Below are 144,179 nucleotides of genomic sequence, written 5' to 3'. Positions count from 1 at the left end.
TCTTTTTCGGCGATTTGCGCGAAATAGCGCCGCCGCGTCTGCCATCCCGCCGGCGACTTACATGTTCGCCGGTGGGATGGCAGGGGGAAGGCAACTCGGGGAGATTAGTCGCCCGCGAGCAGGGAGTTTTGCCGCGGGCGACTAATCTCCCCGTGTACCAGAGCCCTTAGGGTTTTTTTCAATTCAGTAAACTCAAAGCTAAATCATAGACACCACCCTAAGGGAACCTTCAAATATCCTTTCTTCCTAGAGAAGTCATTGAAATCATATATTTTTCCGAGTCTGCTGTTGCGAGTTGTGCACTTATACAGTTAAATATATTAGCACTGAATGCACATAATTAAATAATCAGCCGGGACCAAAAGGTACTCATGTTGGCAACAATAATTACAGGATCAGTTCCCCTGAGATCAAAGGCGGCTGATAATGTATTTAAAATCATTTAGTGAAAAGAACATCATTAAAGGCTCATTCTGTGCAGGTTTAAACTGTCCCGGTGCGCAAAATATCTTTAATTGGGCAGTTGTTAATAAGCCCCACATGAACTGTTGACCGAGATAAGGATAGTTTGATAAGAACAGAGCAAACTAAATATAGCTGTGCTGCTTACTTAGTAGTAGCAGCTACTTTTCACAGCTACTAAATGCCAGAAAATACCCTGCCATAGACTGAGAATTGCCTCTGCTAAAACACACATAGAGACAATTATCAGTAAATGATCAGCATTGTCTATTTTAGTAGCCGTGACAAGTAGCTGCTACTAGTAGCTCTGTGTGTCTTCACCCTTAGGGCTCTGGCACATGGGGAGATTAGTTGCCCGCGACAAATCTCCCTGTTCGCGGGCGACTAATCTCCCCAAGTTGCCATCAGTTGCCATCCCGCCGGCGAAAATGTAAGTCGCCGGTGGGATGGCACACCCGGCGGCGTGATTTCGGAAAGTCGCCGAAAATGCCTCGCGAGGTAACTTCGGCGATTTGCTGAAATCGCTTGAGCAGCGTGTTTGGGGAGATTAGTCGACCGCGAACAGGGAGATTTGTCGCGGGCGACTAATCTCCCCGTGTGCCAGAGCCCTTAGGGTCAAGACACATGGAGCTACTAAGTAGCTGCTACCTTTTAATGGCTACTAAACTCCAAAAATACCCTGCCATAGATAATAATGAGAGTTGCCTCTGCTAAAACATACAGAGTGACAATTATCAGTGCATGATCAGCATTGTCTATTTTAGTAGCTGCGACTAGTAGCTCCATGTGTCTTTACCCTTAGAGTTAGGGCAGCTGACTGCTGCCAGGTGTAGGCTGTTTCACCAAATGGTCGTATATATATATTTTGATTTATGCTTTCGGCGTATATAGTTAGATTCAGGTTTCGGCAGATTTCATTTATTTTTAGTTGTTGTTTAACAAAAACGAAATTGCTTTCTGGGTTATTTTTTACAATCTGTACTAGGTTGGCAGCAGTTCATATTTATTACAATTTACTGTAAATGAATTAATGTAGTCAACGTCTATGCTGAGTCACAATGTGACAATCAATTCTATAAATAATGCAAGAATATTTTCATGTTGACTCAAGGTTACACCGAAGACTTGCTGCGCATCAGAACTTGTTTTTTAACCCGGGTCCCAACTCTAGTTTGGTTTTGTGGCTTCACTCATACACTGGAAACCTTTTCTACTCGACTTAGGGAAAAGTTAAAGGCTTTGTGAGTTCAAGTCCATCAAGTTCAGCCCTTCCAAGTGAACTCAACACACACACAAACCTATACTGACCTAACTATATACTCACATACAGACCCATACTGACCTATCTATCCACTCACATACAGACCCACACTGACCTATCCACTCACATACAGACCCATACTGACCTATCCACTCACATACAGACCCATACTGACCTATCCACTCACATACAGACCCATACTGACCTATCTATCCACTCACATACAGACCCATACTGACCTATCTATCCACTCACATACAGACCCACACTGACCTATCTATCCACTCACATACAGACCCACACTGACCTATCTATCCACTCACATACAGACCCATACTGACCTATCTATCCACTCACATACAGACCCATACTGACCTATCTATCCACTCACATACAGACCTATACTGACCTATCTATCCACTCACATACAGACCAATACTGACCTATCTATCCACTCACATACAGACCCATACTGACCTATCTATCCACTCACATACAGACCCACACTGACCTATCTATCCACTCACATACAGACCCACACTGACCTATCTATCCACTCACATACAGACCCATACTGACCTATCTATCCACTCACATACAGACCCATACTGACCTATCTATCCACTCACATACAGACCCATACTGACCTATCTATCCACTCACATACAGACCCATACTGACCTATCTATCCACTCACATACAGAACCACACTGACCTATCTATCCACTCACATACAGACCCACACTGACCTATCTATCCACTCACATACAGACCCACACTGACCTATCTATCCACTCACATACAGACCCACACTGACCTATCTATACACTCACATACAGAACCACACTGACCTATCTATCCACTCACATACAGACCCACACTGACCTATCTATCCACTCACATACAGACCCACACTGACCTATCTATACACTCACATACAGACCCATACTGACCTATCTATCAACTCACATACAGACCCATACTGACCTATCTATACACTCACATACAGACCCACACTGACCTATCTATACACTCACATACAGACCCATACTGACCTATCTATCCACTCACATACAGACCCATACTGACCTATCTATCCACTCACATACAGACCCATACTGACCTATCTATCCACTCACATACAGACCCATACTGTCCTATCTATCCACTCACATACAGACCCATACTGACCTATCTATCCACTCACATACAGACCCATACTGACCTATCTATCCACTCACATACAGACCCACACTGACCAATCTATCCACTCACATACAGACCCACATTGACCTATCTATCCACTCACATACAGACCCATACTGGCCTATCTATCCACTCACATACAGACCCATACTGACCTATCTATACACTCACATACAGACCCATACTGACCTATCTATCCACTCACATACAGACCCATACTGACCTATCTATCCACTCACATACAGACCCATACTGACCTATCTATCCACTCACATACAGACCCATACTGACCTATCTATCCACTCACATACAGACCCATACTGACCTATCTATACTCACATACAGACCCACACTGACCTATCTATACACTCACATACAGACCCATACTGACCTATCTATCCACTCACATACAGACCCATACTGACCTATCTATCCACTCACATACAGACCCATACTGTCCTATCTATCCACTCACATACAGACCCATACTGACCTATCTATCCACTCACATACAGACCCACACTGACCTATCTATCCACTCTCATACAGACCCACACTGACCTATCCATCCACTCACATACAGACCCATACTGACCTATCTATCCACTCACATACAGACCCACACTGACCTATCTATCCACTCACATACAGACCCATACTGACCTATCTATCCACTCACATACAGACCCATACTGACCTATCTATCCACTCACATACAGACCCACACTGACCTATCTATCCACTCACATACAGACCCACACTGACCTATCTATCCACTCACATACAGACCCACACTGACCTATCTATCCACTCACATACAGACCCACACTGACCTATCTATCCACTCACATACAGACCCATACTGACCTATCTATACTCACATACAGACCCACACTGACCTATCTATCCACTCACATACAGACCCACACTGACCTATCTATCCACTCACATACAGACCCATACTGACCTATCTATCCACTCACATACAGACCCACACTGACCTATCTATCCACTCACATACAGACCCACACTGACCTATCTATCCACTCACATACAGACCCATACTGACCTATCTATCCGCTCACATACAGACCCATACTGACCTATCTATCCGCTCACATACAGACCCACACTGACCTATCTATCCACTCACATACAGACCCACACTGACCTATCTATCCACTCACATACAGACCCATACTGACCTATCTATCCACTCACATACAGACCCACACTGACCTATCTATCCACTCACATACAGACCCATACTGACCTATCTATCCACTCACATACAGACCCACACTGACCTATCTATCCACTCACATACAGACCCACACTGACCTATCTATCCACTCACATACAGACCCACACTGACCTATCTATCCACTCACATACAGACCCACACTGACCTATCTATCCACTCACATACAGACCCATACTGACCTATCTATCCGCTCACATACAGACCCACACTGACCTATCTATCCACTCACACACAGACCCACACTGACCTATCTATATACTCACATACAGACCCACACTGACCTATCCACTCACATACAGACCCACACTGACCTATCTATCCACTCACATACAGACCCATACTGACCTATCTATCCACTCACATACAGACCCACACTGACCTATCTATACACTCACATACAGACCCATACTGACCTATCTATCCACTCACATACAGACCCACACTGACCTATCTATCCACTCACATACAGACCCATACTGACCTATCTATCCACTCACATACAGACCCATACTGGCCTATCTATCCACTCACATACAGACCCATACTGACCTATCTATCCACTCACATACAGACCCATACTGACCTATCTATACACTCACATACAGACCCACACTGACCTATCTATCCACTCACATACAGACCCACACTGACCTATCTATCCACTCACATACAGACCCACATTGACCTATCTATCCACTCACATACAGACCCATACTGGCCTATCTATCCACTCACATACAGACCCATACTGACCTATCTATACTCACATACAGACCCACACTGACCTATCTATCCACTCACATACAGACCCATACTGACCTATCTATCCACTCACATACAGACCCATACTGACCTATCTATACACTCACATACAGACCCACACTGACCTATCTATACACTCACATACAGACCCACACTGACCTATCCATTCACTCACATACAGACCCACACTGACCTATCTATACACTCACATACAGACCCATACTGACCTATCCACTCACATACAGACCCATACTGACCTATCTATCCACTCACATACAGACCCACACTGACCTATCTATCCACTCACATACAGACCCACACTGACCTATCTATCAACTCACATACAGACCCACACTGACCTATCTATCCACTCACATACAGACCCATACTGACCTATCTATCCACTCACATACAGACCCATACTGACCTATCCACTCACATACAGACCCATACTGACCTATCTATCCACTCACATACAGACCCATACTGACCTATCTATCCACTCACATACAGACCCATACTGACCTATCCACTCACATACAGACCCATACTGACCTATCTATCCACTCACATACAGACCCACACTGACCTATCTATCCACTCACATACAGACCCATACTGACCTATCTATATACTCACATACAGACCCACACTGACCTATCTATATACTCACATACAGACCCACACTGACCTATCCACTCACATACAGACCCACACTGACCTATCTATCCACTCACATACAGACCCATACTGACCTATCTATCCACTCACATACAGACCCACACTGACCTATCTATACACTCACATACAGACCCATACTGACCTATCTATCCACTCACATACAGACCCATACTGACCTATCTATCCACTCACATACAGACCCATACTGACCTATCTATCCACTCACATACAGACCCATACTGACCTATCTATCCACTCACATACAGACCCATACTGACCTATCTATACACTCACATACAGACCCATACTGACCTATCTATCCACTCACATACAGACCCACACTGACCTATCTATACACTCACATACAGACCCCTACTGACCTATCTATCCACTCACATACAGACCCATACTGACCTATCTATCCACTCACATACAGACCCATACTGACCTATCTATACACTCACATACAGACCCACACTGACCTATCTATCCACTCACATACAGACCCATACTGACCTATCTATCCACTCACATACAGACCCACACTGACCTATCTATCCACTCACCTACAGACCCACACTGACCTATCTATCCACTCACATACAGACCCATACTGACCTATCTATCCACTCACATACAGACCCACACTGACCTATCTATCCACTCACATACAGACCCATACTGACCTATCTATCCACTCACATACAGACCCACACTGACCTATCTATCCACTCACATACAGACCCATACTGACCTATCTATCCACTCACATACAGACCCATACTGACCTATCTATCCACTCACATACAGACCCATACGGACCTATCTATCCACTCACCTACAGACCCATACTGACCTATCTATCCACTCACATACAGACCCATACGGACCTATCTATCCACTCACCTACAGACCCATACTGACCTATCTATCCACTCACATACAGACCCATACTGACCTATCTATCCACTCACATACAGACCCACACTGACCTATCTATCCACTCACATACAGACCAATACTGACCTATCTATCCACTCACATACAGACCCACACTGACCTATCTATCCACTCACATACAGACCCATACTGACCTATCTATCCACTCACATACAGACCCACACTGACCTATCTATCCACTCACATACAGACCCATACTGACCTATCTATCCACTCACATACAGACCAATACTGACCTATCTATCCACTCACATACAGACCCACACTGACCTATCTATACACTCACATACAGACCCACACTGACCTATCTATACACTCACATACAGACCCACACTGACCTATCTATACACTCACATACAGACCCACACTGACCTATCCATCCACTCACATACAGACCCATACTGACCTATCTATCCACTCACATACAGACCCATACGGACCTATCTATCCACTCACATACAGACCCACACTGACCTATCTATACACTCACATACAGACCCATACTGACCTATCTATCCACTCACCTACAGACCCATACTGACCTATCTATCCACTCACATACAGACCCATACTGACCTATCTATCCACTCACATACAGACCCACACTGACCTATCTATCCACTCACATACAGACCCACACTGACCTATCTATCCACTCACATACAGACCAATACTGACCTATCTATCCACTCACATACAGACCCACACTGACCTATCTATCCACTCACATACAGACCCATACTGACCTATCCATCCACTCACATAACAGACCCATACTGACCTATCTATCCACTCACATACAGACCCATACTGACCTATCTATCCACTCACATACAGACCCACACTGACCTATCCACTCACATACTGACCCATACTTACCTATCTATCCACTCACATACAGACCCACACTGACCTATCTATCCACTCACATACAGACCCACACTGACCTATCTATACACTCACATACAGACCCATACTGACCTATCTATCCACTCACATACAGACCCACACTGACCTATCTATCCACTCACATACAGACCCATACTGACCTATCCATCCACTCACATACAGACCCACACTGACCTATCCATCCACTCACATACAGACCCATACTGACCTATCTATCCACTCACATACAGACCCATACTGACCTATCTATCCACTCACATACAGACCCATACTGACCTATCTATCCACTCACATACAGACCCACACTGACCTATCTATCCACTCACATACAGACCCACACTGACCTATCTATCCACTCACATACAGACCCATACTGACCTATCTATCCACTCACATACAGACCCATACTGACCTATCTATCCACTCACATACAGACCCATACTGACCTATCTATCCACTCACATACAGACCCACACTGACCTATCTATCCACTCACATACAGACCCACACTGACCTATCTATCCACTCACATACAGACCCACACTGACCTATCTATCCACTCACATACAGACCCACACTGACCTATCTATCCACTCACATACAGACCCACACTGACCTATCTATCCACTCACATACAGACCCACACTGACCTATCTATCCACTCACATACAGACCCATACTGACCTATCTATCCACTCACATACAGACCCACACTGACCTATCTATCCACTCACATACAGACCCATACTGACCTATCTATCCACTCACATACAGACCCACACTGACCTATCTATCCACTCACATACAGACCCACACTGACCTATCTATCCACTCACATACAGACCCACCACTGACCTATCTATCCACTCACATACAGACCCATACTGACCTATCTATCCACTCACATACAGACCCATACTGACCTATCTATCCACTCACATACAGACCCATACTGACCTATCTATCCACTCACATACAGAACCACACTGACCTATCTATCCACTCACATACAGACCCATACTGACCTATCTATACACTCACATACAGACCCACACTGACCTATCTATACACTCACATACAGACCCATACTGACCTATCTATCCACTCACATACAGACCAATACTGACCTATCTATCCACTCACATACAGACCCATACTGACCTATCTATCCACTCACATACAGACCCATACTGTCCTATCTATCCACTCACATACAGACCCATACTGACCTATCTATCCACTCACATACAGACCCATACTGACCTATCTATCCACTCACATACAGACCCACACTGACCAATCTATCCACTCACATACAGACCCACATTGACCTATCTATCCACTCACATACAGACCCATACTGGCCTATCTATCCACTCACATACAGACCCATACTGACCTATCTATCCACTCACATACAGACCCATACTGACCTATCTATCCACTCACATACAGACCCATACTGACCTATCTATCCACTCACATACAGACCCATACTGACCTATCTATCCACTCACATACAGACCCATACTGACCTATCTATCCACTCACATACAGACCCATGCTGACCTATCTATCCACTCACATACAGACCCACACTGACCTATCTATCCACTCTCATACAGACCCACACTGACCTATCCATCCACTCACATACAGACCCATACTGACCTATCTATCCACTCACATACAGACCCACACTGACCTATCTATCCACTCACATACAGACCCATACTGACCTATCCACTCACATACAGACCCATACTGACCTATCCATCCACTCACATACAGACCCATACTGACCTATCTATCCACTCACATACAGACCCATACTGACCTATCTATCCACTCACATACAGACCCACACTGACCTATCTATCCACTCACATACAGACCCATACTGACCTATCCACTCACATACAGACCCATACTGACCTATCCATCCACTCACATACAGACCCATACTGACCTATCTATCCACTCACATACAGACCCATACTGACCTATCTATCCACTCACATACAGACCCACACTGACCTATCTATCCACTCACATACAGACCCATACTGACCTATCCACTCACATACAGACCCATACTGACCTATCCACTCACATACAGACCCATACTGACCTATCTATCCGCTCACATACAGACCCCACACTGACCTATCTATCCACTCACATACAGACCCACACTGACCTATCTATCCACTCACATACAGACCCATACTGACCTATCTATCCACTCACATACAGACCCACACTGACCTATCTATCCACTCACATACAGACCCACACTGACCTATCTATCCACTCACATACAGACCCACACTGACCTATCTATCCACTCACACACAGACCCACACTGACCTATCTATATACTCACATACAGACCCACACTGACCTATCCACTCACATACAGACCCACACTGACCTATCTATCCACTCACATACAGACCCATACTGACCTATCTATCCACTCACATACAGACCCACACTGACCTATCTATACACTCACATACAGACCCATACTGACCTATCTATCCACTCACATACAGACCCACACTGACCTATCTATCCACTCACATACAGACCCATACTGACCTATCTATCCACTCACATACAGACCCATACTGGCCTATCTATCCACTCACATACAGACCCATACTGACCTATCTATCCACTCACATACAGACCCATACTGACCTATCTATCCACTCACATACAGACCCACACTGACCTATCTATCCACTCACATACAGACCCACATTGACCTATCTATCCACTCACATACAGACCCATACTGGCCTATCTATCCACTCACATACAGACCCATACTGACCTATCTATACTCACATACAGACCCACACTGACCTATCTATCCACTCACATACAGACCCATACTGACCTATCTATCCACTCACATACAGACCCATACTGACCTATCTATACACTCACATACAGACCCACACTGACCTATCTATACACTCACATACAGACCCACACTGACCTATCCATTCACTCACATACAGACCCACACTGACCTATCTATACACTCACATACAGACCCATACTGACCTATCTATCCACTCACATACAGACCCATACTGACCTATCTATCCACTCACATACAGACCCACACTGACCTATCTATCCACTCACATACAGACCCATACTGACCTATCTATCCACTCACATACAGACCCACACTGACCTATCTATCCACTCACATACAGACCCATACTGACCTATCTATCCACTCACATACAGACCCATACTGACCTATCCACTCACATACAGACCCATACTGACCTATCTATCCACTCACATACAGACCCATACTGACCTATCTATCCACTCACATACAGACCCATACTGACCTATCCACTCACATACAGACCCACACTGACCTATCTATCCACTCACATACAGACCCACACTGACCTATCTATCCACTCACATACAGACCCATACTGACCTATCTATATACTCACATACAGACCCACACTGACCTATCTATATACTCACATACAGACCCACACTGACCTATCCACTCACATACAGACCCATACTGACCTATCTATCCACTCACATACAGACCCACACTGACCTATCTATACACTCACATACAGACCCATACTGACCTATCTATCCACTCACATACAGACCCACACTGACCTATCTATCCACTCACATACAGACCCACACTGACCTATCTATCCACTCACATACAGACCCACACTGACCTATCTATCCACTCACATACAGACCCACACTGACCTATCTATCCACTCACATACAGACCCATACTGACCTATCTATCCGCTCACATACAGACCCACACTGACCTATCTATCCACTCACACACAGACCCACACTGACCTATCTATATACTCACATACAGACCCACACTGACCTATCCACTCACATACAGACCCCACACTGACCTATCTATCCACTCACATACAGACCCATACTGACCTATCTATCCACTCACATACAGACCCACACTGACCTATCTATACACTCACATACAGACCCATACTGACCTATCTATCCACTCACATACAGACCCACACTGACCTATCTATCCACTCACATACAGACCCATACTGACCTATCTATCCACTCACATACAGACCCATACTGGCCTATCTATCCACTCACATACAGACCCATACTGACCTATCTATCCACTCACATACAGACCCATACTGACCTATCTATCCACTCACATACAGACCCACACTGACCTATCTATCCACTCACATACAGACCCACATTGACCTATCTATCCACTCACATACAGACCCATACTGGCCTATCTATCCACTCACATACAGACCCATACTGACCTATCTATACTCACATACAGACCCACACTGACCTATCTATCCACTCACATACAGACCCATACTGACCTATCTATCCACTCACATACAGACCCATACTGACCTATCTATACTCACATACAGACCCACACTGACCTATCTATCCACTCACATACAGACCCACACTGACCTATCTATACACTCACATACAGACCCACACTGACCTATCTATACACTCACATACAGACCCACACTGACCTATCTATACACTCACATACAGACCCACACTGACCTATCCATCCACTCACATACAGACCCATACTGACCTATCTATCCACTCACATACAGACCCATACGGACCTATCTATCCACTCACCTACAGACCCATACTGACCTATCTATCCACTCACATACAGACCCATACTGACCTATCTATCCACTCACATACAGACCCATACTGACCTATCTATCCACTCACATACAGACCCACACTGACCTATCTATCCACTCACATACAGACCCACACTGACCTATCTATCCACTCACATACAGACCAATACTGACCTATCTATCCACTCACATACAGACCCACACTGACCTATCTATCCACTCACATACAGACCCATACTGACCTATCCATCCACTCACATACAGACCCATACTGACCTATCTATCCACTCACATACAGACCCATACTGACCTATCTATCCACTCACATACAGACCCACACTGACCTATCCACTCACATACAGACCCATACTTACCTATCTATCCACTCACATACAGACCCACACTGACCTATCTATCCACTCACATACAGACCCACACTGACCTATCTATCCATTCACATACAGACCCACACTGACCTATCTATCCACTCACATACAGACCATACTGACCTATCTATCCACTCACATACAGACCCATACTGACCTATCTATCCACTCACATACAGACCCATACTGACCTATCTATCCACTCACATACAGACCCATACTGACCTATCTATCCACTCACATACAGACCCATACTGACCTATCTATCCACTCACATACAGACCCACACTGACCTATCTATCCACTCACATACAGACCCACACTGACCTATCTATCCACTCACATACAGACCCACACTGACCTATCTATCCACTCACATACAGACCCACACTGACCTATCTATCCACTCACATACAGACCCACCACTGACCTATCTATCCACTCACATACAGACCAATACTGACCTATCTATCCACTCACATACAGACCCACACTGACCTATCTATCCACTCACATACAGACCCATACTGACCTATCCATCCACTCACATACAGACCCATACTGACCTATCTATCCACTCACATACAGACCCATACTGACCTATCTATCCACTCACATACAGACCCACACTGACCTATCCACTCACATACAGACCCATACTTACCTATCTATCCACTCACATACAGACCCACACTGACCTATCTATCCACTCACATACAGACCCACACTGACCTATCTATCCATTCACATACAGACCCACACTGACCTATCTATCCACTCACATACAGACCCATACTGACCTATCTATCCACTCACATACAGACCCATACTGACCTATCTATCCACTCACATACAGACCCATACTGACCTATCTATCCACTCACATACAGACCCATACTGACCTATCTATCCACTCACATACAGACCCATACTGACCTATCTATCCACTCACATACAGACCCACACTGACCTATCTATCCACTCACATACAGACCCACACTGACCTATCTATCCACTCACATACAGACCCACACTGACCTATCTATCCACTCACATACAGACCCACACTGACCTATCTATCCACTCACATACAGACCCACACTGACCTATCTATCCACTCACATACAGACCCACACTGACCTATCTATCCACTCACATACAGACCCATACTGACCTATCTATCCACTCACATACAGACCCACACTGACCTATCTATCCACTCACATACAGACCCATACTGACCTATCTATCCACTCACATACAGACCCACACTGACCTATCCATCCACTCACATACAGACCCACACTGACCTATCTATCCACTCACATACAGACCCACACTGACCTATCTATCCACTCACATACAGACCCATACTGACCTATCTATACACTCACATACAGACCCACACTGACCTATCTATCCACTCACATACAGACCCACACTGACCTATCTATCCACTCACATACAGACCCACACTGACCTATCTATCCACTCACATACAGACCCACACTGACCTATCTATCCACTCACATACAGACCCATACTGACCTATCTATACACTCACATACCTTGTAAATTGTAAATTATTAGGCCAACTTGTTGTCAAGTCACATTGAGAATAAAAACTCAGCTATATTTTAGTAGTTCTAGGGGGGAAAATGATTTACCTGAAGGGAAAAGTATCACCAATTGGGCTTAGGTAAAAAAGGTGCAGAAACGGTATCTGAATTTCCAGATAAATATAAATGTGAATATAAATGTATACTTTTTTTTACAAAGACATAATTCCATAGATTGAATTCTGACTTGTAAGAACCTATTTCTAACACCCTTTAGTTTGGAAGAATCAAATTAGTCACATGCAAGCTTTCATAGAGGAATATAACCAAAAGGATCAGTCTCCTTTGTTTCTTTGTGCTGTATGACTGAGTTATTTTTATATAAAAAAAAAAAATCCTTTGTTTACACCAGGGATCCCGAACCTTTTATACCTGTGAGCCACACTCAAATGGAAAAAGTGTTGGGGAGCAACACAAGCATGAAAAAAGTTCCTGGGGGTGCCAATGAGAGCTATAATTGGCTATTTGATAGCCCCTATGTGGACTGGCAGCCTACAGAAGGATCTGGTTGGCAATTACACTGGGTTTTTATGCAACCAAAACTTGCCTCCTAACCAGAAATTCAAAAATAAGCACCTGCTTTTCAGGCCACTGGGAGCAACATCCAAGGGGTTGGGGAGCAACGTGTTGCCCCTGAGCCACTGGTTGGGGATCACTGGTTTACACCATCACAGGATTTTGGGCCCCTTGGGTAACAGTATGTGATGCATTTCTTCAACAGTGTATTTCAGATGGCAGAGAAACGTCCGATCCCTCAAATATCTTGATATGAATAGACATCACCTGTCACCATTTATAATTGCCTTTTTTTTTTACGTGAAAACATTCAAATGTGCATTTTGGCCTGAAAACTGCCTGTTACCAGTAGCGACTGGCAGCTTCCATTTGTATCAGGAGGCACAAGGGCTTTTGGGTGTTTCATGGAGTGAAGTGGAGAAACTTTACATGAGCAATAATTGTGTGTAATAAGCAGAGTGTTGAGATAAAATACTTAATTTTATTTATAATTTATTTCATATTTATAGATGTTTTTAGTTTGTCCAGCACTAATAAGAATTACATAAAGAATTAAACTGAGTTGTTTTGAAAGGGCAATAATGGCAAGATAATAATAATAACTTTTCACCAAAACTTTTCCTTATGGACTCATGGGAACTTCAATGCCTACTCTTGTCAAGGCTAAGATCCTACCATTAGTGATGGGCGAAATGTTTTGCCAGGCATGGGTTTGCGGTTTTGCCATTGGCAAATTTTTCAGCTGCAAATTTTTTCATCCGTTTCGCGAAACGGATGATAAAATTTGCAGCTGAAAAATTCGCCGCACGTCCAAAAATTGTCGGCGGCAGCGGCAAAAAAGAATAGTCGCGGGCGTCAAAAGAATAGCTGCGCGACTAAATAATAGCCGCGAGATAACAAATAATAGCAGCGCGACAAAATAATAGTCGCGGGCGACAAAATAATAGCCGGGAACATTTTCGCTCATCACTACTTACCATTGTAAACTCCCTTTTTTGGACTCACATGGAAGCTAAGGGGCCGCTGTTGGGGGCTCTCAGTGAAACCTAGTGTGTTTGGCTTTTAGGAGCTTCAGGCATTAAAGGTATCTTTTTTTTTTTTTTACCATCTTGATCACATGATTGAGTTGATACCTTACCTGTTATACCCTGAGACTATTCTGCAAATTGCACGGGAAGAAAAAAAATCAAACTGTTGTACTGAAACTTTTTAAAGCTTAGTTAGTGCATTAAAGTTCTCCATGGTTTCTAATCCATACACGCTTGTTACTGACACTCTGCCTACTGTACCTTTCCAAAGTAGAAAGGTATCTTTCCCCACCCCCATCTTCTTTTCTCAGCAGATAAAGCTCTAAGCGTCCATCAAGGTTCTTCAGTATTAATTTGCCCCTGGGTTGTAAGAACCCAGACATTAGGACCCTTTTGTGGGGTCCACGTGGGTTAATAGGGAGTGGTCTTGAAAACCAAATAACAGTTTCCATCAACTCTGATGAATAATACAGAAGGTTCATCAAACATCTGTTTTCTTTCTTTCTATGACTGTTTTCATCCAGCTTAGTCAGATGAAGACACTGATCCTCATTTTATCCACCATATCAGTCACCACAAAAATGGAGAGGTCTTTACGGCGAGGGCAGTCTTCTTCCTTACAGCTCCTGGTACAATTAAAATAAGAATTAGGTTAATGGCTTCTAGTCAAGCACACAGATCTACTAGTAGCAGCTACTTTTTCATGGCTACTAAACTCCAAAAAATACCCTGCCATAGACAATACTGAGAGTTGCCTCTGCTAAAACACATGAAGAGACTGTTATCAGTAAATAATCAGCATTGTCTGTTTTAGTAGCCACGACAAGTAGCTCCATGTGTCTTCACCCTAAGGGCTCTGGCACATGGGGAGATTAGTTCGCGGGCGACTAATCTCCCCGAGTTGCCTTCACCTGCCATCCCACTGGCGTAAATGTAAGTTGCCGGTGGCAAATCGGCGAAAAAGCCTCGCAAGGCAACTTCGGCGATTTGTGTGAAATCGCGCCGCTGCGTTTCACATCCCACCGGCGACTTACATTTTCGCCGGTGGGATGGCAGGGGAAGGCAACTCGGGGAGATTAGTCGCCTGCGAACAAGGAGTTTTGTCGCGGGCGACTAATCTCCCCGTGTGCCAGAGCCCTTAAGGTGGCGACACACGTGGCGATCGCCAAGTGGTCGCACGAAAGATCGTACAATCAGCCACAAACCGTTCAGGGCTGAAACAGCAGATAAGGAGGTAGAAACAATAGGATTTCTACCTCCTTCTGCCGATTCATCGTTGAAGGCAGATTTTGCTCAGGAGCCTTCTATGGCGCCCAATCAAAATCTTTTAACTGGCCTGATTGGCGAGTCGACCGATATCAGCAGCTTCCTGCAATATCGGTCGACTCGCCCACTTGCCATACACGCACCGAATATCGTGCAAAACGAGGTTTCGTAACGATATTATCGGTGCGTGTATGGCCAGCTTAAGGGCCATGACACACGGGGAGATTAGTCGCGCCACAACAAATCTACGTTGTCACGGGCGACTAATCTCCCCGCGATGTCATCCCACCGGCTAGAATGTAAATCACCGGTGGGATGGTATATGCGGCGCCGCGATTTGCCAAAGTCACCGAAGTTGCCTTGAGAGGAAACTTCGCGCAACTTCGGCAAATTGTGGCGCCGTGTGTGCCATCCCACCGGCAATCTTGTGTTATTTTAGTATTCCCATTTGTGCTCATATATCCATCTCTTTGGTCTTGTTGTTGCTTTGGTTTACATGTCTTATCTCTTGCTCAGCCCAATTCTGTGATTAATCTGGTACTGACTAATAGTGGGCATCATAAATTCCCTGTCATGAGATGGAAACAGGAAGAAAGTAGGGCCAAGGCAAGAGATTAACATGTTGAATTACAGCCCTGCACTCCGAGGGTTTGGCACAATTAATGACTTTTTATGCCTGTGTCCCCTGTAAAGGGAAAGGTTATTTTAGTGAGTTGAAGAACATGGTTGTGAGGAATCCTTGACTGTTCCCAACTACAGTTTCCAGCATTTGGGACTGAATCCTTTCCCCATTACCATGCATGGTTGGCTGGGACCTCTTGCTACTGTACTGCCATTTCTTTTGTTTTTCCCGCGGCTATTATTTTGTAGCATGGCTATTCTTTTGTCGCCGGCGGCTATTATTTCGTCTCCCATGGCTATTATTTCGTCACACGGCTATTATTTTGTCGCCCGTGGCTATTATTTCGTCACACGGCTATTATTTTGTCGCCCGTGGCTATTATTTTGTAACGCGGCTATTATTTCGTCACCCGCGGCTATTATTTCATCGCCGGTGGCTATTATTTCGTCGCCCGTGGCTATTATTTCGTCACCCGCAGCAATTATTTCGTCGCCCGTGGCTATTATTTCGTCACCCGCAGCTATTATTTCGCCGCCCGTGGCTATTATTTCGTCACCCGCAGCTATTATTTCGTCACCCGCGGCTATTATTTCGTCGCCCGTGGCTATTATTTCGTCACCCGCAGCTATTATTTTGTCGCGCGGCTATTATTTCATTTAACCATGAAATAAACCCAATAGGGCTGTTCTGCCCCCAATAAGGGGTAATTATATCTTAGTTGGGATCAAGTACAGGTACTGTTTTATTATTACAGAGAAAAGGGAATCATTTAACCATTAAATAAACCCAATAGGGCTGTTCTGCCCCAATAAGGGGTAATTATATCTTAGTTGGGATCAAGTACAGGTACTGTTTTATAATTACAGAGAAAAGGGAATCATTTAACCATTAAATAAACCCAATAGGGCTGTTCTGCCCTCAATAAGGGGTAATTATATCTTAGTTGGGATCAAGTACAGGTACTGTTTTATTATTACAGAGAAAAGGGAATCATTTAACCATTAAATAAACCCAATAGGGCTGTTCTGCCCCCAATAAGGGGTAATTATATATATATAAAAATTTGAATTATTTGATTAAAATGGAGTCTATGGGAGACAGGCTTTCCGTAATTCGGAGCTTTCTGAATATCTGGTTTCCGGATAACGGATCTCATACCTGTAAAAGCGGACCCAGCCCCAGGTTCTACTTTATGGACTAGGCTGGGGATATACCGGCTGTGCAGAAGGGACTGCTTTACCCCAATGCACAAAGTTAGGAAACTAGAGCCCCCCTAGTACTCATACACTTGCACCCAGGATCAAAGAAAACAACCCCTTTATTCCCTTCTGATCTAAGCATAGCTAAGGGCAGCATGTGAATAGCAGCATACATATTTAAAAAATATTCCCTATTATTGTGCTCAAGCTTCTCCCTTTAGGGCTACTCTACTTGATGTGGTTTTGTGAACAACAGAAATGAATGTGTTGAGATAGTGAATAATTGATCTCGCTGGGGCTGCTTATGAGACAAAGATAGAGAATGTTTTTTAGTAGCTGAGGTGGAAATATTAAAAGGGGTGGTTCACCTTTATGTATGTTATAGAATGGCTAATTCTAAGCAACTTTTCAATTAGTCTTCATTTTTTATACTTTTTTATAGTTTTTGAATGATTTGCCTTCTCACTATCCAGCAGCCTGGTCATTATCAGTGTATAGAGATACTCAGCATCATTATACAGAGCAGCCCGGTCATTATCAGTGTATAGAGATACTCAGTATCATTATACAGAGCAGCCTGGTCATTATCAGCGTATAGAGATACTCAGCATCATTATACAGATCAGCCTGGTCATTATCAGTGTATAGAGATACTCAGCATCATTATACAGAGCAGCCCGGTCATTATCAGCGTATAGAGATACTCAGCATCATTATACAGAGCAGCCTGGTCATTATCAGCGTATAGAGATACTCATCATCATTATACAGAGCAGCCTGGTCATTATCAGTGTATAGAGATACTCAGCATCATTATACAGAGCAGCCTGGTCATTATCAGTGTATAGAGATACTCAGCATCATTATACAGAGCAGCCCGGTCATTATCAGCGTATAGAGATACTCAGCATCATTATACAGAGCAGCCTGGTCATTATCAGTGTATAGAGATACTCAGCATCATTATACAGAGCAGCCCGGTCATTATCAGCGTATAGAGATCAGGGACTGGTCCGATTGCCATCTTGGAGTCAGGAAGGAATTTTTTCCCCTCTGCGGCAAATTAGAGAGGCTTCAGATGGGGTTTTTTGCCTTCCTCTGGATCAACTAGTAGTTAGGCAGGTTATATATAGGCATTATGGTTGAACTTGATGGACGTATGTCTTTTTTTCAACCCAACTTACTATGTTACTATGTTACTATGTTACTACTATGAGATACTCAGCATCATTATACAGAGCAGCCCGGTCATTATCAGCGTATAGAGATACTCATCATCATTATACAGAGCAGCCTGGTCATTATCAGTGTATAGAGATACTCAGCATCATTATACAGAGCAGCCCGGTCATTATCAGCGTATAGAGATACTCATCATCATTATACAGAGCAGCCTGGTCATTATCAGTGTATAGAGATACTCATCATCATTATACAGAGCAGCCTGGTCATTATCAGTGTATAGAGATACTCAGCATCATTATACACAGCAGCCTGGTCATTATCAGCGTATAGAGATACTCATCATCATTATACAGAGCAGCCTGGTCATTATCAGTGTATAGAGATACTCAGCATCATTATACAGAGCAGCCTGGTCATTATCAGCGTATAGAGATACTCAGCATCATTATACAGAGCAGCCTGGTCATTATCAGCGTATAGAGATACTCAGCATCATTATACAGAGCAGCCTGGTCATTATCAGCGTATAGAGATACTCAGCATCATTATACAGAGCAGCCTGGTCATTATCAGTGTATAGAGATACTCAGCATCATTATACAGAGCAGCCTGGTCATTATCAGTGTATAGAGATACTCAACATCATTATACAGAGCAGCCTGGTCATTATCAGTGTATAGAGATACTCAGCATCATTATACAGAGCAGCCCGGTCATTATCAGCGTATAGAGATACTCATCATCATTATACAGAGCAGCCTGGTCATTATCAGTGTATAGAGATACTCATCATCATTATACAGAGCAGCCTGGTCATTATCAGTGTATAGAGATACTCATCATCATTATACAGAGCAGCCTGGTCATTATCAGTGTATAGAGATACTCAGCATCATTATACACAGCAGCCTGGTCATTATCAGTGTATAGAGATACTCAGCATCATTATACAGAGCAGCCTGGTCATTATCAGCATATAGAGATACTCATCATCATTATACAGAGCAGCCTGGTCATTATCAGTGTATAGAGATACTCAGCATCATTATACAGAGCAGCCTGGTCATTATCAGCGTATAGAGATACTCAGCATCATTATACAGAGAAGCCTGGTCATTATCAGCGTATAGAGATACTCAGCATCATTATACAGAGCAGCCTGGTCATTATCAGTGTATAGAGATCAGGGACTGGTCCGATTGCCATCTTGGAGTCAGGAAGGAATTTTTTCCCCTCTGCGGCAAATTAGAGAGGCTTCAGATGGGGTTTTTTGCCTTCCTCTGGATCAACTAGTAGTTAGGCAGGTTATATATAGGCATTATGGTTGAACTTGATGGACGTATGTCTTTTTTTCAACCCAACTTACTATGTTACTATGTTACTATGTTACTACTATGAGATACTCAGCATCATTATACAGAGCAGCCCGGTCATTATCAGTGTATAGAGATACTCAGCATCATTATACAGAGCAGCCCGGTCATTATCAGTGTATAGAGATACTCAGCATCATTATACAGAGCAGCCTGGTCATTATCAGTGTATAGAGATACTCAGCATCATTATACAGAGCAGCCTGGTCATTATCAGCGTATAGAGATACTCAGCATCATTATACAGAGCAGCCTGGTCATTATCAGCGTATAGAGATACTCAGCATCATTATACAGAGCAGCCCGGTCATTATCAGTGTATAGAGATACTCAGCATCATTATACAGAGCAGCCCGGTCACTATCAGTGTATAGAGATACTCAGCATCATTATACAGAGCAGCCTGGTCATTATCAGCGTATAGAGATACTCAGTATCATTATACAGAGCAGCCTGGTCATTATCAGCATATAGAGATACTCAGCATCATTATACAGAGCAGCCTGGTCATTATCAGCGTATAGAGATACTCAGTATCATTATACAGAGCAGCCTGGTCATTATCAGCATATAGAGATACTCGGCATCATTATACAGAGCAGCCTGGTCATTATCAGTGTATAGAGATACTCAGTATCATTATACAGAGCAGCCTGGTCATTATCAGTGTATAGAGATACTCAGCATCATTATACACAGCAGCCTGGTCATTATCAGTGTATAGAGATACTCAGCATCATTATACAGAGCAGCCTGGTCATTATCAGCGTATAGAGATACTCAGCATCATTATACAGAGCAGCCTGGTCATTATCAGCGTATAGAGATACTCATCATCATTATACAGAGCAGCCTGGTCATTATCAGCGTATAGAGATACTCATCATCATTATACAGAGCAGCCTGGTCATTATCAGTGTATAGAGATACTCATCATCATTATACAGAGCAGCCTGGTCATTATCAGCGTATAGAGATACTCATCATCATTATACAGAGCAGCCTGGTCATTATCAGCGTATAGAGATACTCAGTACCATTATACAGAGCAGCCTGGTCATTATCAGTGTATAGAGATACTCATCATCATTATACAGAGCAGCCTGGTCATTATCAGTGTATAGAGATACTCAGCATCATTATACAGAGCAGCCCGGTCATTATCAGTGTATAGAGATACTCAGCATCATTATACAGAGCAGCCTGGTCACTATCTGTGCATAGGAATATTAGTCAGAGTTATACAGCAGTTGAAAATTAAAAAAGTCCCATGAGAAAAATTCCTTTTTATTGAGCAATGACTCTGAAACCTGCCCTTATCCCCCTCCCCACTGTCGGTACAGGTTTTTTCTGGCACGTCACTCACTGGAACAGGTGAATCTGTCAGTACGACCCACCCCGATTTATTGATCCACCTGTCGCCGTGGGAGAATAAGCCACATTGGCAGGAGAGTGGCAGAGACTAAGCGCCGGGTGCTGCAGCTCTCTAGGAGGTTAATGTACCACAGTTCCAGCTCTGCTTCCTGCTTTACACAGTACAATCCTGCCCACATGTGTGTGTGTTTGTGTGTCTGTATCTTGTGTGTGTGTGTGTGTGAATAGGGGTGGGTCTGAGGCGTGTCTGCCTTGGAGATTGTCAGGGGAAGGTTCAGAGAATAGGAAACAGACAAACAAACACAGGCGGAGGGGAGAAGCTGAGGGTTTTCTCTCTTACAGGAGAGAAGAGAAAGAGTGCAGTGGCACAGTTAGGGCACAGCAAGTTGGGGTAAGGCAGTGGCATCAGGAGCTCCACAGTTGTGGGCTTTACAGGGGAACCTGGGGGCAAAAGTGAGGTCTGGGTTCTGGACTAGAGAAAGAACTCTGTGAGTGTGCAGCTAGAAAGAACTATGCAAGAGCTGTGAGGGAAGGGAGACTTGGGCAACACTTGTGGCGCTGCAGAAAGTCTCTCCAAGTCATGCCCCGTAGTCAGACTCCTGGAGCTACTAGAGGTTATCTCAGCGCAGAAAGAATGTAACATCACTTACAGTCTATATTTAGCCCCACATTTTTTGTCCACCGAAGAGAAGTTACTAAGGCAAAATGGTGAATTTAACCTCAAGAAGAAAATTAAGGTAGGACTTTGCTATTTTTAACTGCTACTACAGACCTCTGGGGCGGCAGCTTGCAGGAATAGAAGTGGGGGAAAATATCTGTAGCTTGGGGCAGAGTATGAGCGAAATGGAATAAGGGTTTGGGGAGCTTGAACCTCCCTAACCCAACACCAATGCATTTACTTCCACAAATAGGATGGAGATATTATCCGTGGAATTGGCACTGCGTTTATACTGCTGTATATATATATTTATACATAATATAGATACTGTATTTATACTACTGTGTGTTCTGGGGGCATCCTACATGGACTTGGCACTGCATTTATGCTACCATATATTCTGGGGTTTTTATACATAATATGGATACTGTATTTATGCTACTGTGTGTTCTGGGGGCATCCTACATGGACTTGGCACTGCATTTATGCTACCATACATTCTGGGGTTTTTATACATAATATGGATACTGTATTTATGCTACTGTGTGTTCTGGGGGCATCCTACATGGACTTGGCACTGCATTTATACTACCATATAATCCAGGGTTTTACACATAATATGGATACTGTATTGATGCTACCATGTGTTCTGGGGGCATTCTATATGGAATTGGCACTGTATTGTCTTCTCATGTGTTCTGGGGTATTAAATAATAAACGTTTAACTGGCCCTGGGATACTATGAAGAAATATGTATAGGTAATGTCTTTACTCCATGGGTCCCCCTAGGCTGCAGATTCCTGGGAGAAGCACCTGGAGTTCTAATTATTATCATTGTCTTATTATCTAGTTTCAAACTGCCCCATACAGACACACATAGTACCGGGTTACTGTCCAACAAAAGAGCGACTCCCTGAGTATTACAAGGACAGGCTCAGACAGTGGTTGACTTTTATTTAGTGTTGAGTGATCTATATACATAATTAGGGCAAGCTCAGGCAACAATGGGTATTTTTTATCAGGACAGGCTTAGACAATGATGGCGGTTTCATATCGGGTGTACGGTTATTCCTTGCTGACTAGCAGAATAGGCGTAGCTGATATTGGGGCTATTAATACTGTTTAAGGCATCCTCTGCTGATTATCAAGATGGGGGTAGACAATATTTGAGGCTCATTCTCTGACAATTATCAGTTCAGGCCAAGAGAATATTGAAGCTATAAATATAGTGTGAGGCATCCTTATTATCTACATGGGTTTGACAGTGTGGAAAGGGTTCAAATAAAGTGTCTGGTATCTTCTGCAGATCTTCAGGGTGGGGTTAGACATGCTGTGGCTTTAAATAAGGCGTAGCGCCATCCTCTGCTGATAAGACAACATTGAGTCTTTAATTAAAGGGGGCTGTTCACTGCGGGACCCCCATTTGAAAGCCAGAAGGAGTCCAAAGAAGAGGGCAAATAATTCAAAAACTTGAAGACCAGTTGAAAAGTTGCTAAGAACTGTCCATTCTATAACATACTAAGGGCTCTGGCACACGAGGAGATTAATCTCCCCGGATTGCCATCCCACCGGCGAAAATGTAAGTCGCCCGTGGGATGGCACACGCTGCACAGGCGATTTTGGCAAATCTCCGAAAATGCCTCGCTGATTTGCCAAAATCAACTGCGCAGCGTGTGCCATCCCACCGGTGACTTACATTTTCGCCGGTGGGATGGTAGTTCGGGAAGATTAGTCGCCGGTGACAAGGGAGATTTGTCGCGGGCGACTAATCTCCCCGTGTGCCACAGCCCTAAATCATTGGGACAATCTAGTTAATGCTGGGGTAAGTAATAGCCTGTATATAATCAGGATAGGGTTAAATAATCATAAAGAAAGGCTTAGACAGTGATGAGTTGAATTTCAGATTGTAAGAACAGGTCTGGACAATGACTGCGGTTATTATAAGGTAATGTTCCCGTGCAGATATCCTGATAGGTTCAGACAATGGGCAGTTTCCTGCACATGTAGTCCCTTGCTACCTGCTGGTTTTCTCTCCAGTGTGGGGAAATGATGCAGACATGCTTTCGCGAATATGGATTAATATCCAGTGTTGAATGATCTCCTGATTATATCAGAGACTGGCTCTACTGGATCACCGTATGATGTTGAGACACGTCTTGCCTGCAGATTATCTGTACAAGCAAATACAGCGCCGAGTTTCTGCCTAGACTAGATGACCAATCATATGCACATTAGCAGGACAGACTGAACAAGTCTATACAATAACATATTTATGGGATACCCCTGCTTTTTTTTTTAGACTTTCCCGAAAGCCTTTCTTCAGGTACAGTTCTGGACTTGTAGCATTAGTTGAACCTGACAATTTATTTTGAATTGTTTGGGGATGAATTTCCATGGGTTATTTCAGGATAACATTGAGAAGTAGAGGGGCTGTGGGCTTGAAATATGTGAATGGGAAGAAGGAGGTCACTGGCACATTGGGTCTGTAATAAGGACCTCTAGCCAGCCCTTTGCAGCTCCTGAGACACAGCTGTACTTTATATACTAGATTTAATATTCATATACATTGAGAGGTTTCTTTAATAAATGTCTTTCAGGCAGTGATAGGTTTGCCTGATCCAGAATGGCTGCCTAAGACCAGAATGTAAGAACAAAGAGACCATTGGCCCAGGTGGTCCTGCATGTTTCACTGAATTCCTCCCTTTAGTCTCTATTGATAATAGACGGCACTTGACCCATTAAGTATGGTAGCTCTCCAAGTGAAATCTAAGGCAGCCATTGCACAATATCCCTGAGAAAAGCCACTCGGATAAGGCAAAAGTAAATATCCTAGCCTGCCTGTCAGGGACACTGAATTAAATATGGGACAGGGTGCCGTGATCTTACCGAACTGCAAATGCACCCACTTATGGCAGTCGCTTTGTATAATATAGGCTTCATTTTGGTTGTCTAGTTTATAACTGTATTAGAGCAAGAATTATAAACCCAGTGCAGCCCATGAAATGAAAGACACAATTGAAATGTTCAGTTATGAAAGTGCAACAGGCACTGCTGGTAAATATGTCCACAAAACCCACATTTTATGAAGAGTGAAAATACATGGCAAGTGGGTTACACAGAGATTTGTGGCCCATAGAATGCAAGAAAAGGTGATGTACCTGGCCCATAGAATAAAAGGGACTTTTATAAGTTTTCACTTTACTGTCACTCCCATAGTTACAATATTATAAGGATGTATGTGCCCATTGTGTTATTTCATGCACAGCCTTATATTATTTTGGAAGAGGGGACAAAGAGTGTTTCTATTCATAGGCAATGTCATACATCCCAAAGGACATGGCAGAAAACATTCAATGCCAATTCCATATATAATACCCCCTGAACACATGATTGTATAAATACAGCATCAGTTTCATGTATAATACCCCACAACACAAGTTAAATGCAGTGGCAGTTCCATGCATAGTACCCCAGAACACAAGTTAAATGCAGTGGCAGTTCCATGCATAGTACCCCAGAACATGGAACAAGCAATTGATACCCCCATAAAACATGGTCATATAAATAAATTGCAGTTTCATGTCAAATACAACCAAAAATACGCACGAGATGGGCTAAATGCAGTGCCAGTTCAATGTGAAATACCCCCAGAATGATTAACAGGATATTAGAAACTTTTCAACTGGTCTTCATTTTTTATTTGTTACAGTTTTTGAATTATTTTCATCTGACTCCTGTTTTCTGAAGGGGTGTCACTGACCCCAGCAGCTAACTATTGCTCTGTGAGGCTACAGTTGTATAGTTATTGCTACTTATTATGTATCTCTCTATTCAGCCCCTCTCCTATTCATATTCCAGTCTCTCATTCACACCACTGCCTAGCTGCTCGGGTCATTTGCACCCTATCCACAGATAGCTGCTTAAATGCCGAACTGGAGAGCTGCTGAACAAATAGTTAAATAATTCAAAACCACAGAAAATAAAGTCATAAAGTATCAAGATCTATGTCATACTAAAAATCAATTTGATGGTGAACAACCCCTATGCTTGGATTCTATGTTGAATGCCCACAATCCAGGTTATCAGGAGAATCCCAAATAATGTTTTTATCCAGGGGCGTTGTCTAATTTTTGGGTTGTGCTGGAATATTTTCCTACCTGGAAGCAAAAACAGGTATGGGACTTGTTATCCAGAATGCTTGGGACCTGGGGTTTTCTGGATAAGGGGTCTTTCCGTAATTTGGATCTCCATACTTTGTCCACTAAAAAATCATTTAAACATAAATAAAACAGTACCTGTACTTGATCCCAACTAAGATATAATTACCCCTTATTGGGGGCAGAACAGCCCTATTGGGTTTATTTCATGGTTAAATGATTCCCTTTTCTCTGTAATAATAAAACAGTACCTGTACTTGATCCCAACTAAGATATAATTACCCCTTATTGGGGGCAGAACAGCCCTATTGGGTTTATTTAATGGTTAAATGATTCCCTTTTCTCTGTAATAATAAAACAGTACCTGTACTTGATCCCAACTAAGATATAATTACCCCTTATTGGGGGCAGAACAGCCCTATTGGGTTTATTTCATGGTTAAATGATTCCCTTTTCTCTGTAATAATAAAACAGTACCTGTACTTGATCCCAACTAAGATATAATTACCCCTTATTGGGGCAGAACAGCCCTATTGGGTTTATTTAATGGTTAAATGATTCCCTTTTCTCTGTAATAATAAAACAGTACCTGTACTTGATCCCAACTAAGATATAATTACCCCTTATTGGGGGCAGAACAGCCCTATTGCGTTTATTTAATGGTTAAATGATTCCCTTTTCTCTGTAATAATAAAACAGTACCTGTACTTGATCCCAACTAAGATATAATTACCCCTTATTGGGGGCAGAACAGCTCTATTGGGTTTATTTAATGGTTAAATGATTCCCTTTTCTCTGTAATAATAAAACAGTACCTGTACTTGATCCCAACTAAGATATAATTACCCCTTATCCCAATAAGATACAGAACAGCCCTATTGGGTTTAATTAATGTTGTATTGTTTTTTTATTAGACGTAAGGTATGAAGATCCAAATTATGGAAATAATCCGAAATACCCTTGGTCCCGAGCATTCTGGATAACAGGTCCTATACCTGTAATAATCTACATAACTATAACTTTAAACGCCCCCCCCCATTGTTAAGTTTTAGGTGATGTCATCCATAGACGTTATTGGACCCCACAGCAAAACCATATTAGGGCTCCCCTAAACATTGGGAGTAAGGCATAAATAGGACGTATAAAACTGAAACCACTCATTGGTTTCTCCCCACTATGCCCACCATACCCCCTGGGCTCTCCAGCAGTCTCAGGGTGAAAACACACAGAGCTACTAGTAACAGCTACTTGTCGTGGCTACTAAATGAGACAATGCTGATCATTTACTGATAATTGTCTGATAATTGTATCTACGCGCTAATTCTCAGTATTGTCTATGGCAGTTTAGTAGCTGTGACAAGTAGCTGCTACTAAGTAGCTCCGTGTGTCTTCACCCTCAGGGATGTGGAAGCTCTAAGAGGAAACTATCAGTATATTTTTAACAACTGATAACTATCATTACTACTTGGTAAAAATGACCATAAGGTGATAAATGGTCCCCGGTGACTATATAAGTCACTGATGATGATGCTTATGTGGTCTTGCTTGCAGTTAACAACCTTGGGGAACCACCTATCATGCAGCCAACTCCTACAGCTCAGCCTGACCAACTCATTTGATATCATAAGGGATGGGTGGGGCAGAAGTGAGACTTTGTCTCTCCACATAATGAACTAACTAATGAAGACTTCAGACTTCTTCCATGCTCACTTGGGATATGCTGATTGTGGGGTGTTTTTAACCAGAAGAATGATCCAAACCAACAATTAAAGTATATTTCCTCCCCTAACTTCCCACAGGATGATCCCACACACCATTGCTACCGATTTAGCCTGACCCGAGAAATCTATTGATGCCTTTGGTAGTAGGAGGCATGCCTTATGTAGATCGGCAGAACCGGACCTGCGGGTTTCTGGATATTGAGGATGAAGGCAGTGGGCGCTTTCTACGAAGATATTTTATCCTGGACACTCAGGCGAATTACCTTTTGTGGTACATGGATAATCCTCAGGTACGTCTCATGGCTCCCCCAATACTTTGTTACTTGGTAGATGTAAGCCCTACTGCAGTTCCAAAATATACTGAAGCCAGTTTGTAAGCAGAGTGTATTTTTCATACATAAAGACATATAAATATAATTTCCAAACTGTCCTTGAGTGGGGGGGCTGCCATATAATTTACCTTAACTGAGGAATTTTTTATCAATTGGAAGCACAATTGCACCACTTATAAAATGAATCCATCAGCTGATGGCAACTTCCACTCGTAGGTATTAATGTAAATATTTCAAGGTATTTTTGGATGCCACTAGGCTCAGGCCATGGTCAATAGGACTCAAGTTGCATCCAAGTCATCATCGATCTAAGTCATTGTGGGTGTCATGAAGTCAGGGCTTGGGTTTTCTATTCAATGTCATTCACTTGCTTATGATTTGCCTGTGCAATAAGAAGTGTGCAAGTGCAAAAAGAACACTGTATTTAATACCTAGTCAATGGCACAGTTAAGGGGTATATTTATCACATTTATCACATATTTATAACATCACTGGTGATGTTGCTCATAGCAGCCGATCATATGCTTTGCTTTTCTAACTGTTGATCTTACTGCTGATTGGCTGCCCTGGGCACCATCACCAGTAATACTTTACTCCACTTTTTGCACAGCATGATAAATATACCCCTAAGTGTACAGGTTCCGTTGCACCTTAGTGAGATGGGTATTGGGCATTGGTAATAGCAATATGCTGAGTTGGTTATATATGGTGTTTAGTGTAACAGCTTTCAGGCTGGGCTTCCGTTTTGGTGCCTAAGGCTCTACCAACTCATAGTAATCATTATTTATGGCTGAACAATCCTATATCTTTCTAAGTAGGTGATTCTTAATAAAAAAAAATCAGATGATAAATCCCCTTCCTGTAATTCTCAATTTCTAATTATTGTATTACTCCCTTTTTTCTTGTTTGGACTATAGATGTTTCCCTTGCTCAGGAGTTTTCAGTTTGTCTGGCTATAGGTCTCTATTCCAGTAAAATCCACCCCTTTACCCTTGAAACGGAATAGAAAATCCTCAGGGACTTTCCTAATCAAAGAGCAAGGGTGGCTGATTCAGGGCTTGCAGTGTGGTACAGAATAGTGTTCCCTTGCCAAGGAGTCAGCTGTTATATCTGCTATAGTTGTGGTTAGAGCTGGACAGTTTTTACTGGTGGTAGGGTAGGGTAAAAGAGAATCTGTGGGATTTCATCATTTTGCAAATAAAGATAGTCCATCTTTTGGCTCTACAGCTATGTCCCTAACTACAATTTCCAGCATCTCCCTACAGCCTCAGGCTACTGGTGGGTTATGGGTATTTTATTTGAACAAGTGAAGGGCAGCAGGTTGGCCAACACTGATGTAAAGTTTTACTGTCTACATATCATATTGATACCCCACCATCTCTCCCTACTGTACTTACTACACTTTCTCATCCTACTAAAACCACGTAACTTACCACATGGGTGGCCAAATCTGCCAAATAATGGATCCATTTGTGATGGCCAATTTTAGTTTTAGCCTAATTTTTATCAATATGACGGCACATTTAGTCTCCCCGCGTCCCTCTAGATTGCTTCTGCCTGTAACTGTTACTCAGCATCGTGAGTGAGTCATTTGCAAGCAAATAAAGAAGAATAAACACGATTATAGGTTTTAGAAACTTTATTTTGCAAATTGCTACAAAGGACAAGTCTCCCCGAAAATGCCTTGCCCCACACTAACATTGGAATTGCCACAAGTAAATGACATTACTGGCGCCGATTCAGCTTAATCGCAAGGAAGTGCCTGGGTTTGCATTTTCCCTCAATTAAGCAGAATCTGATTACTTCCATTTCTTTAAATAAGTCACAAGGTACAAGTAAAGGGCACCCGGGATCCCAGCCTTGATAAGATGGGCATGGGTTTGCACATTTTACACCAATGTTCCTGGCAGGACAAGCATCAAAGCGGCACAAAGCTGCAACTGGCACTTTCATTTTCTTTTTGGAAATGTGGCAGACAGTTAAATTGCCTTTAACGGCTGGTAGCTAGGTCCCATTGTACGGGATAGAAAATACACAAAGAGAATAGTGAGATTTACTGTGTGCCATAGAGAGAACTCTTCTCATTTGTCCACTGTGGACATAAATTGTTCTGATCAGCATAATTCTCTCTGGTATCAGTGTGCTCATCTAGTAACCCCATGGGCCTCTGGTCTTATAGGTAGCTTGATAACAACTAAGTATCCTCTAATGCAGTGATCCCCAACTAGTTGCCCCCCAACCCCTTGGATGTTGCTCCCAGTGGCCTCAAAGTAAGTGCTTAGTTTGGAATTTCTGACTTGGAGTTTTGGTTGCATAAAAACCAGATGTACTGCCAAACAGAGCCTGCTATAGGCTGCCAGTCCACAGAGAGGCTATCAAAAAGCCAATCACAGCCCTTATTTGGCTCCCTCATGAACGTTTCTGATGTTTTGCTCCCCAAACCTTTTTACACCTGAATGTGGCTCGTGGGTTAAAAAAAGTTGGGGACCCTGCTCTAATGGATAAGAGGCACAGGACCATAGCAGAGGCCCCTTTAAAGGAGATACAACCCAACCTATGTTTAAAAATGGGTCATGTTCTAGTATTTACCTGGCCCTGGGTAGCTGCCACTTACATTAAGGACACAACCATTTCGAGGTTTAAGTTTATATAGTGTGCATATGGTGATTCTTTCTCTCTGTAGATAGCACACGCACCTGCCTAGGATGCAGCTCTCTTGGAAAAGGGGGAACGTGTCCAGAAAATATATTTATTTTGGCATGCACAGCCGCACGCTATTTGAGCAGCTTATTACTAGGCAGCTCTATGTCTCTCCTCAGCCTTCCTGGGTCATCTGATCTATCACCGCCACTTTGTCCCTATGTTGGGGAGAAGGCAGATAGCCACCCTTGCCTGTAGAGTTGCTGTCCCTTTTAATCAGCCATTCCTCTGCTGAGTTGTTTTGCTTATCAGGATGAATTATGTGTGCCTGTAATTGTTCCCCAATCATTTCTGTGATACTGGCGTGAGATTAGGCACACAGAATGGGAAGGGGGCATATCAGTTGGCTGCATTCACTTGCAGAGCTATTAATAGGTAAACACAAACAAAAGCACAGCAAATACGTCTTTCTCAGAAATGGTTTGGGTGGGTTAGGGTTTTTTTTAAAACCAGACTAGAAAAACAAAGTACATCTACGTATCAGGTTAGCCCAATAAACCATGTCCTAATGTCCATGTCCAAAAAGAGGTGGCAAAACTATCTGCTCAGTATGTGACCAAGTAACCTACGGAGATCAGGGGCTGGGGCTTCTTATCTGTATGTTTTATTTATAAAGCGCTCTTTATGTATGCAGCACTTTATTTTACAGAACCTGCCCAATGGAACAGGAGCAGTTGGATGTCTGAAGCTGACATACATATCTAAGGTAAGAAGCAGCTTAATACAAGCACAAAATACTGCCAACACCCTAATATAGATACAATATAGAGTGAAGAGCTGACACCCTAATATAGATACAATATAGAGTGAAGAGCTGACACCCTAATATAGATACAATATAGAGTGAAGAGCTGACACCCTAATATAGATACAATATAGAGTGAAGAGCTGACACCCTAATATAGATACAATATAGAGTGAAGAGCTGACACTCTGATACAGGGAGAAGAGCTGGGACTTTATTAATTACTGTACATCAAGCATGGTTTGTTTATTGGTGGTAAATTAAAACAGAAGTAGAAGCCGAAAGGAGATAAAACACCAATCTATTCCTTATTGCGGGGGTTTCCAACCTTTTTGACATGCGAGGAGCAACACAAGCAGGAAAAAAGTTCCTTGGGGTGCCAGGTAAGAGCTGTGATTGGCTATTTGGAAGCTCAATGTAGACTGGCAACATACAGGAGGCTTTATTTATCAGAACATCTGTTGTTTATGCAATCAAAACTTGCTTTTAAGCAAGGAATTAAAAAAAAGCACCTCCATTAATGCCACTGGGAGCAACATACAAGGGATTGGGGTGCAACATGTTTCTCACAAGCTACTGGTTGGGGATCACTGCCTTATTGCATAGTAAGTAGCACTGACATAAACTACACCCACCTGATCTTGGTCCAAAGACGCATACTTGAGTGTTGAGTAGATGCCATGTATACCTTAAGCCTAGGGCTGGGGAATGCTGCTATAAACATAGTCCATCACGTTCAAAGCTCTCTCCATACTGCCTCAGATACAGACAAACAAACCCCAAAGGAGGTTGATCTCAGAGGGGTGACACCCTTTCTTCCCCCAGGAGCACAATTGGTTCACTCTCAAGAAATACCAACATTTATTGTATTCACTAACCAATGTTATGCATACCCATCTGAAATGTAACTAATTTCCCATCACCCTTAACAAGATGGCTTATACATTAAAATAACACTTTCTTTGCTTATGGTTTTATTTCTTTTCCTCTTCTCATCTCCAAATATGTATTATACACATCAGTCTGATTGCCTTTCTATATATACAGTATATTCATGTTGTGCGCCGCCCACAATGTCCATTTTCCCAGGGATCCATGAATATTCACATTTAGCCTTGTGCTACAACATTCCAACAGTTAGTCACGCACAAGCTCATTATAACATAATTGATTGCAGCCAATGTTCCTTTCCAATCAAAGAGAAATGTATGTGTGATTTCCGTGCCATGTTATCCAGATTAATAGGCAGGCAGTTCCTTATGGGATTGGCCGGATCTGATGAAAGTAGCTGCATGCCCCATTGCCTTTCTGGCAGTTTAATGGCACGGTGTGCTTTGGCTGATATGGCTGTATGGAATGCACTGCTAGATAGGAATGCAGCTAGTTGGGTCTGGCTTGCAGTATGGAATGCCTTGCATGACACCTAAGGTTGCATTAGCATGCCTGTGTTATTGTCAGCTCTTCTTTCACATGTCTTTTAGCTGAAATGATGCAGCTTTATTACAGAAGTAGTAACCCACTGCAATCTGAATGTTGCCTTTATTGGTCTTACTGCAGTTGGCCAAATTCAGGTTGGTCGCTATGAGTTGCTAATCCTGAGTAAAATTATACTTTTTTTGTGAATAGAGTTGCCACCTGGTTGTTATTTAACCAGCCTAGCCTTGGGTCAGCACTGGTATTCCAAATTTACCGGCAATGTACTTGTCGCTAAAATTTGTAATGCCCTATAAATCTCTCCCTTCCCTGATCCTCTCCTCTGCTGATCACCCTTTATATCCATGGACCACCCTCTGCTCCACCTATAACCCTGCCCATTTCCTTGCCCACCTATTTCCCCCCCTTACATAATAGCTGTGCCTCAAAATGACACAATGACCTGCCCACAGCCTGAAGGCCGGTATTATTGACCAAAAAAGGTGGCAACCCTATTTGTGAATACCTTATAGGTTACAGAACTGTGTTTTTTCAAGGAACTACCTGCCCTAGACTGGGATTCAAAATATGCCCTGGCATGTCCAGTACAGGGAGGGCCAAACAACCCCCCACCATCCCACTATGGCAGTGATCCCCAACCAGTGGCTCTGGAGCAACATGTTGCTCCCCAACCCCTTGGCTGTTGCTCCCAGGGGCCTCAAACAGATGCTCATTTTTTAATTCCTGGCTTGGGGGCAAGTTTTGATTGCATAAAAACCCAGTGTAAAGCCAAACAGAGCCTTCTATAGGCTACCAATCCACATAGGGGCTACCAAATAGCCAATTAAAGCTCTTATTTGCACCCCCAGGAACCTTTTCCATGCTTGTGTTGCTCCCCAAAACTTTTTCCCTTTGAATGTGGCTCACAGGTAAAAAAAGGTTGGGGATTTGCCAGAACCCACAGATTGCCAGTCTGGGCCTGGGAACTACCAGCTGGTTTCACTCACGACAGTTCATATTCAGCTTTATAAAACATGACCTGTATGGATTTGATTTTTGGCTTCAAATCCTCTGTTGTTAGTAAAAGTGAAATTAGGGATCATGACTCACTTGTGACTGTTAAGGGGGCTTTTTTTTATAGAGGGGAACCTTCCTCTACACAGTAAATGGCCCAGGGGAATACCAATCAAGGGTGTACCATAGAAAATAACATCATTTCTGCTCTTTAGTATGAGTTTTATCTGAACTATGGAAAAAGTGGAAGTTTACTTGCGGAAGTGAGAATGTATGGGCCAACGTGATGCATTGGGAAGTTTGCCTGTAACATGCTGATACACAGTTTGCTTCAAACGGACATCCCTTCTGTTTCTAGAGGCTAAGTTGGAATTTCTTGCTGTTCTACGGTACCGTGCATTCAAGCACATATTGTCATGTGTAAACATGGGCAGGTCTCTGCAATAGCTTTTGTTAATGGGCAAGATTTTTGTCTTTGGAAATTTTGTCAGCGGTGCATCAAATTCACATTGTCTGTTAGTCAGTGCTGAGTAAGATATTGTTGCCTTTGCTGCACAGTTACATAGAAACCCTTTTATCACCATTCTCATTTTAGTGGTTTAAAGGGGACATATTGTGTGAAAACAATATTGTACTCTTCTAAATGTGCTGTAAAAAGTAGTGTTTTGGGCTGATTTATAGAAAATTTCTCTAAAAACCCTATTAGTCCCGCCCATATGCTCCACTTCCTGCTGCCTCCATTCCCAGGCTGTGCAGGGAAGCGGAAGGCACTCAGAACCAATCAGCAGCTAGGCTGACCTGATAGGGAACTAAAGCCTGTTTTAGCTTCTGTGACTGGAGGGCTGTGATTGGCTACTGTGCTTCTGGAAGGGACCGTTAGGACACGCCAGGGTCGGACTGGGTCCCGGCAGGACACTATACCTAGCCGCCAGTCTCCCTCCCGCCTTCCACGATGCGCTAACCATAAGTTTAATTTAGGCGCGCTCGGGGAGGGGGGTTGAAAGGCTGAGGCAGGGGTCATTTTGGGGTGCAGGGGCCCCCGAGGCAGAAGCCCCGGTGGACCCTGCACCCCCCAGTCCGACCCTGGGAAACACCCACCCTTTATTTGCAACACAGACAGGGACCTGAGAGGATCTATAGGGAGCACCAATAAAGGCTATTTTTAAGGACATTTTCTCTAAAACCACGAACACCAAGTACTTTTTCACATTAGGATGACAGTAGTAGTATTGAAAAGACATGGAACACTAGGGAGATGGTAATTATCAGAAAAAAAGGGGCTCATGGTAGTACATAGAGGTCCACTTGAGAGAAACAAATGGTAAACACCTCCAGTGGTGTTGCTTTGCCAGGGAAAGGTGCACTGAATGTGTCCAATTAGACTGTTTTATATACAACAATTTCTGTTAATGTGTTAAACCTTCTCAATATGCTTCACTATAAATATATTTCTTTTCAAGGTTGACATAGCAACTGTGAAGCAAAAGGCGAAGGCGAAATTCTGCTTTGGTTCGTATGAATAATTTGATATAGTTTAACTGTTTAAATTGCCATCATCCTCTCTGCTGTTTCTATTCATGTTTTATCTTTGTGCTTTATCATTGCGCTTTATCATTGCATGGTTTTGAGTTCCTCCTGCTCAATGTAAACTCCCTTACAGTACGGGAACTAGGTCCCATAATAAATTAAACCTTATAAACTAGCCTCTAGTTCAAGCTGAAGGCACCGTGTCCTCTCCCCTTTTGTTCTTCCCGATTGCAACCCCTATTTTAACCTTCTTGAATATATTAGCAATGCAACCAATCCACATTCTATAATGGGGAATGTTAGGTGGGCCAAGAGATGATCTCTCATTCAAATAAAGGTATAGTGGCTAAAGTGTGGCAAGCATATACTGTAATCAGGGTGGTTACCAAGGAATGATGGAAGAAGGAATCTGAGAGGGGGTGCGTACTGGGAAAGGTGGTCATCTATAAACTGTCCTTTTACCTTGGAACCCTCTAACTTGCCTTCCTTTGCTATATTATTACAGTTGTTGCCCCATAAACCATATGTCTAAAGGTGGCCATACACGCACCGATATTATCGTACGAAACCTCGTGTATGGCATGTCGGCGAGTCGACCGATATCGCAGGAAGCTGCTGATATCGGACAACTCGCCGATCGGACCAGTTTGAAAATTTTGATCGGGCGCCATAGAAGGCGCCTGACCAAAATTCTCCCTTCAGAGCTGAATCGGCAGAAGGAGGTAGAAATCCTATTGTTTCTACCTCCTTACCTGCCGATTCAGCCCTGAATGGTGTGTGGCGGATCTTACGATGTTTCGTACGACCGATGGTCGTACGAAACATCGTCAGATCGCCACGTGTATGGCCAGCTTAAGAAAGTCCTCTTCTATATATCGGCCTTTGCCAGTTACATGTAAAACAAATCCAGAGATTCCTGTCTTTGAGATATGTTTATAAACCCTGATAAGAATACTTATCTTAATTAATTAAAATTCTGTTTTTATCAGTTATAAAGGCGCTGTCCCAACGATATTTCCTACAAGCCAGTGACCAAAATGACCTACTGGGATGGGTTGAGGCCTTAAATTCAGCAAGCAAAATTACTGTAAGTACCTGCATCAAAATCTATGTACAGAGGGGCACTCAGGGCACTGGCACACGGGGAGATTAGTCGCCCGCGACAAATCTCCCTTGTTGCGGGCGACTAATCTCCGTGATATGACATCCCACCTGCGAAAATGTAAATGGCCGGTGGGATGGCATACGCGGCGCGGCGATTTGCGGAAATTTCGAGAGGCAATTTCGGCGATTGCGTCGCCGCGTATGCCATCCCACCGGCCATTTACATTTTCATAATAGCCTCTGGGAAGGGACTGTGGCTGTGGGAGAGCAGATCTAAGGGCTGTGACAGACGGGGAGATTAGTCGCCGCGCGACAAATCTCCCTTGTCGCGGGCGACTAATCTCCCTAGAATGTAAATCAGCAGTGGGATGGCACACGCTGCGCCGCAATTTCCCAAAATCGCAGAAATTTACTCCCAAGGCAACCTCTGCGATTTTAGGAAATCCAGGTGCTGCATATGCCATCCCACCGGCGATTTACATTCTAACTGGTGGGATGGCATTTCGTGGAGATTAGTCGCCCGCGACAAGGGAGATTTGTTGCGCGGCGAATAATCTCCCCGTCTGTCACGGCCCTTAGAGGGAGAGATGTGTATTGTAAATGGAGATAGTAGCTTCTGTGAAGGGACTATGTCTGTGAGATCAGTGCTATCCACCCTAGGATCATTTAGTTGCTGTTTTGACTACCACCACCAAATCTAACCTTCAGTAAGGGCAGTGACAGACGGGGAGACTAGTCGCCCCGCAACAAATCTTCTTTGCCGCGGGCGACTTGCTTTGCCTTGAGAGGAAACTTCAGGTGACTTTAGGAAATCGTAGCGACGCATACGCCATCCCACCGCCGATTTACATTCTTGCCTATGGCATTGTGGGGAGATTAGTCGCCCGCGGCAACGAAGATTTGTCGCGGGGTGACTAATCTCCCCATTTGCCACTGCCCTAACAGGTGGCTAGTCTGTAAGATTTATGATGACAGAGAAACCATTATTCATATTATAGTACAGAGGAGGATTAACGGTGCTCAAGTTGGGCAGGCCATGTTGTATGAGAAACAGTATCATAATGAAAGATCGGTATGAGGAAGTTATGGTATGAAGTTGTAAGCAAAAGTCTTCATGGTGCCTGCACATTACCTGAACCTCTGAGAAAGTTCCCTCCAGTTTGTAACATTCTCACCTCAGGTGACTTCCCAGTCCAAGACATTTCTCAAAGATGTGTCTGTGTGTGGGAATTGGGTCTAGAGGTTTTTCCAACACCCCACGCAAATGAAACAAAACTAAATAACCCCAGGAAAGCAGAAATGGACGATACTTGGGTTCTTTGCTGGGAAATCAAGGTTGTATGATGGAAAAAATGTAATAAAGAAAAGAGTTAATTAGCCCATAATGACTGGATATTTCCAGTACAAGATCAGAGGCGATTTGAAGGCAGGGTTGGGTGTTTGAGGCCTACTGGTGCTGCCACCTCAGGGCCCCCACGTGCCCCTACCCACTGCCCTCAAGCATGATTTGGGGAAGGAGGTTCGGAGCAGAACACCAATGCTTCCTGGCAGGGATCTGTTCTGGGTTGGTGGGGCCCACTATGGTTTTTCCCCAGTGTTCCGCCAGCCCAGTCCAACACTGTTAGTAGGTACTCTTATGGGGTAGAGCTGTGCTGAAATCTCCAAAGCCCCCCACTAGACTAAGTCCTCCCAACAATATATTTCCATGGGCGGGCCTGTTTAATAGGAAATATCGTAGGGCATTGATTTATTTCTTGCTCTGTAATAAGACTATGTAGGATAATATGCAGAAATGACAAACAATCCATGTTTACTAAGTTGCCTTTCCGTTATGGAAACAAGTCACGCTTGACTTCCCGTTACTTCCTGTCACAACCCCCCCATATGTTCTGCTCTTATAAACTTCTTCAAACCACTCGCCAGCTGCATCAAATTTTTATTTTTCACTAACGAACTGCTCTGGTGATTAGTGACAAAACAACAATTACCAAACACATCGGGCTTCTCATCTCTCTTGCTTGACTTGCACTGATAACTTCAGCTATTATTTGTAAGCGGCTAATGAGACGCTATCCTTATACATTGTATAGTGAATAATGTACCCCCTATTGTAATATATAATAATACATATAACAGAGGAGTTGCAGGACCTTGTAGAGTATGCAGAGTTACACAGAGTGTTTATGGCTCATGTGAATAAGGTGTATGGCCACCTTTAGTCTACATCATAGTCTAATCCTCATCATGAGTAATGGGCAGAGCTGGGCCAAGTAGTGTTGGCGTATAGGTATGGGACCCCTTATCCAGAAACCTGTTATGCAAAAAGTTCCAAATTACGGAAAGGCCATCTCCCATAGACTCCATTATAAGCAAATAATTTCAATTGTATAAAATGATTTCCTTTTTCTCTATAATTATAAAACAGTACCTGTACTTGATCCCAACTAAGATATAATTACCCCTTATTGGAGCAGAACAGCCCTATTGGGTTTATTTAATGGTTAAATGATTCCCTTTTCTCTGTAATAATAAAACAGTACCTGTACTTGATCCCAACTAAGATATAATTACCCCTTATTGGGGGCAGAACAGCCCTATTGGGTTTATTTAATGGTTAAATGATTCCCTTTTCTCTGTAATAATAAAACAGTACCTGTACTTGATCCCAACTAAGATATAATTACCCCTTATTGGGGGCAGAACAGTCCTATTGGGTTTATTTAATGGTTAAATGATTCCCTTTTCTCTGTAATAATAAAACAGTACCTGTACTTGATCCCAACTAAGATATAATTACCCCTTATTGGGGCAGAACAGCCCTATTGGGTTTATTTCATGGTTAAATGATTCCCTTTTCTCTGTAATAATAAAACAGTACCTGTACTTGATCCCAAATAAGATATAATTAATCCTTATTGGAAGCAAAATAATCGTATTGAATATTTAAATGATTTTTAGCAGACTTAGGTAATAGAGATCCAAATTACGGAAAGATCCCTTATCCGGAAAACCCCAGGTCCTGAGCATTCTGGTCCCATAATTGTACAAGGCAATACTACCTGGCTCAGAATCCTGCCTGCACGTCATTACCCTCTAACCCCCCCTCTGTCCACGTGCTTGTTCACTCATTCTCCCCCCACTCAATCCACATGCCACCCCAGTTCCCTACCACTTTTTGTTCACTCCAGTCCCCACCACACTGTACACACCAACCAATCAGTGACATAACTATACAGGAAGCAGACCCTATGGTCAGGGTCCCGCTCTATAACGGTAAAGAAATTCCCCCAGCCGCTCACCTACCTGTGGGCAGGGAGTGGGGGAGGCATACCTGAGGAGTGGCTATACTTGCCCACTGGTTATGCCACTGCAATGGCCAAGGCACATACCACTTCTTCCCACCCTAGTCCTGGTAATGGGACATCAACTGATGACATCACTGCGCACTCTTTATAAGGATATATCTTGCAGGTTAAACTTTTGTGTATATATTTCTGCTCCACACAGAGGTTCCTGTTTAGTAGAATAAGAAACAATCTGCCTATAAGCACAGCTATTCAGCACACCTATTGAGAAGGAAAAGGTTCCGTGCCAGAATGGGGACTTTGATCCTCACAAAAAAAAAATAATTAAATGGATCCTTGTGCGTGGGTGGCAGACAGACTGCAGGGCATTAGGTCCTGTGTGCCTTACATTATCATAATGCTAATTATATTGTGTGAAACGGGATCTAATCCAGGGTTGTGCAACTACTGTCTGAAATTCTGAAAGGGAAAATTAGTCATTTGAGATTAGCAAATCTTGGTTTAAAAGGAGCTGATAAAGCCAATTCGGCTGTTTTACAATTTGCTTCCAGCAAACACCGCTCTGTGAAATGCGGCCGCATCTAATATAACATGCCCCTCTTTACTAAGTCAGCTCCATACAAGATAAAAAGGAATGTGGGTGATACTTGAGAAAAAAGCCAGAGTTTTATCACTTTACATTGCCCCCTAGGTGCCATGAGAACTGCTACAAACTACCTACAAAGGCCACAGCTGGAGCATAATAGGGGCACAATGGCTGCTGGAGAGTGGGTTCAAATAGGAATAGAAGCTAAGTTTTAATATATGTGTGAAATAGGTCCACTTCCCTACAGGACCCTGCAAAGATCTTTTTCTGGATCCCATAACTGCTCCAGCTGCTGGTGAATTATAACTGCTTCACCAAACAAAATGGCAGCCAAAACGTTGCTTGAATGTAGACAACCATAGCCACAACAAGGAGTCAGAACAAATCAGTAGTAGTTATGGGACCTGGGCAAATGTTGTGCTTTTTATTACATTTATTTTATTTTGGCAGTGGGAACAACTGAAATTTGTGATTATTCATTCTTTGAAAAATAGCTTATTGTATTATTATTGCATATGCTATACTGCTTATTGCACCATTATTTCACAATAGATTGCTACACTGATAACTGGTGGCTACGTGGGCTGATTATTTCCCATCTTTCTGCTTATCTATAGGTTCCCAGACCTACTCCTGCTACGGCGCCTGAAGTAGGATCAGCTGCCTCTGGATCTGCTGCCTCCGGATCCGCTGCCTCTGGGGAGAGAAGGTCTCAGATAGCCTATAGGACAGAGATTATTGGGGGTGTTGTTGTGCAAACGGCTATTAACCAGGTACTGTTATGGCTCATTTTGTATTGTTACACAAGGGGAGATATTAAAATCACTGTCTGCTAGGCTTCCCACCCCCACTGACTAAAATCACCAACCCTTTACACCAGCCATGTTTCACTGGTACAGGTATAGGACCTGTTATCGGGACCTGGGGTTTTCCAGATAAAGGATCTTTCTGTAATTTGGATCTTCATAACTTAAGTCTACTAAAAATAATTTAAATATTGAATAACCGCAATAGGCTTGTATTGCCTCCAATAAGGATTAATTATATCTTAGTTGGGATCAAGTACAGGTACTGTTTTATTATTACAGAGAAAAGGGAATCATTTAACCATTAAATAAACCCAATAGGACTGTTCTGCCCCCAATAAGGGGTAATTATATCTTAGTTGGGATCAAGTACAGGTACTGTTTTATTATTACAGAGAAAAAGGAATCATTTAACCATTAAATAAACCCAATAGGGCTGTTCTGCCCCCAATAAGGGGTAATTATATCTTAGTTGGGATCAAGTACAGGTACTGTTTTATTATTACAGAGAAAAGGGAATCATTTAACCATTAAATAAACCCAATAGCGCTGTTCTGCCCCCAATAAGGGGTAATTATATCTTAGTTGGGATCAAGTACAGGTACTGTTTTATTATTACAGAGAAAAGGGAATCATTTAACCATTAAATAAACCCAATAGGGCTGTTCTGCCCCCAATAAGGGGTAATTATATCTTAGTTGGGATCAAGTACAGGTACTGTTTTATTATTACAGAGAAAAGGGAATCATTTAACCATTAAATAAACCCAATAGCGCTGTTCTGCCCCCAATAAGGGGTAATTATATCTTAGTTGGGATCAAGTACAGGTACTGTTTTATTATTACAGAGAAAAGGGAATCATTTAACCATTAAATAAACCCAATAGGATTGTTCTGCCCCCAATAAAGGGTAATTATATCTTAGTTGGGATCAAGTACAGGTACTGTTTTATTATTACAGAGAAAAGGGAATCATTTAACCATTAAATAAACCCAATAGGACTGTTCTGCCTCCAATAAGGGGTAATTATACCTTAGTTGGGATCAAGTACAGGTACTGTTTTATTATTACAGAGAAAAGGGAATCATATTTAAAAATTAGAATTATTTGCTTATAATGGAGTCTATGGGAGATGGCCTTTCCGTAATTCGAAGCTTTCTGGATAACGGGTTTCTGGGTAAGGAATCCCATACCTGTACTACAATTGGAAAAAAGGACACCTGGCCAAACATGGTGTCACTGTACTGTGGAGGAATATACCATAGCCCTTAATTTCTAATGTTTCTCTAATAAATAGACAGGCATGGTGTTCCACATTATGGAATGACCCATCCAGGTCCCAAGAATTTTAGATACTGATCCCATAATGATCCCTTAAGGGTAATCAGATGGTTATGTGTTCCTTTGATCTCTTACAATGCAGCAGTTTTTATGTGCTTTATGGCTGACGTTCAAGCTATCTTGATTCTTTCAGGTGATTTCAGATGTTTTGAAACTGTGGCATTGTGGGAGTGAGTCTCTGGTTGCTTAGCAACATGTTTTGGCACCAGAACTCCTCTATAGTGTTTAAATAGATGTGATGGGAGAGAGTTTGTTTGTTGTTTGTTTATCACTCCAGATGAAGATTTCTGTGTGAGCCCGAAACATCGAGTAATTAACCTTTCCCTTTTTGCGTATACATTTTGTTTTACAGTTCTTTAAATCTGAGGAGTTCTGTCCTTGTTCCAGTTTAAAAATAGAGAATTCTGACCAAAGTACCCCATGATCTCATTTAAAACCCATTGTTTACACCATTCCAGGATTCTGAGCCCTTAGCAGAATTACACTGTAATTGGCAAAGTGATTATGATAAAACATTTAGGGGAAGATTTATCAACGTTCGAGTTTGATTTTTTTTTTTGAGCTAAAAAAACTTGATTTCCAATTATGTTTCAAAAACTTGAATGTCTGGTATTTATTAAGTGCAAAAAACACAACTCGATTGTATAAATTCACTAAAAGCTTGTAAGTTCCTATAGAAGTCAGTGGGAGTTGTCGTAGGCAAAGTCAAGCTTTATTTGTAAACTCGAACTTCAGGTTTGTAAACTCAAAACATTCAAGGTATTCAAGGTTTTTATTCAAACAAGTTTTCCTTATTGATAAATAAGTGAGCATTCGATATGCAATGTTATTCAATTTAGAAAAACAAACTTTAATTCACAAACTTGAAAATTGCTAAATAAGCATTAATAAGGCATTCATAAGCGTTAATAAGTGCTAATAAGGCAAATGAAACAACTCCAACCCTTAAGAATGTTGTTGTAAATGGTACTTTTAATAAATTCACCACTTGAAGCATGAAAAAAGGGCCAAATTGGTAGCGCAACTGTCCTTCAGATGTTAACTTCTGCCGATAAAGTGAAAGAAACTGCACTTGCACCACGTTTTTGGCAGTTAATGGCTGTGTAGCCTGCGTGAGAAACCCACATAAGAAGGACGTCAATAGATTTAGCCCCTGCTGTCTGGCATGTTGGTAGGCATGCCCGTGTATAATGTTCAGGTGGCCATACACGGGCCGACCTTAGACTGATTCGGCGGCTTATCGGACCGTATATGGGCGCTAACGACGGGCCTGCCCGACCGATATCTGGCCTGAGATCGGCCAAATATCGATTGGGCAGGTTAAAAAATTTAGTTGGATTGGGGACCACATTGGCTCGTTGAAGCGGTCCCCGATCCGACTTTGCCTATACCCGTCGTTCTAATTCTGAATTTGCCCAAAGGTGGCCCTGAAGGTGTAAGGCCACCTTTTGGCACACAAGCTACATGTCTAAAGGCCTGACTCGTGCCTACATGGCTACATTCTAACTTCTGTGGAGAAAATACAGACACAGGTCTTATTCCCCCAGGCCACCAGACATGGAGACTGGAGGGCAGATTTTCTAACAATGACCTTTTTACTTTTACTTGAATTGGACAAAAAAAAAATTACTTTCTCCACAATTTACTATGAGACACTCATTATAAGAAATTTACCCAGACATGGGGAGACGACTTACTCAATTTCGAAACTAAGTTTTTCTGAAACTCAATTCATTTTTCAACATTGCGTTTTTGTCTCAAATGCTACCAAAAGAACTTGATTGCCAAGACAATCACCATCCCACCGGCTAGAATGTAAATCGCTGGTGAGATGGCATATGCAACTTCAGCAAATTACAGCATCATGTGTGCCATCCCACCCGCGATTTACATTCTAGCCGGTGGGATGGCGTTTCGGGGAGATTAGTTGCCCGCGACAAGGGAGATTTGCCGAGCGGCGACTAATCTCCCTGTCTGTCACAGCCCTTAGGGCTCTGGCACACGAGGGAGTTTAGTCGCCCGCGACAAATCTGGAGAGGTAACTTCGGCGATCGCGCTGCCACATATGCCATCCCACCGGCGATTTACATTTTCGCCAGTGGGATGTCATATTGGGGAGATTAGTCGCCCGCAACAAGGGAGATTTGTCGTGGGCGACTAATCGCCCCGTGTACCAGAGCCCTTAGGGTTAAGACACACATAGCTACTAGTAGCAGCTACTTGTAGTGGCTACTGAACTAGACAATGCTGATCATACTGATAATTTTCTCTACGTGTGTTTTAGCAGAGGCAATTCTCAATTCACTATTGTCTATGGCAGGGGATTTCCTGGCATTTAGTAGCTTTGAAAAATAACTGCTACTAGTAGCTCTGTGTGTCTTCACCCTAAAGCAATTTTATCCTCGAGTGTTCCAAAGGTTTCAAAAATAATGTGATTGTGAAAGTGAAAACCCCAGAGGGTAATAAAAAAAATAATTAATTAGAGAAAAAAACACACATTAAAAAATGAACCTCAATATGATGTTTCATGAATGTGAAAAGTAATTCCCACTTTGGGCCTTTTTTAAGTGAATTTGAATGGGGAAAAAACAATTCCACTTTTAGTAAATCTCCCCATTGTTCTGTTTATGTTGTAGCATCTGTATATGTATATAGGCAGTGTCAGTAAGACTTGCACGTGACTGGCCTCCCTTCCTGGCACATGATGTGACTGCGCTACTGTACAGGGAGGGACCATGAGTGTTCCTTGTTCCGTGCTTATGGCTAAGTGCATCTAGCACAAAATCTTGGTTTTTAAAGGAAACGTGTATTCTCTTATTAAGTAAAGATTATACATGTTCTTTTAATGACTAGTACTTGCATAGAGAATCATCACATATGTGGTTTGATCACCCATCCTGAGAGTGAGCATGTCATTTAGCTTTTGGTATTTTATATAACCTAATTGGTTTGGTTGCTATGGGTTACTGCACCTGGGCAAACTTAGGGGCACATTTACTTACCCACGAACGGGCCGAATGGGTCCGATAGGAGTTTTTTTTCGTAATGATCGGTATTTGGCGATTTTTCGGAAAATTGTTGCGCCTTTTTCTTTGCCATTCCGAATGTTGCGCAAAATTTTGCGATTTTTTTTCGTAGCGTTACTACTTGCGCGAAAAGTCGCGACTTTTCCGTAGCCTTCGCACCGAGTACGAAAGATTTGGATTCATTCAAGCTTCAGTATGGTGACTTTTCTTGGGCCAGGTTGGAGCTGCAGAGTGCCATTGAGCCCTATGGGAGACTTTCCTTGGGCCGGGTTGGAGCTGCAGAGTGCCATTGAGCCCTATGGGAGACTTTCCTTGGGCCGGGTTGGAGCTGCAGAGTGCCATTGAGCCCTATGGGAGACTTTCCTTGGGCCGGGTTGGAGCTGCAGAGTGCCATTGAGCCCTATGGGAGACTTTCCTTGGGCCGGGTTGGAGCTGCAGAGTGCCATTGAGCCCTATGGGAGACTTTCCTTGGGCCAGGTTGGAGCTGCAGAGTGCCATTGAGCCCTATGGGAGACTTTCCTTGGGCCAGGTTGGAGCTGCAGAGTGCCATTGAGCCCTATGGGAGACTTTTCTTGGGCCAGGTTGGAGCTGCAGAGTGCCATTGAGCCCTATGGGAGACTTTCCTTGGGCTGGGTTGGAGCTGCAGAGTGCCATTGAGCCCTATGGGAGACTTTTCTTGGGCCAGGTTGGAGCTGCAGAGTGCCATTGAGCCCTATGGGAGACTTTCCTTGGGCCGGGTTGGAGCTGCAGAGTGCCATTCAGCCCTATGGGAGACTTTCCTTGGGCCGGGTTGGAGCTGCAGAGTGCCATTGAGCCCTAAGGGAGACTTTCCTTGGGCCGGGTTGGAGCTGCAGAGTGCCATTGAGCCCTAAGGGAGACTTTCCTTGGGCCGGGTTGGAGCTGCAGAGTGCCATTGAGCCCTATGGGAGACTTTCCTTGGGCCGGGTTGGAGCTGCAGAGTGCCATTGAGCCCTATGGGAGACTTTCCTTGGGCCGGGTTGGAGCTGCAGAGTGCCATTGAGCCCTATGGGAGACTTTCCTTGGGCCAGGTTGGAGCTGCAGAGTGCCATTGAGCCCTATGGGAGACTTTCCTTGGGCCGGGTTGGAGCTGCAGAGTGCCATTGAGCTCTATGGGAGACTTTCCTTGGGCCAGGTTGGAGCTGCAGAGTGCCATTGAGCCCTATGGGAGACTTTCCTTGGGCCGGGTTGGAGCTGCAGAGTGCCATTGAGCCCTATGGGAGACTTTCCTTGGGCCGGGTTGGAGCTGCAGAGTGCCATTGAGCCCTATGGGAGACTTTCCTTGGGCCGGGTTGGAGCTGCAGAGTGCCATTGAGCCCTATGGGAGACTTTCCTTGGGCCGGGTTGGAGCTGCAGAGTGCCATTGAGCCCTATGGGAGACTTTCCTTGGGCCAGGTTGGAGCTGCAGAGTGCCATTGAGCCCTATGGGAGACTTTCCTTGGGCCGGGTTGGAGCTGCAGAGTGCCATTGAGCCCTATGGGAGGCTTTCCTTGGGCCGGGTTGGAGCTGCAGAGTGCCATTGAGCCCTATGGGAGACTTTCCTTGGGCCGGGTTGGAACTGCAGAGTGCCATTGAGCCCTATGGGAGACTTTCCTTGGGCCGGGTTGGAGCTGCAGAGTGCCATTGAGCCCTATGGGAGACTTTCCTTGGGCCAGGTTGGAGCTGCAGAGTGCCATTGAGCCCTATGGGAGACTTTCCTTGGGCCGGGTTGGAGCTGCAGAGTGCCATTGAGCCCTATGGGAGACTTTCCTTGGGCCGGGTTGGAGCTGCAGAGTGCCATTGAGACCTATGGGAGACTTTTCCTGGGCCGGGTTGGAGCTGCAGAGTGCCATTGAGCCCTATGGGAGACTTTCCTTGGGCCGGGTTGGAGCTGCAGAGTGCCATTGAGCCCTATGGGAGACTTTCCTTGGGCCGGGTTGGAGCTGCAGAGTGCCATTGAGCCCTATGGGAGACTTTCCTTGGGCCGGGTTGGAGCTGCAGAGTGCCATTGAGCCCTATGGGAGACTTTCCTTGGGCCGGGTTGGAGCTGCAGAGTGCCATTGAGCCCTATGGGAGACTTTCCTTGGGCCGGGTTGGAGCTGCAGAGTGCCATTGAGCCCTATGGGAGACTTTCCTTGGGCCGGGTTGGAGCTGCAGAGTGCCATTGAGCCCTATGGGAGACTTTCCTTGGGCCAGGTTGGAGCTGCAGAGTGCCATTGAGCCCTATGGGAGACTTTCCTTGGGCCAGGTTGGAGCTGCAGAGTGCCATTGAGCCCTATGGGAGGCTTTCCTTGGGCCAGGTTGGAGCTGCAGAGTGCCATTGAGCTCTATGGGAGACTTTCCTTGGGCCAGGTTGGAGCTGCAGAGTGCCATTGAGCCCTATGGGAGACTTTCCTTGGGCCGGGTTGGAGCTGCAGAGTGCCATTGAGCCCTATGGGAGACTTTCCTTGGGCCAGGTTGGAGCTGCAGAGTGCCATTGAGCCCTATGGGAGACTTTCCTTGGGCCGGGTTGGAGCTGCAGAGTGCCATTGAGCCCTATGGGAGACTTTCCTTGGGCCGGGTTTGGAGCTGCAGAGTGCCATTGAGCCCTATGGGAGACTTTCCTTGGGCCGGGTTGGAGCTGCAGAGTGCCATTGATTCCTATGGGAGACTTTCCTTGGGCCGGGTTGGAGCTGCAGAGTGCCATTGAGCCCTATGGGAGACTTTCCTTGGGCCAGGTTGGAGCTGCAGAGTGCCATTGAGCCCTATGGGAGACTTTCCTTGGGCCAGGTTGGAGCTGCAGAGTGCCATTGAGCCCTATGGGAGACTTTCCTTGGGCCAGGTTGGAGCTGCAGAGTGCCATTGAGCCCTATGGGAGACTTTCCTTGGGCCGGGTTGGAGCTGCAGAGTGCCATTGAGCCCTATGGGAGACTTTCCTTGGGCCGGGTTGGAGCTGCAGAGTGCCATTGAGCCCTATGGGAGACTTTCCTTGGGCCAGGTTGGAGCTGCAGAGTGCCATTGAGCCCTATGGGAGACTTTCCTTGGGCCAGGTTGGAGCTGCAGAGTGCCATTGAGCCCTATGGGAGACTTTCCTTGGGCCGGGTTGGAGCTGCAGAGTGCCATTGAGCCCTATGGGAGACTTTCCTTGGGCCGGGTTGGAGCTGCAGGGTGCCATTGAGTCCTATGGGAGGCTTCCAAAATCATGCTAAGTCTGAAAGTTTTGCCCGCCGCTTACGAGCGCTCAATACGAAAAAGTCGCGACAAGATACGAGCGCATCGTAATGGCTACGAAAAACTCGCGTTTTTTTGCGCAAATCGTATTGGTAACAAAAAAGTTGCGACAATTTCTGAAAAGTCGTAAAGGCGCCGAAAAAATCGGAAAAAATACGAAAAAGTCACAAAATGTTCGTTTTCCAATCGGGGGCATGGCTACAAACTGCTCACAGTTGTCCTTTGCTTTTTCCTTAGAATGGAGGGGAGAGCCATGAGGTGACTCCTTCTGAACTCCCAAGTCATTCCGCCCTTCGGCGCACCCAAAGCCAATATCCGGTGTCATTGCACAAAAGCCAGCCCTCCCGTTCTTTTCTGAAGAGTGGCTACTGCGTCAAACAGGGAAACGTGGTAAGGGCACCCGGAGCAGAACGGCCATGTTCTTAGCAGATGTTTAAAGACATTATGGGGGCAAATTGTCACTGGCCACAAGTTTCTATGGAACAGGCCACAAGTACCTTTGTCAGTAGCATTAATGCACACTCAGCTTGCCAGGGAGCCCCTATGAGTGTGTATGGGAAAGGAAGACATTATTCTTTCTAGATACTGTATGCTCGATTTCTAATATTACAGGGAGCCCCACAGTATCATATTTTATAAAGAGTCCTATGTAAATTAAGTCCAAGCCTCCTTAGAAAATCATAAGAGGTTGCACATTTTTATGAACAGGAGAAGGGCATTTATATGTCATATCCCAGAATTCCTTGCGGATGTGCAACCTCCCAGCAAGCCGGGCATGGGTTCTTCCTATGGCTAGAATGCCAATTCTGCTCCCGCCCCTGGTAGAGTTTACAGGAAACATAATACCTCACTGTTTTCTTCTTTTTCTTATTCATTTACAGAGGAAAAACTGGAAAAGAAGATTCTTTGTTTTGGATGTATTCTCTATTAGCTACTTCAAATCTAGTTCGGTAATGTCTGGCTAATTATCCAACTCTATCTATATCTATCTATCTATCTATCTATCTATAATATCTATCTATCTATCTATCTATCATCTATCTATAATCTATATCTATCTATCTATCTATCTATATTTATCTATCTATCTATCTATAATCTCTATCTATCTATCTATCTATCTATCTATAATCTGTATCTATCTATCTATCTATCTATAATCTATATCTATCTATCTGCCTGTCTGTCGGTCTGTCTATCTATCTATCTATCTATCTATCTATCTATCTATCTATCTATCTGCCTGTCTGTCGGTCTGTCTATCTATCTATCTATCTATCTATCTATCTATCTATCTATCTATCTATCTATCTATCTATCTATCATCTATCTATAATCTATATCTATCTATCATTTATCTATCTATCTATCTATCTATCTGCATGTTAAGCAATGTTAATACAAAGTGTTGCTCACTATAGACCTATCCATATGCCTTTCATCTAACTTCTATTATTTCTCCCTATAACCCCACTACATCTACTCCTATTGCTTAGAGGGAACCTATCTCACTAAAAATTTTTTCAAAAAAAGACTATTATTTCCACCAACTGGAGTGTGGGCTCTCTTAGCCTGCACTGCTCTATATAACACCTTCATATAACTCCTTCAATTACTTCAAACCCTTCCTCTGACTTCTCGTATTCAGGGTTAATTTAAGGAGCCAAGGGGCCCAGGGCAAAGATCTTATTGGGGGGCCATGTGACTCACAAGCCACTGGTTGGGGAACACTGACCTAAGTAGATATGGGATACAGGTGCACTATTTTGGACCAACAGTCATGGTAGCGGATGAACCATAATTATTGAGCTCTTCCAGTGGATTAAAATTAAGGGGTTGCTTCGGTCAAACGTTATATTAGATGAAACGCCTGGGGTTGGGACCTGTGGAAATGCCTCATTTATTAAAATGACCCTGCCCTATTGCTCCATATAACCCCTTAAAACTTCCCTTATTTCTTCATAGATCCTTCCATATTGCTCGATATAACCCCTCCTTATATCTCCTATTGTTTTATATAACCCCACCATGTAACTCATGCTATTGCTCCATATAACCCCTCCCTATAATTCATATTATTGCTCTATATTACCTCTCCTCATAACATTTCATATTGCTTCATATAACTCCTCCCATTGAACCATATAAGACCTCCTTTATAAACTAATAAACCAAGGGACACTGAAACATTTTATGAATTAAGGTAAATGCTGTAATTTCCTAAAGATATTCCTGTGTTTAAAGAAGATAATACCCCCATACACAAAACTACATGGATTCAAGAGTTTCCTAATCAAGACTAGGGTGAAGTTAGGTCTTAAGTGGCCTTCTCAGTCCAGAGATCTCCTGGTTATTGAACCTATTTAAAAGGTTGTAGAACACAGATCATGGGGTAGGTCACATTTGCAAAGAGCCTTTTACCATACCAAACTGTTCTTCTTGATCCCACCAGAAACAGGCCATATGTGCATGGCTAAGGGCATCTCACATCCTGTTATTCAATACATTTTGGTGTTTCCTTGATTTGATCTACCCCTTGACCATTTTCACCCTTCCTAATTGTTCAGTTCTTCTGTAGGATCGAGAGCCTCTGCGACGTATACTACTACGGGAGATTCTGAAGACCCATGAGTGCCTGGTGAAGTCTGGGTAAGTTCAAAAATCAAAGTGTTGTATGTCATCTACTGAGGGTGAGTCCAACCTTTGCTTTATGCCTTAGGCATTTTATTATTATTATTTATATACGGTAGTATTGACCAATTGACATTTCACAGCACTTTACAGAGATTATACATCATTCAAACCAGCCCCTGCCCCAGTGGAGCAACAGTCTAGGTCCCTATCACATTTAGTCATATTATGGTCAAGTTTCTCAGGAGCCAATTAACCTACTGCATAGGAAATACTGTAATGATAGGACCATAGGACCCAAGCAGGAAATTACTAACCATTGCACCAATGGACACTTTGCTCTTGTGTACTTATGTTCCCAAACCTTGGAGTTGGGCCCCTAGGCACCTTCAGAGCAATGGCTTAGTGTGATTACCAATTTGGATCACGTTATTGTTTTCCATTTTAAAATGTAGTTCAGCATAAAACTTCCATTGCAGGTAGACAGTGGAATTCTTATTGTATTTGTGATAAATCTTTAACTTTTGTGAATTTTATTTAAACTGCAGCTCTGCATTTTGTCATTAAAATGATCTGGTTGCCCTAGCAACAAGGCAGCAGTTTGTTTGCTGACGTGGAAGATGAATAGTAACAGAAGGAAACTAAACAAAAGAAAGTAAAGGCCCATTGGTTTATTGGCAGCAGGTGGGTCACTGACCCCATCAATCATAAAGCCATGTAGACTTTAAAGGACATGTAAACCCTATGTTATCCTACCATGTATATAACATAGGCACATATACCCCCCACTCAAACCACACCATTTGTACTGCATATATAGCCTCCAAAATAACTAGCAGCTTTCACCCAGTGGCCATTTTCCCCTCACACATCTTCAGTGTCATTTACAATCTGCAAACAGCACATGTGCCCTGTAAAGCAATCAAGCATGCGGGCTTACACAGGCAGAACTTACTTTGATAAAAAGTCCTGTTTGGTTTGTGCCTTGTAACAGTTAACTGAGCTCAGGAGGTTAGGAGAAAAAGTTTCTCCAGCAGAGTCTACACCTAGAGCAGTAGAGTATGGGGACCAGCAATGCCATCTCTTCATTGGCTGCTAGACTGGGGTGTGTGTTTGAGAAGAACTGAGCATGCTCAGTAGCCAACAGCCAAAGTCAATTCCTAAGGGAGGTGCCAAGTGGGTTAGAGAAGGAGAAGGAATCCCAAGTGGTTAAGGGGATGCTGCAGCCTTACTATTAACCTTTGAACAACAGGAGTGGCCAATATTTAAAGATATCTAAGAGGCTGCTCACAGAAACGCTGCACTGAATCCTCAAAAGAAACACAGATTTCTTGTCTCCTTTTTTCCTGTGCCAGAGTCTGTGCAGCTCTCTCCTCTCTCCCCTATCCTGCTCCCCCCTCCCATAAGAATGCTAAGAACTCACCCCCCCCCATAGGAATGTGGATCTGAGCCAATCAGCAGGAAGCTTCCTCATAGTCTTACTAATTGAGCATGTACAGGGGTCTTGGTGCAGGAGCAAGGCATTATGGGAATTTTGTTTACAAAGCTTAGCGTTCATTTTTCCTATGAGGCTTCTGATCATCTGAACGGGAGAAATATGGGGAGACTTAAGGGCACTATTGAGAGAACTGAAGGTATGCCTGCAGCTTGGGATTAACTCTTTATTAGCCTTTCCTTCTCCTTTAAAAAAGAGAGAAAATAATTGGTCAAATTGTAAAAAAATGAAAAAACAATGAAAAAGTTCATCTATAACAAAAACGTCATCATCTTGGCAACAAATGTCTATTCCCTGAGGAGGCATAGGGCGATTTGGAACTATGGCCCCCATCCGCAATTTAACTCTTGTGCAGCACTCTACTTGAGTTGCTAGGCACGTGGCCCCTATGAGGGTTCTAGAGGCTAGTGGTACCATCTGTAAGTGGCACATACAGGTGAGGAAGCAGAAATCAGACATCCTGTGGGCTGCGGTTGGGAGCTGATGTCAGTTCTCTGCGGGGAGGAAACTGCTTTCACAAGCGCTAACCCCACTGTATATTACAGTCTATCTCAAACCACCATCTCTTCCAGCTCTCTGCTAATAAATGCCTCGTACAAACCCTAAGCTCAGCTGCTGAGAACATTTCCTAAACTGAAACGGATTAATTAACCAACAGGTTAATTAGTAGGAATTGCCATGGCAACTGCTTTTATAGGGGTGAGGTCAGTTCTCACTTAGAAAAAAAAACAAAAAACAATTAAAATTCTGTTCTAAATGCCTTTTATTACAAAGCTGATTGTTGCAGGGAACCACAGATTAGAGCATTGCTACATGGGGCAGGGTTGTGATATTATCCTGGTGAAACTGCCTGTCTATAAACACATGCTCTGTGCGGCTGATTAGTAATCGGGTTGCGTCACTCATGGCTGCTTGAAAACCAGGGCAGTCTGCAGATTACTAATTCAGTCATAAAGGGTATTGTCTTTTATAGAAATGCAGGGGGATGATTGGCCAACCTCAATTATGTCTACTGTCTTTGCTTCACAAATAACTTTTTCCAACCACTGATGTTTTGCGGCTGATGAGAATTACTGAGACTGACGTGAACAGGCTGATACTGGCGCTGACCAAGTCGGCAGCTTATTATCTGTATATTGGGCCAAGTTCATCTTCTTCTCAACTGCCAACTGATGGCTGACAGATGTTGACTGGAAAGGACAGAAATTGTTGTTGGACAAGGAATTGTGGATGTGACATGCCCTCCTGGACCATGCCATCTTGTCAGGTCTGCAAAGACCCCATTGTGATCTGATGGTTTCAGGGTCAGACTGGGGTGTGCGTGGCCCATCGGGACAGCCACCCATGGGCCCCATTGCCTGACCACCATGAAATCCTCCACCCCAGGGCGCATAGTTCATACTTACCTAGGCGCAATCAGGGGAGGAAGGTCAATTGCTAATGCTTCCCAGCGGGGATCGGTACTGGGGTGGCAGGGCCCACTTGGTTCTTTCCTGGTGTCCCACCAGCCCAGTCCGACCCTGGATGGTTTGGTAAAATTGGCAAAATCAGGAAAGATCCACTTTTTGGCAATCTGTTTGTGTATAAGGGGGTAAAGGGTAATTTGCAGTTTGGCCAGCAGATGGCAGCAACCCCTATGGTTGGCTATAGTGTGGAATCCCCTGGAAAGTTTCCAGTGGGGGCAGCCCTAGGCCTTGTAACCTAAGGGTTTGGACACTGAGGAAGAACCACTTTGGCTGAAGTGTACAGTACAGATGTTTGTGCTTCAGTAGTTCAGGCCTGGAGGGGGCACATGTTCCATGGAGAGGCTAGCTAGGGGCAGGTTACTCCCCTCATAGTTCCCTTCAATGGTGAGACGCAGGGTTACCAGCAAGAGCAGCTGTACCTGAGAGCCCTGGGGCCCTGCAATTAGTTCAGGCTGTGTCCTCAAATGGCTATATAAGGAGCAGGCTTTATTCAAAGGGCAACTATACCTTCAAAAGATCAAATCCGTTGATGGGAATAGCTGGCTGTTTCTGTAATATCCCTTCAGCCAGGCAATTCTCAATGAATAGTTAACCAGAAGACATTTTGTGTCTCTACCCACACATTGGTTTAGGTTTGTGTAGGGCTGTTAAGTGCTGTTATGTGTATAGCCTGAGACTAGCTTCTCAATTATTATTATTTTTATTATATTTTTTGGGTAAAACGTAACAGAAACTATTATCTTATCCCCATCTGGTGGTAAAATGTATGTACTACAGCCCGTGAGCAAATACCCCCTCCCACGTAAGCGAGTGCACTTTGTATGAGCCCCACGCAGGGTATTAATGCATCATTATCAGATTCCATGCTGAGGATTGTGTTGTACCTGTCATTACACCAGTGCTTCTGAAGTTTGGGGGGGGGGGGCATGAAGCAGTGACTTTGGAGTTGGGGGCTCAGCCTGATGGCCAGAAAGAGTGACATTTGAGAATTATTATTATTATTATTAACATTTATTTATAAAGCGCCAACATATTTCGCAGCGCTGTACAATAAGTGGGTTACAGACATTGGACATACAGAGTAACATATAAAGCAATGAATAACCAATACAAGAGGTGAAGAGAGCCCTGCCCAAAAGAGCTTACAATCTGCAAGAATATCTTCTAGATACCCCTGGAAGCTTAGAGAGAAGGTAAGAGTAAGTCAAACTAAGTGGACCTTTGAGTGCAAACTCATTATAGCAATCTAAGTGGCCCTCGCCAAAGACTCCAACTCCAAGTGGACATGAACCAATATCCCGCAGCCAATGGTGGCTTGGTCTGAACATGGGCTGCTGCCCTCAGGTGTAGAGACTTGCTGAAGAGAGGTGCCAGAACCCATCCTTTTAACCCTTGAAGCACCGTAGGGTTCCATAGAATCTGTTAACGCATTAGCGAAGGCTTTTACACTTCGACCAATTGTGGAACCTAAAGGGTTAAAGAATATTTGAATTGTAATGCAATTTTATAATAATCAATCCCTACTTGGATAGGTACCGGAAGTGCTTGCATGTAACATATTGCCTCCATTGCCGTGCCATTCACTTTGCGTTGGCGCCTTTGCTCAGTGCCATGCCCATTCTTCTCTATATTAGGAATTCACTCAGGTTTCAGTTTGGAACTTGGCCAAATGCCCATAGTTGTTGTAGAACTCAGATTTGGCCAAATCCAAGATTCTAGAACAAACTGAATTGGAACCCTCGATGTCACATGACTTTAAAGTGAAACATAAAAGAAGGTGACATGCTTTTTTTTTGAGTTAAACAAAAACATTTTTTTAATGAATTTTGCTCAGGTTAATTGCTGGTAAGCTGTTGATATTCAGCTGTTTGAGTTGCCACCATGTTGTGCCAGGCATACGTTCATACCCATAACAGGGGGCTGTGGCTTTAAGCACAGATAGGTTGCTGTTGGCTGGGCATCCCTCTCACTGCTGGCACCGGCCTGTATATAAATATTATACAGAGGTCATGTTGTACCAACCAAGCCTCCAGCTTCCCCACTCGTTAATTCAACCAATTCCAACATTTCACCACCAGTCACACTGCAGCTGCTAGGGCTAATTACCCAGACATTATAATTACTTCCCAACATAATGAGGTCACGTCTAGGAGCGATTATGGGCAACAGAACGACTGGCATTTATCTCTGGGAACGGCCAGTCCTGGAAACTGCACATACTGTACTGTATCATATACACTGACTGCTAATGGGCTCTGTATAATGATGCTGAGTATCTCTATACACTGATAATGACCGGGCTGCTCTGTATAATGATGCTGAGTATCTCTATACACTGATAATGACCAGGCTGCTCTGTATAATGATGCTGAGTATCTCTATACACTGATAATGACCAGGCTGCTCTGTATAATGATGCTGAGTATCTCTATACACTGATAATGACCAGGCTGCTCTGTATAATGATGCTGAGTATCTCTATACACTGATAATGACCGGGCTGCTCTGTATAATGATGCTGAGTATCTCTATACACTGATAATGACCAGGCTGCTCTGTATAATGATGCTGAGTATCTCTATACACTGATAATGACCAGGCTGCTCTGTATAATGATGCTGAGTATCTCTATACACTGATAATGACCAGGCTGCTCTGTATAATGATGCTGAGTATCTCTATACACTGATAATGACCAGGCTGCTCTGTATAATGATGCTGAGTATCTCTATACACTGATAATGACCGGGCTGCTCTGTATAATGATGCTGAGTATCTCTATACGCTGATAATGACCAGGCTGCTCTGTATAATGATGCTGAGTATCTCTATACACTGATAATGACCAGGCTGCTCTGTATAATGATGTTGAGTATCTCTATACACTGATAATGACCAGGCTGCTCTGTATAATGATGCTGAGTATCTCTATACGCTGATAATGACCAGGCTGCTCTGTATAATGATGCTGAGTATCTCTATACACTGATAATGACCAGGCTGCTCTGTATAATGATGCTGAGTATCTCTATACGCTGATAATGACCAGGCTGCTCTGTATAATGATGCTGAGTATCTCTATACACTGATAATGACCAGGCTGCTCTGTATAATGATGCTGAGTATCTCTATACACTGATAATGACCAGGCTGCTCTGTATAATGATGCTGAGTATCTCTATACGCTGATAATGACCAGGCTGCTCTGTATAATGATGCTGAGTATCTCTATACACTGATAATGACCAGGCTGCTCTGTATAATGATGCTGAGTATCTCTATACACTGATAATGCCAGGCTGCTCTGTATAATGATGTAAATGAAGAGTATATATTTGGCTCCATGTGGCACCATCCCATGGATATGTATATAATATATATATTATCTGTTCCTTTAGGGATTTGTTGCTGAGAGATAACTTGTTTGAAATCATTACTGCCCCAAGGACATTCTACATTCAGGTAATAAAGCTGCAATTCATTTGTAATAATTGGCTGTGTATTAGTAAATGATAATATAGTGATGTTATTTCTTCTTATTATTATTAAGCGTATTAACAATATTTTCCATGGTAAATTAACTTTAGGTATGATGTAGACATTGATATTCTAAGACAATTTACAGATGGTCTTTATTTGTTAAGGTTTTTTAGTTATTTAGCCTTTTGTTCAGCAACTTTCCAGTTTGGAATTTCAGCAGCTATCTGGTTGCTAGGGTCCTATTTACCCTTGTAACATGGCAGCTGTTTGACAGGGAAATGGGGATTTGAATAGGAGAGGGGCTGAATAGAAAGATTAGTAATTAAAAGTACAATAACAATAAAACTGGAGCCTCACAGAGCAATAGATTTCGGCCGCTGGGGTCGGTGACCCCTATTTAAAAGCTGGAAAGAGTCAGAAGAGGAAGACAAATAATTCAAAAACTATAAAAAAATAAATAATGAAAACCAATTGCTATGAATAGGCCATTCTGTGCTGTAGGTCAGGGGAGGGCTGGCCAATGAGCATTGGTGCTGGGATCTCTGATGTTCTATTCAGTTAGTGACGTGGCTCCTTCACATGTATGTTCATTAATGTATATCATATTCTTAGACATCATTGGTCGGGGAAAGTTTTTCAAGCCCAGCGCTATTTCCCCTCCCTTATATCACCAGGGGTACAAATCACTCCTCCGTCACCCCTTCCTCTACATTGGTATTTCCCAAATGTGTGCCCATGGTAGGCTTAAACCAGCTTAAAGTGATACTGACACGAAAAAACAACTTTTTAAAATATGAATCTACATAAAAAGTTGCCTATAGGTCGTGATGATCATTTTTTACATATAGGGCTGCTTTTGTAAGTAATTGTTACTTGAAATCCCAAAACCTGACTGTTTTGCCAGCCTGACTGTCCCTTCTCAGCCTGACAGTTACAGCTTCTAATGCTAACGGCCTCCTGCTGGACAAATATGGCAGCCCCCTCATAGAGGAACATGGGGGACAGATAGGGAATGTAAAAGCTTGGACAAATACTTTTATGGCAAAATTATAAATAGCATGCAAAGGCAATGTTATGACAATGTTATAAAAAAAGGTTTGATTTCTGGTGTCAGTATCACTTTAACTGCCAGTTAGGGTAGAATCTGGGGAGAATGCATAGTCTCTCATTGAACACTTGAGAGCACAGTTTAAAGGTGAGAGTTTGGGTGAAAACTCTTTTTGGTCACCATGGGTTGAATCAGAAGTTTAATCTGCCCATGTACGGTCACCTCAACAGGGGCTGGAACTGGGAAAAATCTAAAACCCACTGCTGTACACTCCCCGTGCCAGTAACATAATGTGCCCTCAGTCATTTCCCCTATCTCTATACCTGATGTGCAATGATATAACATTTAATGGATTGTACGCGTTTGCTTGTGTGCCCCCAGGCCGACAGCCCCCAGGAGATGCACAGCTGGATAAAGGCAATTAATGCAGCAGTACAGACATTGCGGATGCGTTACAGAGTAGGTATCATTAAAACCATACTTATTTTGTTCTAATTCTACTAACCCACAGTTAAACAACAGGAGATCAGTAAATGCTACCAGCTGATTGGTTGCTAAGGGTTTCTATCAGTGCCGGGCGAAGCCCTAGGCCAGTGGTCCCCAAACTTTTTTGCACCACGGACCGGTTTCAAGCAAGACAATTTTTCCAAGGACCAGGGGTGGTGCAAATAGTGCATAGTATATAATTCAATTATTACATATATAATGTAAATGTAATTATTACATTTTATATTATGCACTTTATTTTTATTATTGTTACATTATAAAATATGATACAGCTCATCATAATACAATATCAGTGGGAGACCTGAGCTTGTTTCCCTGCAACTAGATGTGCCCAGCTCCCGGCCCGGCACTGGTCCCCGGCCTGGTGGTTGGTTGCCCTAAGCAACCTGGTCAGCTTGTCCCGCAGGTTGCGTGCACACAGGGCGGTGGGGTTGCCTGGGCCACAGGTGGGGGGGCCGATACATGCGGGTCCTGCGGGTTCTGGCCGACCTTGGCACATCACTTGCGGTCGTGAGCAGGTTGGGGTTGAGCTCTTCCGCTCACTCTCCCCGACCGCAACCTAAGACAGCCGGCAGCATCTTCCGGCTTCTAAATTAATAGGCACGTGCCTGCCCACCATGTCCCCTTTTGCGATGTCATTGTGGGGTGGGGCAGGGGCAGGCGTGGGTCTATATATACAGGGCAGAAGCAGGGTTGGGTAGGGTTCAAGTTGGGCATTGGTGGAACTGAGTCCAATCTGGTCACCCACACGTAGAGCAAAATCAAACTGATTCAAGCATTATTTTTTCTCTTATAGGAGACTTGTTTCGGGAGGACCATGTCTCTGAACCGCTCTTGCATTCCCGGGCCCTCCTCTGAATCCTGCAGCGAGGATAAGCGCCCCCTAGGAAAGTCTTCTTCTGTGAAGTCATCATGGCAGCCCTGGACACCGGTCCCCAAGTGTGACACGGAGGCTCAGTTGGCCTTGGCGAGTACGGAGGAAAGTGGTGAGAGCGGAGGAAGAATGCGGCACTCCTCTGAGCCTCAGTGGTCAAGGGAGAAACAGTTACTCTACAGTCTGGACAATATGAGCCTCCGGACATCTGATGTGTGACCAGCCGCTCTCTCACGTACTAAACTGCATTTGGGGCAACCATTGCCCTGGGTTTTATCACATATGATGGAGAGCTGAAAGTACAAAGAGTCCAGAAAGCTTAGTTTTGTACCACTCATTGACCTCTTGCTTGTATGAGGAGTATCTAAAGGGAAAGAGGAAACAAAAGAATGCTGCATTGTGGGAAAAATATGGCAGATTGTACCAATGTTGCACTTTGCTCTTTGCTTGGTCTTCTATAATGATCTTCCGAGACTGCAACCCTTCAGCTCTTGGTAAAGTACTGGGAGCAAGGGGAGCGGGGCCAAAGGCCAGTCAGCCCTACTTTCTATAGGTAATGGGGCCCCACAAGGTTTTGCCCCAGGCCACACCACTAGTAAAGATGATCCTGTTGATTCCTATGAAACGTTAATGTGAAATAACAATCCAGAGACTGTTATAAGTAAGGACTGTGCTTCATGTAACTTGGCCTTTATTCCTGAAATAATGCAAATGTAAATACACTTTATGCTGTTTTAAGATTTGGGATATGGACTTCAAGTCTGTTTAATATAAATGAAGCAGATATTAAATGTCTGCTTTTATTAAAAAAATGAATTGTGGCTTTTTATTATTATTTTAATACAGTACCTGCCCCAGAATTAACATTACAGAATGTTGGTTATATGAATGCCCTTTAATTCTCCTACAGATCTGTGATAGTTAATGAGACTATGGTGGCAAACATTTATGGCATCTCTCGATATGGGTGAGAATACCAAGATCTTGGATCCTGCTATAGTAAAGCCCATTAAACACCCTAAAAGTATAGTGGCCCATAAAAGCAAATATGGACGGAGCTACAGTATGTGCAGTGCAGCCACAGTTATCAGTGTTGGACTGCCCCATCAGGGTACCAGCTAAATCCCCAAGGGGCTCAGGTGTCAGTGGGCCCTCCTGCACAGCCAGCCATGTATGCCCATACCATGCCTATCCATGTATGCAAAAAGGGGGGATGATTGTAACATGAATAAAGAAGGTGAGTGCAGAGAGAATGAAAAATAGTTTGGCCTGTGGTCCAAGGCTTACTGGTGGGTTCCTGGCACCCCTGCCAACACTGACTGTAATGGTAACAGAGCCAGGGGTGGTTATAATACTGCTGATTTTACCTTTGGTGAATTTCATTCTAATTTGAGCTGAGAAAATGGGAGGCACTGCTTGGATACACTGTAGGCAATGGGAGGCACTGCTGGAGACACTGTAGGCAATGGGAGGCACTGCTGGAGACACTGTAGGCAATGGGAGGCACTGCTGGAGACACTGTAGGCAATGGGAGGCACTGCTGGAGACACTGTAGGCAATGGGAGGCACTGCTGGAGACACTGTAGGCAATGGGAGGCACTGCTGGAGACACTGTAGGCAATGGGAGGCACTGCTGGAGACACTGTAGGCAATGGGAGGCACTGCTGGAGACACTGTAGGCAATGGGAGGCACTGCTGGAGAGTGGAGACACTAGGCAATGGGAGACACTGCTGGAGACACTGTAGGCAATGGGAGGCACTGCTGGAAAGTGGAGACACTGTAGGCAATGGGAGGCACTGCTGGAGACACTGTAGGCAATGGGAGGCACTGCTGGAGACACGGTAGGCAATGGGAGGCACTGCTGGAGACACTGTAGGCAATGGGAGGCACTGCTGGAGACACTGTAGGCAATGGGAGGCACTGCTGGAGAGTGGAGACACTAGGCAATGGGAGGCACTGCTGGAGACACTGTAGGCAATGGGAGGCACTGCTGGAAAGTGGAGACACTGTAGGCAATGGGAGGCACTGCTGGAGACACCGTAGGCAATGGAAGGCACTGCTGGAGGCACTGGAGGCAATGGGAGGCACTGCTGGAGGCACTGTAGGCAATGGAAGGCACTGCTGGAGGCACTGTAGGCAATGGAAGGCACTGCTGGAGGCACTGTAGGCAATGGGAGGCACTGCTGGAGGCACTGTAGGCAATGGAAGGCACTGCTGGAGGCACTGTAGGCAATGGGAGGCACTGCTGGAGACACGGTAGGCAATGGGAGGCACTGCTGGAGACACTGTAGGCAATGGGAGGCACTGCTGGAGACACTGTAGGCAATGGGAGGCACTGCTGGAGACACTGTAGGCAATGGGAGGCACTGCTGGAGACACTGTAGGCAATGGGAGGCACTGCTGGAGACACTGTAGGCAATGGGAGGCACTGCTGGAGACACTGTAGGCAATGGGAGGCACTGCTGGAGACACTGTAGGCAATGGGAGGCACTGCTGGAGACACGGTAGGCAATGGGAGGCACTGCTGGAGACACTGTAGGCAATGGAGGCACTGCTGGAGACACTGTAGGCAATGGGAGGCACTGCTGGAGGCACTGTAGGCAATGGGAGGCACTGCTGGAGACACTGTAGGCAATGGGAGGCACTGCTGGAGAGTGGAGACACTAGGCAATGGGAGGCACTGCTGGAGACACTGTAGGCAATGGGAGGCACTGCTGGAAAGTGGAGACACTGTAGGCAATGGGAGGCACTGCTGGAGACACGGTAGGCAATGGGAGGCACTGCTGGAGACACTGTAGGCAATGGGAGGCACTGCTGGAGACACTGTAGGCAATGGGAGGCACTGCTGGAGACACTGTAGGCAATGGGAGGCACTGCTGGATACACTGTAGGCAATGGGAGGCACTGCTGGAGACACTGTAGGCAATGGGAGGCACTGCTGGAGACTGGAGACACTAGGCAATGGGAGGCACTGCTGGAGACTGGAGACACTAGGCAATGGGAGGCACTGCTGGAAAGTGGAGACACTGTAGGCAATGGGAGGCACTGCTGGAAAGTGGAGACACTGTAGGCAATGGGGGGCACTGCTGGAAAGTGGAGACACTGTAGGCAATGGGAGGCACTGCTGGAAAGTGGAGACACTGTAGGCAATGGGAGGCACTGCTGGAAAGTGGAGACACTGTAGGCAATGGGAGGCACTGCTGGAAAGTGGAGACACTGTAGGCAATGGGAGGCACTGCTGGAAAGTGGAGACATTGTAGGCAATGGGAGGCACTGCTGGAAAGTGGAGACACTGTAGGCAATGGGAGGCACTGCTGGAAAGTGGAGACACTGTAGGCAATGGGAGGCACTGCTGGATACACTGTAGGCAATGGGAGGCACTGCTGGATACACTGTAGGCAATGGGAGGCACTGCTATAGACACTATGGATAATGTGAGGCACTGCTATAGACACTATGGATAATGTGAGGCACTGCTGCTATAGACACTATGGATAATGTGAGGCAATGCTGCTATAGACACTATGGATAATGTGAGGCACTGCTGCTATAGACACCATGGATAATGTGAGGCATTGCTGCTATAGACACTATGGATAATGTGAGGCAATGCTGCTATAGACACTATGGATAATGTGAGGCAATGCTGCTATAGACACTATGGATAATGTGAGGCACTGCTGCTATAGACACTATGGATAATGTGAGGCACTGCTGCTATAGACACTATGGATAATGTGAGGCAATGCTGCTATAGACACCATGGATAATGTGAGGCAATGCTGGGGATGCTGCAGGCAATGGGAGACACTGGAGGTAATGTTAGACACTGCAGGGGTCACTATACTTTTCCAGTAATGGCTCAGAGAGGTATCTTGGTTCTTTGCTGTGGCTGGCAGTGCTCCTGCAAAGATCCATATGACAGTAAATAAACTTGTTTACTGCAGCAACCACATCCACGCCACTTAATCCACTTCTGTGCAGACCCTTCAGTCCTGATACAAAGCATTTCAGATAACTTCTTTCTTGCGGTTCCATCTTTTTGGCTGTGTTACCACAACCCTCTCTTCTTGGCAGCAACGTAGCAGCAATTGCATGTGTTCTTGTCACACCAAGAGTAATTGCATTAGAGGATATTACGTCACCTCCTTCATCTTAAAGTCTGCTAGAAAGATCCCAAAACAACACGTTCCGCGTGTAAATCTTCCTACAAGGTCTTTCTTACCCACAAGCTGTGAGACTCTATGAAACAGGGCCGTATTTTGGCACGGAAATCCTATGGATGGCTCTGCGCCTCCTACAGCCCTCTGCCTATAAATTGGCTTTTTCTTGTGAAAAACATATTATTCTCTTCTGATGATGTAACAGGCTCTAAACGACATCACAAATAATTAACGCTGAGGGTGTGCTCTTGCTTAGAAGATTTACTGCTTAGGAAACATTACATTTGGTAAAATCAAGATTTATTGTTGTGTTAGATAAATATCATGGGAACGGCTGGAAAAGCAGCCGGATTTAGCTTGGCTTCAGTGTGGCCCAGAACAAGGAACAGCCCTTTTCCCCTTTATGAAGAATAACATTAACATGTCCTGGGTGCATAAGGAGTCATTGAAGCCGAAAAATATGGCTATTGATATTACACTGGCACATTATGAGCCCATTGCACTGGAGTCTAGAAGCCGGCTGGAGAATTCCGCTCTTGGTATTGCAATGTCAGGGGATGGAACCTCCCGGATAAAGATAAAAAGTGGTGACAGCCATGTAATGCAGAATAATACTATTCTTACAATGAACCCAGAGCCCAAAACCCATATAGAACATCATATTCAGAGTTAAGGAACATGGAAATCCCCTAAAATTACTCTGTACAGCCCCCAGAATAACATACCTTTCTCCCTTCATGCAGATTTATTTTGTTTCTCTATTAAAAGCAGCTGAACTGCGGCTCTTTTACTGACTTCCTTGTCTTTTGTAAAGCCCTGACCCTTTTCCTTTCTGAGCCTACTGGGCATGCTCACTGCCTCTGCTCCAATTATAATCAGTCAGGCATGCAGTAGGCACCCCAGTAGGCTCAGAAAGCATCATTGTCAGAGAGAGAAGAAGGGCTCAGAAAGCAAAAGGGGGCGGAGCTGCCCACTAGACAAGGAAGTCAGTAGAAGAGATACTGTTCAGCAGGGAGAAAAGTATATTATTCTGGGGGCTGTAAAGAGTCATTTTAGAGATTTTAAAAAAGAAAAAGGTTTACTTACTATTTAAACTATGGAGCCAATTTTCATTAATAGTGATTTTAAAGGGAAAGGAACGGCTAATAAAGAGTTAATCTCAAGCTGCAGGCATACCTTCAGTTCTCAGTGCCCTTAATTCTCCCCATATTTCACCTGTTCGGATGATCAGAAGCCAAACAAGAAGAAAAAACTCTGAGCTGTGTAAAGAAAGTTCCCATAATGCCTCACTCCTGCACCCAGACCAAGACCGGTGCACGTGCGTAGTTAGTAAGATTATGAGGAAGCTTCCTGCTGATTGGCTCAGATCCACATTCCTAAGGGGGGAGGGAGTTCTTAGCATTCTTGAGGGAGGGGGGAGCAGGAGAGGGGAGAGAAGAGAGAGCTGTGTGTCTCTGGCACAGGAAAACAGAGACAACAAATCTTTTGACAGAGAAGTCAGTGCAGCGTTTCTGTGAGTGCTTATGGCTGTATTTACATAGACCTTTCTGATAAAGCTTACTTAGTTTTTACCTTTCCTCCTCCCTTAATTATATCCAGGGCAGGAAAATGTATATAATAAAAATAAAGAACAAGAGAGGTTTTGTCGCTGGTTCTACATACACGCCTTTGTTTCGATATTCAGTCCCCCCCAAATATGATAACAATCATATGATGTAATCAGTGTGAGACAATGCTATGATATCATCAGTGTTTCCCATCACGTACGGTTTGTGTGGGTAATTCATTTGAAAAATAATCGTACTAACAAATATTATTTAAGTGAACTTCCCCTTTAAAAAGTCTAATATCTTCCATACTCCCATGCAGAAGATAGAGATCCCAGTGTGCTTGCACGAGCATGCCTGAGCGAGAAGTCACCCACAGCTTGGGATATTCCTTCAGGGGGTTCGTATATGACGGGAATATCTAGCGCTGAATCACATAAATGAATATGAATTCAGGAACTGGGTCACTGGGTTACGGCTCTAATGAAAAGGCGCAGTGTAAGACTTGGAGCTGAGAAAGGGATGATAACTTCCGAAGGAACAATGAAACGGAAGCCGTGCCCATCTGGGTTTGGGTAGAAGAAAAAGCGCAATTATTAAGTGAAGTGGGGAAACTTCAATTATAAATGCAAAAACCAAAGGCCACTCGGATCTCCTTTATAGCAGGGGGTGCACCCAAAGAGCATAGTTCCAGGAGAGGTCACCCTAACGAAATTAACTCTAGAATAGGATAAGGCGGCCTGCACCTTGTATCTCTCAGAATCTTCCTCACCACTACATAGAGGGTTGATGGGACACGGAGTATTGCATGTGTAAGCATCATATATGTTCACCGCAATAACCCTTCCCCAGTGGAGCTTACAGTCTAATATCCTACTACTAAAGATTCAGTTTAATTAGGGTTTTTCCTTTACTGAAAAAAACATGCACCATAAGCAAGGCTCCTCGCCCGTCATACTATCTAGGGCTATCTTTGGAGGCACAGATCTTAGATTAGATGCCAATTTATATCTTTAACAGTTGTTATATAGATCCTAACCAAAAAATACTCAATTCACTATAGGATTGCCACCTGTCCGGTTTTGACCTGGACAGCCCAGTTTTCAGAGGGGCCGTCTGGGTCAAAACTGCCTGCCAATATGGACAGGATGCCATGATTGTTGCAGCCGATTGCCATGTCATGGCATCATGCCTATGCCTCCTGGGGGGCAGTGGTGACACCACTTGTCACTGCCCACCTGCAGGCCAGAATGGCTGAAGCCGAAAGGTGGCAACTCTAGTTCACTGATTGAAGTATTGTACAAATGCATAAAGGGGTCCAGCGTTATGAGGCCATGGGCCAAGTGTGATATCCGTTTATTGCCAGTGCAATTTGCACTTTAACTTGCACTTAGTAAATGACTACCTATGGCTGACACTGCTTAGAGTTGCATTATCTGTTCTCCACAAAAATCCCCAAATGCTTCTCAATTAAGAATGCCAAAAGACATTATCATTTAGGGTATAGCTCACATGTATTTTATTTTTACTAAAGTGCACAACCTTGCATTTATCAACACTGAACCCACTATATCAGAGTCAAATCAGAGTCAAAGTCAAAGGGCGAGGAAGTAGAAAACAGGTTTGATTCTCTATAACATATCAGGTTGCAAGTACAGTAGCTAAGCTCATGTGGGGATATATAAGAAAAGCTGTAATGTTTGTACCAGTTCAAGTGGCATCAAAAGTTTACATTCGACCAGGTGACCAGCAAAGGTGACTTAGTGATTGGTTGCCATGGAATACTAAATCTGGTGCAAACTTTGTGGCTTTTATTACATTAACCCTATAATAATTAAATGTAAGAAGTGGATGCTAAACGGCTACAGAAGCAGAGGGGTCGATACTGAGGCAAGACCTGTCATGCTAAGCATGGAGAGAATCTTGCCTCATTGCAACAGGTCTCATCATCATCCCTAAGATTTATGTGCACTTAAAGAGCTCGCCATGCATAATTCATATAGAATCAAAACAAGCTGCCCTTGCGGGTAAAGGGGTCCCACTTAGACCCACTAGACTCCTGCTTCTGGTCTTTGTCAAGTGTACTTGTTACAAAATCGAATAATTTTAGCTGTATATGTACCTTTATATGCACGAAAATAGAGATTTCATTCTATCCCATAAAACAGAGATTTTAGCTTAAAGACTACACCGACCCTTTCCAAACCATCACTGTGTCTTTAAAAGGTCACAGAACTCTATTGTGACTTCTGATATGTCACACCACTAAGTGCTATAACATAATTTACAGATAATAATGTTTTAATATACACTATATTGTACCCACTCATACCTTTGCCCATAGGTATAACTATAAAGGGGGCAGATGCTGCAAAGACAGGGGAATAGGGAACCCATGTAGAAGGGAGCAGATAACCAATGATTTTTTGTGCGACATATGAGGTTACCCACAATTTCATGCAGGCTGGTGGATCAAAAAAGAATATTTATGGGTGAGTGGGGCCTGGTTACAGTTTGCTGAGATCAGAATGGGAGGACTTAACTGGCCTGCCCAGAGCTCTGACCTCAACCCAACTGAACCCCTGTGGAATGAATTGGAACACCGATGGGGTCCTGAACCCCGACATCAGTGCCCAACCTTACTAATGGAAGCAAATCCCACAACCAATTTTCCAACATCTAGTGGGACCCTTCCCAGAAGAGCAGAGGCTGTTATAGTGGCAAAGGGAATAGCAACTTCATATGAATTCCCTTTGTTTTGGGTATAAGATGTTGGACAGGCAGGGGTCCAGATCATTTTGGCCATGTAATGTAAAGGTGGAAGTTTACCTTTACATTCACCTTTAGTGTGTTATGTTAAGTCATTCTTAACAGCTTTTAAATTGGTCTTTATTTTTTGTTATTTATAGTTTTTAAATTATTTTTTTATTTTTAATTTTATGAACATACACTCTCCCAATATCATGCAATTTGATATATATTATAGGCTCATGTTGTCCCATCAATCTTATAGAGCAGGGATCCCCAACCTTTTATACTTGTGAGCCACATTCAAATGGAAAAAGTGTTGGTGAGCAACACAAGCATGATGCCAATAAGCCTACAGAAGGCTCTGTTTGGCATTATACTGGGTTTTTATGCAACCAAAACTTGCCCCTAAAGCAGGAATTAAAAAATAAGCACCTACTCTGAGGCCACTGGGAGCAACATCCAAGGGGCCAGGGAGCAACATGTTGCTCACAAGTCAATGGTTGGAGATCACTGTTATAGAGCTATACAGGAAGTAACACTTGAAAGGAGGATATGACATCACACTTGTTTCCTGATGACCACCAAGCTTTGCCATCTTATTACAGGCTTAATATGAACTTATATCCTATAGATATATATAGAGAGTTCATAATCCTTACTGAAGCCATTGGGGCCAATGTAAAATTGGGGGATCCACAAACCTAGCATATGTTACTTGTTTAGACTAGATAATAACAGGGTGATTTTAACATGGTGGAAGCCAATTGCACCTGTAACATATGCCATGCCCGAGATTCACAAGGCCCTGTCCATATTCCAGGATGACTAGTAGTGGCATGAATTGGTTCTATTTGTCGTCCTATGGTGTCCCTGTTGTACAGGGTCCTTGACCCACTGGCTCAGAAGGGTATGTCGTTTGTAATAGATACTAACCAATTTTTGGAGAAGCATGTATATATTAAAGGCCAGATTATGTTTGATATTACTTTACAATGTAACTATTTCTGATTCAGAGACTCATTTGATCTGCAGTTATGTGGAACAGCGATGGGACCCAGTGTGGCTCTGGCCTATACATATGTCATCTTGACTGTGTTGCATGGTGGCAAATTATTGACAAAATATTTGCCATATGGAGGGGTGAAGTAGATGCCCTGTCTTCTAAAAACTTTAATATCCCAATATATTCTATGTCACTGCAATGGTGCATTATCAGTTATATACAGTAGTTCCCAGGGAATCAGGGTCTGTTCCACCTACTGCTCCACCCTCGGCATTACCACAGCCATGCTTTGTTCTACAAACTAATGTTGTATATTTTATATGGAATACGTTCTGCTGTTTGATCTGCCCTGCTTCTAAGTAAATCATTTACTTACGTCTGTAGTGAGTGTAGAAAATTAAGTAATGCACAAATAGTTCTCAGTGTGCCCGAGGCACGAATTTCCTATCACCTGGCCCGAAACTACACAGCGCTCCCTGTGTGCATGTAGACTCATTCGCTAAAGAATGCGCTACGCTATTAATCTGAGCGTTTGGCTTGCTCCAGGCAGCTCCACATTAGGAATAAACAGGTTGATCTTGAAAAATAGCTCTAATTCCATAGTTCTTTGATGAAATTAGTCTATGCTTTTTTCTTAATAAACATAAGTAGCTGTGTACATTTCTGATTTTATAATATATGATAATTCACTCTTGGGGGGCGTCAACCCACAACCAAGTTTGGTGCTTTGGTAGGTTTCATTGTGGGTTTAATTTTTAAGCTTCACCCATACACGTACCAATAGAAGATGGACAGGAAGCCCCCAAACCTGTTGGTAAGGTCAGAAGCACTCTTCAAGGGCTTGATGCTGAATGGCCACCATATAGGACACTCTTGGGTCCAAAGAACAGGAGCAGCACAGTGTAACTCTGGCTGAGGGACCCTGACATCTAGAGAGAATCCAGATGGAGAATTAACTGGAGGAAGGAGGACCCCAGCTAGAGTCAGATGAATGGCACTGTCAATTCGGTAAAAAAGCATTTAGTCAAGGCATTCTTTTCTACATTTAATAAGGACCTGGTAATTGTGAACTGATATTGCCTACAGATTACTACTGAAGTTTTGGAATATGTGATAGACTTTAACAGGTTCCCTTGACAGCATTATAAGGAGTGTTGTGTTAGAGCATGTGTGAGTAAGATATGGCCCTAGGCCACGTTGTTAGAAATTATCTCTGTACCTTATTATTTCCATTAGGAGTTACTGCATTACTGATATTCGTTGTCAGTGGCCTTTCCTCTCCTAGTGGGCCACTCATATTAATTCACCACGATCCCACTCATTATGGGACTATGAAGACTTCCATTTACCCAGGTCATGATATTCAGTATCTTAGTAGAATAAAGTCTCAGGCTTTTGTCATGGAATACTGGCTGTGTTGAGATGGCGTCACTACGAATTTTTACTTTTTAGTTTTTGCCCCATTAGTAGTTCACCACTACTCATTGTTTATAAGCTAAGTACTATGCCAATGGGGGGGGGGTTGCTGTAGTTCAGTTAGTTCTACAGAACAAGGAACATCAATGGCATGCCAATATAACTGTATATTGGGGTATTTGTTAGCAGTTTATAGGGGGATGAAATAGTCCATGTGCCGCAGCCAATAATAACAGGCAACATCCCTACGATTATGTAAAATCACTGGAAATAATTATATAAAAGTGTTGCCTTGCTCAACCAGTCTGCCCTTTCCCTGCCTAAAGTATATTCCTGTAGTGTTTATCATAAAAATACAGTCAATGCTGATATTATTTGCCAGCGTGGTTCCTGAGAAGCCTTCCCTAGATGCCTCTGCCCTTTCTTTGGTACCACTTGCTCCTACTTGCCCGACCAATTCCAGCCTAAACCATTTTCTTCAATGTTGCCTTATATTTTTTACTATTGGCTGGTAGTAACCTCCTATGTTTGGGAGCCTGAGTGCTATAGAAATAGTATTATACAATTTTTTTGGAGCAAACCAGTGACATTTCCACTGCCATGGCAATAAGGTACATCAGTGTTTACATCAATACTCTTCTTCTATACCAGGGGTGGGCAAACTTTTTTGCTCAGGGGCCACATTGACTTACAGACGGGCTGGGCCGGGCCAGCATTACACCGTTTCCGCTCGTCAGTCCCCAAATGCCAAGTCTCATGTGATGAGACTTGTGGAGTCGGCAGGCCGGATTAAAAAGACCAATGGGCCGGACGTGGCCCGTGGGCCCTAGTTTGCCAACCCCTGTTCTATACCATAGCATTAATACAATGTTTCAGATCTAGGACTACATACTTTTCCATAGTTCCCCTCACCCTTATTCCCTTTGCAATTTCTCTCATGTGTTTACTGGCACAGTGAGACATAGCTGAGGCGATAGGGGAACTGTTATGGGACGGAATTTAGGGGGTGGGTGTAAAGTGAGTGATAGGTGGGGCTATATGTCTATACACCTCCTTGTCTGGGGGCTGTACGGATAATTCTAGGCTGGACAGAGAGAGCAAGCAGTGAGGAGAGCAGAGAGCAGAACTCAGGCTGGAGGTAGTAAGAGTCAATCTATCTGATTCTGGCTGATTACAGAGGGTGACTTTCCTGTTTTTTTTCTGATTTTTTGGGTTACCTGCAAGAGGGGACAGGTGGGGAGACAGGTATATTTACAGCCATAGGGGGAGATGTATGAATCAAAATAATCCACTTCTAGATCTGTGTAGGAAGCTGTTGAGATTCTAGTATAATCTTTAAACTGAAACTTGCTGTAAAATCACTAATAGAATACCAAATTAGAAAGGAATTTGAGCGCTTAAATAGTGTCATTTAAATCAGACTGGATGGTGTTCAGTGTATCGAGAGAGGGTACCAAAGCAGAAAGTGATTCTCAGGTCAGCCTTGAGTCAATAGGGACACAGGGGGGCAACATACCAAACCAGGGGTTCATGTTGCTGTAGTTGAGTCAGGGATCTGGGAGAAAGGGTCTCATACTGAGAGAAATCAGAAAGGAAGTGTTGCCCAGGGGGTTTAATGAGAAATTGTTTATTAGAGATAGAAGTTAAATTCATGAGTAGGAGCCAATTAATTAGGACTAAAGATCAGATAGTCTGGTGGTGGTCACATCTAAGATTCAGCTGGTTGAGTTGCTGAATTTCCCTTTAATTTAGTTAAGGACATGTCTCCTCCATGGTCTCTGCTCCCTATTTTTTTCCTCTTTCTCTCTGCCTCTGCTGCCCCTGGTATCTCCCGACGGCAAACACCAAATTGCCCCCGGGTGTGTGAGCTTGCCCGCTGCCCACGTATCCAGATGCCATGCCAAGCAGGTGAGGTGCGGGACTCCTGTGGCTGCTGTCCAGTGTGTGGGGCAAGTGAAGGGGAGGCCTGTGGGCATAGAGGGGGTGCCCCTTGTGGAGAGGGGATGGAATGTGTCCTTCCTGCTGTTGGAGGCTCAGCGAGAAGACGAATTGGTGTGTGTGTGTGCAGTACCAGTGAACCTGTCTGTGGAAGCGATGGGAGGACCTACCGGAACCTGTGCCACCTCAAGGCTGAGAACAGGCGGGCACGGCTGCTGAATTCCCCTCCTGCCATCCACATACAAAAGGGACCATGTGATACAGGTAAGCGCAGGCTCTGCAATGGGCATTACACAGGGGGACTGGTGAGACATTCATTAGTGGCATTTAAAATAGGTTTTTTTTTTTTTTAAAAATAATCAATTTATAGGATCAATAGGGTCTGTTTCAGAGGTCAACATTAGGGTCACAAAATAATAATCAAGATGTTATACAGGTATAGGATTCCTTATCCGGAAACCCGTTATCCAGAAAGTTCCGAATTACAGAAGGGCCATCTCCCATAGACTCCATTATAAGCAAATAATTCCAATTTTTAAAAATGATTTCCTTTTTCTCTGTAATAATAAAACAGTACCTGTACTTGATCCCAACTAAGATATAATTAATCCTTATTGGGGGCAGAACAGCCCTATTGGGTTTATTTAATGGTTAAATGATTCCCTTTTCTCTGTAATAATAAAACAGTACCTGTACTTGATCCCAACTAAGATATAATTACCCCTTATTGGGGGCAGAACAGCCCTATTGGGTTTATTTAATGGTTAAATGATTCCCTTTTCTCTGTAATAATAAAACAGTACCTGTACTTGATCCCAACTAAGATATAATTACCCCTTATTGGGGGCAGAACAGCCCTATTGGGTTTATTTAATGGTTAAATGATTCCCTTTTCTCTGTAATAATAAAACAGTACCTGTACTTGATCCCAACTAAGATATAATTAATCCTAATTGGATGCAAAACAATCCTGTTGGGTTTAAATTATGTTTAAATAATTTTTTAGTAGACTTAAGGTATGGCGATCCAAATTACCGAAAGATCCCTTATCCAGAAAGCTGCAGGTCCCAAGCATTCTGGATAACAGGTCCTATACCTGTACACTATAAGGTCCTGCCCAAGGTTAGGCCTGTGAAAGCGAAGATCTGGAGACCTCTGCCCTAGGATGCCATGGGTTGCTTATTCCTCATCTTCACGCCCCTCTGATCCATCTCAAAAAGAAAGAATATTTAAACATGTATTATGCACCATACTTTTATTATTTTATAGCTGCAGTGTGCAGCGCAGGTAGAAAGGTTATTTTGTTAGGGACAGCGCTCAAGCAGTTAATATTGTCCTGGTTTCAAATATCATACATTCTGCAAAGGCATGAAAACTGTAAAATAAATATTTGGGATAATCTGTCACACAGGAGCCAAATGTGCTTTAGTTATAGCTTTCCTTCCAACCACGCTGTAAATCACCATTACTCATACACTTACTCCACAGTCTTCCCTCCGTCCTTCTTTTGCCTCTCCTACCCACCACTGCCATGGCAAAGTCTTCCTAGCTGGGGTATCTATTGGAGCTAAAGAAATGAAGCCAATCAGCAAAGTGTTTGTAAGTGGCCTTGAGGACCCAAGACACACCAGGAGATTGTTATACTAATCTTATAATGTTGACTGAATATTGTAAAGCAGGGATCCGTATGCCACATTCAAATGGAAGAAGTTTTGGAGAGCAATACAAGCATGAAAAAAGTTCCTGGAGGTGCCAATAAGAGCTATAATTGGCTACTTAATAGCCCCTATGTTGACTGGAAACCTACAGAAGGCTCAGTTTGGCATTATAATTGGTTTTTATGGAATCAAAGCTTGCCTCTAAGCCAGAAATTCAAAAATAGGCATCTGCCTTGAGCAGTGCTCCCTAACCCATTGGCTGTTGCTCCCAGTGGCCTCAAAGCAGGTGCTCATTTTTGAATTATTGACTTGGGGGCAAGTTTTGGTTGCATAAAAACCAAGCATAATGCCAAACAGAGCCTTCTGTAGGCTGCCAGCCAACATAGGGGCTATTATAGTAGCCAATTATAGCTCTTATTGGCACCACAGGAACATTTTTCATGCTTGTGTTGCTCCCCAACAATTTTTCCATTTAAATGTGGCTCACGGGTATAAAAGGTTGGGGATCCCTGGCCTTGAGGCCACTGGTAGCAACATCCAAACGGTTGGCGAGCAACATGTTGCTCACGACCCACTGGTTGGGGATCACTGTTGTAGAGATAAGAAATTTCTTCTGTATGAAGATTTGTATGAAGATTTGTATGGGTCCCAAAACATCACACACCCCTTCCATATGCCCTTATTACAGCATTAAATTCCCTTGGTCTGTTCTGTAACATGGCTTCCCTGAGGTAACTTTCTCACCTCTTACTGATATTTTCATCTTTGAGCATTTGTCCTCTCCTCATCCATAACATACACCCACCTTCTCCATGGAGTTGCATAATTCCTACATTTCTTTGCCATCTAATGTATGCATTTCTCAGGTTACATAGTCTCTTTAGACAGGGGTCTAACCCATTTAATATCCAATATCTCCCATAGCATCACCATCATAGCTGACACACAAGGCTTTCTATGAGCTTCTATGGCATCTCTCCTTTGCACGATCCGTTACTCATGCACTTTATTGGCACTGCCATTGACCCTCTGGCTCACCTCGCAGTAGGGACTTGCCCAAACAACTACAGGAGTCAGAATAAAGGAACTGTCATTGTTACAGAAATTTACCAAACTGTAGCAGATGATTAATAGATCTGCTACAGGAATAATTCTTTTTTCTCTAAGCGTACCCTGTCAATATGGACAGCCTGACTGTTCTTGAGCACACAGCAAAACCTTTTGTGTCATTATTACATTGGCCACAATGACTTGCTTACTTAGAAACCCAAACAAGCACTCACTCTTGCACCTGAAACTCATAATGACACAAACTCATTGTAATACACATGCTAATAGTCACTAACACTGTGCAAAGGCAATTACTGCTAAATAGGCAGCTCATATACTAATTGCAGGAGGTGACAGTGACAGGGACATCAGGTGGAATTTGTGTCCATGCTAAAGAGAATATGTAGAGAAGCCCACAGCATGTAGTAGGACAACCTTATTCAGCTGAGCCACTTACATGGTAGGTGGGGGTCACTTGTAACAATGTATATAATATATATCCAACCTGCAGGTATCCTGTTTTGAATTATTACCTCTTCTAGGAGTGCTAGGATGTTAGGATTTGTAGTTTAACTATAGCACTAGGACTGTCAGATTAGAAGAAAGAAGGTTCTATCTAAAGACCTGGAAAGGGTTTTGTACAGTGAGAGCTGGGAAGTTGTGGAATTCTCTCCCTGAATTTAGTTTTACTGGCAGATACAATAGAAAGCTTTTAGAAGGAGTTAGATGGCTTTTTAGCGAGTGAAAAATTAAGGGAAATAGCTGTTAGTACACGTTGACCCAGAGACTAGTCCGATTGCTATCAGGAAGGAATTTCCTCCCCCTCTGAGGAATATTGAGGGGTTTGCCCCTTTTTGGCCCACAGTGCATCCTCTAGGAGCTGATTGGGCTTCTAGAGGTAATTCAATTTTAGAATATTGGGAGAGTGGCTAGTTCATGCCATGGCATGAATGAAAGGTGTGCTAATATCCCCAAAAGGGTCTTATTTATGCAACTACAACCAATGTCCAACTAGTCAGACTCTTAGAACTCTCTAGTAATCACAACTACCAGGAAAAGCTGCAACACATTGGAACTCTGGTCTATTTCAAACAGTCCATGGCCCACCCTTGTACTGCCCCTTTTTTCCCAGGCACAAGTCATATCCAGTTATTATCTGTCATAAATCTTTGCATCTTCAGTATCTGTTCCTCCAGCAATTATACTGGAAGCAAGTCTGGAAGCCATGTTGCATTTTGAGTAAATCAAGCTGAATTGCTTCCATTTTTTGCATTCTGCACTCCTTACAAAACTGGCGGGTATGCAAAGTAAGATCTCTATAATCTAATGCAGTGATCCCCAACCAGTGGCTCGGGGGCAACATGTTGCTCACCATTCCCTTTGATGTTGCTCCCAGTGGCCACAAAGTCGGTGCTTATTTTTACATTTCTGGCTTGGAGGCAAGTTTTGGAAGCACAAAGACACAGTTTAACCCCAAGCAGAGCCTCCTACAGGCCAGCAGTCCACACGGGGCTACCAAATAGCCAATCACAGTCCTTATCTGGCATCCCCAATGAACTCTTTACATGCTTGTGTGACTAACGAACAATTTTTACATCTGAATTTGGTTCATGAGTCACAAAAAGGTTGGGGATCCCAGATCTAATGGAATGCAGTGGGAGGGCTCGAGCATACAAACTGTAATATCTGTGAAACCATTGCATCCTTGTGTTTGCTTTATTGCCACATATATTTTGTCACAAAGCAAAGATGTCCAACCTCTATCTTCCATCTTTTACAGTTTGCCTGTGAGGGGGGGAATTTAACGACAGCTGGGGGGCTGCAGTATAGTTTTCCTGGTTCCAGAGAAGCAGATTGCACAACAAGGGATTAAATCGATTCACGGGTTGAAAGTTGGTAGTTCTCCAGCTTCCATTCATGTGCAATATGACATTGACTGTAGTAAAATGTAGCACTTCTATCTCTAAACATGCAACACTGCTGCGTGCTAAGCCAGCATGGCTGCTGCGTTGCCTGAGAGCCCTTGCTGAGTTCATTCCGGTGTCCATGCTAGAGGTGACAAGTTGTTTTCTGCAGGGGAAATACCTGTGTATGACTGGGACTCCTCTCATGTGGGAACATGTTGGTTAAATGCATGTAGGGTTACAGGAAGGGAAGAGAAGGCTCTGGGGAAGATATATAGTTCCCAACTTGCATTTGGGTTTGTTTTTTCTTTCATTATCAAAGGGTAAAAACAGAAATTAACAATCCACATACAAGTAAATGAAGAGCTGTGCGGTACCCCTGTGGTGAAATGTAGTGAACTCTATTATATCTTAGTTGGGATCAAGTACAGGTACTGTTTTATTATTACAGAGAAAAGGGGATCATTTAACCATTAAATAAACCCAATAGGGCTGTTCTGCCCCCAATAAGGGGTAATTATATCTTAGTTGGGATCAAGTACAGGTACTGTTTTATTATTACAGAGAAAAGGGAATCATTTAACCATTAAATAAACCCAATAGGGCTGTTCTGCCCCCAATAAGGGGTAATTATATCTTAGTTGGGATCAAGTACAGGTACTGTTTTATTATTACAGAGAAAAGGGAATCATTTAACCATTAAATAAACCCAATAGGGCTGTTCTGCCCCCAATAAGGGGTAATTATATCTTAGTTGGGATCAAGTACAGGTAGTGTTTTATTATTACAGAGAAAAGGGAATCATTTAACCATAAAATAAACCCAATAGGGCTGTTCTGCCCCCAATAAGGGGTAATTATATCTTAGTTGGGATCAAGTACAGGTAGTGTTTTATTATTACAGAGAAAAGGGAATCATTTAACCATGAAATAAACCCAATAGGGCTGTTCTGCCCCCAATAAGGGGTAATTATATCTTAGTTGGGATCAAGTACAAGCTACTGTTTTATTATTACAGAGAGGGAAATCATTTTTAAAAATGTGAATTATTTGATTAAAATGGAGTCTATAGGAGATGGCCTTCCCATCGGAGCTTTTTGGATAATAGGTTTCTTGATAACAGATCCCATACCTGTATATATAAACAAAAGGGTACTAGACACATAAAAATGAGAAGGGCTGCTTGAAATGGACCAGCATTCTATAGAGTTGCAGCTATTCCTGGGAGACACCGTAGATGGGCCATGCTTACCAGAGAATAATGGTATTGTGATTGCCAAATGAAATAAGACTCTCTAACATTGGTTGCAGATTCAGTCTTGTGGTCATGGTTATGCTGTGGTCAGGTCACAACCCTAAGGCCATGGTGCAAGTGCCCCAAGATGACGCTCAAAGGCACAGTTTCTACACTAAAGGCCAGGTGCCTGTAATTATGGCAATTGGTAACACCTCCATATTAATTCCTTCATTCAAAGACAGTTATCACCAGCCTCTAAAATGTATTAGGCTAATAAAAGGTGCAAAGCTGGCTAGGGTGTAATAACCCAGATGTTTGTTACAAGAATGTGTTCTGCACTGTGTCTTCTTCTCCATAACAATCTTCTATAACTTCTTTATGACCTCCATAAACTCATTGTTAACATATATTTTTCGGTGGTTGACAGTAAGTCCAATAGCAATCTGATCATGCCTCTGTTTGGATTGGTATCTAAGGCAGGGTTGGTATCTAAGTGTTCTTCAATAAACACCCTATAACCAACCATGAACCCTTAAGGCAGCTAATACCAGTTAAAGATTATGCTATAAACCAGAGATCCCCAACCAGTGGCTCGTTAGCAACATGTTGCTCACCAACCCCTTGGATGTTGCTCTCAGTGCCCCCAAACCAGGGAGTTATTTTTGAATTCCTGACTTGGGGGCAAGTTTTGGTTGAATAAAAACAAGACTTACTACCAAATAAAGCCCCTGTAAGCTGATAGTATGCATAGAGGCTGCCTAATAGCCAATCACAGCCCTTATTTGCCTCCCCCATTAACTTTTATGATGCTTGTGTTGCTCCCCAAGTCTTTTTACATTTGACTGTGGCTCACGAGTAAGAAAGGTTGGGGAACCCTTCTACAAATGATGTACTCTATGTACAGGGTTTCTTTTTCCCTAGGGAAGTAGAATAGCCCTGTAATACAGAAGATCCATACCTCTGTAATTGTCCCTATAGCTCCATAACTTTGTAGTTTTGTTCCAAAATGCAAAATGTTCTATTCCTAGAAATGTAATTATCAGTAACAGTTCATATCTTCATAGGTTCCCATTACCCTGACAGCCTGAGATACAAATTTAACTTCATTGCTGATGTTGTTCAGAAGATTGCCCCAGCTGTGGTACATCTGGAACTGTTCAGAAGGTAATTCTTCAATCATTGTTTATGCACAATATGTGAGCTAGATAGAAAGTCCACGTGGGGTTCACTGATGATGCTCACCCCAAGGTGCCACAATGATTCTTTGCCTTGGTGGATTACAATTGAATGCCCTCTAATTTCCAGTTGGTTGTTGGGTGGATCTGAACTGATACTGAATTATACCAGTGCATCAAAAAATCATCTGTGCATTCCACAATTAGTTGTGTGTGCTGGTGTCCTCAGGAAACACCAAGAATCTCAGCCTCAACCCTCAAAGAAACTCTTGTTATAAAGGTTCTGGTGATACCTGATGATTGCTTTCCCATAGGTCTCCATTTACAGGTCAAGAGATGGCTGTGTCCAGTGGCTCTGGCTTTATTGTGTCTGATGATGGCCTCATTGTAACAAATGCTCACGTACTTACGAACAAGCAACGCATTAAAGTGGAAGTGAAAGATGGTGCTCACTATGATGCCAAGATCAAAGATATAGACCAGAAACTGGATATTGCACTAATTAAGATTGACCCAGATGTGAGTCAGTGCAACTTACTTTGCTCCTATAGAAACTTCTGTCTACAGCTTTTTATAGCAATGACACTGGCAATGAAATTGTTTGAAGATGCTCTCTTTATTATCCAGGCTCCTCTCCCAGTTCTCATGTTGGGCAGATCTGCTGACCTGAGGCCCGGAGAATTTGTGGTAGCATTAGGGAGTCCCTTTTCCCTACAGAACACCGTCACCACCGGAATCATCAGCACCACACAGCGAGGAGGCAAGGAATTGGGCTTGAAAGACTCTGACATGGAGTATATTCAAACTGATGCCATAATAAATGTGAGCCCATAAGTACTGCAATCCCATTACTGCTAGGGGTCCATTTTAGAGAAACCTTTTGCATCCTTGTTACTTTCAGGTAGCCTTGTTTAGGAAGATGTGATGGAAGAAGGCTCTCATATTTCAATGTCAGCCTCTAGCCATTACGAACATGATTTAGAAGTCATGTAGAAATCGAATACGCAATGGGTTGCTCCTACTGTGCAACTTGACCTGAGCAAGGCCATTTTTAGTAGTGTTGAAAGTTCCCACCTATGGCTGTTACTACCACAATTAGCAAAACCCCTTGGAAGCTGGGTGCTGCTGGAAGCTGTATATCAATTGAAGGTATGGAGTTGCTCAACACTGATATAAATAGTTACTGTCATCATCTTGGTCTACTATACCAGTTTACCTACCTACAATTGCTTCTCTATAGCACCCTAAGTGTGAGGGCCAGGGCAGCTGCCACAATTTTGATTAGATATCCATGCTGTCATCTTTAACCAGAATATGAGTCTTGGGATTTCCAGAGAAGACTCCTCAACTGGGGTACAACAAAATAAACTACAGGACATATAATCTAGCAGAAATATTGCCACAAATCTGCATAACATGTTTCGATATCCTAATTATTCCATTCAAAGTTGTTACCACCCTATAGGGACAGTGCATTGAGAAGTATAGATGCAACCTTCAGGATACTTGGCTTCTACTGAAGAGAAGAGAAGCTGATGTTGCCATATAGGGCACTTGTTCCTTTTAGAGGTCATTCTTATTGGTTGCATATCTATTAGCAGTCTAGCAGTCTTTATATCTGCTACAGTAAATTTCCTTACTATTCTAAAGCAATAAATAAAATTTGATAACCTTTTAATAGACTAGCAGGGGTTATGGGCTTGTTGTCATTGTTGTAGAGATAAGTAGCTCATCATAATAACGATAAGTGGCTTATAATAGTAAAGACCAAGCAAAGAGCCATTACAATTTTGCATAAGCTAGGAGACACCATAAAAACACTTATCCAGCAAACTCCTTTTGTAGACAGGTTTTGTAGATCCCTTATATTTTTTGTAGACATATAAAATGTGCTGTCATCATACACGCCCTGAAAAAAGCTGTAGTGGAATTGGACACACAACGTTAACAAGGCTGCAATGGTCCTCCACAAGATCAGTAGGCTTCCCTGTGCACCAAGCTGGTTGACTTCTACCACCACCAAGGTTGTCCCCATTTCCCATACAAACCTAGATATGGCCAGAATAATCTTCTTGAATTTCTTGCCATGGCCAGATTTTTGTGTTATTAAAGAAGCTTTGTAAACAGCAATGTCAGAATATAGGACAAGGGCAAGGACAGGAAGATAGAGAGGGTTAGGAAATGGTAAAGCAGAAGGGAACCAAGAGAGAAGGTAAAGGTGAATATATTCGGCCTAAGGTTCCCCCAGCCTCAGATTTCCCCAGTTTCAGGTTCCCCTAGTCTCAGGTTCCCCCAGTCTAAGGTTCCCCCGATGGGTCTATTGCAGTGCAACTATATACTGTAGATTAAAATGCTATTTCCAATGATTCATATGGCTGGTCATAAATAATTGCTGCTGTCTTGTATTATGAATGACTGAACATATTCTAAACTTTTCACATTAACTCTCATTATAAATGCTTTTCTGTAGTATGGAAATTCTGGAGGACCACTTGTAAATTTGGTAAGTAGCTTTCTTCTCATGTTCCCTCAATTTAGAATGACTAAGGGGGTTATTTCTTTTGTCTATGAGCCGATAATAGATCCCTATTAGCCTGCAGTCATTCCTATCAAACTCTGCTGTTGAAAGGTGACCAAGGTGTACATCGGTCACATGAGCCAATTAATGGACAACGTTCGGTCTGTTACTCCCACACTACTTCCTGTTACAGTCAGAGCTGCATTATTTCCTGTCAGGTGATCTCTGAGGGAGCACACAAAATGGTGGCTCAAGGTAGAAGATGTAAAATTGCAATGTTTACTCATATATATTTTCCAATTTGGTAAGATTCTTTGATAGGGCACTTAATATGATATAAACTATCTGTTGGTGAAATATTCATTCTGGGGGTGTATATTTCCTTTAAAATTGCAGCTTGAACCAACATGTTTATATTTCCCACAGGATGGAGAGGTAATAGGCATAAATACATTAAAGGTAACAGCAGGCATATCCTTTGCTATTCCATCGGATCGCATAAGGCAGTTTTTGGCAGAGTCACATGACAGACAAACTAAAGGTAGGTAACTGGTTTGCCCTTTGCACCAGGGCCCTAATGTAAAAATACAGGTAGCTCCTAAAATGTGGCTTTTAATATTTACATGGATTCATGTACCATGATAGCATTTTAGATGTGACAGCATGTAATAAAAGCCTCAGAGCTTGCATAATGTCTAGCAACCCATAGCAACCAATCAGATGTTTGCTTTCCTAATAGTGATCAGTAAATGCTCCCCACTGATTGGTTTCTATGGCTTACTAAATCAGGAGCAAACATAACGGGAAGGACTAATGTTGAATAGGGTTTCTGGTTCCTATATTACAGCATTTTACTTATCCTGTAGGAAAGATGCTGCCAAAGAAGAAATACATGGGAGTGCGTATGCTACAGCTTTCCTCAAAGTGAGTACTGCCCTCGCCCGGGTAGAGCGCAGCAGGCCCAGTACATACTATAAAGCTGACGAATATTACATGATCTTGGGTAGGGGATCCATTTTGCCTCTTTGGATCTTGGAAACAATGGGAAAATCCTTTTTTGTAGTCCATATTGGAATCAGTCTGTGCCTGTGCTTGGGTGTATTTAGGTGGAAGAGCAAGGCAGAGAGATACTTAGGGTGACTAAGCTCAACTGTGTTATAAGGGGATGCCTTATGTGGAACAATGATGCTTTAGCTTCCAGGGATCTAAATATACACAAACAGTGATAATTAAGCCTTCTGCAATCACACAGAGGATGGCGTTCCTCTTAGAACCAAAAACAGTATATAGCTCTACTGGATTTTGGACCAGGAAGCTCCTGGCTAATTGGATGCTCTCTTTTTACTACTAGGCCAGGAGAGCAGCCAACAGTTTCTTGGTGATGCTAATTCCTTCACCTGCTTTCTTTTTTCCCTATGGCAGGGATCCCCAACCTTTTATACCCGTAAGCCACATTTAAATAGAAAAAGTTTTGGAAAGAAACACAAGCATGACAAATGTTCCTGGATGTGAGAGAGCTATAACTGGCTATTTTATAGCCCCTATGTTGACTGGCAGCCTACAGAAGGCTCTGTTTGGCAATTACACTGGGTTACACTGGGTTTTATTTTATCAAATCTTGTCTCCCAACCATAAATTCAAAAATAAGCACCTGGTTTGGGGGCACTGAGAGCAACATCCAAAGGGTTGGGGAGCAACATGTTGCCCCTGAGCCACTGGTTGGGGATCACTGCCCTATGGCATGCCTGCAGCCTGATTAGGCCAACCATTTAGCTCTAGCCATGTCCTATTTAAGCATGTCCCTTACCTCCTTTCCTTGGCTGAGCATTAATATAGTTGTTGCTTGAGCACTGTGGCTTGCCTCTAGCTCGTCAATGCTCTTGTCCTTGCTCCTAGTCTGTTCCTATTCCTGTTCCACCTTGGCTCTGCTTCATTTTGCTCCAGCCTGTACTGCTTCTCCACTTCCATCCTGCCTAACCCCCTGTCTTGTTACCTATGCTCCCAAACAGCCCATGGACAACTTACCGCCCTTCTATTGAGGATTATCCTTTTTCCCTGACAAAGAGGGGTACAATACTAGCTTTAAATAGAGAAAAAATACTGGCCTTTGGGTTTGGGGGGGGGGTGGTGGGCAGTAATGTCCCTTGGGGGTGAGTGATGACTTCCCTGGGCGGGGAAATTGGCATGCTAGGCAGGAGAATGGGGCGGGTCAGTGGGCAGATGCTGTCTCTATTTGGCACAGAGAGAGAGACAGGGAAGGATGGGATTATAGGTAGGGTTGCCAGCCTTACAAATGTACTGGCAGGTATATTTCTAGTAAATTTGTAATACCAGCACTGGCCTTGGCTGGTGATTTGCCGGCTAGGCCGGTGGAACATTGGCTGGGTGGCAACACTACTCAGGACTGGAACATTATTTATTTCTGCTATAATAACCAATATGCTTATTAGAATCAATACAAATTGCTTTTTTCAGTCTAATCCGTGAGCTGAAAACGCGGGATAAAGATTTTCCCGATGTTAATGCTGGAGTGTACGTGTTTGAAGTCATTCCTGGAACGGCAGCTGCAAGGTATGAACCTACTTCGGAAATCCATTTACCAGAATGCTGTATTATGGAAACTAGGTTTCCCTTTTAAGCTTCTATATATTGAATTTGCAGTTTTAGCCATACCTAAGCTGCCATTGTCCCAGACTGGCTGGACATAGCCTTCCTTATAAGCAGGGTTCAGCAAGGTTTGTGCTAAACATACTTTTTGCCTGTTGTTTTAATTTTAACAAATCTATGGTTTTTGTTATGCAGTCCTGTAAGAAACCCTCTGTATAAATAAACCCCTTCCTTCCTCCATTTGCAACCTTTTGGGCTGCGAGATAAGGAGCAGCTCTTTATACAGCACTAATTCATCTTGAACAAGTATTGCAGTCTATAATGCAATATCTGATGTGGGAATATGGATATTAAGGGTCTAGCCTGGGCAGTAGTACTTAATTTCCCTATCTTCGCCTCTCTAGTGCCGGCATGAAGGATCATGATGTCATTATCAGCCTAAATGGAAAGATGGTGAGCAGCACAGAGGAAGTGAGCGAAGCAGTGCGAAATAATGATACTCTATCCATCGTAGTGCGTCGTGGGAATGAAGACATTATCCTCAACGTGGTGCCTGAGGAGATGGAATAGGGGCCAGTTTTCCCATCATCACCTCCATCATCAGCCATCTCCTTATGCCGTGTGTCTTGGGCACAGAAGTTTGAAACTTAGTCCTTGTGATTTCATTGGCTGGAATAGGGTACGTGCTGGGTAGACTCAGGGTTATTGACTATCCCAGCAGCCCAAACAAGAACAGGCCACGCTGCCACTTGCTTTCTGTCTCGTCTCATTGCAAATGAAGAAATGCTGCTTAGATTTACAGACTGGACTGTTGATCGTCCAATGAGAATAAGTGTTACACAGCTAAACTTCAGTGTATCGAAAGCCGTAAAGTATTTATCTTCATATATCTATAAAATGTAAAACCTCACTATATCGATGTACATAAAAGAAGAATGCAAAATGTCGTAATATTCTATTTCTGGGAATTTTATTCTTGTATAGCCACTTGCTTCCTTCGTCTCGCCCAGCAGCTAGTCAGCCCAGAGAAGCCTTAGTATGGATAAGCAAGCAAAGATGGCGGCCATGTCCTCTCAGTTTTATGGCAAATACTGTAACTGTGCTAAAGGAACGGTGGACATTCTGACATGGCAATGGAAATATTTAGTTAGCAATGAGTTAAACAGTTAGAAGACTCATAGCCAATGACCTCTGAGGGAAAAGGCAATATCCAGCCACGTGCAGGCAGTTCCACCTGGAGGATTTATCTACCTGTGTCTCGATTTCAGTCTGCCCAATAGGCTATTTGCTTTAGCAAAGCGCATTCAGAAAAATGAGTGCAAATATCTGATTAGTTACTATGTAGGGAACATTTTTACCTGACTTCCAGATCTCTTATATGTAATACATCTTTCCAATCGGTTTGGACTTGGAATAATACTTTTGGGCAATGTAGGCATTAGGAAAAGGACAAATAATTTGGCCTGGTGAAATGCAATGCAGTTGGTCACAGCTATTACATATTGATTACGAGAGGGTAATATATTCTTATATTGTCTTATTGTATTGCTTGTCTGGAAATAAGGGAGGCCATTTAATAAGTGCACAATCCAAAATGGTGAGACACGTGATTGTCTGCCCTCTCCCCCGCCCCCCTTGTTAGGGAAAGTCTTGTGTTTCCTAGCTGCCCTATGGCGATGCTGCCATCTGCACCTAGTGCCAGGCTGGAAATGGGCACAGAGTACAAGTATGGAACCTGTTATCCAGAATGCTCGGGATCTTTCTGTAATTTGGATCTCCATAACTTAAGTCCTGTTTTGCCACCAATAAGGATTAACTATATCTTAGTTGGGATCAAGTACAAGGTACTGTTTTATTATTACAGAGAAAAGGGAATCATTTAACCATTAAATAAACCCAATAGGGCTGTTCTGCCCCCAATAAGGGGTAATTATATCTTAGTTGGGATCAAGTACAGGTACTGTTTTATTATTACAGAGAAAAGGGAATCATTTAACCATTAAATAAACCCAATAGGGCTGTTCTGACCCCAATAAGGGGTAATTATATCTTAGTTGGGATCAAGTACAGGTACTGTTTTATTATTACAGAGAAAAGGGAATCATTTAACCATTAAATAAACCCAATAGGGCTGTTCTGCCCCCAATAAGGATTAATTATATCTTAGTTGGGATCAAGTACAGGTACTGTTTTATTATTACAGAGAAAAGGGAATCATTTAACCATTAAATAAACCCAATAGGGCTGTTCTGCCCCCAATAAGGGGTAATTATATCTTAGTTGGGATCAAGTACAGGTACTGTTTTATTATTACAGAGAAAAGGGAATCATTTAACCATTAAATAAACCCAATAGGGCTGTTCTGCCCCCAATAAGGATTAATTATATCTTAGTTGGGATCAAGTGCAAGGTACTGTTTTATTATTACAGAGAAAAGGGAATCATTTAACCATTAAATAAACCCAATAGGGCTGTTCTGCCCCCAATAAGGGGTAATTATATCTTAGTTGGGATCAAGTACAAGGTACTGTTTTATTATTACAGAGAAAAGGGAAATCATTTTTAAAAATTTGGAAGTTTCTGGATAACGGGCTTCCGGATAAGGGATCCCATACCTGTACTGCCAAACTCTGGGGGGGGGGGGCACTTTTGCCCCCCCCATTACTGCTCTTCCACTTGTGTGCAGGGTCTCTGTAAATACCCCCTATGTTAACAGTGTCACACTAAAGCAGGGGCCATAGGTGACAAACAGGAGGAAATTAATATTGTACAGGTATGGGATCCCTTATCTGGAAACCCGTTATCCAGAAAGTTCCGATTTACGGAAAGACCCATAGGCTCCATTATATGCAAATAATTCACATTTTTTAAAATGCTTTCCTTTTTCACTGTAAAGCAGTACATGTACTTGATCCCAACTAACATATAATTACCCCTTATTGGGGCAGAACAGCCCTATTGGGTTTATTTAATGGTTAAATGATTCCCTTTTCTCTGTAATAATAAAACAGTGCCTGTACTTTATCCCAACTAAGATATAATTACCCCTTATTGGGGGCAGAACAGTCCTATTGGGTTTATTTAATGGTTAAATGATTCCCTTTTCTCTGTAATAATAAAACAGTGCCTGTACTTTATCCCAACTAAGATATAATTACCCCTTATTGGGGGCAGAACAGCCCTATTGGGTTTATTTCATGGTTAAATGATTCCTTTTCTCTGTAATAATAAAACAGTACCTGTACTTGATCCCAACTAAGATATAATTACCCCTTATATTGGAGCAAAAAACAATCCTATTGGGTTTATTTAATGTTTATATGATTTGTAGTAGAGTTAAGATATGGAGATGCAAATTACGAAAAGGTCCCTTATCCGGAAAACCCCAGGTCCCAAGCACTCTGGATAACAGGTCCCATACCTGTATATTATTATTACACGAGGATGTGCAAGCTGCATCCCTATAGAGCTGGCCAACTGTGCCTTATGCACACTGGAAGGGGGAGGCCAAATTACTTTTACAGAAAGAACAATTGTTTTCTCCACTAAAAGACACATTTTCAGTTAAAAAAAATGAAAATTCAGCTCTTAACGTTAAAGTGTTACCTAAGGCAAGGCGAGTTCTAGCTTGATTTCACATTGATAAAACCCTCTTTACAGACCTAGTACAGTCAGATTAATTCCTTCTGTTTAACTATGCCTTGCACCTTTGTATCTAACAATGTCTCATTGAATTGTGCTTCCTACCTGGGAATATAAATACATATAAACATATAATATGATGATTTTTAAATAAGTAAGATAGGCAGGAGAGATTTGGTATGAGCTGCAGAGCATTATGGGGACAAAGAAGAGAAAACCAAGGCAGACTTGATAGAACTCTTACACAAGCAAGAAAAGGCCTGCAATATGAATATAACGACTCACTGATTCAGCCATTTCTATCCACTAGATGTACAAATGCGGTCTATGAAGCAGTAGTTTTAGGACTTTTGTCTTCTCTCCATACCCAGAGCCTACATCTGTCTTTAACAGGTATATTTATGGCACCAGTGAGTATTTATTAATTGCTTTCCAGGAATGCTGTTACATCTTAAACCGTTGCTTGCTCATTGTTTGCCATGAATTTCACGGCCAGGTGCAAATTTGTGACTTTTTATACATTACTTGCCCTCACATTGCCCACAAGCACTGGCAAACAGAACAGCTATATATCGCCATCTAGCTGTCATAAAGGGTAGTGCTGCTTATATGCTTAGCTCTTTACTACATGTATGGGACCCTGCTTTTCAGAATGCTCGCGACCTGGGGATTTCCAGATAAGGGGTATTTCCATAATTTGTGTTTCCATATCTGTTAAAAAAAAAAAAAATAATAATTTAAACATTAAATAAACCCAATAGGATTGTTTTGTCTGCAATATGGATTAATTATACCTTAGTTGGGATCAAGTACAAGATATTGTTTTATTTTTATAGAGAAAGAGGAAATCATTTTTTAAAATGTAATTATTAAAATATAGGAGATGGCCTTTCTGTAATTCAGCGCTTTCTGGTTAACGGGTTTCCGGATAACGGATCCCATGCATGTACAACAATCAGGTATTTTCTTGGCAAGCTGAGATTCCAGGCACAGAAATTCCGCTGTCTTAATAAATTAATCTTCCAACCTTTTAGATTGCAAGCCCTCAAGAACAGGTCCATATCATCGATACTATGGTGAGATTGAACTATGCCATATATTAATTATGCACAGGGGCCTGTATTATGAAGCAGGACTTCACTATGGCCGACAGTGTAGTGCACTGCTTGTGGCATATTTATCCCATATACATTGCATACAACTAGTCTGCATTCATATTGCTGCTTGCAAGGGCGCAACTATAGGAAAAGCAGACCCTGTGACTGCCTGGGAGTATATGGGGCCCATTAAAATGCAACATGTGTTTTTTTTTTTTTATAGATGTGATTTTGCAAAGGGTTAATGGGCCCTAAAAAGATTTAGCTGTGGGGCCCAGTAACCCCTAGTTAATCAACTGCTGCTTATCCCAGGAGAGCTGCTCAGAGGCAATGCTGCTTATTGTGCGGGGGCTCATGGATTCCCTTGGATCATCCAAAGACTGTGGCATTTGTGCGATGGGAGACGTTTACATGAACCAAAATTTTATTTGTTAAAAAAAAATAAATGAATAAAAATAAGTTTTTACTTTCTCATGTATCTGCTTAACATCCATGTATCGCAATATAATGACATGTTACTAATAAAGTGATTCTTTGTTACAGAAATACTTTGTCTCCTTTTATTAAGGTATTCAGATAGCCAGTTAGGCTTTTATGGCTACAGGGGGTGCAACTTAGCTGCCAGGGGGGTATTATACATAGAATTGAGATACTATAAAGGAATTAAAGCTGGCCATATCCTAGGTATCCCCAATCCGACAGGAAAATCAAAGCTGCCCGATTGGCACTTGGACGATTTTCAGCCAGAAATCCATCAGGGAGGCCTTTCCGGGGTCCCCATACATGGGCAGATAAGCTGCAGAATCGTAAGGGGTAGTTCACCTTTGAATTAACTTTTAGTATTATGCAGACATTGATATTCTAAGACACTTTGCAATTGGTCTTCATTTTTTATTGTTTTACAATTTGTTTAGCATTTTGTTTAGCAGCTCTCCAGTTGGGTATTTCAGCAGCTGTCTGGTTGCCAGGGTCTTATTTACTCTGGCAACCAGCCAGTGGTTTGAATAAGAGACAGAAATAAGAATTGGAGAAGCCCTACATAAAAAAACAATAAAAATAAATAATAATGATAAAATTGTATCTCACAGAGCAGTAGTTTTTGTGACCCACATTTGAAATCTGGTAAGAGGTAGAAAAATAATTAAAAACTACAACAAATAAACAATAAAAACCAATTGCAAAGCGGTTACAAATTGGGTATTTTATAACATACTAGAAGTTAACATCAAGTTGAACAACCCCTTTAAATCTGCCCGTGTATGGCTACCTTAAGGTAGAAAAATATCTTTAATTAGCCAGCCTCCACCTTTGGCCCAATAATTTTCTTGTTTATGTATTTAACGTAGCAGTTAGTTGGGAAGCTCTAGCTGTACTCTAGTGCCAACATCTCTTGTTGTTCTGCCATGCTTGGCTAGGGGGCAGCGCAACCCTCCAATTGTCTGAAGTACAAAAAGAAACCAGGTTTCCCTCTTCAAGAAAGGGTTAATGACTGGGGGTACAACAGTTATTATAATTTCTATGGTCAGATCCTGCTCCTCCTTAAATGAAAATGCACCAGGGGATCCAGCAAGGTATCTTTTGGACAAAATAGTGGTGTTGTGCTCAATATAATAGTACAGGTATTGAATCTGTTATCCAGTATACTCAGGACCTAGGGTTTTCTGGATAGCAGATCTTTACATAATTGGGATCAGCAGACCTCATGTCTGCTTAAAATCATTACAATATTAAATAAAGCCAAATGGAATTATTTTGCCACATATGGATTCATGCAGCTTAGTTAGGATCCAGTACAATCTACTGTTTTATTATTAGAGAGAAAAGGGAATTTTGAAAAATAAGATGAGATTAAAGATAAGCAAATGAAGGAGCACAAAGGGAAGCAAAGCATTCTGGGGCGGGCCCAAGTGCTGTGAATATGCTCTGACAAACTGTCATTTGAAAGTCAAGATTCACTTACCAGCTCCACCTATCAGAATAACCCAAATACATATAGGTATTATAATAGAACAAAAGCACCAGCGTGCCCCTGGCAATAACTAACAACTAACACAGCCGATGTAATGTGTTAATTATAATTTATATGAAATTGCATTCAGTGTACTTATTTACATCATTGTTCATTACACAGGGATCAGTGCAAATCCAGGTACATACTCGGTTTTAATTTCCACACTCTCAGACAAAGGTGTAGAAGGCGCCCCATGGAACAGGCCAGACAGTAGAATCCTCTCCCTATGTACCCACGGGAGTAAAAGTGCTGGGAACAGCACAATGATGGCCTCAGTCGTGGCAGGGATACAGTCTGGGCCCTTGCAGACCATAGGGGCAGTAAATGCAGTCCTCCAGTTGGAACAATTTGAAGGGCAATCAGTTGGATTTTGCATACAAAACTGTGTAAATTAGATTATTTAAAATTCTATATTTGGCATGAATTCCCTGTTGGGGAAGCCCCATGATACACTCTCCTGGTCTTCTTTCTCTCCCATCCCGCAATGCCATTGCACTCCTTCAAAACAGATGATCGTCAGGGGGCATCAGTAGATGGTGCACCAATTGCTGTTGTCACTTGGCATGAGACCCCCGGTAATGAGCAAAATAAGATCCACAAACCACCAGATCCCCAGCCCCCCCAGCGTTAGGAGCTTGCCCACAGCTGTGCCTGTGTGACCCAAACAGAAACGGTCGACTCCGAAGCAGCCGAGGAAGAACGAATACAGGAGGGTGGTGATGAAATAGTGCCCTGTGTATCTGGTGGAACAGAGACAGTAACGCTTGATGGATGCTGCAAATTATCAATAGATACACGTATCTAGAAGCACAGGAATTAGTGCTGCTAAATGCTTATTCCAGTCACTGCCAAAGCAATGAGGGCTAGAGATATATATCAAACAGCAAGCATAACCTCCATTTATAGAGTAGGGAATGTATCAGTAACAGTTACTAGCTTGTAGCAAGCTTACAACCCTGTAAACTCAGCAACTTGTGGCGATTGGCTTTGGAAAAGCTATTAATACATGGATAGGGGACTCGAGATGCACTGAATCCAGGATTCAGTTCGGGATTCAGCCAAGATTAGGCCTTTTTAAAAGGGTTCAGCCAAAGCCATGGTCCTGGCCGCACCAAATCCGAATCCTTAAAGGAGCAGTTCAGGGTAAAAATGAAACTGGGTAAAATAGACAGACTGCGCAAAATGAAACATGTTTTCAATATAGTTAGTTAGGCAAAAATGTAATCTATAAAGGCTGGAGTGAGCAGGTGTCTAATATAATAGCCAGAACACTACTTCCTGCTTTCAGCTCTCTAAGCTGTAAATTAGTCAGTGACTTTAGGGAGGGGGGCACATGGGACATAACTGTTCAATTAGTTTCAATTTGAATCTGACCTCACAAACTAACTGAACAGTTATGCCCCATGTGGCCCCCCTAAAGTCACTGACTAACTAAGAGGTTAGAAAGCTGAAAGCAGGAAGTAGAGTTCTGGCTATTATGTTAGACATCTGCCCATTCCAGCCTTTATAGATTACATTTTTGCCTAACTAACTATATTACAAATTTTTTTTTTTGCAGTCTGTTTTACCCAGTTTAATTTTTACACTCAACTGTTCCTTTAAAATCACGTGACTTTTTCTCACATAAACACGGAAGTTAAAAGTTTTGTTTATTTTTTAACCCTTCCTTTTACTAATTTATATATGAAAATTAGTATTGGGATTTGGTTCTGTATTCGACCAAATCTTTCATGAAGTATTTGGGGTTTGGTCGAATACCAAAATAATGGATTCGGTACATCCCTATCGGGGACTGGGGACCAGCAGAAGGATAGCGAACATAGTAGCAGGTGACTAATGGTACATCTTATAACACAGACTATGGTTCCAACTGGTGGGCTGAATGGTATCACAATGAAAACCACAGTAAAGGGGGGTACAAACAGATATAAGGCATTCTAGGCTCCTTCCCCATCATCACTGCCTGGCCCTACCAGCAAGTTGCTCATTTCTAACCCCACCTGCGTAACTAAAGTGATGTCACCCCTAAAGCAGATCAACCAGGTCAGAGGGAGGAAATTATGTTTTTTAGCTTGGGTAGGCAGGGGGTCAAGAGCCTGCCTTTGAGCCTGATACACATCGACATCTCAGCCTATTTACAAGTATTCCACAGGTTCTCGACCTGCTGCTTATCCTATGTGTTTTTCTCATGTAACCAGTTGAATCATTTATGGCCACTTACTTAATACAGGGTTTGTTCCCTCGCAGAAAAGAACGAGGTCCGTCACATTCTATCCCATCTAAAGCCCGGCACATCACCTGAGTGTGCTCCACATCACCATACGCTTGACCCCCAAACTGCAAATCAAAGGGAAACATAAAAGCTGTGAGAATACAAACAGAAGGCCCTCTCCCACTGGGGGGCAGTCATCATGGAACCTCAGTTAGCAATGTTGTTGCTCATTACCTTTTTACAGCCGTATCTAAGCTCTTGCTGTGCTGTTCCATTACCCATGTGGTCCACTGGATCATCACATTCTACAAACTCTTCTGGCCTAAGAGAAAAACAAAAATGAATGATACTAATTGTGAGGTCTGGAAACTATAGAGGCAAAGTGCAAAAAACGGGTGCAACCCATGAATACAGAGCTGCCTGCATTTGGCAATGCTGTATTCATGAGGGACAGGAAGTAAGAGGCATCTCGGTGTTCCCCTTACCTCCTCCCCCTACCTTACATGCCATTCTTATGTGCACATTAGGGAGCGGTGGTGCTGTGACAGTACCCTGTATTTAATGAGTTCCAAAGGTTTAGACAAGGCCAGTACTTAACAAGGGACATAGGTACAGAGCTGGCCTGGGCCCAGTGATGCTACGTTTCACAACTTGTTACAACTTTTCCTTGTTATCCAGCACAAGGTGCAGACAGACCCTGGGCAGAAGCGTTCTCTTCATAACAGGGACATATTTCCATCGGAGGCAACCGACCGCTGACTGTGCCCCAATTTCTGATTGCAGCAGTGCAGTGTGTAAATGCATTAGTAGTGGGTTTAGCAGCAAGTCTAGCTGGCAGGCGGAGGGAAAAAAAATAATTATATACAGTAATTGAGGGCTTCCCTCCTAGGTATTCAGGTGCCTGTAGTCAAATATATGGATAGCCATGAGCACTAAGGGCATTTTCTTGCACCCCTTAGAACACCTGTACTTGCTCCTGGGGTCTAATTAATATATATATAAAAAATGCTGATGCACACCAGGAAAATGTAATCAAAAAAAGATATTTTATTTAGATCGACCAAAATAAAATAAGTATCTTTTTTTGATTAAATTTTCCTGGTGTGCATCAGCATTTTTTACATATTTACATTGTTTAGATATAACAATATCTAAATATAAATATATATATATATATCTACAGAAGTCCTCACGACAGCACCTCACTCCAAAATGCTATTCGATAGCCGCCCTTGTGCACCGAATATAGAATACAAAATAAAACACAACCAACACCAAGGGTCTTGTAGTTCAAACAATCTCAAGTATATTGCATGTACAACTATATATATATTTATTTATTATAATATACAGCTTGGTCATTACCCTATGGGATCAAACTGTAAATTATATCCTTATAAACTATGCTTCTCTACACCTCTTGTATCGGTTATTGATTGCTTTATATGTTACTCTGTATGTCCAATGTATGAAACCCACTTGTACAGCGCTGCGGGATATGTTGGCGCTTTATAAATAAATGTTAATAATTATAATAATAGTGATGTCATACTTAGAGCTTAGTGATGTCATTCATGTCACATGAATCACTAAAACTTGTATATTATAATAAATAAAGTACCCCCTGTTGTAAAATAAGAGGATAATAGAAGTCAACTCGTTGTTCCTTGACCTTCGGCCTTGTGCTTTAATATAATCATGGAATTCCAAGGTGACTTATAATAATCCCTATATATATATCTATATATATATTACAATAGGGGGTACTTTATTTAATACAAAGGCTAAATATAGGCTGCAGAGTGGGGCCCTGGTTTTACCATTGTACAAATATACCCTCTCTGCAACCTCTACATATTATGGAATCACAATTCCCATATACATATATACATATATATATATATATACATATATATACATATATATACATATATATATATATATATATACATATATATACATATATATACATATACATATATATACATATATATACATATACATATATATACATATATATATATATATATATACATATACATACATATACATATATATATATATACATATACATATACATATATATACATATATATACATATATATACATATACATATATATACATATATATACATATACATATATATACATATATATATATATACATATATATACATATATATATATATACATATATACATATATATACATATATATATATATACATATATATACATATATATATATATATATATACATATATATACATATATATATATATATATATACATATATATACATATATATATATATATATATATATATATCCTGTACTTCCCATAATAACCGGGACACAGCCCACCATCCCCCCGCAGCACGCACAGCCCTGGGACTCCCAAGCTAAGTATGAGTTCCTGGGGTTCCATTTCAGTAGGGGTGTCACTTACAGGTAAGAGCACAATACTAGAGGTCCCAGAGGATCCCTGGGCTCCGGAGCGGCACTAAGGTTGAGGTCCGGGTAGGTTACAGGGCTGGTTTGATTCTGTGAGGATATAAGGGAGAAGGTGAGCAGTAGGCCCTGTCCGCCCAGTAGTAGGTACCCAACCGGCGGAACGGGCCACCGCATCTTCACTAAACTAGCACTGCCTCTGCAGCGGCCCGAAAACCATAGCACGGCTTCTTCCGCCAGTACTCTCGACCAATCACTGGCCAGCGGCGTGATGTCGTAGTCACGCCAAGGCCGCCTTAGAGTAACAAAAATGGCATTTGGGGAATACGTCTTCCTATAGCCAATACGGTTTGGGGATACTGTCACGTGTCATAAACGTCAGCCTGTAGCGCCTTATAGCCAAGGAGTTTTGTTACCATAGCAACTCGTAAGCTTCTCCTGACTAATAGGCTTAGAGGCAATTACACAAATAAATATGGAATCGGGGACGATAATGCAAATAATGTATGTGCTGTTTTCTAAAGGAGGCTGCATTTAAAATACATAAACGTGTAGAAGTATATAGTGGTATTATATAACGTAGTGATAATGAAAATAGTAATACATTAATTTAGCTAAGCTTGTTTGGTCTCGTAGTAGTGTGGTAAAATAATTTTACTGCTGGGATTTCCTGCAGTTGAATAGAATAGCCGGCAGGTGGCGCTGCGGCGTAAAGTCTATAGTTGGTCTAGGCACGCAGCGCGCTTGCGCAGTGAGCATGTTGAGGTCAGCGAGTGATCAGCTGAGCAGAGTGCAGTGTGTAGCTTTCCCAGAGCCCGGGCAGAGGCGGGACCCTGTGATTATCTGGGAGTGGGGACACTGGTGTAGTAGTACATGCCGGGAGGGGGAGGCAGAAGAAGGTGTGATCTAAGGAAAGGAAGTGCCGGGCATGGAATGATCCCAGGGGACGGATAGGAGCCTGGGAGTTATTTCACAGATCGTAACGAGAAGTGTGTGTGTGGGGAGATCCTCTGCCAATAGGGGCACAGAGTGGGGGGCCTGCATGTAGCACAATACAGTCCCGCAAGGGTTCTGTCTTATAAAGGTTTGGCTTGTAGAGTTTAGTTAAAGGGGTTTTGCAGGGACCCCATCTAATTTAGGGTGCTCCTACATAATGATCTAGGGGGGCTGAGAGGCCAGGCTGCTGCTTCATTCACTGGATACATAAGAGGGGACATCCCATGGCTGCTACCTACCCATCTCACCCCTTCTCTATAGGGATCTGCCTGGTAGCCATCTGCACTCTCATCCAGGGTAAGGCTCTTATTCTTCTTTTATTTGCTCTTTTGTTTCTTCTTATATCTGCTCTCATTATGTAGATGCCCAGAAATCCGGGAAATCGCGCCGCCGCGTATGCCATCCCGCCGGCGACTTACATGTTCGCCGGCGGGATGGCGGGTCATGGCAACTCGGGGAGATTAGTCGCCCGCGAACAGGGAGTTTTATCGCGGGCGACTAATCTCCCCCGTGTGCCAGAGCCCTAAAGGCTGTGTTTCTCGTCTGCTGGAATTTAAACATGCCCAATAGATAGTTAATGATAGATAATGATAATAGATAGATAATGGCTAGTTTTCATTTAGATGTCTATCGGTGAGGCAGTCAGAGAGGGCCCATACAAAGGTAGATAAACTGCCAACCTGATCTGAAGGGACCGAATAGGCAGCTTATATCTGCCCATGTATGGCCAGATTAACCCACATACGTTATAAAAGGCACAAAGTTTGCCCAGGAGCAGTAACCCATTGCAACCAATAAGATACATCCATTTAATCAGGTGACCGGTAATTGCTACCTGCTGATTGGTTGCTACAGGTGATAATAAGTGTAGCAAACTTTGCTCCTGATATTACATAACCCCAGGGCCGGATTTCAGTTGGCGGTGCCCCGAGGCCACCCCCGCGAGTGTGCATGCGCAATCGCGCGGCGCCCTCTCCCCCTGAGTGCGCATGCGCATTTAAACTCCCATACGGAGCAGTGGGGAGAGGTCCCGACTGCTCCGTATGGGAGACAAATTTAAAAATTCTGTTGCGGCGGGGCGGCATGCCGCCCCTAAACTTGTGCCGCCCTAGGCCCGGGCCTTTGTGGCCTTTCCACAAATCCGGGCCTGCATAACCCCCTAATAGCGCATAGAGTCCGAGCCACCTGGGCAATGGTTGCCACACCGTGTGGCTGGCTACTATTGGGAGGCACAGGGCTGGGTTACTTATTAGGCAAACCTCTGGGGAGGCATACATTCTGTAGAACTATTTGGGTAAGATTTGGGCTCCTTGCCCATGTGTATGGGCCTGGCACTGAGATAGATAATTACCATTAATATAAACGATAGTGTGTCAGGAGGAGACTGGGACAGCTAAGGAAGGTCTGGCTCTCTCCAGTGGAGCCATGTTGTTGGAGGTCGGCCAGAAGTGTGCTGATACTATTAAATTGCTGCTGTCAGTAAATTAGTAGATGATGAGGTTGAAGAAAGATTCATCAAATTAAGACTTTTACTAGGAAAACTTTAGACAGCTATCATTTCTAGTTGCTTTCTATGGCTTAGGGATGCTTAGCAAATTGCCTACCACTAATTGCAAGTAGACTACCCAGGGCCGTTTAAGGTGCCAGTGGGCCCTGGGCAAAATTTTATTGGTGGTCCCCCACTGCTTCAAGAAGTTTGTAATAGATTAACCCTCAATCATGTGAAGTTCAGTATAGTAAGGCGGGCAGTGAAGAAATGGTCTGTGCTTACTGAAGTAGATATGAACCCAAGTGTGCCACCCTGGACCAACAGCCCTGGGAGCAGTAAAATGTTCAAATGGGGATGCCACAAGAAAAAAGGCAAAGAAATTAAAATAACCATAGTGTAGAGATCTTCCAGTTTATTATTCTAGTTCTGCCAAAGGTTATCTCAGATAAAAGGTGTGCTAGTGGGCCTACTATCCTGGTGGGCCCTGAGCAAATGCCCCTTTTGTCCATTTATTAAAATGGCCCTGAGAGTACCATAAGTTTACTTTAAAAGAAGGTAACATACAGCATATCTCTGTAAAGAGCTTATGTGACCTATTTAACTAGCAGCTGTGCTTAAACAAAACTAAGGGTTAGGTTGGGGATGTTATGTGCTCTCAGCATTAAGGTGGCCATACAAGGGCTGATTTTATTGGTCCTTATTTATTGGTCCGGTATTGGTCCTTTAGATCGATTCGGCAGCTTATCTGCCCGACTTAATGCATGCGACTTAACGCATGCGAAAATTTGTTGATGAATCGGTACTTAATTAGCGTGTCTATTTTAACGCAAAAAAACATGCGTTACGAGTTAACGCACTTTAGTGTATCAACCCCCATGTATCCGTACTGGAGGCAAAACAATTCTATCGGGTTTATTTCATGTTGAAATATTTTCGATCCAAATTACAAATGACATATTATATACAGATAAATACTATTGCCTTTAGTCATTATTTGCTCAACTCTATTTGCCTTGTGGATCTGTGAGTTTAATGAGAACATAAAGATTTATGAAAGAATTCCCCTAAAGGCTTCTGGCACGCAGGCAGATTAGTGGGCGCTGTTTGTATCTGCCTGGAAATAGGTTTCATTGTTTCCTGTAGAGAAAGTAGCCCATTATTCCGGCACAGGAAACAATGACACCTCTATAGCCGGTCACTTACACTCAGTGCTTGTGGGGAGCATGTGTATGCACCCCCGCTGAGGACCTTGATCTAATGAAAGTCCTTGCCATAGAGCTACTGTATGCTTCATATTGTACACAAGCTCTGTGCTGTCCTGGATTATGCCCTTTAGGCTGTACTTGTATTAACCCTATTTACCCCAGCAACAAAATTGAGGGCTTGCATTAAGTTCTATGAAATGACCCTCACTGAATAAGTGAAGTTGCTAGAATAGAATAAGTGGTCAATCATAATTTTGTTCTTTAAGGAACAGGTCAGTTTAAAAATGAAACTGGGAAAACTGCGCAAAATAAAAAATATTTGTAATATAGTTAGTAAGGCAAAAATTTAGTTAGTTTGTAAGCTCACCGGTCAGGTTCATATGCAAACTAACTGAACAGTTATGTCCCATGTGGCCCCCCCCTCAAGTCACTGATTGGTTACTGACTGCTAACAGCTTAGAGAGCTGAAAGCAAGAAGTAGAGTTCTGGCTATTATGTTAGATATCTGCTCACTCCAGCCTTTATAGATTACATTTTTGCCTAACTAACTATATTGAAAACATGTTTATTTTGCGCAGTCTGTCTATTTTACCCAGTTTAATTTTTACACAGAACTGTTCCTTTAAGGGGTTAAAGGTTATTTGAGAGAGCTGTAAATAGATCTTATTACTTCATGACAAGAGCAGCTTTTATAAATCATATATTTGCTTCTGCTTTCCTGTAAAATACTGTTTTAATTTCTAATGTTGTTGGTGAGGCTCTGAGCTCATTTGCTTTATGGCAGTGCTGTGCAGCCTCTCCCTCCTGATAAATGACTGAGTATTGTCAGGCATAGCCTCATGTCCATATAACACACAGGAAGAGATTCTGAAGAGTTACAAAATGCCATTGTGATTGGATTAAGTGTACACATGCTGAGGACTTCCCATACCAGTCAGTTGAACTGAAGAAGCTGCTCGGATGAGTAGTGAAACGTCTTCAATGATTACTCAGCAAGTCCAGTTGCTTTAGATTTATTTATACTAGATATACCATGACCTGGATGAATGAAAATCTTCATAGTCATAGGAGCCATTAAAAAAAACTTTTTAAAAAGAATCTTTATAAACAGTGCTTTGTGATGTCACCAGATAAAGTGGTTGCCTCATCATTTCGTCACATGATTCATGGGCAGAGTGACAAGCGCCATGTTTTTTGTTCCTTTGCACCCTGCCCTGTGAAGAATAGCCTTTGGTCATTTGTAGATTGTAAGCTCTTTTTGGCAGGGCTCTCTTCACATCTTGTATCGGTTATGTATGAAACCCACTTATTGTACAGCGATGCGGAATATGTTGGCGCTTTATAAATAAATGTTAATAATAATAATAGCCATGAATACAGTACAGCTTGGGTTCGGCAGTGCTGTATTTATAAGGGACGGACTGTTGGCCCATAGCACCCCCCCTTTACTTGACTTGAACATCATTCAGTCGCTCAGGGTGCATAGGAGGCTGGTACTTATCACCTGCCCTATGGCACCTTGCCTTTACATGGTCACCACAAGCTCCTCACCTGGCCTAGATACAACAAATAGACCAACGCTGGCCAACATTGGGCCAGATGACCTACGAGAATCCCTGCGCTGTGTCTCGAAATGTAATTTAAAAAATCCATATTTCTGTCTCCACCTCCTCACCGTTAGTCCATTCCAGGTATTGGCACTGCGGTGAGGTTTCCAACCTGGCAGGTCCGTCGGTGAGAACTCTTTGCTCAGCCGTTCATGTACAGCAGGAGGCCCAAAACCTCAGTAAATCAAAGTTCACTCAAGTGAGTCCCAGGTGTTTCACAATGAAAATGATACCTGGCAATCCCAAAGGAAAGCCAAGGGTTAAATTTCGGTTCAACTCCGGATTGGGCCAAAACTGAACCCCACTAATACTGCTAGAATTTGGGTGAATCCTGGTACAGTAATTCCCTAATTATAACACAATGAAAGAAGTAAATAAAACTATAATTCTAGCTGAGACTGTAACCTATCTAGGAAACAGGTGGAAATCAAATGAAAATAACGTATAGATTAATGAACTACCTGTACAATAGAAGAAGTAGGTGATCAGGTTATCCCCCTTTTTAAATTCATTGTATTGAACTGCTTTACATTGTAATATGTGCAGCAACACTGAAGGCTGGAATGGTGGTTGTGGGGGTTGCAGTTTAATAACATCTGAAAGTATAAATTTTCAAACAACTGATCCGAGGGTGGGTGGCTTGCTCTTACTGCACTGACTGACTGGTATGGCTGAAGTTTCTGAGAAGTGACAGCCATGGGGTGCTGAGGCACTGAAATGTCTCCGTTATATTTCACAGTTCTCTAACTAGCACCCTTGTCATTAGCAGCACCCTATACACATGCATCATAAGGCATAACATATGATCTCATTACTTACTATAAGGATTTTAAGCCCCTCAGTGGTTCTGTGACCATATAAAGGCTGCAGGCTAGTTATATAGGAAAATCGAGTATCACTCATGTATTATAAGGGATAATGTACCCCCTACTGTAAATGATAACGATATTAGAAGTCACTGAGGGGTTCTGTGACCATATAAAGGCACAAGGCTGCAGGCTGAGTTATACAGGGAACTCTGAGTATCACTCATGTATTATAAGGGATAATGTACCCCCTACTGTAAATGATAAGGATATTAGCAGTCACTGAGGGGTTCTGTGCCCCCCATATAAAGGCACAAGGCTGCAGGCTGAGTTATACAGGGAACTCTAAATATCACTCATGTATTATAAGGGATAATGTACCCCCTACTGTAAATGATAAGGATATTAGAAGTCACTGAGGGGTTCTGTGCCCATATAAAGGCACAAGGCTGCAGGCTGAGTTATACAGGGAACTCTGAGTATCACTCATGTATTATAAGGGATAATGTACCCCTTAGCTACTGTAAATTCTAATCTAGATTGGAGGCCCTGGCATATCCCCAAGCAGATAGCAGTCAGCACTTTCTCAGGTTAGTAGAGAGCACAGTATAAGAGGAGTAGGAGTAGCGTAAGGCTGCCCAGGCACATGTGTGGGAGTTTGGAACCCAGTGCCTTGTGTTTTATTATCCGTAGCAATAAAACACTAAACACTTTCTGCCTTCTGTGAATTTTTGTAAATGTAGAGGTCAGGAATGCTAACACAACTGTGACCAACAGATTGTTATTCCCCCATGCAGAATGGGAGCACATAAACACAACATCTCTACCTCGCAATACGGAACTTGAAGTTGTCGGCCATATGCAGTAAGATCTGCCCTGTGGTGCTCGCTCAGAACCCTCGGCCGGTGCAGTTTTCTGCCTAAAGGGGTACTGGCCCAGGGAATTGTATCATATACTGACCCAATCCTTCCACTGCCAGATGGGCACAATTGCAGTATGCTCAAAGCCACACAGTTCCACTGGAATTGTGGGATTTTTTTCTGCCCCCATGCAGAATGGGAGCACATAAACACAACATGTCTACCTCTCAATATGGAACTTGAAGTTGTCGGCCATATGCAGTAAGATCTGCCCTGTGGTGCTCGTTCAGAACCCTTGGCTGGTGCAGTTTTCTGCCTAAAGGGGTACTGGCCCAGGGAATCGTATCATAGACTGACCCAATCCTTCCGCTGTCAGATGGGCACAATTGCAGTATGCTCAAAGCCACACAGTTCCACTGGAATTGTGGGAAAAAACATGGCGATCTGGATCCAAAGTTGCGCTTTGTACACTGCACTTGTATGGCATTCCCATCTGTGCCGGGATACATGCATCCCCCTGAGAAGTAGGACTTACCTACTGTAGGTCTTACACAGTGTCAACAGGATATGTTTGGGTTCTGTTTGGGTTCTGCCCAGATAGCGTATTTATTCAGCTCCAAAACACACGAAGACATAGGCAACCTTTATTTGGGCAGGGTGCATAGTGTCACGGGGGGAGGGCAGGAACTTTTCTTGGCACAGACGAGTGCAGGGAATGTGCCGAGGATCTGTGTGATATCCTATACTTTCACTAACATATTTCACGCAGCTTGGTTTCAGTGTAAGCCCGTGCCAAGGGCGCAGGGCCAATTACTGTGTCATTTTATACGGGTTCAATAAAAGCATTTTGCTGGGAGGGGGGGCCCTGGCGGAGATTTGACTGGCTGATATGGGATTTGATAACATCACCACCCAAATACAGTTTTTTTGCACAATGAAAGAAAATGTAATTATAGGTAACTTTCTAATACGTGTTGATTCAGCAGTTTCAGTAATATTTGTAAATTGTTTTTAACATTTTGTATAAAACAGTTTTTAGGTAGAGGACATCTCTTTAAAGGAATACTGCCATAGGAAAACATGTTTTCTTCAAAACCACTCAGTTAAGAGAGCTTCTCCAGCAGAATCCTGCATTGTAATCTGTTTTTCAAGAACACAAACGGATTGTTGTATATTTAATTTTGAAATTTCACATGGGGCTAGCCATATTCTTCATTTCCCAGGGTGCCACAGCCATGTGACCTGTGCTCTGATACACTTCAGTCACACTTTACTGCTGTGCTGCAAGTTGGAGTGATATCCCCCTCCCTCCCAGCAGCCGATCAGCAGAACAATAGGCAAGATAGCAGCTCCCAGTAGGTATCAGAATAGCACTCAATAGTAAGAAATCCAAGTCCGGCTTGGGACTCCTCCAGTTACATGGGAGTAGGAGAAACAATAGGTTAGCTCCTTCTAATAGTTGATACATTTCTTAGCAGTGTCAAGGATGCCAGGCACTCGTGGTAACTGTTATTCTGTAACTGCTGTCGGATATGGAACAATAGAATTAATTCAGTTTTAAAACTTTACATTAACTTTACAAAAAGTTTTGGGAAGGTAAGCTGACCTTTTAACTTAAAGGAAAACTATACCCCCAGAATGAAAACTTAACCAGCTCATAGTTTCTATCATTTTAAATGACCTATTAAAGAATCTTCGCAAACTGGAATATATATATATATATATATCAGTAAATATTGCCCTTTTACTTATTTACCATTGAGCTACCATTTTAAGATGATCTGTGTGCTCCCTCAGAGATCAGCTGACAGGAAATAATGCAGCTCTGACTGTAACAGGAAGTAGTGTGGGAGACAGGACTGATGTGACCACTGTATATGTGCCCTTGGTTTGTTTGTGTGCACTGTGTGATCCCAGGGGGTGGCCCTTGGTACTCAAAATGGCAATTTTCTACTAAAGATTACCCAAAGGCACATACTATCATATGAGCTTCTTTATGCAATATATTGTTATAGAGACTTGAATTGTTTGTGGGGTATAGTTTTCCTTTAATGTCAATGGTCCCCTGACCTTTTGTTGCCAGGCTAGAGAAAGGAGACAACTTCCACTGACTGACCAAGGATCAGCCTCTGCCTTGTGCCAGGTTAAACAGATGAGAACAATTACAGGTATGGGATCCGTTATCCGGAAACCCGATATCCAGAAAGCTCTGAATTACGGAAAGCCTGTCTCCCATAGACTCCATTTTAATCAAATAACTCAGATTTTTAAAACTGATTTCCTTTTTCTCTGTAAAAATCAAACAGTGCTTTGTATCCTATTGGGTTTAATTAATGTTTTATTGATTTCTTAGTAGACTTAAGGTATGAAGATCCAAATTACAGAAAGATCCCTTGTCCAGAATATCCTTGGTCCCGAGCATTCTGGATAACGGGTCCTATACCTTTACTGAGCCATCCGTGGGTGGCTAATCATTGTATTGGGCCATAAGATCACGAGCCCCGTCACCTAATGATACATTTTTATTGCCCTGAACAGCTATGGCTTGATTCCCACCCACTTCAAAGGAAATGTAAACCCTAAAATAAAATCTTGCATATTGGAGATTTTCTTAGAATGACATTTTCCTTCATTTCCTTTTACCTGTTTGTGACAAATGTGACCAGTGAGATGCCGTTTTTGGCCACGTGGTTGGGTTAAGCAGGGCACGGCTTCCATAGAGATCAGATGGGACGAGTGTGATACGAGGAGAATCTGTTTCTGGAAAACACTGACAATGGGGATATTATTCTGCCGACCTTGTCTTTCAGCACTCGCTGAACCAAATGAAATATTAGTTCTGCCCAGTTGTGTCTGTAATGACGCCTGCCTGTTATTATCATTTCTATCAGGCAAATGGCAGATAAAGCTGGTATTTGGATTGGGGTGGGAACAGGCTTCTTTCCAGGATCTTTATGGCTTGTTTATTCAGATTCCATTCAATAATGAATGCCTGGCGCCCGGCTATGCTTTATAAGAAAAGAGGCAAGCACATGTGCAATAGTTGATGAAGGACTTAAGGTGGAAACAGTGGGTGACAAATATATTGGGTGCCCGGCAGTGAGGCAAATCTCTAGTCTGCACTGGTCAGGCACATGCCAACCACAACAAACTCGCCCACATTTGTAAATGGCCTAGCCCAAGGCAGCTAAGGGGATACTAGAAAAGTGGATTAAACATGGTGACATACCTATATCTTGCCTAAAAATCACACCGGCCTAGTACTTTCTTTTATCTTCCAAGTATCCTCTCTGCCGCCCTATTAAGGCCATGCCTAGTACAATTAATTTACTCAAAGTACCATACTGTGAATGTGCTCACCCAGGCCAGTTAGGGGGATACTGAAGACGTGGCTCAGACATATTGGTGTAACACAGGTTGGTGCATGTCTTTCACTGGCCTACAGTATGCTACCACATTTCAACTATTTTAAACAGTATTTGCCTCGACATATTGGCATCTCCCAGTGTTTTAACCTTTATTTCTCCTTTAATGTGGTAGGCCAGACCAAAGTCAACTGCTGCATGAAGAGACACAGAGCTACTAGTAGCAGCTACTATTTTCCCCTACTATTTTACTTTTTTCCCTAGCAAACCCATCCTCTTGCTTACTGTAGCGGTGATGTAATTTCCCGGCTTTGGGGACTAGTTATATGTGAATCACAGAGTCATATATCCGGTCCGATTGCTGGTACAGAGCACGTCCATATGGGACAGCTTTCCCAGGTTTCCCTTCCCACAGGGGCCCGAAGCCTCCGCTCTCTCGCTCACATCTGCAGTCAAAACATAAATAATCCTACATGTTTGTGGGGTGGAAGAGCCTGAAAGGAATATCTGTGTTCTCAGCTCCCACCTCCTCAGATCATTTCTCTTAGTGGTTTTGGTTCGCGACCCCATTTATGTCCATGTTTTTATGTTATGTTTTAGCCACTTCCTGAGCGAATCTGTGGGAATATTCGTTAAAATACACATTTTGGTGGTGGGCTGTATATACTGTACTGACATTTGTATTGATTTATTATATTTATCTATATATAGATTTTATTTTTGATTATCCTGTATATAGAGCTCTGCAACAGGTCGGGTACCCAAAGAATATCTGCAAAGCAGTCAGGACTGAGTCAGAAAAGCCCTGATATCCTGACTGTGTACGGCCCACAGGAACCCAGTAGAGCTAGCCCGGTAGGCTGTGGGTGGCTATAAAACTTGAAATCAAAAACTAAGCTCCCAGGCAGTGTTGCCTATTAGTGACTTTCGGTTCCCATGGCCGCCCCACCCCACACTTTAGGTGGGTACAAGCTAGCTTTGGGAAGACACTTGTTTGGATGGGTTCGTGTAGGGAGGACCATCGGGGACAATGTGTGTGTGGGGGTCTAGGATGGATTGTGGGTGTGGGCAGGACTCTACTCCACAACTTGCCAAATGAATGCATGCCTGATTTGTCCACCAATGTGGTAGGCCAAACGATTATATTTTTGTATCTGCAGACACATCAGGGAGGGCTGCTTCAACTGCCAGACCCAGTCCTTCACTGTCAGCTATATGGCTGATCCCCGGACAGATATCAGTTAGGTGGGCCATCATTATGACCTTATACATGGGTCAGAAAGCTGCTGGGTTGCCAAGTTAGAAGCTAATGCTGGCCCATGTATTAACAAGAACAGGGCCACATACCATACACATCAGGCAGATCTGTATAATATGGTCTGTGAATATGATATATACAAACTGCTCATTGAATGGAAGCTGTTGCCCAGCTCTGCCCAAGAATGTAAAGCTGTAAGGAAATCAGCAGAACACTATGTGAAGCTATATCGCAGGTACGGCTATGAGGATTATTCGATTATCCTATTTTTAGGTGCACATTACTGTTACTCTAGAACACTGCGCTGCTACTTTTCCAGTAAAAAGTAATTAGCTGGGAAATGTACCAACCTGTCTTATGAGTCAATATTTCCAGAGATTTCTGTCGGTTGGGACAGTGCTGCTTTGTGCCTTGCTTTGGGCAAATAAAGGTAATATTATAGCAAGGCCTCATTGGCCTAAATCTGTTTCCATTACCCTGAAAGCTGGATTCCTGGGGAGTCTGTGTTTGTTTGTTAGGTCATTATTTACATCTGAATTATAGAGCTTTCTATGTTGCGCTGCAGTTATGTATTAAGTGGTTATTATAGGGTCTGGGACCCCAGTGGGTAAGATGTACTCTCTTTATTGTTATGTGTTATTGTTTTTATAAACAAAAAAAATCTGTATGTTCTGTTATTAAAGCTGCTCCTTGTTTCTAACCTCCTGGTTTTTGCAAGGTAGATAATTACATAACTAGTGCACAGAAACCCCCCCTACATAATGCATTCCTACTTATCTGTGAGTCACAGGGGTGAAGGGAGAGATGTTGTTCATACAGAGTTCATTATCTCTTAATAAACTAACTCGACTTGGAGGTAGTAAGTATAAAAGCAAAACAATGCTCTACTTTATAATAATGCAAAAATAACACAAATGCCTTCTCTGTCCTTTGACTCAACCACCCTTACCTACTTCTCTTATTAACTATTTCTCCAGACAATTTTAGCCCCAATATTCTACTTTCATTTCCTCTCGGTTCTTCTTCTTTCGTTGTGCCCTTAGAGTGGGAGATTTCAAAGTGATGCCACATCTAATGCAATATAATTGAGAAGTAGGGCTGTGAGATATAACCCTACTAGACAGCTGCGAGATGAACACAATTTTAGTGATTCATGTGACATGAATGACATCACTAAGCACCAGTAATAAGAATGTAATATACGGGGTATTCGTGGCTCTTGTGTATTATATACGAATATTAGATGGGGAGTGCCATGGCCATATAAGGCTATGAGCCCACAGGCAGAGAGCTTTTATACAGGTTATGGCAATCCAATTATCCAATTATTAATTGTACAAAAGTGTGTACATTATGTTTTATTGCACACATAGTTCAGACAACTGTGACAAATTACATCATTAAGCAAGAGTTATACCTGACGGCATCACTGTGCACTACAGGATATTCCACACTCTTAGTATAGAGATATATTTTCTGGATCTTTCATGGCTCTTGTCAAGTGTATATATGTGTGGCCAGGTTAACCTGTGCCACAAGTGCAACCTTTGGGCCATTTGTCAGTAGACTGCATACACTGACTGATAAGAACCTCACTGGACTAGAGTCTAAGCCCTGGCCAGGCTGGCTACATAAATACTTGGGATATAACCCAGTTCACTAATAGAATGGGGTCAAACAACTTCATGAAGGAAGAGCCCTTATCTGTCTGCTTATGGGCATTTTTGCCCTGAGAATGTGAAGATGCTGGGACCCCTGATGTAGAGGAGCAGAGCCAAGGCTAGCTCTTGTGAGATGAAATAAGTCAGTCTACATGATCTGCGTGGCCCTGGAAAGCTGGTCTTTGGGTTAGAAACCGACCCTTGCAGATGTTCTGCTGTCTGAGTTCAGACATAAAAAGTGCCTATGCTGCAGTTGCTTATTAGAGCTTTCAGTTTGACTCTGTTCTTCTCTATGGCAAAATTATTGATCAAGTGATTCTCTCATTTCAGTATGTGGGGTTAATTCTGCTATATTAACCTGCCTAAAGCTCAGCATGCTTTATGCCTTCCTGCCCCAGATCAGGTTTTTGGGGTACCTAAGCATTGTAAGTTCAGTTATATAGTATACTGGTGCATAATAGCAAATATTCTCAGTACGGGGCATTATTATACTGCAAGTTCTGTTGTGCGGTTGCACCAGCTGGTTCTCTGGTTATTGCCTGCTGTGGTTTCTATTAACACTGCCCTGGCGGGGGTCTGGGAAGCCTTATAACTGTCATTTTCATTTTACAGGAATAGAACAGACATCCTTCCTGTCTTCCTACAATATAATTATACCTCAGAAAGTAGCCCGGGCCAGAAGAGATACAGATGGCTCCTCTGGAGAGGTAATTCACTGCTCCTCTGCAATTAATATCTGTTTAACGTAACCTATACCTAATATACCAACTGTGCCTGTATGAGAGAATATTTTGGCTAATTTATAAATATTTATGTTCTGACTGACACTGACCTGCTCTCAGGAGCCAGTTGGTCACAGATTGAATGGATAAGGCAATTGCAGGAAGGATCATTTGCGGGTCTAAAGTAGTATATTAAGGGAGAACTAAAGCTAAACAAAGGAGCAGGCAAGAAATTCTGTACATTATGTTTTAGGGTTCTGTACCAGCCCAAGGCAACCAACCCCCCTTTCAGCAGTGAATTCTCTGAGGATGACCCTAGTAGCTTGCCATACTGACACCATCAGGTAGCCCTGGAAGTTTCACCCCCCCATGGAAGATTTTCATTCCAGGAATCTTTAGCACCCATGCTTCTTTGCACCTTATGCCCAATTCCATGCAATTCATCAGAGCTGGTTGGACCCTGCTGCTCAGCGCATACAGTATGTAAGGTGCATGTACAGGCGCAAGTACCTTTGTGAATAAGGGACGCATTTTAGCACTTCTGCACTTGCATTCATAAATGTGCATCTATGGCAGGGCATTATGATTGCTGCTGTCTGTACAGCTCACCTTCTAGTGACATGAATAGGAAGCTCCATGGGTGACCCTGAATACACAGTATTTGCAAGCACAGGATGCACCCTGGTGCATAATGTTCCTGTTTGTATGAAATAACTGGTAGAGGAGATAAAATTTTATATAATGTGCCATTTTTCATGCCTAATCCGTTTAGCAGGCATTAGTGGCCCTTTAAACTTAATGCAGTGCAGTCCCCACCCAAGACAAACCTAGAATTTCCACAGAATCCCCTTGCACACAAGCTTGTTACCCATCTCATAATGGGAAGGTTGTGGAAAGCTCTCTGACCCCAGTTAGGGCCAGGAACACAGCAGCTGCAATGCACGTGCCCCCGTGCCAATGTCACCGCACCTCCTGATTTGTCATGTCTCTCTGCTTGCCATTAAAGGGGAAATATTCCTGTAGGCACAATTTAGGTTTTGATACCAGAGGCCGCAAAAGTTATCACCTGTTGCTTAATAGAATCTGTTCAGACTGCTGACTAATTCTAGCAACTAATAATGCATCATGTGTCTCTGCAGAATTCACTTTCTTATGCCATCGAGGTAGAAGGCAAGAAACACGTTCTACATTTGGAGAAGAACAGGTAATTCTGATTGGTTAATAGACTCCATGGCTTCTCTTCCTGTTGATGCGTGCCGGGTTGAATAAGTTAACATTTTAATGTTTAGTAGGTTTAGTAGCTTTTGCTAAACTACTATTCCCAGCATCCCCAGGCAACCATGTAATTGTATTGTAATATTCGCTCAAGCCACAAGTGAAAGATTCCCGTTCTAAACCATTAAACATGTCACTGTACTTATATGCTGGGCATATATTGAGGGATACAGTTGAAAAGATAACATTTTTTTTTTTCTAAATTTTCCAACCTTTACAACACATGGGACTTCTTATAAGCCCAATTTTAAAAGGCTGTTGTGTGATCCCATTGGATAGCAAGTGCTCTTTTTAGACAGAAAATCATAGGGAAGGACATAAGGCTCCCCAGAAATGAAAGGGGGGATGCAGTTGCGACCATTGGGCCTTGTAAACATTTTATTTGTCCCACAAGCCATACAGACAGATTGGTTCAGTTTGACCATTGATATGTATTGCACAATTGTAGACTTTGTATTGTATTGTATCTCAAATGTTATCCTTATTATTACTATCATCAGGAAATATAATCCCCTCCTCCTTAGTGGGTCTCGGCAGAAGAGAGTAGAGGAGTTCATTATATGGACTGTAATTTTGGAAGGAGAATCTGATTAAATACCCTCTCTTTAACTATTGCTCTGAAGGAACAACAAGTCAAGAGCTATGTATCATAAAACCTTCTGGACCTTAATAACAGCAAATAGCAAAAACCAATGATAACCTGCATATAAAATGCATCGGCAGAGGACATTTATATGGCTTGGTTGAATATAACTGTATATGGTCCCCTAAAGCTGCTAACATGTTTTGTTTGCTTTTTCAGAGACTTCATTGCCAGTGACTTTGCAGTCTATACATATGCAGCAAATGGAAGTATAGTATCAAGCCAGCTTCAAGATAAGGTCAGTATCTTCTTTATTTTGCAATGTGGAACCCAATATTCTGAATGTCTTTGGAATCTTTTACTTACATGCTACATGAAGGCAGCCCATCCATGGGGTTTCAATTGGATCTTTCCCTCTGAGCTGTGCCCCATGGAGCGGCAGTTGTTTTCATGAAATGGTGTGTGAATCCCAACCTGTATACCTACTGTGTTGCTACACTGCAATGCCCAACATCCATCTGGCTGTTATATTGCCCTTGGACCTACCACACCTGTACACGACCTTTGAGTAAGGTGCAGCTCACAATGTGAGGCAAGACAGTTAGTATTGTTGTTGGTATATATTGTTTATGTATGTGAGTGGATAGATAGGTCAGTATGGGTCTGTATGTGAGTGGATAGGTCAGTATGGGTCTGTATGTGAGTGGATAGGTCAGTATGGGTCTGTATGTGAGTGGATAGGTCAGTATGGGTCTGTATGTGAGTGGATAGGTCAGTGTGGGTCTGTATGTGAGTGGATAGATAGGTCAGTGTGGGTCTGTATGTGACTGTATAGATAAGTCAGTGTGGATCTGTATGTGAGTGGATAGATAGGTCAGTGTGGGTCTGTATGTGAGTGGATAGATAGGTCAGTGTGGGTCTGTATGTGAGTGGATAGATAGGTCAGTATGGGTCTGTATGTGAGTGGATAGATAGGTCAGTATGGGTCTGTATGTGAGTGGATAGATAGGTCAGTATGGGTCTGTATGTGAGTGGATAGATAGGACAGTGTGGGTCTGTATGTGAGTGGATAGATAGGTCAGTGTGGGTCTGTATGTGAGTGGATAGATAGGTCAGTATGACTCTGCATGTGAGTGGATAGATAGGTCAGTATGGGTTTGTGGGTGCTGGGTTTACTTGGAAGGGTTGAACTTGATGGACTCTGGTCTTTTTTCAACCCTATGTAACTAACTGTGTAGATATATTACAGCAACAGACCAGCTGTTGTTACAAAATTCATTATATTGGCAGTTTGTAAAAAAATAAGTAGCTCTGAAATGGAGAATAATATGTCAAATTGACTTTATGCAGCATGCTTTGTATATAAGATGCAGATGTTGTAGATTAAAATGGAATGCTTATTGGACAACAGGGTAGCAACTGGATTCAATAGGCATTTTCCTGCCTTAGGAAGACAAATACTGGGGAGCAAGCTTCTGGCTGTTCATGGGCCGGGAGTGCTGCCTGTTCATGGGCCGGGAGTGCTGCCTGTTCATGGGCCGGGAGTGCTGCCTGTTCATGGGCCGGGAGTGCTGCCTGTTCATGGGCCGGGAGTGCTGCCTGTTCATGGGCCGGGAGTGCTGCCTGTTCATGGGCCCTTATTTTGGATAAGTGGGTTTCTTACTTAAGAAGAACTAAAGCCTTCAAAACAAAATGACCAGATATGATGTATTTTTTTTTACTGAACTGTCCCAGCCTAAGAATAAACAGCCCTATAATAGTAATGCTCCCTATCTTGGATCTTGTTAGGCTGTCTTTTAAAGGGGTAGTTCACCATTATTCAATTAACTTTTAATATGATGTAGACATTGAATTAGTGTTAATTTTTTATGTTTTTTTTAGTCATTTAGCTTTTTGTGCAGCAGCTCTTCATTTGGTATTTTAGCAGCTATCTGATTTCTAGGCTCTTATTTACCCTAGCAACCAGGAAGTGGTTTAAATGAGAGATAGAAATATGAATAGCAGAGGGCCTGCATAGAAAGATAAGTAATAAAAAGTAACAACAATAATAATAATATTGTAGCCTCACAGAGCAATAGTTTTTGGCTGCCGGGATCAGTGACCGCCATTTGAAAGCTAGAAAGAGGCAGAAGAGGATGACAATTCAAACACCATACGTCTATACTATACATCTTTTTTCAACCTAACTTACTATGTTACCATGTAAAGCCATTTGCAAGGAATAGGGTATTTTATAACATACTAAAAGTTAACTTAAAGATGAATCACCCCTTTAAGTGTCATTGGCACTTCACATGCTCAGTGTGCTCTGAGCTGTTTTTTCCCTATCTGTCCAGCTGATGGGCTGTTTTAAGGTGGCCACACACGTGGCGATCTGCGATCTTTCGTGCGACCATAGGTCATCAGACCCGCCACTAACCTTCAGGGCTGAAACGGCAGATAACAATAGGATTTCTACCTCCTTCTGCTGATTCAGCCCTGACGGCAGATTTTGCTCAGGTGCCTTCTATGGCGCCCGATCAAAATCTTTTGACCTGGCCGATCGGCGAATCGACCGATATCAGCAGCTTCCTGCGATACCGGTGGACGCGTTGACTTGCCACACACGGACCAAATATCGTACGAAACGAGGTTTCAGTGCGTGTATGGCCAGCTTTATTCCCAGCCTTTTAAATCCCCCCCCCACCCCTGCTGGAGTGAGAGCTAACTAATTTATGGATCATGTGTTTGCTTAGATACAGGAGCGGCCCGCCCCTGGCCGTAACTGCTCTGTATCCAGTAACTGCCCTTGATAAGAATCTTTTATTGCCCAGCATCATGTCATCCTGTTGCTGACGTGTTCATGCGATTCCCAGGAAGTGACTGTCACTCGGTTAAAAGGTCACATGGGTCTGGGGAGGATGTGGCTCGATTTAGTTAGTTAGTTCCATATCAGTTTGTGTGGCAGATAAATGATTTTTGTGACTTCCTGCTGGATTCCATGTTTCCTGTGTACTATCACCGAGTCCATGCCATTTCATATGATCATGTGACCCTCAGTGGTGCTGATCTACTTCTCTCAATACCTAATGTTTCTTACTGCTAGTATGGCCGACAGTAGATTAACTGTTTTTTTTCCCTAAATCTTTGGGTTTATACAAGTGTATGGTGCCTTTGAAGGGAAACTATACCACTTAAATAAAGCCTTTTCCTAATGGTATGTGCCATTGGATAACCCCCGTATAGACACATACGGCAGTGAGTGTGAGTATGGCAATGAGAGTATATTCTCATACTTCCTGTTCTGTATTAGAACCTGCATTATTTCCTGTCAGGTGATCCCTGACACAGAGGCTCAACGAATGGTGGTTTAAGACAAAATATGTAAAAGGCAGTATTTATTGATGTGTATGTACCAGTGTGGTAGGATTATCTGCTAGGAGACTTATTATGAAATAAATGATCTTCTGGCTAAGTATTTGCTCTCAAGGTGGAGACACCTAAACTGAGGGCTATTCATGGATTTAAAGCAGTTAGTTTCCTGCTGGGGTAACTAAAGAATAAAAGCTTCTGTTTTGTGCAGGACTGGAGGGAAGCCAGCATTGCTCAGTCACTTCTCCAAACAATTCCACAACACAGTGTTTGTAGTTAAATGTACCTCTTACATTTCTGGATGTTTGGGTTTGGGCAGAGGATCAAGACCAGGTCACATGTACCCTTACTCTTTCACTTCCCTTCTGCTCGATCAGGAAAAGCAGAGCGGTCAATCGGCATGGTGGGGTGTGACCGACTCATGCACTTTGCTAGGCCGAACTTCTGAATATACACGGGTGGGGCATCAAACTAACCACATACAGTACAGATAGCACTCCACTTCCACTTTTCTATATTTTCTTGCTGCATTTTGGTGTATACCCAATATCTGTATACTCTGGGCACAGAGCACAACATAGCAATTTTCAGGCCCTACAGACATTGACAAACGGAGGGGGGGGTACGTTGTGCACTGTAATCTGTTTCTTGGTAGTCCAGTGGTAAGCGGCCCCTGTGTGACATGCACCTAAAAAGGGAGTCCAAATTTGTTCAGACTACTACTTGTTAATACAGAGTTGGGTATCATGACATTCAGGGATGCACCGAATTCAGGATTCAGTTTAGGATTCGGCCAAGATTCAGCCTTTTGCAGCAGGATTTGGATCCGGCTGAATCCATGCTCCTGGCCGAACCGAGTCCGAATCCTTAACATCATATGACTTTGTGTTACATAAACACAGAAGTTTGCCGCGGCACTCTTTAACCCTTCCGTATCCTGTTTTACATATGTCAATTAGGATGCGGTTTGGTATTTAGACAAATCCTTTACAAAGGATTCGGGGTTTGACTAAATCTGAAAATAGTGGATTCAGTGCATCCCTAATGACATTACAGTACTTCTGTGAGAGTTTGACAAAATGAGAATAGATTCCCTTTGATGCAGCAATATTATAACAGATATGGGATCTATTATCCAGAATGCTCAGAACCTACTAAAAAATCATTTAAACATTAAAGAAAGGTAAAATCACTGCGGGGTGCCAGGAGCACCGACACGGGTTATAAAGTAAGCTATGACAATCTCTGGGGGGGGGGCTGCCCCCGCCCCCCCCCGTTGATTGTACCTTTCCTTCTCCTTTAAATTATCCCAATAGCATAGTTTTGCCTCCAATAAGGATTAATCATATCTTAGCTGTGATCAAGTACAAGGTTTTGTTTCATTATTACAGAGAAAAAGAAAATATGAAATTTTTAATTATTTGTTTAAAATGGAGTCTATGGAAGATGAGTTTTCCGTAATTCGAAGCTTTCTGGATAATAGGTTTCTGGATTATAGATCCCTCACCTGTAGTATATGAGTGAGTGCAATGTAAAAAATGCCAAAATGGACACAGTCTCCATGTCCCCCCGATAAAGGAGAATTAAAGCTTAACAAATAAGTAGGGTACAAATGCTCACACAAACAGTTGTGTCTTGGGCTTCTTACCAGCCCAAGGCAACCACAGCCCCCAGTAGCCCAAATATGCCCCCAGCAGCTCCACATCTTCATTTCTGCTCACTGCACATGCTCTGGGCTGAGGGACCGACTGACAATATATATAAAACATAGAAGTAACATTACAAGGCTAAAGAGTAATTAATTCAGATTCTTATTACATGGCAGTTTATAAATCAGTGCAGTTAGCATCAGAATTTAATCATCAGCCCTGTAGCATCAGCTGCTATGAGGTTTGAACCCCCTTTTCTGCTTGATGATTTGCAACAACCCCTAAGCTTAGTTTCTCAACAGAGCACACTGAGCATGTGCGGTGTCACTGACACCCCTAAAAAAATCCAACACAGGGATATCCTGAGCACAACTTGACAGCCTGAGATATTAGTATTATAAAGACATGCTAAACCTTTAGGCTGATGTAGTAAGATCAGTTTATAAATTATGGCATTTCTACCCATTTTTGTCTTCTTTAAAGCCTTAGACCAGTGCTGTCCAACTGGCGGCCCGCGACCCCCCTCTGTGTGGCCCCCCACCTGTCTGGCTGCTTTGATGGCTTACTCTTGTGTAAGCTTTAAATGGTATCAGTACTGAGATTAACTGCCCCCCCTGCATGGTTCTCACCTCAGATTCAGGCTGTAATCCCCTGTATTGTTTAAATATGTAATCCCCTGTACTGTTCACACCTTTTAATCCCTGCATTGTTCACCCCCTGCAGTGTTCACACCTCAGGCAGTAATCATCCCCATTGTTCCCCTGTTCACACCTCAGGTGGTACTACAATTAAAAAGTTTTTTAATATATAGTTATTGTGCAGACTGTAGGAGCAGTGCCAGCATTGTGTCACTGTAGGCTGCCTGTATGTGCCATACACACAGGCAGCATAGGGCAAACAGAGTATGGCACACACAGGCAGAGTATGGCACACACAGGCAGAGTATGGCACACACAGGCAGAGTATGGCACACACAGGCCAAGTTTGGCACACACAGGCCAAGTTTGGCACACACAGGCCAAGTTTGGCACACACAGGCCAAGTTTGGCACACACAGGCCAAGTTTGGCACACACAGGCCAAGTTTGGCACACACAGGCCAAGTTTGGCACACACAGGCCAAGTTTGGCACACACAGGCCAAGTTTGGCACACACAGGCCAAGTTTGGCACACAGGCCAAGTTTGGCACACATCAGCCAAGAATGGCACACACAGTGAAAGTATGGCACACGCAGGCAGGGTAGGGAAGGCAGAGTATGGCACACACAGGCAGAGTAGGGCAAGCAGAGTATGGCACACAGGCCAAGTTTGGCACAAACCAGCCAAGCATGGCACACACAGTGAAAGTATGGCACACGCAGGCAGGGTAGGGCAGGCAGAGTATGGCACACACAGGCAGGGTAGGGCAGGCAGAGTATGGCACACACAGGCAGGGTAGGGCAGGCAGAGTATGGCACACACAGGCAGGGTAGGGCAGGCAGAGTATGGCACACACAGGCCAAGTATGGCACAAACCAGCCAAGAATGGCACACACAGTGAAAGTATGGCACGCAGGCAGGGTAGGGCAGGCAGAGTATGGCACACACAGGCAGGGTAGGGAAGGCAGAGTATGGCACACACAAAGGCAGGGTAGGGCAGGCAGAGTATGGTACACAGGCAGGGTAGGGCAGGCAGAGTATGGCAGGTTTTTGCTGTACTACAACCATTAATATGGGTATGGTCATGTGATAACATGGGTGTGGTTTCAAGTGGGTGCGGTTTCAAAAAGGGGAGTGGTCAAAACTGGCTTCCATTATCGGCCCTCCACCAGGTAGGTCAGAAAAATTCCGGCCCTCGGTACAACAGAAGTTGGACAGCACTGCCTTAGACCATTGTTCTAAAAACCCCTAGTACAAAGTCCCAGGCTAGTGAATGGTAGGGGCCCAACCTAAAGGCTAGTTTGCAACTGCTTTGGGGAGAATGCCTTGGCTATCCTTAATACTCCTAAAAATGTGTATATATATATATATATATATATATATATATATATATATATATATATATATATATATGTATATCTCTAGATAGATAGATAGATATTATCTTGCTTTGAGCTAAGGGCATATAAACAAGCACTGAATTGGGTGCCTGGATCAAAAAAAGACCAGAAACCACTCCTAGAAGGTTTTTGCTGCTAATTACTTCCTTCTGGGTCCCTGGGGGCCATATTTGTCAGATCTCTTTGTGCTCAGAGCTGTTAAATGTTCCTCTGTAAAAATAAACTTCCATAGTAAAACCACAGTATTTGGTGTATGGGTTTCCTTTAATCACACATTGTCAGCAGTTCTCTCGTTATAATGGTTCCGTAGCACAACTCTGCTTCTTTAGGACTTTTCCTACTGTTAAGCACTGCCCAATAATTCCACTTGGAAAACACTTGAGTAATGTGTTTTCATTGTCCTCTGCCTAAACATGCTTCATTTTTATGGAGCTGTATTAAATCCTTGTACATAGAGCAATATATTGGCTTTGGTAGTGTCATATTTACCAGCTGATCTACTTGGGTCATTCCTGCTGGCTGTTAGTACAGAGACTTCCATTCACATCTGTACAAATTTTTCACGTTGCTTCTATTTAGCCAGTGATGCATCCACATAATATAGAAAGGGGCTATAAACATAGGCCTCAGCTCTAACAACTCAGCAACTCATTATTGTGTATAGGAGAGGGAGGTGGCCCTCTGGTTAAATAATAATCTGGTTTGGAACAGTTCCCCTGTTCCCCTGCTGATCTGGCTGACTACTTTGAGACTCAAATCAAATGTAACAGTAGTCGCCTGTCCTCAGTCTGCCTTCAGCCTGCATCCTACCAATCCCACAATTCCCTGCACGCGTGATGTCAATAAGGAAAAGAACATCACAGTGCAATGCATTGTGGGTTATGCTGTCTGTAAGCTGTGAAGAAGCTGTTACAATTTGTAACATCAGTGTTTTAGTCCCTCCTCCCCTGCCAGGATTTGAAATGATGCAGAAAGAGAAGAATTGCTTTGCAGCTGGATTTCAGCTTGGTATTTATTCATACTTTTTGAAGTAACAGATTACAGTGATAGGGATATTAGGGGTTTCTATGTTGTATGGAGCTCTTTAACAAATTGTGGTTTGGAAGCCTTCCTGTTTAAATGAAGCTGATTCAGATCCCAGCGACAGCTCCTTAGGAACTTCAATAAATAATCTGATCTCCATTTTCTCTTTCTTCTTGTCCCAGGGAGCTTCAAACATTACTATAAAGTGCAGCGTCTGTCTCTCTTAATTGTTCTCCTCATTGCTACACTGGGTGTCCTCGTATGGCCGTCACAGACACAGCATTCTCTCTGCCGACCCATTCTCTATCTCTCACATCCTTTACAAGCCAGCTCTGCTTATGCATTGCCCCCCCTGCCTAATCTTTTATCCCTCATCTTTAATTTTCATGACCCACTCATTATCTGCCTACTTTTCTCTCTGTCCCATGCTTTCCCCCTCATGTCTCCATGCAACACCTTCATTCAGATTCAGCACATTTACTCCCTCTACCTGCATACGTCCCACCTTATCTCGCTTCCCCAGCCTGCTGCTTCTCCCACTAATCTGCTTTCCACAAATTGTGTCTCTCCGACTAGAATTCTAATTTTTAATTCAGGTTCTTGTCACAGGGTAGTAAAGTAGTCACCTTTTAAATTAACTATTAGTATGATGTAGGCATTGATATTCTGAGTTTGCTATTGGTCTTCATTTTATCACATTTTTCAGTTATTTAGCTTTCTGTTTAGCAGCTCTCCAGTTTGGTATTCCAGCAGTTATATGGTTACTAGGGTCCTAGTAACCAGGTAGCAGTTTGAATGTGAGATTATAATATCAATATGAGGGGGACTGAATAGGAAATTAACTTATAAAAAGTATAATATAGTAACAATACCATTGTAGCCTCACAGAGCAATAGTTTTTTGGCTGCTGAAGTCGGGGGGCCCCCATTTGAAAACTGGAAAGAGGCAGTAGAAGACAAATAATTCAGAAACTATAACAAATAAATAATGCAGAACAATTGCAAATCTACTAGGAATAGGACATTCTGGAACATACTAAAAGTTAACTTAAAGTTGAACCACCCCCTGTAATTCAGAAAACAAATATATGAAGACATTTGTGTTCCCTGCTTGTATATTTACACTCTATTTCTTTTCCTTCCAGGAGCACTGTCATTATCAGGGCTATGCAGAGGGGGTCCCAGGATCTGTGGCGGCCATCAGCACCTGCTCCGGCTTACGGTAACTTGCTTCTCCGGCCCCTGTACACAAACCCTACCCTGGTCCAGGTTTCACCTTATTCTACATTATGCTCACTTATAACAGCACCCTGTTATTGAATATGATCCAGCAGACATATATTAGATATTAGGGCACAGTTTGTTGCTTATATAACATTTATTTATACTGCATATTTGGTTTATACACATAGAGGAAGCTACCCCATTTTTTACTGTGCCTTTCTCCAAAGACTACATTTGTATTATTTATTTATTCTAGCTAGGGTTGCTGCGGCTTCTCCCTCTATGCTATATTAGCTGGCTAATGCACACTTTCTTTTACTTCCATAAGTAAAGCCTTTAAAGAGTAGTGCTGATATGCTGAAAGCTACTAATGCCCCACACAGCTCATTAAATAATGAACTAATGTCAATCACAGCCCATCAATCACTCTTCTGACTGACTGCCTTGGGTGACCCATATGCCCTAAGGGCTCTGGCACACAGGGAGATTAGTCGCCCGCAACAAATCTCCCTGTTCGCGGGCGACTAATCTCCCTGGATTGCCATCCCACCTCGCGAGGCAACTTCGGCGATTTTCCAAAATCGCCTGCGCAGCGTGTGCCATCCCACTGGTGACTTACATTTTTGCCGGTGGGATAGTAGTTCGGGGAGATTAGTCGCCCGTGACAAGGGAGATTTGTCGCTTACGACTAATCTCCCTGTGTGCCAGAGCCCTAACTCTCAAATAAGGGTACCTTTTTCCCTGGGAAGGTACAGTAGCCAAGGATCAAGTGAAAATGACTTTACTCTATATCTGGCGATATGTCACATTTGGGGTAATTATTTAGGGATACTGTAGTGCCATTGAAAAGTGAAGGCATTTTACCTGCTGGACTATTTTCGGTACTGAACCCCCACCCCTAAAAATCCTTCCACTTGCTATTTATTACTGTCAGGGAGAATTGCATGAAAATGCTAGCGACTTTTCTGTGATTTTGGCCAAAATGAGTACAAGCATATGCTGAGGTTAGGTGCTGTGCTGCTATGTTTATGAGAGGGTAGGTTTGGGACAATTTGGCGCCATACTTTGAGTAACCAGAAAACAAGGTGGGCACAGTATCCCAAATCTCAACATGCCTCATAGGAATTTAATTCCTCCAATTTTCCCACGTGTTCTTTTATAAACCTTCATGCACACATGGGTTCTCTCTGTACCAGAAGATCCTGCCAAGTTGCATGATGGCACAGATTACCCAGAACCTCCTCTTATGTCTCTCCCACAGGGGCATGTTGCACCTACAGAACTCGAGCTATGGAATTGAACCCTTGGACTCCTCAGACAAGTTCCAGCATCTGATCTATCGTCTAGAGGATGTCAAGAGTGAGCCAATGGTGTGCGGGGTGACAGCCGCTGACAAAGAGCCAGAGACTGACATAAACCCACTCAGTATGACTCAGCTCCTGCGGGTACATTATTATTATACTGACAGGCAATATAAACACACACACACATATATACATTTCCTTTATTTGCCTTTCTGTGTTTTCCCCCACACCCCCAGTGCTGCCATATTCTGTGTGTCTGGGCAAAACTCATTTTCAATTAGGTTGTTTGTAAATTTCATATTCCTCCTTTTTTATTGTTGAATTTGGAACACTACTCTTAATGAAGAGCAAAATGTGAAAACACTGGGGAATACGGTGACAATTTCTTGATGAACAAAATCACTAACCTTCTGGCCCGGCCAGTGCTCCTCTTCCATAAACCAAAGTGCCAGGGTCTATAAGATACTAAAATAACTTTAAGTGGTAGCCTTTTCTTACCCAATCTGAGTGTTGTTAGCTGTCGTCTTATTATTGTTTATTCATATATTTGTACATCCTTATATAAGAACCATTAATAGCCTGGAATCTGATAGCAATATGTCAAATATTGGGTACAGGCGAATAACAGGTTGTTTGCTGACAATCTCTTGCCAGGGTATGAGCGTGTTTCAGTGTATAAGTGTGCCAAGTGTCCCTGCAGATGATGCAGGCACCTCATTTTGGGGAAATGAATTAGAAACAGCAACTAATATTACTGTCGTTGCAGAGGAAGAGGGCCGTTCTCCACCAGACAAGATACGTGGAGCTCTTCTTAGTTGTGGACAAGGAACGGGTAAGTCTGGGGTTATTAGAACACCTTCCAATGTGAAGCAATCCTTTATTATATATTCTTACAGACACAAGCTTGGTAGAAGTTGGCAGCCATAGTGGCATAAGTTAAAGATACGCACATGGCCCTCAGAGAAATAGGAGTCCCTTTCCCCAATACTTTTGTGGACCAGTGGGTCTCTGGATGACCACTGCTATTCCTGTTGTTACCGACGTGAGATGAATTTCTGAAGAGAAAGCAGACGCCCATTGCTAAACACAAGCAGCCGAGTACTGCCGAACTGACAATGATTCTAATTCTGTAAACAAGGGAAGCTGTGAGCTTCATTTCCTCTGCTCAGCCCTTCTTTGGGAATATTTCTTAGGCACAAGTTATAATCCAGAGCACATTTTTTTTCCCTTGGCAAGGCACTATTTAGTTTTCTATAAATATTTGGTAACACATTGGCATCAGGCCCGGACTGGCAATCTGTGGATTCTGGCAAATGCCAGAAGGGCTGCTCTAAAATGCCATAGACAGTCATTAATTATTGGGCTGGTTGGGGGCTGTTTGGGCCTCTTTGTACTAAAAATTTCAAAAATTATCAGAAATTATTTAGGCCTGATTGGCATAGGCTGTTTTGGCCATATTATATATTAAGGAATTGCAGACTAATTAAATCAATTAGCAGCCAATTTTTTTTAAAGCCTAAGATGCAGCTGCGTTTATACATTGTGGTTGAGAATCCAGTAGGCGTGCGTATGGATTTGGGCTTAGGAGCGCTGAGATCCAGGTGTTTTGGGATAGCTTTTTCTTCGCAAGACTTAGCAATGGGCATTTTCAGATTCTGGTGTATGTGACATGTGGCTGGTTAATTAATAAAGCAGTTTAGTGCTTGTTATTGCCAAGGTGTTTGTCAGTGGGTATGACACTGTCGGTACAAGGCTCACTTCTCTTTCTCTGATACCAAAGTCCAGCCATGGGATTATTAAATGTTCCTGCAGGAGCAGAACAGTTGTCAGATTTATAGTACAAGGCAATCATGGTTGTCAAACTCTGCTGTTAATCCGCCCTTTGGGCTCTATCCAAAGAATGACCTCAGAAAACACCAGACTTGCATTTCACAAAGGTTTTCTGCATGAGTTTGGTCCTTTTTAAAATGGAAACGGTCTGGGATTCTCTGGTAAAACTCAGACCTTTCCAATGTGTCACAGCTTCAACACATCAGTGTTTCTGATGAATTGTAATGACCATGGATTCAAAGATTCTTCCATAGATGAGTAGATTTTTGTGTAGAAGGCATGCTGCAGTGATTCAGAACTGACCCAAACATCCTACCTGACCCCATTTGTTCCACTCTGCAGAACTTATTTTTTCCTTTATGAAGCTTGTTTTAGTGAGTTTGTTCTATTGTATTGGTCCCATGTGGTGCTCTTAAAATGAGAGCGTCGGCCTCTTCATGACTTAATGCTCTGTGTATGTTGCTATTGTATCGGCGCCATCAGTTCTCAGAACTCCAGAGCTGCCTCCACCCTTTATAAGGAATCTCTCTGCAGCCCACCCACTCGTGACACATTGCATAGCTACACACTGGCCACCTGGCTTGTGGGCCAGTCCATCTGATATTGTGCACTTTGCCTGGTTAGGGGATTTGTGAATTTTGTGTTGCCGGCATAATTATTTTTAACTTTTTATTTCAGTTTGACATGCTCGGCAGGAATGAAACGGCTGTGAGGGCGGAGATGGTGCAACTGTCAAATTATCTGGACAGTGTAAGGAAAACAATTGAGTGTATGAGAATATTTCAGATGTGACTCTCTAGGATACCCAGCTGTTCCGCATCTGTCACTTCTCCGTTCTGCTCTCTGCCACTGACTCTCTAGGAGAACATAGTAACATAGTAGATGAGGTTGAAAAAATGCTCCCCAGATCCCCAGAGGCAAAAGGATCCCTAGTTTTACCGTCTCTTTGCCAATCTTTTAGGTTAAAAACCCTCAGTACCATTGTCTCTGACTGTAATACCAGCTGTCGCCCACTAACATTCGGATAATGGCTCACAGGTCTTTTTTCCTGATGACAAATATATATGCCAGTAGAGAAAAGGTTATCCACTGCCCCACACATGTATGCACACTAAGAGGCATGGGATTTGCCTGTCAGCACACACACAGCATATTTTGAGGCAAAATTTTTATATTTATAGCGTTTCTGCTCTGAAATATGCTCTCTGTGTGCGCTGACTGGCAGATGCTATGCCTTTTAATGTACCCACATGGTGGGGGTAGAGGGCAGGCCTTCGGCTTTGCTCTGATGGCATATATACACCAGTGGTGAAAACAACCCATGTGACATTAGCCTTACGAGAAGGATCCCCATCCTACTTTCCTACCTGCCCTGTGCCACTGACGCTCTAGAGAAGGAACCCCAGTCTCTTTTACTCTGTCCTACCTGCACTCTGTAGCTGATCTTTAATAAAGGGGTCCCAAGCCCTTTTTCCTCTAAACTACCTGCTTTCTGCCACTGACTCAATAGGGGAAGGTTCTTTGGTGTCTTTATCTTTTCCCTGGTCCTCCTGTCATTTTCCATTATCCTGACTCCATTCTGCAACTGACCATCAAGCATAAAGATCACCTGCCCCTTTCTTGCCACTGCCACCCCCCTCCCCAAAGAAAGAGGAGTATCCATAGTCATTTTCTTCTGTCCTTGCAACACTCTGCCATTTTATAGAGACAGATCACCTGTCTCTATTTGTCCTGGCAGCAACTGACTTTATAGGATAGTGATCCCTCTCTTGTGTTTGTTTTGGTTTGGAAAAGGAATGCATTGGATCACAGTTATATTGTGCCTGATGGTCCCTGAGCCCCAGATATATGGCTGTTCTTATGTATAGAGACAGTGATTGCTTTCACCTTGGCTCATGTCTGTCCTACTTTCAGATGTATACAATGCTGAACATTCGGATTGTCCTGGTCGGCCTGATGATCTGGACAGATGGCAATAAGATCGGCATTGATGGGACAGCAGGGGATGTCCTGGGGCGCTTTGTACAGTGGCGTGAAACTAGCTTGGTCTCCCTGCGTAGACATGACAGCGCCCAGCTTGTCCTGTAAGTAATTGGCTGTTACCATCTCAGTAGTACTCAACCTGTTATGATGGCACAGTGGATGGGTATAACCCATTAAAGGAGACATATAGGATAAATGAAAAATCTTGTAGGCAATTATGAATAATATATGGGGCTTGTTTCACTTTGGGCTAAAAACTAATATTATCTGAAAAAAGGCTCCTTTATTGGAGCTCCCTATAGTCTCTGTTTCAAGTGAAGGGTGGGCGTGTCCCAACAGTCCCTGCCAGAAGCACAGTAGGAGGGGGATAGCCAATGACAGCCCTGCAGTCACTCAAGCAAAGACAGGCTTCAGTTCCCTATCAGGTCAGCCTAGCTGGTGATTGGTTCCTATCCTACAGTGCTGATTGCCCTGCCCCCCACTGCACAGACTGGGAAAGGAGGCAGCAGGAAGTGGAACAGATGGGCAGGACAACTGTGGTGTTTGGAGAAATTTTTTAATAAATCACCCCGAAACACTACTTTTAAAAGCACATTCTTTCTATATTTAGATGAGCACAATTTATTGCCACAGTATTGTTTTTACACAATATATCACCTTTAAATGCACATATGGGCAGGTTTGGGTGGCTGCTAGGACAGTTCTGACATGATTTCCTGCCTTGTTGTATTCTATGTCCTGCTGTCAGTCTGTAACACACTTTATATCATTTATAGGAAGAAAGGCTTTGGTGGCACAGCGGGCATGGCGTTTGTGGGCACAGTATGCTCTAGAAGTCACGCCGGTGGTATCAATGTGGTATGTGTCAGTCACATCCGATGTCTTTGTGATTGTTAGTGGTTTATGTTGCGGAATCAGCTGTTTTGCAGATACAAATTGGATTTTTTTTTACGTTGGCAGTTCTCTCACTACAATGTCCAGTCCTTTGCTTCCATTGTTGCCCATGAACTGGGACACAACCTCGGAATGAACCACGACGACGGGCGAAACTGCTTGTGTTCAGTGGATACCTGCATCATGAACTCTGGTGCCACGTAAGGATGCCCCAATGCTTTACAGCCTATACTCCCTGTTAAAAGACCTTTAAATTGACATTCATATCTATGGTACTAAGTCATTTTGTTCGCTGACCATTCCATGGTTTTAAGTGGGGATTGCCATATTGTTTGTCTTGGTTTAGGCATAATCCAAAAACTCAGTAGGAAAATGCCTTACTATGCTATTAAATAAATACTAAACTATTAATTAAATACCATTGTTGTCTATAGATCATATCAGATTTTTTTCTCAAGTCATGCAAGAAATTTGTATGGCAACACCCAATGAAATCTTCCACCCATGTGTCTATCCCAGTCGTACAGCAACGGGTTATTCTGCTCACTAATACAGCATATGTAACCCCACTACTTAATTTTCAGGTTACTAGAAACAAAGATAAGGAACAGAAAGTTTTTCACCCCAAGTTGCAGTTAGTAACTGAGCCAGAATGATCCGGGCCGCCCCACCTTATTGCAGCTGTGAGGGAGCACTGACACCCACAGGGGTTACTCAGTGAAATGTGCCATTATTTTTTATTAGATACATGTACTGTATGTATTTGCTATGCACACATCTGAACTAGAGGGGTGGGGATGGAGAGATAAACTTGGAAATATTGCAAACAGGGAACAGAACATCACAATAGTTTTACACTAAGTTTGTTGGACCAGCTGGCTGAACCATCAGCAACTGCTCATTTTATAGCCCCACTTTTGTCATCCAACTTTTTTCAGGGCCCCCTAAGCTCAGATATATAAGAGCATTCCTATATAGCATGGTGCTAAATGAATATATGGCTGTGCCCTAGACACTACCCCTCTCCTATTCAATTGGTGCATGTGCAGTACAGACTATACAGATTATATACATGGGCTGATTGGGTAGGAGGGTGGGCCATTCTCCCTCAGCTGTGATGCTGAATTTGGCAACAAGTGTCCAGCTGGGGGCTTTTAAAAAAATTTGGAGGAAAAATATATTTTTTCTCTATATACCACCCTAGGCAGAGGCAAAAGCAAATATGAGTTCATCCCATTGCCAGGTTTATATAGGACAGCAGAGAGGCATTCTCTGCAATTCTGATCAGTGGCATTCCTAGACTGGCTAAAAAATCTGTGGAGGGGTCCAGCGCACAACGCAAGCACCACACACTTGTCCTATTCTGCACACGTTTGCCGTTCGAGGTCCCGATCCCTACCCGCTAGCTCTTAGGTAGGAGAGGGGTGGGGAGGAAGCAGATACCACTGTTTGAGGGGGGTCAGCTTACTCTATAGTCACGCCACTGATTCTGATGCCAGCTGGCCTTCAGACTACTGGCCTTAAGTCGATGTCAATCTCATTACTTGTTTTAGCTGGTTGAGTAGTGCCTCTGACTGCCTTCCACAGCTCCCATTAACTTGAATGGGAAATACATGTCATTGCAGGTGTAAGTGAGCTTCACCCCAAAAATGCTTACCAGACTCCTTGAGATCAGGTCTAAATCTGACCAGAAGCTGTTTTTGACAGGCCCAGGCAGCCTAACCCCACTTAGCAAGAAAAATATAGCTTTTTAATCAGAATAACATGATATCCTTTTTATTTATGTCAGTGAAGGATAATGCAACACTGAATGGTGATATTGTCCATATAATCGTATGAGAGCTAAAAGAGCAAAATGATATCCCCATTAATCTTTGCAGGGGCTCCAAAAACTTCAGCAGCTGCAGTGAGGAAGACTTTGAGAAGCTGACACTCAGCAAGGGCGGGACTTGCCTTCTGAATATGCCTAAACCCGATGAGGCTTACAGCGCCCCCTTCTGTGGAAACAAACTTGTGGATATAGGGGAGGAGTGTGACTGTGGGAGCCCCAAGGTAAGACTAAATATAACTTACTCATGAAATATAGAATAGTCCAGCAAAACCTCGTATTGACTTTTTCTAGAACAAACAGAAGTCAGTGGAGCTAGAAGGGTTGTATACCTTTGAAATGATGTAGAGAGTAATATAATGAGACAATTTGCATTTCGTCTTTATTTTTTTATTTGTGTTTTTTTACCTATTTCAGTTTTCAGCAGCTCTCCAGTTTGGCATTCCATCAGCCAACCCTAGGTTGCTAGGGTCCAAATTACCTTAGCAACCAATGACATGCTATGTGTGTTGTTGTTTAAGACACCCACAGCTCCTAACCATGACCCTGTCTTGTTCTTCTAGGAATGTGAGAAGGATCCATGCTGTGAGCCTGGCACGTGCAAGCTGCGCTCTGGAGCCCAGTGTGCCTACGGAACCTGCTGCCAAAACTGCCGGGTGGGTATTCACATTCAGGGGGGATATGTGCAATACTACGTCGCTGGGGCTGGCATTTGCCAGTAACTCAGGTCCTCCCAGTATGTCTTTCAGGGCTGATGTCAGGCTTGGGGTGAAACAAAGAACTGGTATGCAGAAGGCAGGGTCATAACTTTAGGGCACCTCTTCTGCCAGGCCTCTATGCTCCAAAATGCACCAATCAGAGTGTAGGGGTGACATCATCACTGAAACACTGCCACTGGTTGAAGGATAAATGTAGACGGTTAAGTATTTGCCCCACCCAGACAGCACTGGGCTGTGTTGTTGAGTGAAACAGGAAAGTAACTATGGGGCTGGGTGGGAAATAGGGGGTAAGTTTTAGAAAGTGAACTTGGCACCAAGTAGGGCATCTCTAGTGTGTGGAGTCCTATTAACCTGGAGAGCTGCAGAACAAAATCATTCTCAAAACCCCTGGGAAAATATAAACCAGCTTTAAGCTACCTAAGAATAATATTGCTCAAAAAGCTGCAAAAAGCTGTTGTACTGAACAAGAGAGAGTTTATATGGGTCACTACAATAATGTTGTGTGATCCTGTGAACAGAGATGTAACACAGCACAGAGAGACTATTGGTGTCATTCTGTATCTATCTCAGAGGAAAATGTGTTTCCTGGCAGTCTGAACACAAGCGGCACACATAGAGCCTTATCTCTCTGTATAACAGTGCAAACTATTACCACTTAATGTCATATTCCATGCAGTATAGTTTAACTGTATTTGTTGCTTATAATATTGACAGTTGGGCTTGTTTGCTTTTTAGTTGTATTATTCTAATTGCCTTCATGTTGCTAAATAAGCGAATAAGTTAAGCTGGCTGACATTGGCTGCTGACTCAGGCTGCAGACTCTCCAGTGTATTTGCACGGTGTGGGTGCCAGAACAGTATCTGGTCAGGCATTCAGCAGATATTTATCCATTTAGAAATTCTGGTTGATTGGGGGCCACACCAGGCCATTGATACAATCCTTTACTGATGGGTCGCAAGTGGCCAAATAGTCATATTAGCCCAATTTGGTCCATTGCCTACATGCAAGTTCTAAACAATGTGTAACCTCCCTATGCAAGTGAACTTCAGCCGAGGCACTTCCCGTACCTCCCAGTGATGTCCCTGTGCCATGGGGAGATGCAGGCAGCTTGGCTTTATGTGCCATTATATCACAACAGAAAGTTGCTCTGCCACTTAGTAATTTATTGTAGCACTTCCAGAGCAGCCAATCACACTGAACCTTGCAGTCCCAAGGGCAACAGTACTGCTCTTTGGAATTGGAAATGCCACAATTTCTGCTTGTTCCTTTAACCCATGGGTTAGAATATTCTTGTATTGTGGTAAGATTGGAAACTATACCAGTGCCATTGTACTTGTTATTCTGTGATAGAAGGTAATGTGTTTGCATTGCATGTATATTAAAGCTGTACACTTTTGGGCTCTTTTCTAGTTCTCCTCTGGTGGTACAGTCTGCAGGGCAGTGGCCAATGAATGTGACCTCCCAGAGTACTGCAATGGCTCCTCCCCTTTCTGCCAGCCAGATGTCTACATCCAGAATGGGCACCCGTGCCAGAACAGTAAAGCCTACTGCTACAATGGCATGTGTCAGTATTATGATGCCCAGTGCCAGGCTATCTTTGGATCAAGTGAGTATGCTGTGTAGGAACTAGAATGTCAGCTCAGCAGACTCCTTTTTAATTACTGGTTGTGAGAAGTGATAGAGCGCCCTTATATACGTTTATCTTGGAGCTTTAGTTACCCATATAAATTGGGCATGATATCTACATTGAAAAATGAGATCAGAGTCCAAGACAATATGGGAATTGATGAGCACACTAGAAAGTGCTGCCAGATCAGTACGTTACCTTCTCTGATGTATAAATGTTTTATTTGCTGCAGAGGCCAAATCCGCTCCTCCAGTTTGCTACCAAGAAGTAAACTCCAAAGGGGACCGATTTGGGAACTGTGGGTTCCAAGGTTCCGATTACAGAAAATGTGATACCAGGTAAGTAATGCTGGCCAGGGAACAATTCAGGAAAGACTGCTGTGATGCTAACATGTATGTTCTGGTGTAGGTTTTAGGTAGATCTATATGGATTAAATGGTTAGCAGAGTATTAAGGACCATCTGTGACCCAAGGAGAGTACAGTCTGTGACGGCTGCCCTACCAGAGGCAGAAGGGGGGGGGGGGCATTGGCATATTATACTGGTAATGTGTGCAACTTTACATCCATTTGTTTTGATGGTTTGTTCTGAGCAGTGTTTTTAACATAGTATGATGTATATCTCCTACAGCTGTGAGACAGGGAATATCTTCCGTGCAGTCATTCCCACTACTACTCATTTTTTGATCATGGAGGTGGCTAAAGTTTGGATATACATGCCCCTGTCTGTGGCTATACTTAGAAAGTAACCTGTTTTTTTTCCCTCAAAAGAACAAGGTCTTTGGAAGCCTTCATACCTTAAGCGTAACTAGATATTAATGTCACCAACCTCTTCCTACATACAGATAACATTGGCATTTCTTCTGTGTCTGATTCAGGAATGCTCGCTGTGGGAAGCTGCAGTGTGAGAATGTGGAGACCATGCCTGTGTTTGGGATTCGGCCTTCCTACATTCAAACGCCTATCCACGGCACCACTACCATTTGCTGGGGAGTGGATTTCCAGCTCGGCTCTGATGTCCCCGATCCTGCCATGGTGAACGAAGGCACCAAGTGTGACGAGGGCAAGGTAAGAAATGAACTTGTCCTGGAGAATATATATACGGGTTGGTGTTTAAGATGCCATTGAACAATTATACACTCAATGGAACTCAGACTTTATTTCCCTGTCATGTACATTACTTGTACAGCATGATAAAGGTGCCCATACACAGGGAGATTCGGTTGTTAGGCGAGGTCACCAAGCGAGCGGATCTTCTTCCTATATGCCCACCTAAAGGTGGATGATGTTGGGCTAGGGCCAAACAATCAAATTACGACGACAGACATAGGCAGGTTGGATCGGGGTCCACGTCAACAAGTCAGTTTGGTCCCTGACCCAACGGAAAATCAAACCTGCCAGATCTCGGTCAGGTAGGCCCGTCGGGGGTGCCCATACATGGCAGATAAGCTGCCCAATTGGTCTAAAGGAACTGAAAAATCTGCCCATGTAAGGCCACCTTATGATGGCTTGCCCTGTTGTGCACACAAACAGCCCACCTCTGCATTTATTTTTATATTTCAACCTATTGTCTTTATATCGGGCAAACTCTGCACGCATTTAGCTACATGTCTTGTTTGTTATAGATAAGCAATGTGTGCATTATCTCTCTCCTCACCAGCAGGGGGAGTGCTGAGATCTTCTGACTTTCCATAGGCTTTCATTAGTCAATATGCAGGAATTTCTATGCATTCTCTCACTGGCTGGGGATGCAACAGTTGCAGCTAACAGAATTAATTATCATGCTGACTCTTTTGCTTTCCTAGATCTGCAGTAAATTCCAGTGCGTTGATGCATCTGTTCTTCAGTATGACTGCGATGTGCAGAAGAAGTGTGGAGGAAATGGGGTGAGCATGCATTTTTGGCACAGACTTCTCTTAGATGATAATAAGGAATTCTTATGTGCAACACACTGTAGGGTTTGCATTAGTCTCTGTTTGATTGTTTAACAATTACTGCCCAAATAAAGCCCAGTTGTTAATTACTATTAGGATACAAGTGCGTTTTTCCATGGCCAGCAGTACTATGTGTGTGAAAATGGCCATCTTGCAGCACTGTAGGCATATAGAGTGTGCTTCCCACAGATCTAGGGTACTAGATGCACAGTAGTATTCTGTACTATGGCCCCTTGACTAAATAAAAATGAAAAGGAAAGTGAATAATGTTTTTGTTTTACAGGTTTGCAACACTAATAAGAACTGTCATTGTAACGAGGGCTGGGCCTTCCCTAACTGCCAAACGAAAGGCTATGGGGGCAGCATTGACAGCGGGCCCACATATAATGGTAAGGAGCACCTACCCATCACTGCGCCTAAGCTACCAGGAATTCCACCTTTACTGTTAGAAGTCATATTACTCACATCCAGCCATAGGGATCTCGCACTCCCTCCCTCATGAGAGTACACTCCTGCAGGGTTCATAGGAACCAGGGAGTAGAATGTGACTTTACTTTCAGTTTCAGATTGTGCCCTGTTTAGTGCAAGAAATAACACAAGCCATTCATGGTTCCTAATTAAAACATTAGGCAAAAAGTATGTTTAGCACGAGGCCTACTGTGTGGAACAAGGGGTGTATATACCTGCTGCAGCTAAGTAATTACTGTCTCTTCACTTTCTCGCCCCTAGATAAAGACACATCTCTCAGGGATGGACTACTGGTTTTCTTCTTCCTTATTGTGCCTCTTTTGGCTCTCGGAGCCTTTGTATTCTTCAGGAGGAATGAGCTGAAACGAAGGTTCTGCAGGAAAAAACGCTCACAAGCCCACGAGTGAGTTAAATGGGCAGCAATTGCAGAAGTTATAGGGAGGGGTTATATGGAGCATTAGGAGGAGTTATAGGGAGGGGTTATATGGAGCAATAGGAGGAGTTATAGGGAGGTTTATATGGAGCAATTGCAGAAGTTATAGGGTGGGGTTATATGGAACAATAGGAGGAGTTATAGGGAGGGGTTATATGGAGCAATAGGAGGAGTTATAGGGTGGGGTTATATGGAGCAATAGGAGGAGTTTTAGGGAGGGGTTATATGGAGGAGTTATAGAGAGGGGTTATATGGAGCAATAGAGGAGGAGTTATAGGAAGGGGTTATATGGAGCAATAGGAGGAGTTATAGGGAGAGTTTATATGGAGCAATAGGAGGAGTTATAGGGAGGGTTTATATGGAGTAATAGGAGGAGTTTTAGGGAGGGGTTATATGGAGCAATAGGAGGGGTTATTTGGAGCAATAGGAGGAGTTTTAGGGAGGGGTTATATGGAGCAATAGGAGGAGTTATAGGGAGGGGTCAAATGAGCGGATCTTAACGTGTACGGCACCTTAACTTATAAAAAGGTGTTCAAACTCTGATGCAATATTTTCATGCAATACCTACTTACTAATTTAAACTTATGTCATTTCAGAGTTGACAATAAAAATCAAACAGGAGGAGAGAGGCAAGCATCAGGGCCACCAAGGAATACAGCTGCACCTGGAAGGGGTGTTCCAAACCCAGGTCCGCCCAGGAATGCCCACAATGTTCCACCCAACCGAGGGACACAACCAACTGGCCTGCCAAGGAACATGCCAAACCCAGCACAAAATCAGGGCCCTTCTGGCCCCCCTAGAAATGTGCCACCTGCTGGACCTTATAGAAGTACGCCAGCTACTTCACCCCCTCACAGCACTGTAAGTTTTCTATGTGTGTGTGTGTGTCACAAGTTTGTACTGACTTGTGTTATATGGGTATATATGTATGTATATTTCTTTATTTATATAGTGCTGACGTAAATTGGATAAATCAGCAAATATACAACAAATAAAAAACACAGTGGGTGGGTTACTCACAGGCATAAGTAGCAGGATGTACTTCTATTGGGCCAAATATTTCAGGAGCCAGGATCTAAGTTAATTTCAGAGATTGGGGGGGGGGTGGAATTCTAGAGTTAGAGATAGCAAAGGGTTAATGACTAGCATTTGATAGGAACAGAGGAGACAACCAGGAAGCCACTGAGCACAAATGAATAGATGGAACAGCTGTGGTGACGTGTGGAGGAATAAAGGGCTGTGAATGTTAGCAGAAGGATTGGGTGTGCTAGCTGTTGCTTGGCAGGCAGCCATGATAAAAATGTTAGGTAAGGAAGATTTTTGCTGCAGAATTTGAGATTAACTGAGGAGGGAAAGGTTGGTAGGATGGTACAGTCCTGTGTGTACTAAGAGTTATGTGCTTACACTCTGGGAGGAACCCATGCTGCTGGCAAAACTCTCTGTAACATTAACATCATCCCTAGATTTTCTGTTTTATATATGTGTTAAGACACATTTTATTGTGTTTTAATGCAAAACTGCTCCATATACTACATTATTGCATGCTACATGGTTTTTCTTATTTGCAGCCCTATCAACCGAATAACTTTGCTGTTCCAACATATACGGTGAAACAGCCTCAGCATACGCCATCTAGGTTAGTACTGGGATATTATTCTGTATGTTACATTGTTATGCAGATATTTATATAAAACCTCCCTATAACCCCTCCCTATAACTCCTCCTATTGCACCATATAACCCCTCCCTATAACTCCTCCTATTGCTCTATATAACCCCTCCCTATAACTCATCCTATTGCTTTATGTAAAACCCCTCCCTATAACTCCTCCTATTGATCTATATAACCCCTCCCTATAACTCCTCCTATTGCTCTATATAACCCCTCCCTATAACTCCTCCTATTGCTCCATATAACCCCTCCCTATAACTTCTCCTATTGATCTATATAACTCCTCCTATTACTCCATACTGTATAACCCCCCCTATAACTCATTTTATTACCCCATATAACCCCTCCTCATAACTCTCCTATTGATTCTATATAACTGTATTGTTTTCTCATTCTGTAATTTATGCTTTTCAGGCCACCTCTGCCTCACCAAAGAGAAGCAGCTGCCAATATAACACCGTCTCGCCCAGCCCCTGCCCCGCCACTATAGCTACTCAAACACAGTGTCCCTTCCCCCACATAGAATTCTCTCTGGGACGTTTATGATGACTGGGTACAGCGGTGTTTCTGTAGAGAAGCATTGGATATAATACCTTTAAAAAAGGTGCAACAGACACCATGGTCACATGTGAATCCGAGAAGCTTGTCGATCCTCCCCTGGGTATTTGATCGCTACCGCCAGATAATCATGAGCCGCTGTGGGGACTAATGGATGGCAAGATTCCTGCACAGAAATATGTGGTATTTTTCAGACTGCTGTATGCGTGAATGTACCCTTAATACCCTTCAGTGGGACCCCACTACTCCTCAGCACTCCAATACACAATTTCTTTTTCGGTGGGGACGAAGATGCTTTGTTTGAGCACATTTTAACATTAACACACACGCCTGCGACAGGTTCCGTTACATGTTATACTGCATGCTCGCCTTCCCAGGATGCCATCTGTCCTGGCACCTAATGGACAGGAGGGTGCCACCAACTTCTACTGTTTGCCAATTTCCTTTATAGTCCCTGCTGCTGAAGCACTGAAAGCCCAGGCTGATCCACTGAGCCACTTAGTTGCTGTGACCGAAAGCGGAAAGGTTCCGGGAGGCAGCGGCACGAGAAGCTTGCGCTATGAAACACATAATGTACATTGAATGCGGTATATAATGTTCCGCTGGGTTAGGGCACTGTTACCTGCCCAGCAGAGAATGGTACCAGTGGTTTAGCTGGATAGAGAACAATGTTTAGGATGGATTCCTCCTGCAGGTACTAGCCTCCTTGCGTCACGCAGACATGTGCTCATATTCCCGAAAACTGCAAGAAAGCAAGTTTTGGTAAATCAGATTTATTTATTATAGCCCTGCTCCTTACCCTTGGGTCCCCAGCTGTTTCTGCACTATAACTTCCAGCTCCCAGTAACGATATAAGGCATGCTGGGATTTGTAGTCTCGCTAGTGACCCAAGGTTAAGAAGCAGAGGCCTAAAGACTGGGTGAATTATTATTTCTATACCAACAAAACCAAGTGAGTGCCAGTTGCTTTAAAGGAAAACTATACCTCCAAACAATTTAGGTCTCTATAAGAATATATATTGCATAAACAGCTCATATATTAAACCCTGCTTCATCTAAATGAACATTTTCATAAAAATATACATTTTTAGTAGTATGTGCTATTGGGTAATCCTAAATAGGAAATTGCCATTTTAAGAATTAAGGGGCCGCCTTCTGGGACCATAGGTTTCACAGTGCACACAAACAAGCCAAGGCACACATACATGCTATGCCCCATCAGCCAATGAATGGACAGAGTTCTGCCTTTTGCTCCCACACTACTTCCTGTTACAGTTAGAGCTGCATTATTTCCTGTCAGCTGATCTCTGAGGGAGCACACAGCCCATCACTAAATGGCGGCTCAAGGGAAAGGGCAGTATTTAATGATATGTATATATATTCCAGTTTGATGAGATTTTTAATAGGTCACTTAACAAAATATAAACTATCTGTTGGTTAAGTATTCATTCTGGGGGTATAGTTCTCCTTTAAGCTGTAGTGCAATGTTTTAGCCACAACTGGTATATACCACTCCTGATTGGGTCCCCTAATTTGCCCCTGGTTCTGGCACTGGGCAGTGAATAACAGATGCAAGTTTTTCTGAAGTTCTGCTACCCATAGCAACCAATCAGCATGCAGCATTTACTGGTCTGCTGTTTAACGTAATGTGATTGGATGCAGTGCGTTATTAGAACTGGGAGCAAATGTTGTGCCTTAATTACATTAGCCCATACTACAAGTTACTGGCCAAGGAGGCATTGAGCTTCAATGCTTGGTCAGATGGTATTTTCATTGCACAGTGAGCCCCACTCTTAAAGCAATCTCTCCTTAGATATTCCTTATTACCAATATAGTTTTTGTTTGCTGGGCGCAGATATTGTGTGTATCCTATGAAAGGTAAGCTGTGTCTGAAATGAAAGATTTTATTAATCTAAAGATACAGCTCCCAGAATTCTTTGCTAGCCGTGCAAAGCCTTATGATTATAGGTCAACATGAGTTCAATAAATAGGCTTTGTCTATTGTTTTAACTAAGAACATGCATGTTTTATGGGCAAATAGAGAAACCACTCCATTATGTTTCCAACTTCCTGGTTCTTGTGAGGTAGATCATTATTTTGCCCTCATTCACAAAACCCCCTGTGTTTTATTACAACAGGGTGAAAGGAGTGGTTGTTTATACAGAGCTCATTATCTTTGTTTGATGTAACCAAACTAATTACAGACAAGCTCGTAAGTGTAAAAGCAAAACTATTCTGTTACTGCTTTATAATTTTAAAAAGGGTAGTTTTGTTTTGTAACTAAAAGCATCAGCAGATGTTAAATATGATTGAATTAACTTTTTTTTAATAACTGAATTGATCTTAACTGGATAGCAAAGGATTCTGGGAAGGCAAAGCATTATTCTAGATCATGGATAGGCAATCTTTGGTGCTCCAAGACAGCATCACCCAGCATACCTGAATCAGTAGAGCTGTGAGAGGAATGCTGGGAATTGTGTAGTATGTGGGGTGCCAAAGCATGCCTATCCCTGGGACAAACCATTATCGTAAATGAGGTGAGCTCATTCATGTGGTAGGGACAATTTCATGAGTTTGTTTGGAAGATACCACTATGGATTTTGTTATATAAAATCCTTAATTCTGATAAACGGACTGCAAATTTTCTTTTCTTTTTTCTGTCTTCCCATAATCCACCTTTTTCTTGTATCGCCCCCTGTTCACTGCCTACGAATGATCTGATTGATTGTTATTCCTGCAATGATATTGTACTTGAAATTGTGCATCATAGAGACATCAAGAATGTACATATGAACATATTCACTTTAACTTCCTTAGCCGAGTAAATTTCATTTTAATAGTGACGTTTCATTCATTTGTGAGAATTATTGAATCACTTCCTGTGACGCCGATCATGGTTGTCTCTTGTATTTGTATCTACCCCAATGAAGTTCCTGGTTTAGAACCCCTACTCAAAGTTAAGTAGTTATTGAGGTCCAGAGTGTTCTAATATGATCGAATAAGGCGAAGGTGTATTTAGAAAGGGGAAATTTACAAGTTTGCACCATGTTTAGCCAAGGGCAAGCCCTTTAGAAGGTTTGCTCCTGGAGAAGACATCTTGGAGATGATGATGCCCAAGTACTGGTTGTGCTCTTTAAGCTTTGGAACTGTTGGCTTCAGCTTGAGGACAACCCAGTAGATTCACTTCTTCTAGATCAGGGATCCCCAACCTTATTTAATCGTGAACCACACGAAAAAGTGTTGGTGAGCCACGCAAGCATGAAAAAAGTTCATTGGGGATGCCAGATAAGGACTGTGATTGATTGTTTGGTAGCCCCATGTGGACTGCTGTCCTGCACAAGGCTCTGCTTGGAGTAAAACTGCGTCTCTGTGCTTCCAAAACTTGTCTCCAAGCCAGAGGTGTAAAAATGGGCACCTACTTTTGAGGCCACTGGGAGTAACATCAAAGGGGGTGGGACATTGCTTCTTGTGCCCTGGAATGTTCCAAGTGATCCAGTGTTGGGTGAGCATAAGTGCAAGGAGCCAATCATTTCTATGACTATTTCTTGATGGATTTATCCACAGGAACCTATCATTTGTATAACTATCTTGCTTGCTGGCCTTCATCCACTGGACCCAATCATTTGTGTGAATATTTAGCTTGTTGGTCTTCATCCACAAGTCAGAATTTTCCATAGCTTGAATCACAGGCAAATATCTCAGGTGAATTTGGCTTTTATGCCTGTCCCTCATAAAATTCAGTTGCCAACATTCTGGGAAGATCTTCCTCTAGAACTGCAGTCCCATCTTCTTGACCTCAATCAATTTGTTCTCACAAGTCATGAAACGGTGCATTGTCAAATCTTTTTGGTCTAGGGGCTATACTTTAGTATGTGGGAGTCCATGATCCTCTTACTCTTGCCTACCATATGATGGTGTGATATCTGAAATTAACAATATCTTGAGGCCTGCACTAACATGGTGTTAAAGAGAACCCACCCAAATACAACTTCAGCTTTTTGAAAAATAAACAAAATTTCAATCAACTTTGAAATATACATCAATTTAAAATAATATTCAGCCTTTTCATGATTTATAATGTAATAATATGGTTTGGAACAGTTCCACACAATCCCCTGTACATGTGATGTCAATAAGGAAAGGAACATCTCAGTGCAATGCATTGTGGGTTATGTAGTTCCTGCATGCTGTCTGTAAGCTGTGGAGAAGTTGTTACAATTTATAACATCAATGTTTTAGTCCCTCCTCCCCTGCCAGGATTTCATATGATGCAGAAAGAGAAGAACTGTTTTGAAGCTGGATTTCAGCATATAAAAATTGTATTTATTCATGCTTTTTGAAGGAAAAGATTACAGCAATAGGTATATTAGTGTTTTCTGTGTTGTGTGGGGCTCTTTAACAAATTGTGGTTGGGAAGCCAGATTTCCCCATTAAGGATTCTCTGGCAATAAGTCCTGATACTCTTAACCTACTACAGTTAGTTTGTATGAGCCGTGTCTTGCTCAAATTCCCATTCATTTTAGTCCAAGATTAATAGATATGGCAATTTTTATGACGGCCATACTTACACAAAATGGCTTCCTTGTTAGCCCAGTTCTCCATGGTCATTTGCCCAGTGAACACTGCTTATTGCACAAGCTGTTACACCTAATTCTGCTCCATGGGGGAGTTAAAGCATTATGCTACAGACACACTGATTTTATACTTTATATACATGGTACAAGTGAATTCCAGCCTCTCACACAGGGACGTTTACAATAGCCAATAGAGATGAACTTGCTCTTTATATGCAGCCATTTTGCACCCACTAAATATGAGAGCAGGCCAGAACTGGCAATCTGTGGGCTATATATAATCACAAGGAAAATACAGATTTGTTTTTGTCCAATTATTTTCTTAATTATTTATAACTCTGATGATATTAAGGCCACATTTCTCTTTTACATTGTATGTATTATACAAATTAATCAACCACGTGTAATGGTTATGACACACTGTTAAGACACTGCATTAATTACTGTTTGGCACTTGGAATCCAGGTTAGTTGCCAGCGCTACACAGCCAGCATTGAGATGTGTGCCCCTTTTAAACTACAGCTCACAGCAGCCCAGCTGAGAATGCTGGGAGATGTAGTCAAGCAGGAGAAATACTAAAGGTTATTTCTTTACATCCAATGTCATTAAATTAACCGATTGTTCACTATAAATCTGGATTCTGCCAGTAATTTACATGGGCAACAGGCAGGGGAATGCAGTGTTAGACTGGGGGCTGCACTGGGAGAGATGGTTTTGTAATTAGGGAACCTCCCGCTCTCATCATGAACTCTGATTGGTTTCCTCTTCCCTAATTAATATCTAATCACACCCACACTCCATCCCTGTGCTTTATTATTTGCCCCGTCAAACCTTCTCACTTTATGTGTATCCTTTGATCTTACCGAAGGGCTTTTATTCAATGTAATTACACTCTGTCTTGAATAAACATGTTTTGTATGAAACCGTGTGTG

The 144,179-nt window shown here is 42.9% G+C and overlaps 4 protein-coding genes across 4 annotated transcripts; 3 read left to right on the top strand and 1 right to left on the bottom strand.

Moving 5' to 3' along the window:
• The first annotated feature begins 23,175 nt into the window (after positions 1 to 23,175).
• On the top strand, positions 23,176 to 62,747 carry plekha2 (pleckstrin homology domain containing A2). Its single transcript, NM_001130261.1, has 12 exons — positions 23,176 to 23,531; positions 29,409 to 29,620; positions 33,012 to 33,068; positions 36,995 to 37,043; positions 38,051 to 38,148; positions 42,674 to 42,829; positions 50,674 to 50,826; positions 51,318 to 51,386; positions 53,015 to 53,085; positions 59,427 to 59,490; positions 60,938 to 61,015; positions 61,860 to 62,747. The coding sequence occupies exons 2-12, from the start codon at positions 29,483 to 29,485 to the stop codon at positions 62,154 to 62,156; spliced, it is 1,230 nt and encodes a 409-aa protein (NP_001123733.1). The 5' UTR covers positions 23,176 to 23,531; positions 29,409 to 29,482; the 3' UTR covers positions 62,157 to 62,747.
• Positions 62,748 to 73,896: 11,149 nt separating this feature from the next.
• Positions 73,897 to 87,862, top strand: htra4 (HtrA serine peptidase 4). Its single transcript, XM_002932783.5, has 9 exons — positions 73,897 to 75,020; positions 81,669 to 81,768; positions 82,094 to 82,298; positions 82,407 to 82,601; positions 84,250 to 84,282; positions 84,724 to 84,838; positions 85,164 to 85,221; positions 86,773 to 86,868; positions 87,309 to 87,862. The coding sequence occupies exons 1-9, from the start codon at positions 74,579 to 74,581 to the stop codon at positions 87,472 to 87,474; spliced, it is 1,410 nt and encodes a 469-aa protein (XP_002932829.1). The 5' UTR covers positions 73,897 to 74,578; the 3' UTR covers positions 87,475 to 87,862.
• A 4,784-nt stretch (positions 87,863 to 92,646) lies between these two features.
• On the bottom strand, positions 92,647 to 98,642 carry tm2d2 (TM2 domain containing 2). The gene is given in 4 exon segments (NM_001011324.2): positions 92,647 to 94,394; positions 95,876 to 95,991; positions 96,101 to 96,188; positions 98,315 to 98,642. Coding segments are annotated over 4 exon segments (597 nt in total). The 5' UTR covers positions 98,494 to 98,642; the 3' UTR covers positions 92,647 to 94,180.
• A 527-nt stretch (positions 98,643 to 99,169) lies between these two features.
• Positions 99,170 to 141,516, top strand: adam9 (ADAM metallopeptidase domain 9). The gene is given in 22 exon segments (NM_001246201.1): positions 99,170 to 99,609; positions 112,176 to 112,270; positions 113,425 to 113,489; positions 114,363 to 114,441; positions 123,350 to 123,426; positions 124,690 to 124,873; positions 125,499 to 125,564; positions 127,241 to 127,312; positions 128,477 to 128,646; positions 129,322 to 129,403; positions 129,506 to 129,639; positions 131,320 to 131,491; positions 131,831 to 131,923; positions 133,397 to 133,592; positions 133,846 to 133,951; positions 134,489 to 134,678; positions 135,416 to 135,496; positions 135,828 to 135,933; positions 136,274 to 136,415; positions 137,042 to 137,306; positions 138,014 to 138,081; positions 138,531 to 141,516. Coding segments are annotated over 22 exon segments (2,592 nt in total). The 5' UTR covers positions 99,170 to 99,536; the 3' UTR covers positions 138,607 to 141,516.
• Positions 141,517 to 144,179: the final 2,663 nt, after the last annotated feature.

The sequence above is a fragment of the Xenopus tropicalis genome, chromosome 3, assembly GCF_000004195.4.
Source record: "Xenopus tropicalis strain Nigerian chromosome 3, UCB_Xtro_10.0, whole genome shotgun sequence".
Classification (NCBI taxonomy): Eukaryota; Metazoa; Chordata; class Amphibia; order Anura; family Pipidae; genus Xenopus; species Xenopus tropicalis.
The sequence above is the reverse complement of the archived record's forward strand: the minus strand, read 5'-3'. Positions and strand labels throughout refer to the sequence as shown.

Coding starts and splice junctions, on each gene's coding strand:
- htra4 (XM_002932783.5), top strand. CDS start 74,579: ATGTCTCCTCCATGGTCTCTGCTCCCTATTTTTTTCCTCTTTCTCTCT. Junction 75,021..81,668: donor AAAGGGACCATGTGATACAG/GTAAGCGCAGGC, acceptor ATATCTTCATAG/GTTCCCATTACCCTGACAGC. Junction 86,869..87,308: donor CCTGGAACGGCAGCTGCAAG/GTATGAACCTAC, acceptor TCGCCTCTCTAG/TGCCGGCATGAAGGATCATG.
- plekha2 (NM_001130261.1), top strand. CDS start 29,483: ATGCCTTATGTAGATCGGCAGAACCGGACCTGCGGGTTTCTGGATATT. Junction 37,044..38,050: donor GAAGGCGAAATTCTGCTTTG/GTTCGTATGAAT, acceptor TGTTTTTATCAG/TTATAAAGGCGCTGTCCCAA. Junction 51,387..53,014: donor GCTACTTCAAATCTAGTTCG/GTAATGTCTGGC, acceptor GTTCTTCTGTAG/GATCGAGAGCCTCTGCGACG.